Genomic DNA, 144,179 nt, shown 5'->3' with positions numbered 1-144,179 from the left:
TCCCTACTCCAAACTGAACATGTTGCTTCAAATCTCCATAACAATGCAAGAGATATATTGGCAGAACCTGTTTTTCTCCTGAAAAATAGCATCCAAAGAGTGAAGTCCTGACAATTCTTATTTAAATTTTTTAGTAGAAATTTGATTTGCCAAAAATTGCACTACAGAAGAAAAGGCCTCAGTAACTGAAAATTTAGGTTTGTATTCATTTAACGATTTCTCCTGTCCTCCAGATGCCATTTTGAATGACCTCCATTGCTCATATTTTTGACTCATTTCTAAGAACATTTTAAAATCCTGTTCATTTAACTGGTTAGGATATGGAAAAACAGAAAGTTGCACAGGACAAAGAAACTAAGGGGTCATTAAGTTTTGCTAAGTGATTTTCTGTAAATGCATCAGTTTCTGCGCTCTTTTGTCCATGCTGAAGATGGCTGACTGGCTGCAAGCCTGATTGAAACTAGACTGAAAAATCAACAGGCAAACAGTCAGGAGATGGGTAGATGAGTGATAAAAAGGTGGTGGTAAAGTTTACTTTTATACGAAGTGTAATCTGGATTAAAGGCAGTCTTGTTTGGAAATATCCGCAGAGTATAGGAAGTGATGTCTTTATACTCACACATACTCCTCTACACATGTACAAAAGTAGCTTTTCATACTGCAGCACGTTAGTATTCAGCTCTGATAGCGACTGGGCAAAGCAAACTTCTGACTTCTGCTCCTCACAAGGCTTGCAAATCATTTGCAGGCCCTCATTAAACAGAACTTTGTTTAGCACAGTATGCTAAGAAAGCATTGCCTCTAGATGAGAGCATGCTCAAGCTACAGCAAACCATTAGAATCAGGTATCACTTTTTCCATATGCAATGAAAGATTTTCCAAGTCAGTGTCTGGAATTCAAACCCAAATACGTCTGAATCTCAGATGAGGCTTTTATCTGGAGGAAAAATACTCCCACGAAACAAGATTTCAAACTAAGAAGGGGGCAGGCATAAAAATCAGGAATGATTTACCTTCAGTCTCATCTCCACATTGGCTTGTTTGCCAAGATCGCAAAGTCTGCAGTAAATCAGTGCAAGCCCTCCACAACAACAACAAAAAAAACCATGAAAATGCTGAATACCAAAGATTTTTTTAGTACCTATGCCTGTTCCTTTGTAGCTTTCTGTGGTTAAATTCCATAAAAATGCAGAGTGCTATTGGCCCTAATCATTGTAAGCCTTAAAGCCTGACAGGTGATTATTGGCTTTATTATGGTGCCTCTGTATTTGGAATGTAATCAGCACAGCACAAAGCACATGCTAGAGTTCAACCTGTTAAATGGGCCTTTAAGAGTCTGAGAGAGTTTCCCAGAGAGGGACTGCAGCACAGAAAACTCTTGCACAGTGCATTTAGGCATTTGGTCAAGAGATACTGGCAGAGAGAGAGAGAGCACCGTATTCCTTACTCTCCCTATAAGCTTGCTGCAAGGCTTTTTAAGGAAACAGCAAAGGCTTCAAATGTTCTGCTGAGCCTTTCCCAGCATTTGGCCTTTTCCACAATAAATCGGAAAGACACAAGATCATACAAGGGCAGCTTTCCGAAATGAAGAGTGTTCTTTTCTCCCCTACCAAGTTGTCAGAAGGATGTATGGACACAGGAAATACCCAAAGTCATCAGAAGCCCCCGGCAGAATAAAATGAGAATGAGCTGAAAAGCAATTCCCAAATTCCAGCTGCAATCAGTAACTATAAAATACCTCAAGCTCCTGCTTTCTTGATGCTTGAGATAAGTAGATGCTTGAGACTTGCAGATAAGAATTAGCATAAGAGCTGAGTTCAGTGGGGTAAAGCTCCTTCACATTCTCCAGTGTACGAGGGAAATGGGGAGACTTCTCCTTGGAGACAGTTACTGGCTCCAGACAGCAGGGTTCATCCTCTGGCATCTGTCCAGACTACGTCAACCAATCAATTCAAAAAAAGGGAAAAATGTAACAGCTTCTTCCAGAGAACAAACAGCAGTTCTTGGAAACACAGCAACCACATGGTGCACCACAGAGAGACCAAGCCCCATTAACCTTCCCCAGCCTCCGGGAGAGAAATCTTTCTGTGCTGATAATCACACCTCCTTGCTTCAGGTAATGATCTTAGATGCCAAAATTAGTAGTCTAGGGACTTCCTAGGTGTCTACAGTTGATGAGGAAAGAGAGGTTCTCAGAGTGCATAAAATGAGCTCCTCCACTGTTTTGCTCTGAAAGACCTTTCACCTTTCTCTGCTGATGACAAAAGGATCATAGATGATGAGTTGATTGACTACTTCCACTCAGCTTAGACTAACTTCTCTTCTACTGCTACTCTGTGTAACGAAGACTGAAAGAAATTCCAACTGAGACAGTGAAATCAATATGCAGTTTCATACACATTTCCACACACTTAACACCTTCTTCCTTCCTCAGCCTCAATGTCTCAAGGGTAATCTGGAAAGCAATTTTTTTTTTTTTTTTTTAAGGAAAGCATATAAATGTTTCTCTTCCATCAGACTGTCCTGACTTAACACCTTCTTTTGCAGGCCCTGGGATGGGAAATACAGAGATTTCTCAAAATGTCACTTCTTCAGACTGAAGGCACAGCTGTTGCCCACAGGACTCAGAACTGCTGTTTGTGAAATTCTATAAATAATTCCAGGTTGCAATGAATCGTGAGTCTTATTATTTGATAAATCATTTAAAAATACACAAAATATAGCTTTACTTTAAGGCATAACTACAAGGGTTGGAATTAAAGCAGAGTTTTCAAGCTTCACTCTGCATTTCCTGCCTACTTGATTTAAGTCTTTGCTTTGCTTTAATGTTGGTTTTGTTTAGAATAGAAGGTGCTGTATCCTGCTTTGTCAGCCCCAAATTCATAGTTTAGACCTCTACCCTAGATCACTTAAAACCCATCAGATTGGTTTAAAATTAAAATACTTTAAAATAAATATAACATTACATTATCTTTTCATCTGCCTTCTTAATTTCCAAGCACTTAATGAGCCTTTCTCAGTTGGATAGGTGGCAAATTCCCAAATAAATTCTATGCTGGCTGTACTCCCAGGTGTCACAAATACCCAGTAAGGACAAGCTAACGGGTAGGAATATAGTGGGATAAAGAAAAAGGTTTCCTAGGATACTGTGAACTACATGTTGGCTAGAAACACGTTCTACAGGTTTCACATGACAAAGTTGAGATGGATCTGGATTTCTGGAAACTGTTACAAGTTTAGGACAACATCAGACTTTTTATGATCAGTATCTGCCGGTCTTGGAAAAGATGGTGCATAAAGTCAAAAACAAATTTCAAAACCACAGGACTGCTGAGGGAATTCAATGGCAAATCTATCTGAAGTTTGATTTTTTTTTCAGGGATCTCTGAACCTGCTTGGTGGTTGAAAACATTACAGAGTGCCTGGCTAGCTACTCTCATCTCTTCTTATGTCATTCAGGCATCTAAGAATGTTCTCTAAGACATCCTAGAAAGATGTGAAGGTCCTGAAACATGACCACAGAAGAATACAGATAATCATTTGGCATCCTTGCTGTGCACTGTACATCTCATTTCAGAAGATGAAATTCTTATATGCTTCACCCAAATTTATAGACTGATCTTCAACAATCTGGTACAGAAGAATACAGATAATCATTTGGCATCCTTGCTGTGCACTGTACATCTCATTTCAGAAGATGAAATTCTTATATGCTTCACCCAAATTTATAGACTGATCTTCAACAATCTGGTACAGGGCACACACAGGAAGAGCCTCAGTGAAAACCCTGGATTAGAAGAACATCTGTAAGTGGACTTCATCCTTAGATCTTAGGGACTTCTAATAATCTTCACTACTTAGTGTATTTGAGAACTTAGCCTCTTTAATAAGTATCAAGGCAAGTTGGTAGCAGCTTGCACATAGACTTAAAAAGCAACCAGACATTTGGCAGTGAAATGCTCAGACACCCAGAGCACTGGTGGAGTCTTATAAAACTTTATTATGAAAATGCTTTGTTGTATCTATACTTAAGGTAAAACTGAGTGGGAAGAATACAGCACACCATCTTCAAGCTTACAACAGATGTCTATGTGACATTCCCAGTGTTTAGAAAGACAGACTAAAATGATCTGAAATGAAGTAAAAATGTTTTTTTTTAAGAATGTTAGCATCCCTTTTTTAATCTTTCTTTTCAACAATTGATACATTCAAACTTTCAGTTGTACTGTCATGGAACCGAGCATATCTGCCTCCTGGGGGTTTGGCACCCTGGGCTCAGGGCTGATTTTGATAACACAGATGTCCAGCCTTAAACTAATGCTGTGAGAACCTGCAGTTGGGGGTCTGCCCCTCTCTCAGGTGGTACTTGCTCAAGGACTCAGGCTTTTGCTCTCTGCCTGAGCTACATTGCTGGTTCACCTGTGTCCACTCTCGTACCTCCCTGATTCCAGCCCTGACCCTTACCCACTGGCTTCACATCCCGGATTGATCTTGAACCTGCCCCATCCCTATGGACTTGCCTGGTGACCTGAACTGTAAGCTGTTTGTCGTTGCAGGCCTGCTCTGTGAGAAAAGAGAAGATGAGCTGGGAGCCAAGAATCACACCAAGGCAGGTAGAGGCAGTGACTGTACCCACACAGGTGCAGATCCACAGCAGTCAAGCAGAAGGAGCAGAGCAGGTCCAGTGTCAGCAAGATATACTATTCAGCATCTTTTTTATTTCAAACATGAGCAGCATTGCCTTCTGGCTTCCTCTCCACTATGGCTAATGAAATACAACATCTAATGGATGATGCTGATCAAAAGAGGGACTTGTCTCATATAAAATCTCATCTATATCTAGCACTGGTCCTTAGATCAGATCATTGTACAGACTTTTGTCCTTCTGGACTCCTTTAACTGTTACACAGGAACACATCTTGTGGAGATGCAAAAATAATGGTGATAATTTATAGAAGAGCCAGACATTGCATCATTTCCTACTGGGGTCAGAACTAGCCATAATGATTCATGGTTACTATGAAGCCATAGAAATTCAGGAAGACCCATATGCTATATGAGATATGGCAGACAACATGCTAGCAGAACAGGTTGTTTACAAAATACCATCTTACTGTTTCCTCCCATATGAAGCACACAGTGTAACAGACGTTTAAGAGGTCTGTCCTAAACACTTCAAGCTTTCTATCAGTTGAGATGTAGATGCTTCAGGGACTACCTCTATTTGTATGAATACCAATTTTCAAGAGAGTTGTGTTCCCCTGAAATTATAAAGTCATTTGGCTTTTGATGTACACCAGAAAGGAAGTGCTGAAGCTACTTTCTGCCATTTCTACCTTCAAGAAGAACAGATCATTATAATCTGGTCTATAACATCCTCACTCTTTTCATTTGATTTTCTCTCAAAAAAGACTTCATTTGGGACACTTGGGAAGTGTCCTAAAAAAGACTGGAGCACTTTTCTTGCAGTCTCAGAGTCAGGTCTGGGCCCTGATAGCAGATACTGTTCCACCGGAATGAAGCAGTTCTTCCTTCTCCCAATGTATTTTGTATTAAATAACCAAAATGACCCTCTGTCATTAGAAGAGTATGATGCGACTTTTCTGTAATAGCCCATAATGCTCTTTCTGGGCTTTGAAAGAAGAGAAGATGTACTCTGAAAGACATCTTTGAGAGGAACCTTAGAAGGAAGAATTTTATAAAAAGATAGATCACAAGGACAGCATTTCCCTACTCCACTTTTGTTTTTAACAAGGTTTACAGTCCACCCATGACAAAGAACGGCACCTCCATGTTAAAGATAAATACTTCTCTGACACTGTCTTGCTTCCATATGTCTTTTAGTCTAGAGAACATTTTTTTCTTTTTGCAAAATGAAAAGAACAAACTAAAATATCATCTCACTAAGCAGAGTGAAAGGGATTGTCACCTGTCTTATTTTGACACATCTATATCTACGCTAAATTAGCTCTGGTAAACCAAAAGATGATTTTGCTTTTGAACTGTGGCATATCAGTGTTTCCCTGTCTGCAGCATGTGCAGGACAGAATCCCTTTCCAAAAAACAGGAAGAGTCAAAAAAACCATAACAGTCTTTGCCCATCAATGTTATTTCATTATTAACTTGGCCCTGACTGATTTTTACAGCCATGGTGTTGAACTTGATTCTTTTGTCGTACTTCTTCATTTACTTCTCCAACAGTAGTTACTCATTGCCAGAAATTACATATGCTGGGCAGATGCAGAATCCAGATATTATTGTGAGTTTTATTTCTCCAGGACTGATATCTGATTTTACCTTTTGCTCCTTCCTTGTTTGTTTGAAAGCCTTTTCAATGCCCTTTTTGGCTGATATGGCTTTACAACAGCTATTTCACGTACAGTGCCAGCTTCTGGGGACAGCTGAAAAGATTCTGAATGCTGTGACTCAAGACCGTGTCTGAAAAACTAGATTTATAATTGAACTCTCTGCTTAAACACTTCGGGAGCAGCCATTTTAGGATCTGCTCTTGTTCAGGCTATAATTAAGACATAATTTTACTGCTGATTTTTGGGAAGCAGAATGATAAAGTTTGGGGAAAGAGTTTACTTTCTGATTTAAATAAACTTCAGAGAAGCCTAATTATGAAAGAATGGGCATGAAGAAATTTAACCACCAATCTTAGTAACCTCCTATTCTGTTCTTTCCTTTATGGGCTCTGAAACAGACACATCAGTATTCTGTCACATAGCGTTCGTGTCTGTAGTGCAAGACTGTCACTAGTGTGCAACACAAATAAATTAACATCTCACATTATATTCTGGAATATATGAGAAAATCAATTGTCTTATTTAGATCTGTATGTGCTTGCAAACCTCTTACTTGCTGTTTAATACGCAACACAGTTTATTTGTTGTACATTGATATACTTCATCCCAAGTAATGGGTATTGTTACAGCAGGCTTATCCTTTGATATTATTTGTTCCATCCCTTCTCCTTTCTGAATTCTGATGACATTGTTGCAAGATGCATCCATGCTGTTCCAGAGTAAGAGCAATTCTGCAATGATCCTTAAGTCCCATTGATTCTGACAGCTATTTATACTTACGTTGGGCACATGCTTGCGTATCTTGCTAAATTAAGACTTTAAACCACTACATTCACCAGTTGCTTTCTTTACCCTTGCATAAAACCACAAAACTCCTTAAATCTGATATTAGAGCATAATTTTAAAGACACAGACATCTGGGACAGTTTCTATTATAAATATATCATTAAGGAATTCAGTGACTGGAGTATTACACAGTTATCCTAGGTGGTTAATAGGTTTACTCAGCTGGTACAACAACCCACACATTGCTGTGTACTAACTTCATGGCTGCTGAGTGTCTAGCATAAATCTTTCATCTCTACCACTGTCTAAATTATAAACAATGCATCTCCAAGATGATGTTCTGAAGCAGGAGAAGCTGAACTTCCTCCCGTATCCAGGTGGATCTGGAAAAAGTTACAGCAAGGTGCACCTGGAAAGGGATTCTACAGAGAGGTGTGAGGAATGACTAATGTAAATATTGCACTGCCTAATCCTTCTAATGCAATCCAATAAGAACGCATAAACTATTTGAACAATAATACTTTGAAAATTGTTATTATTAATGGCATGCACTTCTGTTGGCAAAATAATAAGAATGTAATTTTGAACTTTCCAGATTTGTTTTAGCACAATAACTGGTGTAACAACAGGTAAGTGCTATTGAACTTGTTTTAAGATGAGCGAATCCAAGATAAAAAGAGATCAATTTGTAGCCAAAAATGATGTTAGCTTTCCTGATTCTCAGTACAATCACTATATAGTGAAACAGATCCTCTGTGCTCTCAAGTCCCCATTGTGGCAATCAAGGAACAATGTGTCTCGAGGAGGTAAGTGAGGTTCCCCTTCCTAGCTCCACCTCTCTCCATAACAACAAGGAGTCCTGGGAGGTCATCGTGGCCACATGTCTTCTGTTTCCTAACAGGGCAATCATTTATGGATGCTTCACCTTTCAGTAGGTGTCAATTTTTGCCTTGTTTTAGTGGAAAATACTTTATCCCCAAATTAAACTATTACAGTTTATTTTGTTTTATGCAAATTAGCTAAGATAGTTAGCTGATATTGTTTGGGTTCTGGTAAATCTCTCCAGTAAGAGTCTTCACCATCAGTCTCAAAAGCAAAGCTATGACATTTTTCATTATAAAGTTATTTTTAATGAAAAATTTACTTCCCTTCTTTTCCCATTTTTTTAAAATTTTCACAGAAATAAACTTAATTTGAATGCCAAACAGATTTTTTTTTTTCCCTTTTTCCCCCTCTTTTTTACCTCCTCATGGAAGAAAGTGCTGCCTATCATCTTCCCTTTGTTCCTTTACTTTTATATACATGGGAAATTTTTAGCACTTCCATAACTCTGGAAAAATATATGAGTGCAGATCTGATAACTGTTTCAGAATTGGAGCAAGTTTGAATAGTTGTAGAATAGCAAAGAAGAAAAGTAGTTGGAAAAATAACCCAACCCAAAATAAACCTTGAACTTTGTTCATTTTTTTACACTCAATGGAAAAAGTAGAAACAGGAAAAAATAACTGTTTGAATATTCTTTTCTGAAAGGTCACAAACATGTGGGTGGAAAAACTAAAGTCTCCACTCTTAAGACTGCAGAATCAAAGAAACTTCAGAATGGCAATCATTTTGCAAAATTATTTTTCCATGATTTGAACCAGGTCAGGACTAAATGTTCAATTCTGGACAAAACTCACGTCAACCACTGTAGTAATGTTTAGAGAACTTGTATGAATCATACTATGATTTATATCTTATTATGTGCAGAGTTAATAGGATGCTGGGGCAACTGTCAGGGAAATGGTATGGTATCTTTTGTGTAGCTTGCCAGCAGGACTTAAGAGTCTGGATGACGTGTTAAAATACTCTTACTTTAAATCATAGAGATGCAGCAGTAAACTGAATAGTGCCTATCCAAGAAAAAAACCTGCCCAACTAGATATTAATGAAAAAATAATATTGAGTGTGTTCAGTCCCAAAATGTCCTTTTTTAATGAGTACAGATCCATGCAAGATGGGCAATTGTCAAACCTGGGATTTAGATTTCCTCAAATTTTGCCATGTTTGAAATCCAGAACCAGATCTGAATTACACAGTTCAAGCCTAATAAAATAAACACAGGTGAAGTCCATGAACCTTACAGAAATTAGTGGAAGTTTTATTATGTGCTCCAACGGAGAAAGAATTTCACTTCAAGATGCACTTGGAAACAGTGAACTTCATTGTATTAAAGTTACGCAAAAACATAACTGTGCATGACTGTGAATTGGTCCACAATCAGAGAAATGGATGAAGAACGAAAGGTCTTATTAACTTTGCCATTAAAGTCCAAAGAATATGTGTGTAGACTACATCTGTTACACCCAGGTTTTCTAGATGAATGAACACCAAGATTAAATCAAGCTAAATTTCAGAAAGCTACATGTATATGTGATGGCAGGAATGCCTCTAATCATACATTTGCACTGCCAAAAGGATTTTGGAGTTCTGCCATTTCAGAAGGGTCATCAGGCAGTAGTATCCCATAAGGACAAACTGAAGACTCATATAACTGGATTATAACAATACATTAGCAGTTATTTATCATTATTCCTGTTAGGAATTCACAGCAAAACAATTTTGATTACAATGTAGAACACAAAAAATCCATGGAGAAATGCAAAAAAAATCCAGTCTAAAATTCAAAACAAACTGGGTCTGGCTTTTGGTGCAAATAACTTTGTCTGTAACCTTCTTTCTGTCTTGTAAATAATAAACGTATTTCTAACACTTGTAGGATTTGGATTCCTGTTGATATAGAGCTCTAACAGCAAGCCATGTGTGACTCCAATAAGACATGATAATATTCTGTCAGCTCATCAGTATTTCTTTATACTGGAAATACCTGGCTCAGTCACTATGTGAGAAATCATGCCAAGGCATGAAAATAATGTGATTCTTTTAAACAGAAAAGTTGTTTAAAATGTCCTATCCTGGTTTATAGGCCAAATTCCCGCACTAAACCATCCAAGAATAATTATAATACTTTGGAGATATTGGAAGGCAGATAAGTGGAAAGCATGTTTATTTTTAAATGGTATACTATATAAAAAGCATTACACATTTCAGTACTTTTGACATATTCTTGTTTATTTAGAGTAATGTCTTCTGCAAATTACTTTGTAAATGCTAATTGATGTGATGTTTTGAAATCACTCAGAGTCAGTGAACCTGGCAGACAGCTTCAAACTGTCTGAGTGTCCATTTAACACCATTTTGTGACAATGTATGTTGTGCCAGAGCATTTTTCAGGAACACAATGATTCATCCTATTTATCTAGCTCAACGTAATAGCTAGACCAACCAGTCTTAACAGTATTACATATATACTACATATTACAATATAAAAACAACCAGTATTAACACCGTGCAGAACCGCAGCTGTTGTAAGCAGCACGTAACAGGACCTTGACTCGGCCAGTGTTAGTGTGGAGCTGTGTTGCTGACTGATCTCTACCCAAAAGCACCGTTCAGATAAAAAGAGGCCTGCATGGTATCTGCCTAGCTCTAACTGATTAGGCAATTCTGGTTTCCACTGGAAAAAACAAGGAAGCATAGACAGTTACCATATGGGGGCTCCTACCTGAAAGCACTGCTAAATGAGACCTGACTTACATCTGCTCTCTCCTTAGGTGTGTGCTGGGTGAACCAGGTAGGTGATATGTGGAATGAAAAGAAACTCTCCTCCTCCTCCTTTTCTTCTTCTTTCTTCTTCTTCTAACATCAAAGAAACACTGGCTGCAAAATATAGCTAAAAACTATCTGATATTTCTTACTCACGGATTTTTTTTTTCTTACATTGAAATAAAACTAGGAAGTGGAGAAATATGTTTTTATTTGTGGGCTAAATCCAGCTTTCCTTGTACAGCTAGGCATGAAATAAATAGTACAGTTCACATAAGTAACCTTAGCAGGAGCTGGCACTCAATCTTCTATACCGGCAAAACAAAATTCATATGGGAGTAGTATGGTTCAGCAGAATACGGTCTGCAACTACCCTGTGCATACATCTGCCTTTGACAAAGATGGGATGTGCTCACTAAAAGTAGAGAATATAATAGAAAATTTCCTCCTTAAAAGGTAGCTCTTTTTCACTTCGATGTAGTCTCACTGAAATTAATGGAAATTGTACACAAGCAAATGATAGAATACTTTGGCTACAGCATCACAAAGAGGAATGTCTTCTGAATGAGAGAGGAAAAGTATTAACTCTCCCAGTCAAAACACAGTATGTAATTTAAAGCAATGACAATTTTTAAAGTAGGTTAAAATTTTTGGGTTTTTTGGTTTGGGGTTTTTTTTTCATTTAAAACTGTGACATTTTTCCTTGCTGTTTCTCTAAAGTCTAGCTAGGGATATTTACAGAATGATTACTCAACACATAGTTACCAAATTATATATTTTCAGCTGAGAAATTTGCTTACCAACAAACACAGAATTTGTTTACCAAGAATAAGATACTTTCCTTAGCAATAGTAATCCTGTAAAAACACTTCGTGTCACACTTTTAGCCACTCTGATATGTAAAGTTTTAGGATTTAGGATAGGATGAATCTCTCAAATTGATTAGTCTGGAATGTTAGTAGTGTACACTCTACGCCTTCAGGTTTCAAGCTGACAGGTATATCTTTTAGTGTACATCACACCAACCTTGAATACTAGCGCTAGCAACACAGGAAGAAGGGTGAGCATCTAAAATGATGTTATTGTTTGGGAATGAACTACAGGCCTTGGATAATGTTGGCATTAGCAATTTTTTAAACAACAGAGGTCATATTCTGATGGACTAAATAACTGTAGTTATTAAAGAGAGTGACATATTAAACAACTTAGCGTCTCAAGTGTAAATGAGTTAGAATTAGTCTTCCAGGTGGTCTGTGCAACATGAGTTATTTAGGTTACAGAGGTTTAGTATTATTTTAGTTTTTATGACAAAAACTTCTGTACCAGATGCATATAGACCAGGATTTGCCAGCCTGGAAAAGTGATGACAGAGTGGTGATAACAAGAGCCTGTGAGCAGCAGTGGAAGGAGAGAAAATGAGTAGGAAGTGATTATTTATGGTTCCTTGCAATACAAAAAATAGGGGAAATTAAATGAAGTTATCAGCAACTTAAAAACACACAAAAGGAAGTAAGTTTTAACAGAGCAAAATTAAACTCTGGAATCCATTGCTATAGGATAACTGTGGTCCTCAAAGTAAAATTGGATTTAGAAAGGAATTAGAGAAAAGGAAGAAAATCCACCAAACACATCGGTGTAACTTCAGACAGGGAATATTTTGTTACTGAAATAGTATTTGCACACTCTATTTTAATAACAAAATATAATTTCTATTTGTGACTAGATTATAGCTGTTCCTAAAATTGCTTCACATTTGATAAAGATATTTTGGTAATATACATTTTTATAGATCACCATTTTTAATATCTAATAGAAGATATTTCTTAAAATTATATTTTGAGAACTGTTTTTTTTTTTCTTTCTTCTTTTTTTTTCATTTTTACTGCTGAATGTAAAGTGCAGAATATTTCTTATTCTTCCTTCCCCCTGATTTTTACCATTTTATTTTCTGTTTACTTAGTTTTGGTTTGGGTTTTTTGATTTTTTTTTGTCAATTTGAGTTTTTTCCAAATATTTGTAACTGGATAAGAGCTACCACAAGGCAAGGAAACAGGGGTGGGTAGGTTTTTTATAGAAAACTGAAGAAAATTACAGTGGAAAAGAAATATATTGGTACCAATGTCAGGGGAAAGTCCTAGTAGGCCATTCCTAACTGTAGTCGGAAGAGAGATGCCTAAATCATCACTCAGTCACTGACAGAGAAGAAGAAGAGTCAGACACAGTCAAAAAAAGAATCCCCAGAGAAGATGATAAAAGTCTCTGGCCTGCTGAGGTCCTGATCTCAGCCTCTTGGCCTTTAAACCTCTCACACTGTAGCTAGTCATTAGTAAACAGACTGCTCAGAAAAAGCAGAGGAGGAACACAACAAGAACAGGGCTGCGGGAGCCAGAAAGACCATGATTAATGATGTTCTACAGACATGCAAAAGCAAATGTACTCCATGTTCACAGCATCAAACTCAGTGGCAGTCTAACAACGATTCCTAAATTGTTCTCTTGGCACACGGCACATGGCTCTTCTTCTAAAAATCACTTTACATTAAAATTCCTGGTAAACCTTTTATCCAGACCAGAGTGAACTAAGTGGTGAAGCTTGTCCTGGGGAAGGAAGGAAGGAAGGAAGGAAGGAAGGAAGGAAGGAAGGAAGGAAGGAAGGAAGGAAGGAAGGAAGGAAGGAAGGAAGGAAGGAAGGAAGGAAGGAAGGAAGGAAGGAAGGAAGGAAGGGAGGGAGGGAGGGAGGGAGGGAGGGAGGGAGGGAGGGAGGAAGGAAGGAAGGAAGGAAGGAAGGAAGGAAGGAAGGAAGGAAGGAAGGAAACCACGAACTTAGAGCAAAATGGCTGGAGAAGTGGTGGAGAAGGGTCCATCTGGAACAAAGACTCAATATCATGCTGTAGCCAACTGCACCACTTGAATCGCTTGAGGAGTTGTGAAATGAAAGAACAGTGAACTTCACATATGCCCTGTCTATGGAGACCATCTTCCTGCCAGAGAAAATTTGTATCTGACAAGGGCAAAGTTTTCTCCAGAGGCAAATGTGAAGGGTAAGGCTAGAAGTGGCAGGGCAGAACCTGAGGTGCTCTCCTGATCCCCAGCCAGTAGACCTACTCCTCTGACACCAAACCACAACAGCCCTGTTGCAGTGCTAGGTAAAGGTCTGGTTGGCTGCCCCAGGGTTGGGAGAAAAATAAAAAAACCTTAGTTTTACGTTTACATTCATCCTTCCCCAAAACCAGAAACAGAAAAAATCTTTCATTTTTTGTTGTCTTTTCAAATTCCACCAAGTCTGTTGACAATGTTCATGGCGGAAAATTATCTTTGTTGTTTTCCTGTCATGACCTTTGCCAGCATGGCTATCTCACTGTAATTTTAAGGTATTTGGGTGGTTCCTTTTGGAAGAGTAAAATGATAGTCCCATCACACAGCCCTCAAATTTGGAGCCATTTCTACCATTTACTCTTGGAGCTCCCACCATCACAAGGTGCAATTCCAGTGAAGAAGTTTAACACAGAAAACTCTAAAATATTCTGAAAACAATGTAGATGCAGAATAAAAAGTCAATAACTTAAGTTTTCAATGGAATGGTTACTCATTATTATCTTCAGCTGTTACAGCCCTGGTTAAAGAATAAAGAAGAAACTTGCTTTTTAATCTGCTGTCTTCAGGTCTGCTTGAACAGCCTTGATTTTCTTCAGGGATATTTTGTCCAAGATTGTTTTCAGGGTCTCTATTCTATTGTTTCACCATGAAAGCTTTTCCCTAGAATAGCTTTTCCCTTTCTTAAAGCATAATTTTGCATTGCTCTGTCCAAGATACAAAGGTTGAGAGGGTCTCTGAAGTCTGATCACAGCAGTAACACCCAGTCACTCTGCCAGTGGGGTTGGCTAGAGCTGGAAGGGGATGGAAGAAACAAGCTCTACCAGAAGGTGTGATCCTCTCAGAGGATGTTGCTAATGGGAAGGCTGTAACCCCGGTGAATCTGTAAGTGCAGGTAGCTGCAGGCAGCAGAGGTGGGGTCTCTCACTACAGTTAGATGGGAGCTGCTCACTTTTCTGGTTTTTTGAGGTGGATGCTTTGTTTTGGCACCTGCTTTCCTCTTGGACTGAACAGGCATTCGGGATTGACTTTCCAGGCATACTACAAGCTCTGCCTAAGCTTTGGAAGAGGCTGCGATAGGGTCTGGAATTCACGGGTGAAGGTAATTAGAGGTTGTGATTGATTTAAACTCAGGCTCATTGGTTTCTTGTATGCATTTATGAGAGAATAAAGCAGACTGCTTTTTCTTCTCTGCTGTTTTCCTCTAGCAGTATAGAAAAGCACTTACAACCCAGAAAAGATCCATTTTCTTATTAATGAAAAAAGGTAAATAATTGATAAAAAGGCAAAATTTACAATCTATAAACAAGTATTTGCAGAACAGAGTGAAAGGCCAACCAGTCTTGCTATAGGCATCAACTTTACTTCCAGCACTCCTTAATGAAAATAAAATCCAGTGGCCACATCTAACTTACCAAATGATAACTTGGAGCTGCAATCAGAGGTTCTACCTGGGTAGCACCTGGTGGCACACAAAGCATTTATCTGAGATGTATCATCAGAATCTCTCATTTACCACACACACAGAGTAAAAAGCATTTGTTAAACAAATAAGAGTAGAAATGGGAAGATTTATTCTGGAGACTGTTGAAAGACTAACAGGAAAGCAGATTTTATTCTTATCAGCTGGGAAAACAATTGCAAAATATAATCTTGTTTTGCCTGGCTTGCATTTTGCTGTCTTTCTTTCTGTTTTTAGGATGATACCAGCTCTGACTTCTGTGCAACTTCTTCATTTGCTTTACAGTCCATTTTTTTCAGAAATTCTTTCACTGGCACTACCTTTATGTAACTTTTAATTTCAAAGTTGATGCTTTACATTTATTCTGTGGCACCAATAAAATTAGTGGCATGTTGACTGATATTCCTTCTTTTTTTTAGTACTCTATTGGATAAATTTGACAGTCCAAACAGAGAATATGAAGCTAAGTGAATCTTTTTACAACTGACTGGAATCAATACATTGCTAGCAATGTCACTGTGACAACATATATGCTGTAATATTAAAGCTATATTTTAAACTGAGAGTAGACTGTAATCAACACCCATGGTGAATGTAAAATATGTAATTTGAACCTCTGGAAAATATTTCTTAGATTATGCACAACGTAATTGCAAAGCAGAAAAGACAATCGCTCCAATTAATAAGGGCTCATTTGAAAACCCTGTTCCTACTCCCTTGGCAAGTACTGCCATCAGCAAGAGCAAAAGCAGGACCCAGTGTACCTCAATGTGCAACTCATTGCGCTGCAATGTCCACATCCAGATCAGAATAATAACCCCGACTGTAAGGAAAACCCCAGCAATGCTGGTTGAATTCCATATTATCATAAATCTGGTGGGCAAGGCTATACCTTTAAGATGTATGCTTGCCAGTGACTGATTGCACACTGATATCAGTGAGAGGCATGGGCTGTACAAACTGGAGGTGAACTCCAAATACTGCTGTGGGACTGCTATACACTGGTGGTGTTCTGCTGAGGCCACCGATGGTATGGGTACTGGCATAAAAAAGATGAGAGTCACCTTTGCTATAAACAAGAAACTCAGATCGTGAGCTTATGAGTTAAAGGAAGAAAAAGAACTGAAGACCTCAGTCTCTCCTTGTCATGCTGAGAATGCATTAAAATTTCACTTACAATGCAGACCTTCCCCATTCTGCCACAAGCCTGATGGCCTCTTGATGCCAAATACTGTTTTCAGTGGTTTACCAACCCTCAAAGACTGAAAGCATTTGACTATGCATCTGACCATCACAGAGATCTATAAAATTCCCAGTCTTTTTTGACTGTTAATTGAATTCCTATGTGTTAGGGTGAAAATAGTCCTGCAAGTCTTGTTTCAGTGCCTGACCGATTCCCACTCCAAGCAGCAAATTGGTCTTAGGCTGGTAAATTTTCCACTTTAAAAGGTCAAAGTTTGTGAGTAGAGAGGGCAGCATCGACTTTCTGGTATTTTTCATGATGAATGGCAGATGACCCTTAGGAATTTTTAGCAGGCCCTTTTAAGTCTTGAAGCTATGCCAGTGTACAGCTGACAGGTGAATGGTAAGGAGTAAATACCATGATGGTAGATAGAAAAGACACATCAGAATAACGACACCTGGCAGCCAGGTATTGCATCTTGAGAGGTATTATGTAGTAAAATGAGGTGCATACCATGTAGGTATATAAGATGTCAACTCAGGACAGTTGTCTGTGGTGTGCAGTTATCCTCAATGCACGTAACAAGCTTCAGATTTCAAAAAAATAGGCTTTCAGCCACTGGGGGTGTGGGGGGTGGTGGGATTTCAGGTAGGTTTCAGTACAAATCTTATACTAACTGGAAGCAAGCATTGACTGCTTGGGGTGAGCTAAACATCTTGATGATATCATATGAAGTCTCTTGGCATAGTCCTGGTACCTCACAAGACAAGTGGCACTGACACAGCTCAAGGCTGCTGGAGCTCCTTCCTCATAAAAGAAACAATACAGGCAGTTCTGGCAATAAATACATCCCTGTCCTGCCAAGTTCTTCTGACACCATTTCATATTCATAATGACCAGATGACTTTCTGGAGCTTTTTGGAATATCTGAGGTGGGAAGGGATGCTGAAAAGACAGTCTGTTGAGTACAAGCAAACTGAGATCTGTCTTAATATGGAGAAATTACCTGCTTTATGTGATCAGTTTTTGTGTTTTGAAAACAATATGATGGCTCTAAAGTTTTGTTTCATCTTACTAGAATATGTATTTATCTGCAGAAAATCTTACCTACGTGTGCCATGAGGACTGTATTCAAACATACAGCTGATCATCCTTCTTTCTTAAAATGCTTTGAGTGATTCCTAGGTCAGACAGCTGGATTATTTCATTCACTTATTCATGAAACAAAAATTATTTTGATCACAGCTAATTAAGTCTGATTCAAAATACCAGGCAGTAACCAAGAACTATACAATGAGGAATTGCTTCTACATTATTTAAACATGCTTTAAATTTTTTTTATTCTTTTTTATCTCAGCCCTGAACAAAGATAGGAGGACTATCTGGAAATTAATTCTGAACCTCTGATGATCAGTACCATCATTCTGTGCAAGCTGAAAATGTGAGGAACAGCTTAAATTTACATCACTGATAGCAGGTTCCCCTGGCAGAGGATATTGTTTCTGCCATTTTCTGCCTGGACCACAGTGACAGCAGTATTACTCCAGCCAGGTGATAGCAGAAATTGTTGTGAGGTATAGAAGTTTACTTCAGGCACTTCATAGCAGTGGAGTTTCTTTTGCAAAGAAAAAAACAGATTGTATGTATCTTAATGGTATGAAACATTAGTGTGTACCCATCTCTTGATCATACAAAAGAATACTCCAGTCCATAGCACTGTTATGTACACTTTATTGAATCTGTGCATTTTCTTTGAGGAGTGTTAAAAACCCCAGATTTCTGCCCACACTGAAACTTGGTGAAGGAATTCTAGTACATAATGATCACATGACAAGTTCTGTACTTAAAAGAACTATGCAGGTCTTGGATTTCTTCCACATTCTGACTTTTAAGTGATCTTTGATAATCTACCTTGAAAATAAGAATGTATGATATGACATCTTTTCAGCACCACATGTTATTGTACGGTATCCACTGAAAGGGCAACACAGAAGGGTGCAAGAATCCAGGAAATTTCTGGAATTTAGATACAATTCTTTAATACAGATGCTGGATGGGTCAAGCACTGGAGGTGCTTCTGATGGATTCCCTAGATATCCTCATTGATAAGGAAATACTGATTGAAGATATGATACTCAATGACAAGCTTGGCTGTGATTACCATGAGAGGATAGAGCTTAAGACCCCTTCAAGGGTGAAACCAGGGGTCTACCTGCTAGTCAGACTAACCTCATGCTCCAGGACATTTATGAAGCAAATCCTCCTGGAAACCACATCCAGGCACATGAAGACCTACCACACAGTATCCTACAATATCCTTCTGGGAACTCAGTGAGACATAGACTACAGAAGCAGACTACTAGGTGGTGAGCAATGGCTATATCACCAGGCTCCATGGTTTGTGATCAATGGTACAAAGTTCAACTGATGGGCAGTCAGCAGGCATGTCCCATGTTGAGGGACTTGAGGCCAGTACCAGGATCAATACTTGTTAATGCCTACTAATGACCTAGGCTAGGAGACAGCATGTAACCTCAGCAAGTCTGCAGCTGACAGCATATTGGTGGGCAGATGGGGAGGTGAGGGAAGGCAGTCAGTGCACTGGAGGGCAGGGAAGCCATTTGGATGGGCCTCAACAGAATGCCAGAAATGTCATGAAGCTCTAGAGAGAAAAGTACAGAGTCCTGGGACTCTATCGTGCAGGTCCTGCAATGTCTTGTGGTTGGGGCTCAACCAGCCGAGGAGAAGCTCTGCAGGAAAGGAATTTCAGGTCCTAGTGGCAGAAAGCAGAATTGGCATGAATAGTGAGCCCATGTGATGATGGAGGATCATCCCGTACTGGGCAGTATTACCACACCATGGCCAGGTCACGGGAAGGGATTCTTGCCCTCTGCTTGGCACTTGTGCGACCATGCCTGGACAACTGTGTCTGGCTTTGGATTACTCAGTACAGAGAGAAAACCAGAAAACTGGGAAGGTCTCACAAAGGGACACCAGGATGGTTAAGGTGACATAAAAACAGTGACAGGGGACCTGTGGCTTGATGAAAAAAAGGCTACAGAAGGATCTTATCTTATTCTTCAGTTATAGAGAAGGCGGCTCCGTGCTCTTTTGGAGGTACACAGGAAGAGGCTGAGAGGCTATAAACGAGTTGCAGGGGAAAGGGTATAGAAATGAAACTGTATCTGCTATTTCTAAACCACTAGTGACACCTAGTTTCCAAGAAAAATAGCAGGAGCTACATTAGCACTGTAACAGAAAAATGCATCAAATTGCATTTACGATGCTACAGGTTTGGTAACTTGAAGGTTCTGGACAGCATAACCCCAAACTAATAGACCCTGATAATAAAAATGTATGCAATATAACCCTGCTCCAGTAAAGCCCACAGAGCTTGCAGCTGTGGCCTCTCAGTAGAAGGCACTGATGCTGTAACATATCAGAGGCATTTCCATGTCTGCGCCTGTGCTGTCAGACTAAATCATAAATTTCTCAATAAGGACTGACTCGCTGATTGTCTACACACTGTACAATCTTTGGGGTGCTACCATCTGGATCCTCAGGTCTTGGACTTGAAGTGGAAGCAGCTTACTCATGTGCAAGTCCTACTCCCACAGGAACAGAGGTGCAATTGAGCCAGGTCTGACTTGAGCTGATCTGCCTACAGTACTCTGCAGACACTAGTGTACTTGGAAGTCCATGAGCCTCCCTTCCCTCACACTAGCCCAAGTTAAAACAAAAGCAAAGCAAATGACCACTCTGAGCCCTGGAGGACGGTCCAGGAAAAGGTCAGATTCTCCTTTTAGGGACAAGAGCAAATCTCTGGCAAGCATGTTGATTTGGAAATTCTGTTCGGGACAGAAAGTCACACATATGTGACACAGAGTACAGGTTATGACAAACAGAAGAGGGGAAATATCAGACAACAATGCCGGTGGGCAGCCACAGTCTCCCAGCATTGCTACAGCACTTTCAGCTACAGCATCCTTACCTTGCTTCCAAACTTTCCTGTCCTCTCCTCACCATTTCCCAAGAGAAATAAGAATCCCACTTCCATAGAAATGAGGAAGTTTAACTGGGCAGCAGCTGTGGGCAGCAGCTGTGGGCAGATGTGACAGGATAGGAGAGTCACCTAGCAATAAAACATATGGTGGCCTGGACCGCTACCAGACAATGACAGCGTGTCTGGTCACCACTTTATAAACCACAGATGTCTGAAGAAACATAGACTTTCTATTGCATTCACAGCTGCCTCCTGCACATAACTGCTTATCCATCACCAACTCTGATTACGTTTTGAGTTGGATATGACAAAACAATGGCACAGAAAACAAATACACCAGACGACCATGTCACTAACAACTACTGGCAAAACTACTGTACTTGAGTCATGTTCCTGAAGATGTTGCAAGCACAAACTAAGAATCCTTACTGCCTGCACAATCTTCCTTTCTACATCCACTCTCCTCATTTATTGCTCTTTCCTCAAAAAATACAGTTTTGGGGTGAACAAATAAACTTCCCTTGGGAACAGCCACCTAGCACTCTGGTAATTCTCAGGTGTGCTTGTAAGGAAGAGAGAAAAGCTATATGCTTCAAAAAAATGCATGGATTTTATTTATGGACCTCCCATACATTTGGGGAAACTGTGACTACTGAAGTAATTGATATTTTTGACAATGTAACTGATGGCTATCGTGTAGACAATATGGCTGATGGCCGTGTAGTAACAATTCTAATAGCAGATTCTTCCATCCCACTCTGCCTGTTCATTGATCAGTAAGAGTCTGGGGGTAAGTGCCCTCCAGAAGACAAAACATACTCTCTGTACTGGATCACACTGACTTGCAAGTTAATCTGAGGGTGTTCTACATGATAGAAAAGTTCTGTAGCTGGACAATGTATTGTGCTATGTGGATCCAACTGATACAAGCCAAGCCATGTGGATTTGTACTTGAACTTGTACAAGTAAAAATCAAGTTGTACAAGTGTGTTGCTCTGCAAATGTGAATAGTATAGTATATAGACATAGTCCAGAGCACTACTCTACCATCCTCCTGCTCAAAGCAGAGTCACATATGAGGTCAGACCAGGGTCGTCACAGCTTTATCTAGCCAAGTCTTGAAAATCTTCAAGGATGGAGACTACAAAACCTTTCTGGGCAACCTGTTTCATTGTCTGACTGTTTTTGTGGTGAAAAAACTTTTTCTTTATATCCAGTTGGAACCTTCCATTTCAGTTTATCACCACTGTTTGTCAGCCCCTCATCATGCACGTCCATGAATTACTCCATTTTCTTAGTAACCTCCTTGTAGGTATTGAAAAGCTGCCATTAGGTTGCCCCAAAGTCTTCACTTCTCCAGGTGGAACAAGCCCAGCTTCCTGTGTCTCTCGTTCTGAGTTCTGTGCTTCAATTCTCAGACCATCTTGGTGGCCTTTTGCTCGACTTACTCAAGCTTATAAATATTTTTCCTGTACTAGGGGAGACCAAAACTGAATGCACTATTCCAGATGTGGTTTAATGAGTGCTGAGTAAAGGTGAGTAAGTAAGTGCCTCCCTCAACCCTCTGGCTATGCTTGTGGTAGTACAGCACAATGTGCTGGCAGCCAGCATCTCCAAAACCACAAGCTGAGTACACAGTAAAAAAATATCGGTGTCTGCTTCCTACAGCTGAATCGTTTCTGGGACATCATGTCTTCTACTGGATCACAAAGGTGAATCAGACCATTTCCTTTGATTAAAGTCAAATTTTACATTTGCATTATCAGAAATGTCAAGAGGTTCTTAACAGAGTATATCAATACATTGCAGAATTTTCCTTTTCCTTGCAAATATAACATTATTTATTGGGCTTTATTACTTTTGTGTTGTGACTAAGAGCCATACATACTCTAGGGCACATATTAATGATCCATTAATATATTGCTCAGATGTTTAAAATTACTCAGTCTAATGTTTCTTGCCTTTCTGCACACCTGAGTTAATACATACCCTGGAGTGCTTTCTTGATGTTACAGCACTCTTTCTGCTAAGGAAAACTGGGACTTGATTGCATCCATATATTAATCACAGTGTATGTTTACACAGTATGACTTCACTTATAATGATGAAGAAGCCGGATGTACATAGCTGTCTGGCTGAATGCCTGACTTAGGAAAAAAGGAAGGTTTTCTACAAACATCTTTACACCTCCACAGAGGGCCAAAGAAATCACAGAAATGCTAGAGATTTTTTTTTTTTCTAGATTGTAAAATCTATCTTTCTCCATAAAATATAGGAATGCCTTGCTGGACCATATATATAGATATCTGTGATTTTTTTGTGAGTGATTTTTGCTAATATCCTAAGTAGCAAATTATTTCTGCCTTTAATGAATTACATTAAAAGGTGAAGTGCTTAGGGGCAGGAACTCATGAAAAAGAACGATTATTCATTCTGAGGTTTTTGGCTCCAGTAGGCAGCTCCTGTAAGTTACTTCAGTTGACTTCTTCCTCCTATTTAAGTGGTTTTTTGTTCTCTGCCTGAAGGACTTCACAGTGATTCAACTCAATTCATATTTATTTGGTTACTTAGTTATATTTTCTGCCAGGGATATGCCCTCTTGTCATACAGGTAACAAATTGGGTTTAATGGTTCTGAAGAAACTACTCAGATGAATTACCATCTCTTAGTCAGGAATCATTTTATAGCTATATTTCAGGGTCTTCTTTTTGTGTTTCTCCATTTTTCATGTCTTTATTGGGATAAGGAATAGGATTATTTACACAGAATTGGGTCATGAGATGCACAAGCATATTGTGACAGATGGAAAAATTTGTTTAAGTATGAAACTTCAGAGGCTGTTATACTGAATGGACTGGACACTTAATAAAAAAGAATTGATATGCTGGTATTGTGTTTTTGAAATCCAAGTAGCAATTGGTATGATAACAAATTCTCAGACAAGAAACAAGATTAGAGAAACCTCATTTTTCCTTAAATATTATTGCATCTCCTGGGTGGGATTATTTGACAAAGAGCTACAAAACAAAGATTAAAATGACAAAAGGCCAGCCAGATACAGAGAAAGATCTGGTCTGTTCTGAGGCAAGAGTTGGGTTCAGCTCAAATCCCGCATGGCTGATGAGCAATGTTTAGTAAACCAGTATATATATAGATTGTTTTACTGCTCTATGTAGTGGTGTAAAGTAAGGGTTCCTAAACAATTCCAGTGAAGCACAGAATATTACTAAGGATAAATAAATCATCCAGTTACATCTCTGAGCTTCAAGAGAAAACAACTTCTAAAGGTGACAGCTGTTGGCGGAGAGTACCAGAATGGAGTGCCCTGGAGGAAACAATGAAAGTTAAAATTGACTCTGAGACTAAGATATGCTCATATCAGTAAACCATGCAATGACATACACAGGTTCAGTGAATCGCAAAGTGGTCAGGTGGTGCTTATTTTTAACATAGTCTGTACCTCTTGGATTTGGCAGGTAGAGTGCTGCTCTGTAGAGTAATAGCAGCCAATTCACACTGAAGTACATGATCACTGGAGTATAGTTTCACTGGGACTTTGCTCATTTTGCCTCTCTGGGCACTGTGTTAACCAACACAAACTGCCACCTTTGCCATTCCTTTGGCCCCATCTGAAAGATGAGAGATAGAGACTCAGTATAGACAATCTGCCTTACCTATCTTAATGGTGATCTCATTTTATATTTTGCTTTTTCTTGCCAGTTTCAGTGAAAATATCTAAACCTGTATTATCTTTGTTATCTCACTTTAAAATGCTTAGTGATAAAACGTCACGCTCCTGTCTTGTGGCAGCTTCATTTTGATTATGACTCCAAGACCCAGGAGCTAAGCCCAGCTAGATTGGGCAGTCCAAGAAACAGTGTGCAATGTTCTGATGATCAGCTGGAGTGGTTCAGGAGGAGAAAGAGAACACATACGGGTTTGTGGCTTGAAATAGTTGCTTTTGAGAGAGTCCTATAGTAGAGTCAAGATGTTGCGTGCCACAGCACCTCAGCAGAAGCAAGCCTTCTTTTTGAATTAAGACTGGATAATAGAAACACTCAGATATTGGGGGGGGGGGGGGGGGGGGGGGGGGGCGGGGGGGAGGGGCATAGAGGTAGACTGATATGTTTTGTGGGTTTTTTTATCTTTCCCACAATGCACCATAAGCATTGCTACTTTAGACACATATCAACCCTTCTGGTGTTTAAACACTTCCTAGGATTCCCTCAAGGTAAATAGAACTTAAAACTTCCAATTGCTACTAGGGTCAAATTCCCCTCCTGTGAAAGGTTTTACGTGGATGTCCTTGGGTGAGGAGAAGAGAGAAACAAAATATCTGCGACCAGCACATGAAATTGTAAGGATGCTGTACAGCCTCTTGGTGACTTGGTAATTACATCTTTGAGCGAGCTAAAGCTTCCCAGTCCCACATTGTACAAAAACATCAGCCTAGTAATTTATTCAGTTATTGTCTTACACTTGCACGGGGCTCTTTTCTCCAGGAGCAGAAGAACACAGCGGCGTACCGCTAGCCCATGGCAGTTAGGCAGAAGGGAAGCAATGAAGAATTCTGTTCTTAGGAAATCAGAGGAAGGATGTTATTACAGTTTCAACACAGGAATGGGTGGAAGAAAACTTGCCATCTGTTGGCAACTCTGCCCCTGTAGGCGTGGGTGAATTCTTTAAAGGCAGGTGAATTAATTGTTTCTGAATGAAAGCTGAAGTTTTCAAAGCTCCATAGACGAACCCTGTACTGTGCATACTTTCTGCCTGAGAGTCACTTCACTTTGAGTAAGTCTCATGGTAAATTTCCATTAATTGACTGGATAAGCATAGCTTTTAAAATTAGATTACCAATGGAAACATTTACGATTACAAACTTAAATTGCTATAAAGATTTACGGGGAAAGTAAAATCTCGATTTTGCTCTGTATTATACACAGAAGATAAATCACTCTCTTGGTATTTAAATGGATTTATTTACAGAACAAATACCTATCTCAGAGAATTATTCTTGTTTGCAAAAAGTTCTGATAAACTGAAAGTGAAAAGTTCTGGGATGAACGGTGCAGAGGAAGCAGTAATAAACATTCCTACAATCATTGCTAAAATTCTCTACCAATTTCCTGTGCTTTTTCCTTATCTCTTTTGCTTTAACATCTAAATTTCACTGTTTGTTGCTACATTTTAATCATCTTGTATGTGAAATGTTTCTTTTTTCCATAGCTGCCCACAAGTTTCTCCTGCTAACATCAGAATATATGCCTCCAGAAAATGGTGCTTGGATGTTAGTTACTAGATTACTATTTATATTTCATTTTTCTAATGCTTGCATCCATGTTAACTTTGTCTTAATTTTACTTCATTGGCCAGTTCTACTTAATGCCAGAGTGTCCTCTGCTGTACATAGCAAAAATAGCAATAAATTACAGGCTCTTTCATTCATGATGATCAAAATAGAAAGAGACTCTGTAGGGATCTGTGCAGCTTCTCACTTAAATTTCTCTTTCAAAAGCATTTTTGCAAAATCCTTTCTGGTTCCTCAAAAATCATTTATGCTACAGATGATTTTGTAAATAGAATTCATGTTAAAAACTCCTAACACTCCCACCTCACCCTCACCAATGTTTTCTGTGTAAAGGGAAGATTTCACCAAGAACCAGTATTAGGAAAATTGCGTGAAAACGATCCTCTGGGACATCCCTGAATGTCAGACACAAAGTTTTTAAAATACTCTACAGATTTTTTTTTTCATAACTATCTCTCTGCTGTTTGGTGAGGACAAAATGGATGTGTGAAAGGTCATAGGAATACTTCATTGTAAGAGTGGATACTTAACCATTGCCAGGATGCCGCAAGAGTAAGGTATATGCAGATTTTTCTAGTTAATACACACAACATTTTATAGAAATATTAAAAATACTGAGAAAGACATTAACTGCAGTCATAATTATTAGCTACAGAAATAGGATTCAGGATAGGCCTGTAAGAGTTAAGGTGGATAGTTTTCTGAAAATATCAAATAGTTGGCAACATTTAAAATAAGAAGTGATGTCAGGTGCTTTTAAGTACAGAAGAAAGGAGGCTGGAAATGTTCACATCAGGACTAGAAATGATGCTCACGTGTGGCAGTATAGAGCACCTTCCATGTACAAAAGCACTGCCTTGGATCCTTCAGCTTGAAAAATGACTGAAGATAACAAAATACAAAATCTGTGAAAGAATACAGAGGTGAACAGAGAACCATTTTTATTCAGTATTTCCAAAAGAGCAGCAGTTGCAAGGATTCGGTAAAGCTTTAAGAGAACAGGCTTGAAACAACTAAGAGGAAACACTTTCACGTGATTGTATCATCGAACAGTGGACTTGTGTCACATGATACTGTCAATGCCAGAAATTAAAAGGAGAGAGCTTTTAAATACGAGGTCAGCCACATTTGTGGAGTATGCGTCCACCTGCAAATAGCAAAACACGTGCATCCTGGGTCACAGTAAGTTCCTTAGCCTGCTAGGTGAAAGAAACTGGTAGGCCTTGGGCCATAATTTGTGTGGTTTTGTATGTTACTTCCCAGGGCAAAACATTTATGTATCCAGCCTTTAGTATAACGGCCCCTAACCCTGCTTCTGCTCGCCACACCCTACAGCCTCCCAGACGTCGCGAAGAAACCTCTCCAAAGTCACTTGGTAAGGCACGGTTGGCTCACGCAGGCTTTCAGGAGTGTGGGCACCTGGAGCGAGCTCAACCGGGGAGCTCGGGCTGAGGGAAGTCACCCCTGAGCGGCCCCGCTCCCCGGCCAGCTACCCCAACCCTGCCGGGCGGCCGCCAGAAGGCGGTGCAGAGCGGCAGCACCACCCCCGGTAACCGCCCCGCCCCGGTAACCGCCCCGCCCCCGCCTCGTTGTGGGCCTCTGCCGGAAGTGAGGAAAGGAGGAGAAGGGGGGCGTGGCCGGGCGGCTCTTCGGGAGGTTCGGCCGCCGCCATTTTGTTAGCGGCGGGCTGCCGGGGCGCGCGGAAGTGGCGGCCGGCGAGGCGGGAAGGGACGGGGCTCGCCCGGCTCCTCCCCCGCTGGGGCGGAGAGGCGGGGACTGAGCGCGGCCGGTGGGGCGGCGGCGGCGGCTGCGGGGCCGAGCGCGGCCCAGTTATGTCGGCGTTTTCGGAGGCGGCGCTGGAGCGAAAGCTGTCGGAGCTGAGCAACTCGCAGCAGAGCGTGCAGACCCTCAGCCTGTGGCTCATCCACCACCGCAAGCACTCGGCGCTCATCGTCAGCGTGTGGGAGCGGGAGCTGCGAAAAGGTGAGGCCGGCACGGCCGCTGCTCTGCCGCCGCCGCCGCCGGGCCTTTTCCCGCCTTCGGGTGCCGGGTGGGGCCTACCTCGGGGGCGGTGGGTTTGGGGGCGGTGGCTGTGGTGGGAGGAGGCCGCTCTCGGGTGTGCGGCTGCTGAGGGGAGGATGGCAGGACTTCTCGGCCTGTCGAGCCTGGGAAGGAGGGAGGGGGAGAGAGAGATAGGGAGGGCCGGCCCGGCCCGTTCGCCCCGGCCCCTGGGGAGAGCGGAGCTACTGGGGAAAGCGTTAACTCGGGGTCTCGGTTTCTTCATGACTGTGGGTTGGGAGGTGCTTCTCCCTCTTTTTTTTTTGACTCCCCTGGCTCCTCTCTTCTCCCTCCCATTCTTCCTTGTTCCGTCAGTGAGATGTTTCTGACGAGGCCACTTGTCGTGTTTTACTTTCCTTTTTTGTGAAAGGAGAGAGGAAAGTGGGAAAAGGGAAGGAAGGTGGCAATCACAGGGTTTGGGGCTTTTTGTTTCAATCCTGGTAGTTATGGCTCTTCCAGGACGACCCTTTTTAGGCACCGCCTTTCATCATCTATAACGATGGCTAGCCGTAATACTATTTTAATTTCCTCACACGGTGGCTTTATCCACTCATGCCACTAACTGTTCTAGTAGGGCAGTTGAGGATGGGAATACTCTGGGGAAACAGCAGTTTAATGTGTCCAGAGTGTTTTTTACTTCCTGTTTTTGCCAGATGGCAAAGATGTGTGTTTCTTCAACTGTATCGACTATTTGATGTTGGGCGTACAGACTTAAGAGTCTGCTGTGGGTTTCTTTTTGACGGAAAGAACTTGGAGCTGTAGGCAGTTGTTCAGGGTCTGAAAGGCAGAAATGTCATGGGAAGGTTTATTTGACCTGACTGGAAAATAATTTGATCTTAAGTTGACTCATTTAAGAAAAAGAAAAATTGCTACCTAAAACTCTACCTTGCTATAGGAAATGGTACTGTTTTCCAATAGTTTCCTTTGTAGCCCCATTAATATGTTGATCTTTAATGGGAAAAGTTTTCAAGTGGAGAGGAAAAATAGCACTTAGCTATTACAGGACTTACAAAAAAGAAACCACTCTGTTTCACACAGCTAGGAGAAATAGTTGACTTGCAGAAATGATGTGTAATGGAATACAAAGAGTGCATGGCTGGATCACAACTATCTCTTGTTTAGGGTGCGTAACTTCATAGCAGATGGATTGGACTACCTTTAACATGAAAATCTTGAGTGTGAAGCGAATACAAAACTTTATAGTATGGAAATATGTTCCTAGAAACTTTGTAGCCTTTCACGAGTACTGTGTTTTTGTTTAAAATACGCTTTTTGTGTGAAATGTTATCTTTTGAACTTTCAACCATGAGGTTTTTTTTGTTGTTGCCTAAAGACAGACATATTTGGTGGCATATTTCATTTTATGAAATAGTCATATTTTCACGGTATCTTTGTTGCAAGCTTTCTTTTTTGTTCCAAGAACAAATGAATGGATCTTGCATTTGTATCTGAAACTTTTCACATTTCTAGGCCTTCTACACAAACAATTTGAGTGTTTGGTGTTCTGACAGATATCAGAAAGGTATCTTAAACTAATTGGCACAGAGCCAGAGTTTTGGTTGCTCTTCTTAATTAACATACTCAATACCAGTTCATAATATGTAATATTAATGGTCAGTCCTTAACTTTAGTGATAGCATGATTTTTTTTGTTGTGCTGCTTGAGTAATTGGAGAAATGAAACGTTTGAAACATGGACTACATGTTTGAAGAGGGCATTGAGAGGCAAGGATAACGATCTTAAGAGCTCATGGGAATGCTTTGCTTTTTCTCAGCTTTCAATGTCTGGCTTCCACTTTTAAGCCTGTTTTGAGCTTTGGGTGAGGATAGCTGCTGTAATTGGTTTTACTTCAGTTTCTTGAAGTTGTCATCCAGCTTTTGCTGCTTCAAAGTAAGATTTTTCTGATGACCTCTTTTTGGAAGCCAGCCTTCAGGGGTCTGTGGAAAGCATGTGATAGTCTACCTCTGGTAGGAGTAGCTGAGTTACTTTCAAGGTCCTGCACCTTTTCTTCTGGGCTTTTAAGCCGAATGTGAAGTGTTTCTTCTTTTGTATATTCCTCTACCACTTCATTTGAAGCTGGCATAGTTAATAAACATGAGATATATTTTAATTTTCCGTCTCTGATAATAGTACCTGAGCTTAATAAATGTTAACTTACATTTGCCCAGTACTAACTTTTTGCCAATTGCAACACAGAATTGTAAGACGGTCCCTAATCTCCAAAGGATGATTTAGTGGTCTAAGCAGACAGCTTGTGGAAGATGAGAAGGAAACCCAGTATGCTGTGGTGAAGTGACTTGCATAAAACATCACAAAGCAGAATGCTGGCAATGAGGCCATAAATGGAGCGAGTTTAAGGCTCCTGTTTGGGGAATATGGACACGTGGTGATATTGATAGCCAGTAGCATCCTGGAACTGAAAATGGAACCTTGCCCTTCTAAATTTTATTTCCTTTCATTGTATCCCTTCTTTTATTATCACACCCATCTCCAGACCTTCCTTCCAGCCTACTCCCTTTCAGGCTTATGGAACATTTTATAACCAACAGAACTGAACATAATACAGTGTGATGCTACATTTTTTTGTGGATACTTTTAGTTTTGGTAAAAGATCCCTTGCGTCAGGTCATCTTGCGTGAAGCTTTCTGAAGATGTCTTTAGTTATTCATGAAAACAAGTGCTAGGATCACAGCTCTTGTTCTGAGTGAGTGGTTCTGATTTTTTTGTTTAAATAGTAATTGTCTTTATGTTGGAGTAGAGGTGAAGAGGCGTCTTTTCAAATGTGCATGTAATTTAAGCAACATAAAATCTTAATCACTTTCTATTTGCCTGGATTACTCAGTAGTGTTCAGGTCCCATATTAGTGCATCTCTACAGATCATTGGCTCCATACATCTTCATCTACAGGTTTTCTACAGTTGAACTTTCATTGATTCTTGTGGTGAATTCTTGCACTTAGATGTAAACGTAGAGAATGGGCAAAACTTACACATCTTTGTGATAACTTGGAGCAGTTGCCTAACATTGGATTTGTCTTGCTCAACTTCATTGTTGCTAAAGTTGTATCAAGATAGTTGATGTAACTCTTCTGAAGGAGTGTGCATATATGCTTTTTCCCTAATACTACCACAATTTCTATATGTAATTCTTAAAATACTGGCATGTGGAACTCACAGGGTCATTCGTAAAAATAATAAAAAATTGGGGGAAAGCTAGTATAATGTAGTCTAGAATTGACTGCCTTGTGAAAGTACTGATAACTCTGAATTGTCCAGACATTCCCAGTAACTGTCACAAATATTTAAGGAAAGGATGTTGTCTTATAAAACCAGTAGTTTGATGAAATTATGATAAGGAGTTGCATATTTTATGCTTCAAGAAACTGAGTGTAGAGACGTGCTGTTTAATGGCTGACCTCAAATATGTGCTAATGAAAAATGTATGGATGAACTCTGCCCCTAGGTTGGGGCTGTGGCAGAGCTGGTGCTATGCCTGGGGTATTAAGCATTCCTGATTCCGCATCTGTGCAAAATCACTCAGGTATTCATTCAAGGTACTCCACATTTTGGTGTGCGTAGTGGGGTTTTTTTCACTATCTATTACCAAGATTAGTGGAGAACAGATTCTTCAGTTTTATCTTTTGCTCATTGATGAGTAAGATGATGAGAAAAGATTAATAGAATGACTTTGACTTAAATGACAATTGTAATGAAATAACAAAGATTTCTCCTGTTTTGACAGATAAGCAGAGGTCTACAATGACAACGGAACAGCTCCTTTTTCCGCTCTGCTGTTGGTTAAATATGTCTTTAAAATATTTCTGATGCCTTTTTTTTTTTTTTTTTTTCCTCCTGACAGTATTTTGTGTCATGCTGCTGATGAAAATCCAGCAAACCCAATAATTAGTTTTGGAATAAATGAGTTCCCTCATGGAAAGCTGGTGCTGGCAGGAAGGAGACTGTGAGGATAGTATCACACCTTTAGGCCACAGCCTGTGTTAGCACTGGCCTGTGCTGATCATGAGTCTGCATTCTTTTGGATTTTGTGGTTGATTTATGGAATAAATAATTTGGTGGGGAGGCTGCTCCTTCAGTACTTCATTTGTATTACATGAGAATCTCACGCAGTTTGGATTTTTATTCTAGAAAAGTGGCTTTTTTCCTTTGGTATTTGTGATATGGAAGATTCATGATTGCTTCAAAGTAATTTGTGTGGATTAACTTTCGTGATAATGTTGCCACATAACCTAATTATTTTAGAGAGCTTCTGAGTGGGGGTTAGAGAGAATTCTGTAAAGGCTTAGAAAGTGTGTACTGAGGAAAATGATCCTGCTTCAGCTAGATTTCAGATGTATGAAATGTAACACTCAAAGTTAAATAGTTAATAACTACTTAGTAGTCATAAGCTTACTCAGTATTTAAGTAGTACTAATTAATTAACTGTCATGTGAATACATCAGTCATTACCAAAATGCAGCTGATGGGCCCATTAAAACGATTTAATTTTGTGTATCCATAAACGGCTTGATTTACAAGTTTGGGTTTTTTTAAACTAAGTTGTGGCATTACACATACAATTTTGTTGTGTAAGCCTGCAGCCACTGAGTGACTGCTGAGAAAACGAGGCTCTTCTGGGATGGAGGCTATTGGCTATTGAGACTTATTTTTTATTATTTGCAAATCAGTTATGTTCTCTTGCTTCCTGGTTTCAGGGGTTTGTTTTATGTAGTAAGTGCTTGTTCAGTAGGGTCCATGTGGTATTTGCTGTACTTCGTTAAAATGTGTTCTTTTTAAAGGAAAAAAAATTGCTAATTCTTTGAGTTATGTGACTTTTTATTTCAAGCTCTGATTAGTTGTAATACCTTCTTTTTCTGTCAACTCTTTTTCTGCTAGCTTTTCCAGGTCTGGCTCTGTCATTTGTTAGATTTTTACATCCTAGTGATATTTTAACAGTAGTTGTACTGTATCTTTAAACCTAATTTCAGGTTCAGGTGTCAGTTTCCTCAGAGCCTGACATGGCGTCTCATAGATTAGTCAGTCTCAAACTGATGCTGAATATCCCTCCTTCCCTTCCCCCCTCCCCCAATCACTTGACCTCTTGTTTTGGCTGTCATCTGTCACCCCACTCATGTCACATTGATCATTGTCTTTGCTGAGAAGCTTATCCAGGTTAGCAGAGCCATTGTCTATCAACTTTAAGACATCTCCGATTGTTTAAATACATCTGGACTGCTACAGAGGGATGTATTTTTAGCACTCGACTCTACCAATTTACCTGCTATTCCATTTAATTATACTTGAACTTTTTTTGGTTTTGTGGTGTTGAAGTTATTCAGTGGAATAAGAAGTGACTAATTTTGGCTGTTTATCTGCAACTTCTGCTTCTGGAACAGAAGCTAGTGTTTGGGTCCTCATTCATAGCTGTTGTCATTAATACAATACATTTTTCTGAACCTAGTGGATGTTGTGGCAGTTGCTCAATGCTGCTGGTTTTAAGAAGATGGAGGATTTTAGTAGGCAAATTGAGAAGACCTAGCAACATTGAAACCAGATTTGAAAGTTGTACTACATCTGAATTACCCTGATACTCAGTCACCTACTTTGGAGCAGAATCATAGCCAAATGTAGTGGAATTACGTTGCCCTGAAGGTGTGAAATGGATTTCAGAAACAAGTTCCTGGTTTAAAGCAATTATTTTCTGTACTATGTAGTGTAGTTTTTCTGTCAACAGAAGGAATCTTTCTCTGTTGGTGGTTGTAAGATTATTTTACTTAATAGCAGTATAGTGTCATTGAGCAATGTGATACACTTGAGAGAATAAATAGATTTTGTTTTATTTAAAAGAAACAAAACCGTGGCTTCCTGATTTCACTGGTTCATAAGCCTCAAGGAAGCCAGTAAGAAACTTAAGATGGATGTGCTTGTGGATGGGTATCTTTCTGCTCATCCACATGAATCTATGCAAGAAGGTTTGGAGATGAACTAACAGCAGGCAAAATTTGAGGTGAACAAGTTGTGTCAAGTTAGAGAAAAGTATTTGCTACAGATATGATTTACAAAATTTACCTGCAGCCAGGAGTAACAGATTAAGAATCTTTCACTTAAAACAATCACAATCACATTTGGATTGTGTAATCCAGCCTGAGTAGTTGACTCTAATATTAGTCTTGAAAGAATGCATTGTGTATAAATCTGTATTCATTTATTGCTGTACCACTCATGTCCTGGTGTCTTACCTGTACCTACCTTTCACAGTTCTGGTTCTGAATACTTAAGTGCAGTGTCTTTTTCCTCTCCTAAAACTGTTGTTGCTGTTGAGTCATATCCATCTTGACATTGTACTGTCCAGGCAAGGCAGTGAAGGAATTGTTTTGTTTCATGCATTCAGGTAATTCAAGATACTCTTAAGTGCAGTGGGAAGCTTCTACAGAGTAATTATGTTGGAATGATTTCCTTGGTTTATGACCAACTTTCTTGCATCTCCGTGGTAATTTGATGCTGATGGCCTCTTTCCCAGCAGTGGCTGTTGCTGTGTTCCCTTTGTCTACGAGCCTCCAAACTCTTAAGTCAATATACTTGGGTGCTCAAACCTTGAACACACATTCTGTGGGCACTCTCATCACCTGCTTTGAAAAGGAAACACAGCAGTTCTCAAACCTTAGTAAAATTCACCAGGAGAATTAGGTGACTGTGCAGTGTTGAAGACTTATTTTAACCTTTTTGTAACAAAAGGTTAATTAATTTTAAGTCCTCGTTGTACAACATGCCTTTTATGGATATTATCTTTGAATTGTCCTTTCTTGTAGCCTCTCAAGTGACTTTTTACAGATATACTTTCAGTTATGTTACTGAAGATCCTGCAATTAATCAGCTTGCATAAAAACTCAGCTCCCATTGTGAAAGATCAGTGATCTTGCACTCAAGTTTTAGCGCTGCTTGACTTAAAAAAGATGAGTCAGGTCTTGTAATAAAACCCTTGAAAGCTTGTCAGGTGTTTTCAAATATGCTGCGTAACTTCTCTTGCAAAGGTGTGGAGCATGTTATGGTACAGGAAGTGTCTCAGGGATTTTGGGAGAAGTACTGACACTCATATATACTCTGCTGCATATATGTAGACTAATGTAATTCAAAAGCAGTTGAGTAAAATCTTTATTTGAATCCATATTAGAGAACTTTAGTAACAAATAAACTGTTTAGTGCTGATAACTGTTGTGGGATTTTAACCTAATGATGCTCATTTTCTCAAAACATCTTGTTAAATGATACTTCCATTCAAGGTCAGTTGGCATAGCAGAGCCAGTCTGTAGAAGGTTAAAGACTGGTTTAATGTTTTCAAAGGGGTCAGTAGTCTATACACTTGTAGTGGGATGTAAGTGAAATACCTTATCCTTGTGTGTTTCTCTGTAGTTTTTTCTTGTATATCTAAGGCAGCAAATATCTCTTGGCTCTAGGGAAGAGGTGTAGAACAGCAAGAAACTAATGGCCATGTTTTTAGCAATCTTTCTGGGAGCTCAGTTTCCGATGCCAGCAGGTGAATCTGGAGAAGACAAATATGGGTGATTATGCTGTCTTTGATTGCTGGAGTTAACCTCAGTGAAAATAACATGCTTACTGCCTTCCAAGATAAAGTACTGGAGGTTCTTGCACTAAACTGGTGGCTTGTCAGTGTTAGAGTTCTCTTAAGTATTCTGGACTCAGGCATACAATATCAGAGCATCTTTCTTGCACTGGCAGAGAACCAGGAATACCCAGGCCAGACTAACGGGTATGTGTTCCTAAGAAGTATAGATTGCCAAAAACTAAGACTTGATAATGAGGATGCTAAGTCTCTCCACCGTAGGTGACTGAGGTGCCACAATCCCAGTTAGTCTCATTGTGGATGCTTTAAAAGGAATCTGCTTAGTAAGGCCCTTACACCAACCAGCACCTATTAAAATGTTTCAGAATCCAGCGCTTCAGGGAGCTGCTTTGGTGGGTAAATGGTAAATCTAACTGAAACAAGTAGAAGACTTATGTGAACACTGCACAGAGCTTCTGAAAAGATGACTTAGTCCAACATGGATGCTTTCTTAGCAGATTTGTGTTTGCAGAGTTTGTATACCAAAGATGCTGTGAACTAGTTACTTCTGACACTATACATTCCGGCAGATTCTTCCTTAACCTAAGATCTTATCTTTTTTCTTTCATTTGCTTCTGATAGTAAGAGTAGCCTTGACATGTTTTGAGGACACTTTAAAATAGTCATAACTGTTCTTTGATCCCTTTTTGTGTTGTGGGGCATAGCAGAGCCCAGGGCTGAAAAGTTACTGGGACTGCTACTGAAGAGAGATGCTTTAAACAGGTAATTCTTTTCAGAACAGATCTATCTGGTCTGGAATTTAATTTTGTATTTCAGACTTATGTAGTTAATTTACAGTCATAGTAGCAGTAGAACACTTCAGGTTTTCTCAGCTCAGAGTTGTCAGCCTCCGTTGCTAAAGGTTACATTGCACTTCAGTCTTGTGTGCAAGGCAGTGCAGTAGTGGGCCAGTGTGTAAATCCTGAAGATATGTGAAGTGAAAGGGAATGCTTCTTGAGAGTAGGCATAATTTTTAGCTTTGGAATTTTGCATAGAGCATTCTTACAGCAAGAGGAATTAAAATTTACTTCACAGTCTGCTTTGTGAACATAAGGGGTAGAACATTAGTTGAATTTTTTACCAAAGCCACAGATAGCTTAATAGTGTTTTGAGGATTTTTGTTCATTGTATGCAGCTTTGTTTCTGTTGAATTGTGGTAGGAAGCTGAAAAGGTAATACTGGAGGAAGTAAGCTTGAAAGTGACTTTCTGGGCTTTTACATGTTTTTTTCCAAATGTGGTATATTGATCTCTCTACTGTAGTGAATAGTTCAAGTCTAGGCTTTGTGAGAATCATCATTGCCTGACTTCATGGCACTGCATATATCTCCTGTCTTTACCAGCTCAGTTGATTGGGTTACTTGTTGGAAACAAGAAGGTTAAGGTCTGTCACAAATGAGCTACATCACTGAGGATTAAAACATGACTTTTTCTGTGAAGTAGATGGACAAGGACCTCTCCTGCATGCAGTTCAGAGGATATAGTATGGGGCACAATCTGCTTTGTTAGATTGAGTCCTAAGCCTGGGCTCATTAAGAAGTGGGGGAGGGGGGCAGGGTCAGTTTTGGTAAATGCTAGGTAACTTCAGTGCACTTGTGAGACAAAATGTGGTTTCTAAGATTCTCACTTTGAATAATTCAAAGCTTTCTATGTGTCAGAACTGCGATTTACCTGAAACAGAGGTAGGAGATGTGTTGCTATATTGTCAGTCAGTTTTTAATAGAGAAATTAAGTAGTGTAAGTTTATAAAAACTACATTTTAGCTTAGCCAGATTTTGACCCAAATAGATTAATTTCCTGGGTGTTTGCATGTTGTGATTCACTGTTTGAACCAGAATTTTTTTGCCACATTTTAGTTTGCTTTGATTATAAGTGATAGGTGCATTTTTATTTCTAACACAGGGTGTTTGTTTTTTTTTTCCACATAATCCTAAACTCTTGTTGGATATACCTGACCAAGAGGATGGGGAAAAAATACAATGCTCCAAGGAGAAATCCTTCAGAGGAGCCTTTCCATAATAGAAAACTTATTCTTAAGAACATTTCCTTAGAATGGAAGCATATCAACATGGAATTTTTTGTTTGTATATGAGGGTGGTGATTTTGCACATTTGAGAGGTTGGAGTGAAAGTTAACAAAATCATATCATATTGGAAACTAAGCACGTTTTAAGAAATCCTAGATTGTCTTCACCACAGTGCTGCTTTCCTCAAGAGGGCAGAAAAAACTTAGATTTTGTCTTTCAGGAGAAACCTCTTTAAAGTCACAGCATACATACAGAGACCGTGTAGTGGTAATGGATATTGAAAGTTTTTATGATGTTAACAAAAGGTTAGAAGTGTTACGATAAAAGTTGTAGGTCTGAGAAAGTTGTAGCCTAATGAAGATTAGATGAAGTGTGTTGGTAAATGAAAACAACTAAGTAGGAACACTTAGAAAACATGAAATAAATTTTGAAAAGCAACTTGTAAATTGGAAGCTTGTGATCTACTGCATGTTAATGGAAATGAGGTTGAATGCTTAAGACACTTTGAGAAGAGATATGGTGCAGCAACCTGAAAGTGATTCTTGAAAATATTTTCTTGAGATTACAGCTGCAGACACTTGAGTGTTTTAATGATTAGAAGAGGGAGGGGAGTATCACAGGGATATGGAGTGATTGACATGGGATTGAATGTTGCATTTGCTCAAATATGAGAATGAGGAGTGGTTATATAAGACTGAGTGAAATTTTAACCAAAAGGAGGAAGTTCTTCACATGAATGATTGTGGATCTGTGAAGCTCTTTGACAAAGGGCTTCATGAGTGTAAGAAATTTATGCAAGCTCAAAGGGAAGGTGAGGTACTTAGAAGAAATCTGTGAAGACTACCAAAGAGACAATCCATAAGTCTTATGAAAACACATGAAAATAGTTAGGGGCTGAAGAACACTTTGGAATATCATGTTTTTTTCTGTTTATTTTTGGGGATGGTGCTAGAGGAAACTTGTGTCATATTATGAGGAGATAGAATCTGAGCACAGAGTTACACCAGAAGGGAGAGAAAAGCCAATAGGTGACCAAAGTCTTTTTACATTCTTAAATACAAAATTAGAGTGAAATGTTGTAAGCAGTAAGGAGACTAGGGAAAAAAAAAAAAATTATTTGTATCTTTTGGTTTTAGTATAAATGTGGATAAATAAGTATTAGTTGGAGGAACCAAAAATATTCTAATTATTCTTGTTTATCACTCTCTTTATTAGCAAAACCAAATAGGAAGCTGACATTCCTGTACTTGGCCAACGATGTCATACAAAACAGCAAAAGGAAAGGACCAGAATTTACAAAAGACTTTGCTCCAGTAATAGTGGAGGCTTTTAAGCATGTTTCAAGGTAAACTGTTATGTGCAGTGTCCTTCATCGTACTGTATTTGAAGTGTATTTAGGGAAGCCCTCAGCTCATCTCTTCTGACCCAGCTAGCCCATGTGTGCTATTTCTGTACTTGAAATCTTGTTAATTTAATTTATTCAGTGTTCTTTTGATCTTGCATAGTCTTAATGCCATTGGGTGAAGTTACATAGTAAATTCATCTGCATTCAGTCCTTTTTGCCTTAGAAAGCTGTTAGCTATGCTATAAATTAAGACTTGCTTTCAGTCTGTGTTTATATGCTGCCATAATTTGATGTTTCATTACTGGTGTTGCATGATTTGCTTTTCCCCAGCAGCCATTGATCTTGTTGGATGAGGATGCTAGAGTCTTGATACAGAATTATTTTCACATGGTACACAGCTGCTGAAGCAACACAAACATATTTGCAGTGTTTGTGTAATAGGGTTACAGACCTACAGATTTATGGGTTGAGCAAGCAGACAGAAAGAGGGAGTTGGATGTTGGCCACCTCTTTTCATGTGCTTGCTAAGATGTCTTGAACTGGTCTTTGCTTGCTTTATTTTCTGAGATTATTGAACTTCTGATACTTCGATAACACGAAGGTATGCCAGGGTCCTCCTGTGGAAGACAATCATATGGAAGATCTGTACTTTTACCTGGTGCTGATTTTTGCTTTTTTCCTTGTAACAGTGAGTCTGATGAAAGTTGTAAGAAACACCTTGGCCGAGTGCTGTCTATCTGGGAAGAAAGGTCTGTTTATGAAAATGATGTATTAGAACAACTTAGGCAAGCTTTATGTAAGTATTTTGTGTGTGTATGAAGATTCAGTCTCTTGTTTGAAATATTGTTTCCTTGACTCCTCTGTTTGTTTTCATTTAGATGGAGATAGAAAAGTGAGGAAGCGCACATATGAACAGATAAAAGTTGATGAAAATAACTGTTCACCTCGAAGTTCTCCCACTGACCCTCCACAGGTAAAAGCATGTTCATAAAATTCTCTATTTGCACATAGTTTGATTACAGACATTTTCAGTAACTCTTGTTTTTCAGTGGTCTCTGGTTTTCTTTTTAATGAGGTACTGTTTCTGAGCAAGGGTGACTACACCTGCAACTTTTCTTCTCAGTGCTTTAAGTTACAAGTGGAGCATGCTGTAACTTCAGTCAGTTTGACACTAAACCAGAATGTATGAACTATAAATTCAGTTTTGTTCACATCAGGATTTCCAGTGGTTTAGGTTCTCATTTGAATTCCAGGGTGGTAATGAGTAACACATGTTAAAATAAGGTTGCTATCACTTTATCAGTAAAATATTTCTCAGCGTTGCAGTCATGACAGTTGGGAAAAGTTCTTGTCTGTTTTGTGTTGTTATGGCTTTTATAATTCTTGTGTGTTTTTGTTATGGTACTGCCCCACCTCACAAGGCTTTTTGTTACATCAAGGAATAACTGTCCTCAGTCACAATTTAGTATGTTTCTCTGTAACAGACATCTGGTCTTCCTTCTATGAACATCAGTCCTACTTCCAAAAGAAGTGCACTGATCTAGTCTGATGCAATAGTGAAGCAAAACTACAAGAAAAACAATTTCAAAAATGTATAGTAAAATTAAAGGTACTGTAAAATAATCACTATTGTCAAAAAGAAAATATTTACAAGTAGTCCTATACCAGTAATTTAAATGAAAAATCTATTTTAGGAAGGTGACCTTTTAAAACTGGGAACGCTGCAGTGTTCTGAGAATTAATGGATTGGTTTTGTTTTGGTTTCAGTCTGAGAGGGGATAGAATGTTGCTCTAATGCTGTTAACATAAATGCTGTTAAAATTACCATCAAATTTATTCAGTAAGCTTATTGTGAAATACTGTTTTGTACTAGGGTCTGTTTCTTTAAACTAGTTCTCAATCTTGCATGCTTTTTTCAGACCACAGATCTCATTAGAGCATTACAAGAACTAGAAAACGCTGCCTCTGGGGATGCAGCAGTTCATCAGAGAATAGCTTCTTTGCCTATAGAGGTTCAAGATGTGTCCCTGTTAGACAGAATAACAGGTGAGGGTTGGGGAATCCAGTAACGGAAATGCTGTTCTGAGAACTTGACAGTGTATAATGAAACCATGCTTTACCTGTGTTTCTCTGCTTGCTTTTTAGATAAGGAATCTGGAGAGCAACTTTCCAAAATGGTAGATGATGCATGTATGTTGCTGGCGGATTACAATGGCAGGTTGGCAGCTGAAATAGATGATAGAAAACAGCTAACTCGAATGTTGTCAGACTTTCTCCGATGTCAAAAAGAATTCCTTGCAGAGAAAGAACATAAGCTGGAAGTGCGTAATGTTTTGTTTTAGTCCATTCTTCACTAAAGCTTGTTCTTGCAAATGTTTTTAGTCTGCCTAAACAACTTTTCTCTCCAAAGGTAAATAGTTAACTGCTACTGTTAGGTCTTTGCTTCCAGCATATTATTAACAAGATTTCTTCTGGTTCTAGTGTTCTAAACCTATTAAACCAGCTCAACACTAGGTAATGTTACAACTGTAATCACTTCAGTGTTTGTCTTTCTGTTTTTTGAGGCTATTCAGTCTTCATTATATGTACAGACTTAGTTTTAGTAGTGCAGGTAGAGTCTTATCCTGAATGGTACAAACTTAATTCTTCATAGAGTATATTTTTTCTTTTAATTGTTGTAAGTCTTAGTTATGTATTACATTGTTTAATAATATCCTTTTAGTGAATAGAATGATCTTTCTGATAGTTGTGGGTTTGTGAAGCTGCTTAAAGGATAAGAATTTAATTACTGGTTTCAGCACACCTTTTTAAGCTGACTCAAGCATCCATTAAACCTAGTAAAATGTAGTTTTGGCTTCTACAGCCTCTAACACAGCTGGTTAGCAGCACTAGCACCATTAGGACAGGGGAAATCATTAATAAAAGGAAGATGTAGAGTGAACAGCTCATTATGAGCAAATGATTCCCTAAATTATTCTGTTCCTCGCTATTACCAGTCATCTGTTTTCCTTTCCTACGGCGTAATATTGTCAGACCTCCCGTTGAACATCTCACATATTCTAAATAGGTCCATAATTTCACGTCCATTGCTTCCCAAATTCCTTGTCTCAGCTTTGAGATGTAGGTTCCAGTGCTAACTTGGGTATTACAGTAATAGAACTGAAGCTGTACCCTTTTGCAAGAGGAGATAGCTCGACAGTTGCAGTGCCCTGTAACTGCAGCATATGGTTATGTGGTGCACACATTAATTGCTTTTCTGGTTTCATCATATAGGCCTGTCAAGAACATTTATTTTCTTTTATTCTGCGGTTTCTTTCCCCTTTTATAATTTCGTAACTTTAGTTCACATTTTTTGGTGTCTTTGTTCAGGAAAATGCTGTTCAGAATGTATCCAAAATGATCATTCAGACTGGTTGTCATTCCTAGACTACTCTTATCTCCTGACTTCTTTGCTTTATGCCTCACAGAAGAGCAATTGGTGAAGGTTCTTCCTATCAACTTCGCTGTGTTTATCCTGTGGGAAGAATATCAACCAGCTTCATGTAAGATAGATGGTATGCACGGTAGTGCTGATTGTAGTAGCAACTGATACAACTGCACAGTGGAACCTGGAAGATAAAGAACAGGAAGCCTTAAGCTTTTCATCATCTGCCCTACATTCCCTCTGTGTGTGTGTAATGTGTATGAAGGACAGGTTCCCACAGTACCCGTGTAGGACTGGTTGCTTAGAGGCACTCATTTCTTTTTGTAGACCATTACCAGCAATTGGACCCGGTTTAGGTATAGTAGACCACTGGGTTATTGAGTTGCTCAAAAGGCAGTGATTTAGTCCTTCAGATGGATTTATACTTCTGTAAAAACAAGAGAGCTCAATTAATCAGAAATTACAAATGAACATATCCCACCCTGACTTGTTGTTTTCAACAAATACAAACCAGTTTAATTTCCCAGTATTACTAGATCAAACAGTTCATAACTGTAAGAGAAAACAGTTGCATGTTTCCAGGCTGTCATGGTAATTAAAACTGGATTTCTTGGCTGAATTATTTAAACTGTTAAAGAATCTCATTCTAATACAGCACACTTCCAGTTTTGGACTGGTTTCAGATGTCTGTCTTTAAAAATCAGGAGATAGTCTCCAATATCTGTAATAGTCTGTTTTGAACAGATGAAGTCCTAGGATATTGAGGTATACTGTTAGGAATGTTTTTAGGACAATCAGTGTGGTATATATGCAGGTTACTAATAAAGAACTATGAGCCGAGATCGTGTCAGCCCAGGCTACTAATAAGGCGCTATGAACCGAGAGAATGTAAAGTACAAGAACCTTAAAATGAAATTTCTAAACTTGTGTTAAAATGAGTGACTTTATGCTCACTATCAGTAGTGCCTTTTTATTTGGGAAGTGCAGGCTGATAAACAGTCTGAAGTTTTGAAATGTAAGATCAGGATGTCTTCATGATACTGTCTGAAGGGCCAACAGACTTAGTTTATCTTTTTCTTCTTTTTTTTTTTAAGAAAGGGTTATCTTCTGATGTAAATGCCAGATACCTGTAGGCAGTTGCATTTTTCTGAAGCAAAGATTCTGGGTTTTACAGTCTTAGGAAATACCAGACATCAGTTTGAGCCTTGCTTCTTAGCTTCTCATTTGATACAGCACTGAACTGTCTGTCCCTAGGTTTTGCTACCCAGGTTCAATTTCTGGTTAAATTAATTTGTTCTAGACAAGCTTGTTTCCTTTGTTAGAGTTCCAGCTGTTGACTTTTGTTTTTGAGTATAACATGGTCTCTGGGTTGTAACATAGTGAGTCTTTTTGAATTAGTATCATCAATCTGTGAGCATATAGCTGAGATCCTACCTTACTGTTGTCAGACACCCAAGTATGGTAAGAAACAAGTGGTTGTATTCTTAGTGGAATCTAGAAATGTTACCTGCTGTTGACCTGGTTTAACAGTATTAGAATTTGAGTTCCCAGAGAATTCTTGCTAACTTTAAACTTTAGATGGGAGCTTTAGACCTAAATTAGCAGCTCTTTTTATCTTCTGAATAAAATTTACAGGTAAGTAACTTCAAATAACCAATCTTTCCATAAGTAGTGTTTTAAGAATAAAAGTTTCTCTGATAGTTATTTCTACACAGAAGTGCATGATTCCCATCAAAATCAAGGTAATGTATGCATTAAATCTTGACAGGAAATTTTGACAACAGATAAATAATATAAGCTATCATGTCTGCATCAAAAGCTAACTGTACTGCTTAGTAGGTGACTTTCATAAGTCTGCTCTGGGTAAGTAGTGTCATCTTTTAACTCTTAAATTGTTTTCTTTAACATCTGTCTAGCTTCTGTTGCAGGTGGTGGACATGGACCTATCTTCTAATGATGTCACCATCCATTAGTACACACATCCTGCTAAAAATAAATTTAAGAATCAAAATCTTGTATTGTCTGTTGTTTTTGAAAACTGAAGAGGAGGAATTCTGTAACTACTCGTACCAAACCTCTGCTATTTTCATCTATATTCTCACAAACATTACTGCGTTTATGCCTGAGGTGGATAAGTAGCTATCCAGTGTCATTCCTTTTTCTTGAAGATTAAAATTTTCACATTGCTAAAACTCAAGTCCTTCCAGTTAAACCATTTGAAATTCCAAATACAGAAGTTTGGGTGTCACTTGCATTGAAAGCTGCCATTACCAAAAGGAAGGAGCTGTGAAAACAAGACTTTCAGACTTTCTCTTTTTAACTTATACTCTAGCTGTTGGGTTTACATGAACATCAGAAATGAGAAGTGATGGATGCAGAACTTGTCCTTCACAAGCACAATAAAGAACTTTTGCTTTATTAATGTACATCTATTTTACATTTTATGTAGGTAACAGAGAAGATGTATTTTATAATTGCTCTTATGCCCCTTTAGAGCCCATCTCAAATTTAGGATTGTCCTAAAGAGTATTTTCCCTTCACTTCTGTAAATTTCAAAGTAGTATAAATATTTTAAGGTTTAGCATACTGTAGCTGTATCTGGAAACTTGTATAGGATTTATAGGTAGATGTGATTCTATCTGCTGGAGAAAATGGAAATTTTTGCAAGAAGACTTGTAGGTACCCTTTTTTCTGAGAAGTTTGAGGACTAATATCCATTCCTGTTTTCTGCTGCCTTGGCCAACCCCTCCCTTTCTGCTTCCTCGTTGTGTCCTGTTCCCACCTCTCTGCCCGTCCCCTAGTTTTTGAATAGAAATGTTGGTTGATCTGTTGATCTCACCGAAGGCTGATAAAAAGAGGAACAGAATTAGATACACATAAATTCACATCTGGGTATGCTTATCTCCTTTTGATAAAGACTGTCCTGTAGATATTCTAGAATTAACGTGGCCTTAAAAATACAGAAATGACATGAACAGGAGAAGTACTTGATTTATTGTTTTTTCATATTGCTATACTTTTGCCTCTTCCACAGTATCATTGATTATAGGGTAAATAAACTCTTACTAAATTTCAAATAAAGTCTTTGATAGTTCAGAATCCTACATGACTTATTAACAAGTGTGGGCAAGGGATCATATGTCCTTTTTCTAGAAAAACTACAGCCTCTTCTCACCTTTATTACAGAAAAATGTAGCATCACTGCACTTAGTGATGACCCAGTTTCTTACATAGTGTTTCTATCAATTTACCACCTTAAATTGGGGAACATGTTGTCGCTAAATCCAACTTCTTGTGAGTTTTTGCTACTCTGGGAGACCTGCTGTGTTTTAACAGCTTGCATTTAATTAAGATGCTTATCGGTGATTTTGCCATCTTGCATTCCTTATTTTCTGCAGCTATATAAACAATATTCATATCCTTACACTCACACATCTGGTTATAATTGTGGTTTCTTAGCATGTTGAGAGAATATTATATGATCAATGCATTTTTATTTCATGGTTGAGCTTTATAGCTCAATATAGCTTGACTTGTCTTCCTAAAGGGTTTGATTTTTGTCATGGGATTTTTAGGGATAAACAGCAAGCAGTTAGTCATGCTAGTGTAGCTCTGGAGTGAAAGGGTTTTTGTGAGGTTCTTTCTGTTCAGTTCCAGCTTAATGATTTCAAATGCAGACAAAAATGTTCAGCAAAGAATTCAGGGATAGCAGTGGTATAACAGGCCTCTTGTGTTCAGGTTTTGTTTCTCGGTGCAAGACTGGATCAGTGCTGTTATCTGCTGTTTCCCACCACCATGGTTTTATTATTATTACATGCTGTAGTGCTTTTCTTGCTGTTTGTTTTTTTTTTTCTTTAGACCCTTTATGCTTACCTAGTACCTTTGTATGCCAGTTTATTTCTGTCAGTGCCAGACGAACTTAATGAAATACCTGCAGTCATGCTTCATATTTTTCAAGTCCTCTTAAAATAATTGGTATTAATTTCTTCATAACCTTGCAGCTGATCAGCTAAAGTATTTTGCTGAGATTTGTTTGAAGTTGAGGAAAATTGATTTGTGGCATAAATCCTACACTGCTTTTTGTTACGGGGTGGAGTTTGTGCATTGTAAGAAATCTATAACTCCCTAAATGTGCCAGCACCACAGTAGTTCAAGTTAATCTTGAGTTAGAACTGAGCTGTGCTGTACCTGCTGCTAATAGTGCAATGATTACAGAACCAGTAGCTGGGAAATAAGTGGGCATTAAGGTTCATCCATACTCATCAGGACTGTTTTGAGTATTTAAGGTCTTCTGATCGATGCTTGTCAGCAAAAGACTGCCTGTGAATAGTGATACCAAAAAGTGATCTCTTGACATTATGAACCATTGCATGGATTTATGTTCAGTATTACAGCTTCAGAAATTGAAGCTGGGTTGACAGTGCTTCCAGTTCAAGGAGTATATGACTTCTACTCAAAGAGGTGTTTGAATTGATCTAGATATTCTTGGGCTGAGGAGAATATGGCTGTGGATCTCTTTATGATAAAAAAGGGAACAGTCTTTGCCAGAATTATTTTATTTGTTTAGTGGTCCAGTTTCAAGTAACTTTCACTTTTTTCAGAGAAATGTACACAGCAGCCATCAAGAGGGAAATGTAGGCTGAGGATCTCTAATGGACTGATTCTCTTCATGCTAGTTCTCCCCATCCTGCCCTGCACTAAATGGAATGTGATTCAGAAACAGGCCCCTATGCTTAGAGATTTGTGTAGAATGGTTCAAAGCCCTTGCTCGTAGGCTGACTTTGAATGACCATTTGAGATGCTTTGTGTAGTGAAAATGCTCTATTCATCTTAAAGTTGAGTTACACAGTGCAAGTTGTTTATGAACGTGAATATAGTCACTGGGGGGGTTTCTGTGTGTTTAAAAAAATCCCAAAACTAACCAAACAACCCCAACACACACACCCCCCCACACCCTAAACTTCAGTAAGCTTAGTAGTTTGAATTATCTACCTGAAGATGACTGGGGAGAATTAAGCAATCACTGCAATACTCATCTCTCCATAAGGTTTATTAGGTTAGAAGTTAATATGAGGGGATGTTTAAAATAAGGCACAAGTTGTGTCTCTTGCGTGCAATAGCAGTAGGCTTGTTAAGCATGCTTACAGGTTGCTAACCTGTCTTTTCAATGTGGTGATTCTTTTGTTTCCGTGAGTATTTTTTTCAGTGACAGGAGGTACAGTTGCAATGGTTAAGTTTTGTAGAAGCAATTTGCTCGACTGGGGTGGAGAACACCAGCCCTTATGTCAAACACAGCAAAACAAAGTCAAGTGGTCAGTGCATTTTGTTCCTCTGTGCTGTACCCATTTTATGAGAATAATGCCTCATTTCTTATAACAAGCTTATAACCTCTCTGTACATGAGCAATAAATATCCCTTTTTTTATCTTGTAACTTAACCACTGCAGCCTCAGATTCCATGGTACATAGTTTCCCAGTTTGTACCTGAAAGACTATTAGATTTCAGAGTTCTATGTTATCATTCAGAGCAACAGAAACACTTGAAGACTTCCACTTTCTAAATTGAATTGCCAAATATTTGAGTATAAATCCTGGCTTTTCTAAGAGATTGGGCAGGTTGTAGGTTGTACTTAGCACATCCTTGTAAAATAATAACTTTTTGCTTTGATTCATCATGTTTTAAGGCATTTCTTGTCACACTGAAGATGCTGTTTTTGAAACAGCGTAATAAAAATATTATGACTTCTGTATTTATAAAACCTTTTACCAATTTCACCCATATTTGTGAAGGTTTGTTTGTTTTGTTTTGTTTTGTTTTTTTTTAACCTTTGCTGCAGCTTACCCAATACTTTTTATTGGGGGTGGGGTGGGGTGTGTGTGTGTGTGTGCACAAAATACTAGGTACTTTAATACCCTTGAGGTACCATTTGAATTCCTTGTGATAAAAATATCAAGAGAAGATGCTGGTCTTACCTAGGTAGGACTTTCTGTTGTTCCTGAGACACTTAGACAGAATGTTCCTCCTGGCTGTTGCAAGCCAAAAACTTTATACTCTTAACCAAAATGAATGGATCTATTTGTGTCATCCTCAGAAGAACAAGTTTTGCAGGTATGTAATGGATTAATTTTTTGTGCAAACATCTGAGATGATGGGAAATTGAAAATGTAATAATCAGTACTCTATCTAGAACTTAAGTTTTTGAAGGACAGCTGTAGATTAGTAAGTGACTGGTGCTTTCTGCAGCAGATGTTCCCTTTGCTTTATTCAGATGTTTGCTGGAAGAAAAAGAAAAAAATGGATATAAGAAATGGGTGTAAGGACTGGGATGTAAGAAATACTGAAAGTGTAGCACCTATTTATGTCAGTAGTAGCAATGTAGTCTTTCAAGTTAAGACCACCTTTTCTGCAAGCTTTAATTTTCCACAGCAATATTGTTGCTGTTTAGGCTTTTTAAAATTCTGACGTTTGTGTTGCTAGACCTATTAAATTTTAAAACCATATTTTTTAATCTGTATTCTGAATACAAAGTCAGCAGAACTATAAACCCTTCTTGTGTCCCTCCTGTAACTGGAAACTTGCTTTTGGAATTGTTTGTTGAAGCAGCTGTAAACTCCAGAAATCTAAGACTACACTGCAATGACTGGTGGTAACTACACAGACTAAACATTGGGCTTTCTCCTCAGTTTGAGACTTACAGAGAAAGCATTTGAAATCAAGTTTCAAAAAAGAAAACATGGATGGAAGGGAAAAGGGAAGAGGAAGCTATCAGAAAAGTCTGTTCTGCAATTTGAGATTACTTGTATAAACAACCTGTATAGAGAGCTGTTGCTTTAGCAACCGGTAGCTGGATTAGTCTTCTGGTAGTTTTGTTTAACAGGAGAATAAGCCCCCATGTGTATTTGAAGATAATTCTGTTTGACTTAAAGCCTGTGCTCCTTAGCATTCTCTTTAAATTTTGTCCTAATTGAAGCCTGTGCTGTTACGCTGGTACTCAAAAGTTACACTTGGAAAATTTTTCTGACGCCACTAAAATCAAAATTTTAAAATAAATCTTTGTCTAACAAGCTTCTCTATGAAGTTAAAAGGAAGGACTACACTCAAGTTACTCTTCACTATGACCTATATCGGTAGTTAAATGTTTTGCTGAATTTCTGATAATCATTTGACTGGTTGGTTGGAAGGGCTGACAAGAAGTGCTTCTGTGAATCTTGACAGAAGAAAGAAGTGGCTAGAACATCAGCTTGCTTTTTCTCTCAGCCTTGCTGAAACAATACAAAGCAGATTTCATTCTGTCTCAGTTACAAACTTTCGATGTTTCCACTTAAAGCCAGCATAGCCTTAGACAGAAAAAGTGAATTGTATAAAATCTGATACAGAACATAGTAGCACTTGTGCATTTGTGGACAGGGCTGATAACCTTTTTGAAGAATTTGCATGTGTATAGCAAGGAAACAGTCTACAAGTGGACAACAACTAGCTTGTCTTATGAGACAGCATTTAAAGAAAACTTTCATCCAGTGTTGTTACTGTTCCTGAAGCATCCAGTTCATAAAAAAGTCTTTATTTTTCAGTTAAAGCATGCAAGTGAAATGCAGCGTTTTGAATAAAGTTTCCTTTCAGTTGGTAGCAACTGTAGTTTAGTTAATACTGGCCTGATTCTGAAAACTAATCTCCAAGAATAATAATAGCTTTTTTCCCTGGAGGAGCCAAGCTGAAAGGCTTACCTCGGTACTGAAACACACACAAGGTGTGTACTCTGAACCAAAATGCTGAGGGTGGGGGGGGAATGGGAGGAGGAGAACTTGCAGGGCTTTCACACAGTGCTACAACTACCTGGTTGTTCTTGTATTGATTGGAATTGGAAGCTGAGATTTATGATCATGTATATGTTTATACACATGCACACACAAAAACTTTTTTTATGGGTTTTCTCCTAGCACTTTATTTCAAAATGGGTTGTTTTAGAAGCTGGATTATTTTCTTAATACCTAAATTTCCCTGATTGAGCCTAGTATGGTACAGGTGTATGCAGGGGAGGGGAGAACACCTTGGAAGCCATGAACTAAAACATAGTTGAGAACACTGTAAAAACACCAGCTGTCTTTATTGACTGTCTTTTGAAGCTGAATGCATTAGTTATTCTGGCAGGTGTAACGGAACAGTGAAAGAGCAATTGGGAGAGTTGTTTCAGCAACAGTGTGGAAACAATGTATTCCGCATCAGTTGTGCTTGCTGAGAATTAGTATCTTATCTGGGGAGAAATGGAAGGAGTTCTTTGCACAGGAGTTCTCACCATCACCTGATAAGGGGGTGAAGTGGTCCTTACACTTGCCTTAAAATTTAATTCTAGACCAAAGGAATGGTCACAGTACATTTACTTATGGATTCAGTCTGAAAGAGTTGTGATGTTTTTCGGTTCTGCCAAAAGTAAAAGGATTCTGAATTAGTCTACTTTGGGGTTGTTGGTAAAGTTTTTCCACTGCCAAAATCTGAAGTGCTGAAGGTAAATGATGGAAATAAGGAGAAACAGAATGCAGGGAAATAGGATGATGTATAAATTCTGTAGATGAATGTTGTCTTAGAAATTAATTCTATTATAGTAAGAAGATTTATCTCTGAGATAAATAGTGCATTAAGTTGTCTTGATTAGAGAGGGCAAAACATTTTTCTGACACTTCTCAGCTACTGCTGGCAGTGATTGGTGGAAGAGGAGAGCGTGGACTGCTGTTCTAGAAGGCTTATTAGGTATTGTGCTAGTCTGATTTCTTGGGAGACTTGACTGTGGTGGTCATGCTGCCAGTCTATCAAGTCTTCTTTCATTTGACAGGGAAACAATACAGTTCCTTAAAAGTGTGATAAAATTGGTTTTGTAAATAAGTAGATAGAAGAGAGGCCCAAAGGAATGCTTCAGTATCTCTTCTCCCTCTAGTCTGCTATCCAGTCAGCCTGTGTAGTGTGGAACCAGCTATAACCTCCACTGCTCTTTGCCACAAGTATAGCTGGACAATGTAGAAGACATCAAGGGATATTGGGATAGGGAGAGGAGAGTTGGAGGCGGGGAGGAGGTTACTGTAGGGTGGAGAATTGGGCTAACTGGGGTGGAGTTAGGATGTTTAGCCACTTCTTTATAGGAATCAAATAGCATCATCATTCACAGGACGTCTTTTCACCACTGTGCTGCCTCATCTTGAATAAATGGTACTGTTGAGGGTGTAAAATAATTTGCATATGATAATAAGATTGAAACAAAATTGCTCTGAAAGTATTAGTCTGAAGAGCCAGTGTTTTGAGCTGTTCTCTCCAACATCATTAGCTGCTTTATTTTCTTGCCTGATTTGCTATTAGGTTTAAATTCTTTTTTGTTTTTCACAAAAGCACCTTTCTGTTTAGTTTTCTTCATCCGTGAAATTGACCTTACAGCAAGTTCTAAATTCTCAGTGGTCTGGTAATTTGGAAATACATTATGAATTCAAATTAATTAAAAACCCCTGTTTTCACCATTATCAACAAAAGTACACTGCTTCATCAAGAAAATGAAGAAAAATCGGCTGTCAAAACCTTTTCAAATTGAAGAGTTTCAGTAGATAAATGGGAAGGAACATATACAAATGGGAATATTTGGAACACTTTGTTGTCTAAATGTCAAGAAGGATTTTTAGTAACTTGTTTTTCCACACTTCTACACTACCAAATTAAAAAACAAAACACAACACTTTTTAAACCAATGAGAATGATATTTTTGAGGGGCACAGGCAGAAGAGGAATGTACTGTGACTTTTTAGACAGAAAATTCAGGGAACATAAGAGACAAATATGTTTTACATTTTTGTTAGTGGACAAAATAAGGACTCTGAGGAGATAAATTACTGTTAACAGCATTATCTGGCCCCAGCCTTATCTCCATGAATCAGACTGGTTTCTTGGTGCAAAAGATACCAGTTCTCCATAGCTGGGTTTGCCATAGTATATGCATCATTTGTAAGTGGGTGTGAGGGAGGAAGCTGAGAAGGAGGAAGAATGCCACATGCTTTTTAAAATAATTAAAGAAGTTACAGTAGATGTGCACCAGAGGGCTGGAGTATTAATCAGTATTTTGTGACTTAGCACAAGTCCTGAAGTATTTGAAGCTATTCTGCGAGTCTTTGATTTAATTGTAGGCCAGTGTTAATTAATGGAGATCACTGTAAAATTATGCTTTTGATCTTCCTGCAAGTTAAATGTTTCCCTTTGTGGTTTTTTGTTGGTTGGTTTGGTTTTTTCACTCCTTCTCCCCATGCATCCAAACCACACTTTTGTATGCTGCTCTGTCTTTGAGGCCCTGTAAACCACATGTGGAGATTCATTTTTGCAGTTGGCACGTGGAATGGTTTTAAAGCTCTGCTGCATGAAGAATTTGGGAATAGGAAATGTGTAGTGGTTGCTTTGTTACTTATTACATTGCAAGAGAGGGAGTGAGTTTTGAAAGACACAGATTTGAAAGTTAGAGATAAGCATTTGAGCTTTGAGTTCCACTATTCAAAAGATTTGTGTTTGGAAAAGGTACATTAACAACATGTCAAAAGTAACAAAACAAGTGAAGAAGGCTACAGAAGCAACATTTACATCTGGCTGGTCCTAGAGGTCAAGTAGATACTTTGCTCTAGTTTCTCAAATGTTAGGTTCTCATTACCCCTTTCCACTCCTAATTATGTATGTATTTTCATCCCTTATTTCTCTTCAGTCAGTAGCATTCAGAAAAGGTTCATTTTACTCTGGCCCAAATACTTCATTCATCAGACACCAAAGGAGGTAGAGGGACAACATCATTAGTTTGTTACAGAGTTGTGCCTGTAAACAAGTTCTTGGATTTTATGTGGAGTGCTGAGCTCCTTGTAATGTCTTTAAAAACAAGCCTCAGAGCTGTCCTGATCTCAGTAAATGCGAGCCCTTTGATCATGAAGATAATAGAAGGCAGAAGACTGAGCAGACAGTATAACTCCCCCAGGTGTTAAAGCTGAGATGTCTCAAACACACAGTTTTAATGTAATTCATTTTTAGCTTACCAGTATCTACCGGAGTAGGAGGAATGATTCTGCAGGGGCAGTAGATAGGATATCAGTTGTTTCCTGTGAAGCTGAAGCTCAGTCTGGTGCTATTCATTGCCTAAGAGTTCCAAGTATCAAGGTGAAACCTGGTTTAATTCTAGATGTATTCTATAAAAAACATAAAATCTCCCATTTTAAGTTACCTGTTTTCTGATGAAGGTAATTGACATCCATCAGCCATAGTGAACTGTGGTCAAAACATGGTGGCCTTATTCTGGAGTATTTGGCCGCTCAGATACTGATAATTATTTGGCATCCAGAAAAAATCAGGGGCTTAGTTAAACTGATATTTGATGGGTAGCTTCCAGCTATACGTTTTCAGTCTTTCACTCATCTATGATTCCATAATAACCAACATAAGCGACAGATGCTGCATTGGTGCCAGTAAATTGTGTTTTTCTCTTTCCCCATTTTCTGCCTTCTGCCCTAGGAAAGCTTTTCTATGGTGGTAGAGACTTTTGTTGCTGCTGTTTTTTAAACCAGTCGTACATTAAACACTTAGTTTTAAACAATTTAGATGTAGAAGCTGTACCACTGTAATTAGTATTGTGTACACTGACTGTTTAGCAAAACAATTTACCATGCCATCTTGAAAGCCAGACATTTCTTGTCCTTGCTGTCACAGGTTGTGTAGTGAATTGAGTGCCATTTCCAGTGGAGAAACCCATCATTTGACATAAGATGATATTAAATGCAACCTCTGTAAAGAGAATTAAATTCTGTCTACATGTACACATAGTAATTTGCTCTCTTGAACATACCACAGCTACTGTACTTAGCTATGTCATTATCTGAAGATGTAGGAATGGAAAGTCCCTACTTATTATCTGTGGAAGAAATCAGGTGTTCTTGTTCAGCAAAGTTATCTCAAAGCCTTTTTATCCTAAGGCTAAAAGATTGTGGAATAAAGCACAAACAATGATGCAGGTACAAACCAAAAGCAGAAAGTTTAGTCACTACATGCTGGTTTGGTTCTGGGAAACCTGCAAGAATTTTTTCAGACAATGTGTTCCTCTCGAGAACTAATAATTCCTGATTTTCTGGATTTAATTTCTCATTCTGTCATAAAACACAGCAATGAGAAATTTAATGTGACTAGGTTATCCTCCAGAAAGTAGTTTTTAAACCACTACTCGATTTTCTGGCTAGCTTCTCACTTGTAATTTATGTGGATTGTCAGTGTATTCTCTTGCTGCCATGCTTGTAAGCAAAAATCATCCTACTGCCTTTGGAAATGTAATGGGCTGTTTCTTCTGCAGCCATTTTGTACCCATGTTCTCAGCATTTCTAGAAAGAAGCACCTTGACATTTTTTTTAAAATTATTTTTTTTTTTACATTCTGGCTGGTGAGTGTCTTAAGCCTTTTGCAGAGAGAATAATCCAGGCCAGTTCTGTGCAACACCAAGATCTTCCTTTATTCTCAACCCATACTCCAGTAGAGCTGTTACACTTGGTGCTAATCCTTGAGTCTTAGAGGGGTGCTGCTTTATTATTATTGGGCTAATCAGTGTTAATAAATTTGGACTCCAAAGGATCGTGCAACTGCTTTCAAGCCAGGTAGTTGAAAATTGTTGGTTTGATGTATATGCAAAACATAATATGATTATTAGCATATTTTTTTTCCAAATCTTTTGGTTCAAGATGGAGAAGCTTCATGTCACTGTGCTGTCTAGGAGCACCTCATTTTTTCCATTCATGTCCTCCGCAGTCTGCATATGCATGTATGACTTGGCAAATATCCTAGCCCCAAATCCTTGAAGCCATGCTGCATAACAGCCACTGTAGTCAGTGGAAAATTGATGTTCTTTTCATGCAACGTGATCAGAAAAATTGTACATACTCAAAAGACGCTTCTGTTAAACAGTAAGCAATAATTCTTAGGCTTCTGAGGGTAATACCATATGTGGGCTGTAGAATAATCTTGGTCACTTGAACTTCAGTTTTGGAGTTACCTCTTACGTAAGTATTCATTGTCTTCTGGTCTCTGAATAGATGACATTCACTTAGGTAATAACTGAAAGAGCAATAGACTTTACAGAAACTACTCTTAAAAATACCAAAAGTAATAAAGACCAAGATGTATAATCTAGATTTTAGGTATCTTCAGTTATAAAATGTTGAGCACAGACTCCCCATTTGCATCTTTCAATGTAATTGATAAAGGCTTAGCATTTAAATATGTATTTGTTAATTTAAGAAATCATAATTGTATTATGTGATTTAAGATATAGAGCAAATTTCTTTTCTGCATGTGAGCCAATGCCCACGTTTCAGTAGGAGAAAGTTTCTGGAAAATACTGAGTTTCATTAGAGCTCCAATAAAAACAAAGCTATCAGTGAAAAATGTAAGTGTGCAGACTAACTGTTGTGAGGGACAGCAAGCAAGCTCTCCATGCTGTAGCAGGAGGGAGGGATACTGTACAACTGTGACAACTTTGCGAGGTCCAAACTTGCATTTAAACAATTTCCGCATGAGACATGTTCTACACGGCCCACAAAAATGTTTAATGGCTGAGGAGCTTTATCTTATGCTGCTGCATACAGACCTGTTTATTACAGCATGATGCCTATTTTTTCATGGCACATATGTGTTTAACAGTATTTTTTCTTCCAAAATTTGAGCACCTAGCATGCTTTTATGCTACATCACGCAGCTTTTTGTCACATTGCACAATGAACTTTCTCCTACAGAATTCAGTTGCTCTGGAAACATAATGAAATATGCCCTACACAGCTACAGATTTCAACCTACATATGAATGACTGCAGGGAGGGGGTTCTTGCTGGTTTTATTTGGCCCCGTTTTCTTGACTCAATAACGTAGATCTGAGCAACTCAACTTCCCTGAACAGTGGCAAAATCATGGTTTTGTAGTTTGTTCTTTCTGGCTGTGAAAGGTGGAGATAGTTGTGCTCTCTGTGCCATCAGCAGTTACTTGCCCTCTCTGAGCAGACGCTCCTCTTGCTATGTTGCAGTATCAAGGACATGCCAGAGCTGTCTGGGAGTCACTGAGGGACTCACTTGGGCTACTAAATCCTTTAAGGCTTGCAGTACCTGGCTAGCTTAATTTTTTTTCACTCACAGGTGGGTTTGCAGGGTGCCAGTAGAGAAATTACCTTTGGCTTTACAAGGAGAGCCCTTTAAAAAAATTAAAAAAAAAAAAAAAAAATTTGAATGCATCGTGACTTTTATGGTCACTCTTTCAGATGCTATCTTAAGTTTGGGTGCAAATCTTTATATTTTATTATAAGTCATGGTTAAATCATCATTTACCATAAGTGTACCTTGGATTTAGTGTTGTTCATTATCATGTCTCTCCTCCTACATGGGGGGAAATGTTTCCCTTTTGCATGATGGTTGCACTGCAGAGTGAAAGCAAAGTGGTGTACCCAGGCCTAATACTCAAGCCCCTCTACCTCACAGCAGGCTGGAAACATATACCCAGAGGACATTTATGTTCTTCATAAACTCTTACTCTACCCTGCAACTGATCATGTCCAGCAGACCAGAAATCTTAAAATATGTCCTGACAGGCTGGTTTTGCTGTGCCAGCCAGTCAGTCCAGCTGTTGCCTGAACTTCAGCTGCAGGTTCAGACCTGCTGGGTTTGTTTCCCTTGGTAGTCCCAGTCATCAGATTCTAGACATAGTTTATTTTTATTTTTTCTTTCAAACCTCATGTTTACAAGAGATCTGGAAGCATGAGCTTATGGACAGAACAGTCTTAACGGTTTACTGAACAAGTAGAAAAGAGATGGACAGGTATTTTAAAAGTTCTTAAATTGCCCTACAAGCCATGTATATTTGATTTGCGTTCAATTCAGTTTGCCACAACGGTAAGCCATTTTCTGCAGCAAGGGTACAGTCTGCATTGTTACTTCAGGTCTTGTTTTCTCAGGGAATTTGAAGCATCTCACCAGCGCAATGAGGCAGATGTAATTATTTTTCAATTTGGACAGCAAATCTGATAAAACCAACATGCTTTCCTGAGGAAAAACAAGGAAAAACACCTTTTTAAAAGACTTTAGATTCTTCTTTTAACCTGTACAAATGGAAGTACAGCCTGAGTGTTTCTCTGGAACATTTGATACAAATTTAAAACAGTATCAAGTTTGTGAGAGTTGATTTTGTATAATTGAGAGAGAAATTTGGAACGTCTCATACAAAAAAAGCAGGGTAAAGTACCTGGTGAAAATGTACCTAAGAGACTTGCATACTGACATGCAAGAAGCACATGGCAAAACAAGGAATTTAAGATACTTACTACTTTGTATATTCCCATTTTTTTCAACACTGTGGAAACCCAACTAATTAGTTTAAGTATTAACAGTAAAGAAACCAGTGAAAAAGAGTAACTGTGTTTAGATATTACTGCCTACTTAATATTCAGAAATCTTAATCATTAGAATCTTTATCAGGAATATCTGAAATGCTGTACTTTGCAAACTATTATTCCCTGTGTTCCACTCCATTCCAAAATTACACATTTATTAAAAATTAGATGAAAATTGGAAGAACAGAAGAATTTTCTACATTATTTGTATTTTTCCTCTGTAACACATCTACTGAGTTACTTGTGATTTCACTTCTAAATATCTTAGTAATAAATTACTTTAACAACATTTAACTTCCTATGTTCATCTGATGACCTGATCTTCTGAGGTCACTTCATCCACAACTGTATAGAAACACAGACCTACAAAACAGAAAACCCCACAGGTACTCCTAGAGCTTCTGTATAAACCAGGATAATAATTCGAAAGGCTTTTTTAATGAAATATAGGTGGCTTAATTGGATGAAAGATGCTTTAAAAAGCTAAGACATTTTAGATAGAAATGATTGCCAACCTCTGATACATGTTTTCTTTTATCAGTAGATTACAGAAGGATGTGCATTAGTGGGGTTACGGCAAGCTGTAGGCTTTTGGGAGGAAAATAGTTCATTAATGGGAAAGAAAACTTTGAAAATCACTGTTTTTAATGGTCTTGTTCTGTGTCCTGCTTTCTCTCTAGGCGTTTTCTTCTCTGCTCATAATTTCTGCCCTGACAACCTCTTTTTACACTCTTTTTATTATAAAATAAAACTAGCTATTTGAGCAATTCAAAATTGGGTAAAAACATTTAAAAAATGGGTGAGTGTGCCAAATTTGCTGCCTGAAATTGGTTGTTTGATTAGAGACTTCTTAATTGTGAATTTTTCCTGTAATTGTTCTGTGCTCTCCACTGGTATTGCTTCCCTTACACAAAACTTTCTCACCATAATATTTTAATACTAAAGCTTGAGGATAAGCACTGTTTTTTAAATGATAGAACTTGTATCTATGTGCATTGTTAGGAAAAGAAAATTCTTCTCCTTTCTTGTTGGCTCTGGAAGGGGTGCAGTTGTTTGCTTGCTTCATACATGGTAGTTTTCCTTGGAGATATTCCCACAGGACATATGAGGGGCAGTTTCAAGAAGTAGGTCAGAATATCTACTGCTGCTGTGTAGTTTTTCTTTTCCACCTTTACCTTTCCCATGCTCCCATCCCCATCACTGAATACTGCATTTGAAATATCTATTTCACACTCACAAAAGGAGAGGAAACCAGAATTACCATACAGCATATCAACAGTTTGCCTTACACAAATAATTATTCTTATTAGTCACATAAACTATAGTTTCAATTCTCAAGTGACGCTGTGCACTTTCAACTACGATTAAAGCAAATCAGGCTTCTGAATGTGTATTTCTGAGCTGTAACTAAATTCTCTTCTTGAAACATCCATTTTAGAGACATGGATTCTAAACCTACTTAATGAAATTGTGAGAATGAGTTGACAAGTGTAATATGAAACTTTGGATGACGCCCTGGCATTTCTTGGCTTATTTTGAGAACCTTTCTTTAAATAATTTCTGCAAGAAATAGCCACATGCTCTTTGGGTAAGACTGGTCTGGAATTGTAAAGTTAGATAAGAGTCATTTATGAACTGGGAAAATAAAAGACAGAAATACATAATTTAAAAAAAACCCAAAACATTTGAAGAGCTTGTTCAAAATGTCCAAGACCAGTTTTGCACAGATAGACTTACACTGATAGATTATTTAAATGAACAAGGTCAATAGCCTGGGCCCACCTGTAGCAGAAAGTTGAGGTCCTCTATCTGTATTACTTTTGTTTCATATATATAGCTAATAATGTCAAGTCAATAAAACACTATTGATACAAACACTTCTCATTCATTTTCTTTCTTGCTCACAGGTTAACACTGCGTGGCTCTGTAGTGTGGTTGCAAAAGCCATATACGTTAGCCTGCTTTAAGCTCTCTGCTGCTTGTATTAGACTGCTACTAGTACTTAGCCTTGCCTCAGTAAAACTAGGTCTCATGCTTCTACTTTATGTAGATGTGTCTTTGACAAAAGGATCTGAAACAGTTGTCCCTTGACTAGCTATAGATAAATCCCCTCCCTAGTGACCTGCAGTGTTATTTTCATATTCTCAGATTCAGTTTTCATCTTCAAAATAGTTACACGTAGTCTTGGTTTTACAGAATTTTCATACTTTCAGATGTCCATTTGCCTCTGTTAAATAATGAACATCAAACTCCATTTTTTTGTGGTTTGACACCCACAGCATTAGCTTCAGAAAGATGAGTTGCACATGTGGAATCTGAAGTTGGAACTGAGGGTGTTGTAATGACCCGCAGGCAAGGGTTATGTGATGTGAAGAATGTGCATCTGACATACACGATCTTTACAGTTCAGCTGTTAGATACAGTAAATATTTGAGCCTGAAGACTTTACACAACTGTTCTTAAATGTATTGCTAAAGGCATGATTTCTCTAATAGACCATCAAACCTTTTTTATTCATAATATTCCTTTAAAATTTAACCCTGATATCCTTTAATTTGGATTTCCTTCAGATCATTTGTGAATAATTGAAACTTTAATAAGCTATCTCTAAGCCTGCAGCCATTTAATTTGTTTTTATTTTCTTATTTTCAAAACTATTCTGCTTTATTTCTCATGTGCCTGTGTAGAGTATCAACTTGAATATTTGTTTGAGCAAAATTGGTCAGAATTGTTCTGAAGTGCCTGATTGCTTGTCATCAGGAGTTCTCCAAAACTTCATTCTGTCAGCTAAGATTTGAAACTTAAGAATTCAGTGTAACTTAAGCAGCTCTTGGAAATGTGTAGCTTTGAGTTTATTATAATGGATAAATTTTCAGCCAGGTAATCACATAATAAAACACAAGGAAACCAAATTTAACCTCAAGCAGGCATCTTTTTTTTCAAGCTGCTGCTAATATCTGACATCATGAAATGCTTTGAATCATTGTACTGTAAAAAATTCTCTTAATTAAATCAATGTCTTTAAATAGTAATTTATTTTATAAATTAATATTTGTCACTGTGGACCTTTTAAGGTTGAATGGAGGTAAATCTAAACTAAGTGAGCCTTGTAATACTCCTGGTAACTAAGTCCCTGTTTTCTTTATTTTAACTTTCCCAAACAATGACCAAATTTTGCCAACACAGTCAACAATTTTGTAATAAAACAATCTTTTAAAATTACCTTTTCATTGAGATTATGTAATTCATGTTAATTCTCAAGTATTATGGAATGGGGAAATCCATCTGTCTGGGACATGCATTTTGATATACTAATTAAAATCAACCTGAATTTAATGAAATTACAAGCCTTGGAAAAATCTTACTTTTAATAGGCTTATCAGAGATTTCTTAAAATGTTACTAACTTCCATGAAGAGCTTCTCTGCCAGGGAGTTTTCCAGCTTGAGCTAAAGAAGACTTCTCCTGCAATTGTAACTGTATACAGTTATTCTCTACACTGATCATAGGCTAAGCACCTGATGTGAGAGCAGAGAACTTCCATGACTGGATTGTTCATGGCTTCCATGAGTCTAAATAATGAGGAGGTAGAAGCCAATGGGTTTGAATTAAAAACTTGGACAAATTCCATGGAGCTTGGCAACAGTCTGCAGAGATTAAGAAGGTATCCAGGACTAGACATTACAGTAAAGAATGAAATAGGAGATCAGCTGGCTGAGAAGAAAGGAGTGACCAGCTAGAAAAGCATGATGTCATTTAGGACTGAAATGGGAGGAACTGGAATTCTTTTGGACTAAGAGAATGGAAGCAAAAGCTGGTGTGAGGTAATGGAGAGATCTGACAGAGATATTACATAGAGAACAGGGACAGTCTGGGTATAAGACTGGGGAGAAATAGGTGGAACTGGAACCAGAGGCAGCCAAAACTATAGACTTAAGTGATGAATACAGACTAGGACTGGAGAGGGAGGAATTAAGATATGGAGCCAGAAAGAGAAGAAATGGGAAGAGTTAGGAAAAAACTAGTTGTGAGTGTTTGTATTGCATGTGAATACAGGCATGGCAAGTCTGAGAGGCATTGAACAGCCTTGCTGGACAAAGAGGTTGGTTCTAGGAACAGTGTTCAAGGAATGGAGATGGGGAGTCAAGGAGTGTGAATGAAATATGAGACCCAAGTTCGGGCAGGAAAGAGCTGTACAAAGAAATTACATTTTCAAGGAATGGGAGGGGTATTTGGTGACCACTGTGAAGGATTTAACATTTCTGATAATCACCCTCCAGATGGGAAATGTCCTAGTAAAATGCTTTGTTCCTATTTACTACTGCTGCACTCAGGAATTTATGATTTGAAGATCTGCCATGTATTCCTGTCTGTACCACAGCATAACAGTTGATGGTAGACAAAGTCATTAATCAAGTTTTCCCCAGATGGTCACTAACTTAGTTTGTGGGTTTCAAACTTCTGAGTTCATTGCTTCCTTTTACTTTATTTGCAAACAAGCCGAGGAGTCTCTAATATTTAAACTTAATTTAGAAAATGTGCTTTGAAGCATTAAGTTCTTGGTAATTTTAAGTATCAAGAAAAATGGGATACTCAGAATTGGAGGATGCAGTTCATTTTGATCTGTCAGCTCAAAGATGTTTTCTGAAGAATAAATTGTGTTTTGTAATGGTGAGGTATGCCGTTAGAAAACCTATGATAATATTAGTAAATCTGTATACAGAGTAATGAGTATACTAGGTAGTGCATGGGCCAGTGCATAAAACAAGAAGGAATAAACAAAGCAGTCACTAGGTAGGTGCTCATTGCTTCAGTGCTATTTATTTTGCTCTAAATGGGGTAGAACCTAATGGAAAACTCATAGATGCTAACATACTGTAAAGTGAAGCTTTCTTCCAAAAATCCATTTTGTAGTGAACAGGCAAAATGTGTAATGGAATATTAGCCAAGTCAGTCCCTTTCTAAGCTTGTCCTTGGTTTTCCAACCTTGCCTCTGTGTGTGTGTGAAGCATATAGATGTGTTCAGACTCTGTTCAGTGTCTTAAAGTTATTCCAGGGTTCTGTTCATCTTTAACACTGGTAAATAGGTTGAGCCTTTAATCACACTGGTGAAGAATGTGTGCCACGCCAAAATTTTAAAGGCAGCGCAAAATTTAACCCTGCTCATCTGTTTTCTGGAGTGATAGTGAAGCTTATCTGACTCCTCAAGTCTAATTGTCAATCTTCCTTGAAGAAAATTTCCCAGACTGGGTGAGGCATTAGATTTTAACAAGGTGGAGTCTATAAACAAATACTGTGTTTCTAAACTTCAGAATCTAGATATCAGGGTATCACATGCCATTTGCTTTTGTCTGAGCCTTTGAAGATTTCTAGTGGTTTCCGTGCTGTTGGACACAGCACGTGAGAAGGCTTTGCTGTGACACAGCTCTGACATCTGCACCTGAAACTGGAAGTTGGAATGGACCTACAAATTCCGAGATCTCAGTTTTAAATACAGTGTACCTACAGACCATGGATGACAATGTACACACATGCCCTCAACACCTTAAAAGCCTTTTAAGCCTTTTGGGTTTTGTTTTTCTGGATCGAGAGTGTTTATTTCCACTTTACCTTTTTTTCTGTAGCTAACAAGGGTGCAGATTAAATATTTGTGTTTTCTGCAAGCCTTTTATTTTTGCCTTGGAACCAGACTTCGCTTCCTTCGCTTTGCTGTACATTTTTTGCCTTGCAATATTTCGATGCATCATAGCTTTACTGATCAGATGAGGGTTCAAAGTCAGATTAATGTTGTAAAGAGAAAGCATATCCATGAAGTTCCAAGTTGTTTTAGCTGTAACACCTCTCTATAGTAATTGCAGAAACTCTATATTAAGATCTATTTCAACTGGAAGGGAAAATATTCTCTGCAGTGCACAGCCTGTTTGGCCTGCCCACATTTTTATTATTCATGATGATTGTAGTGTCTAATCAAAAATGATTTGGCTTTTTTTGCCTGGTACTTATTTGATAGAGAAGTACTGTTAATCTGGGTATGGAATCCATATGTTGTTAGCATTGCTTTCACAAAATATCCATATTCTGCACTGTTGAGTAATGGCAACTGTAGTAATCAGTGGGATTCTAATGAGCAACGTAAGTTCTTCTGTTTATCTCATAGACTTACGGCTGTGACTGGAAGTACAAAAAATTATTGCTTGGAAGTAGTGTTATCTTAGACTGCTGATGAAATTTAAGAGACTTTAATTCCGTACATCAGGTTGACCATATATCCCAAGAGTAAGGTTCTCCACAGGTAGCAAGCAATGCAAATTATTATCAGTGTAGCAAAAGAAGACACCATGCTTCCACCTGTCCTTGACTGTTTGAAGTAAATAGCTTGAGTCTTGCCTCATTTACACAGGGATAATTTGAAGTATATCTTAAAATCAACATAATGAAAATGAAATCGAAATTCTCCATACGGATTTCTGCAGTTAGACATTTCAACAATATGGGTAAGTTGTTACTCAGTTGTATAGTGTACAGCATTTCTAATGGAGCAACATTATCAGAAGTAACGCCTAGATGTCCCCATTCCAGGTCCTCTGCCTTAAATTAAGTCACACTCCCAATGTATACACCGAGGAAAAAGGTTATTGGTACATGTGCATGCTATTAAGATAAAATAATAAAGGCTGTACATTTAACAAGTATTGTTGATAATGAGTACTTCATACTTGTATTCCAGCAGCCCAGGAATACTTAGGTAATGCCGGGACTATATTAGCAGCCTTAAAAGTACGTAAGCAAACCCTTTCAGAAGTGACTAGTGATTTTAAATAGAACCAAACTGTGAAATGCAGCCCCTTTGGAAGTACCTCAAAACTGCTAAGTCACTGTACTTGAAAATCAGCCCTCTTTCGAACTTGCTCACCAGTCATGAAAAGTGGACATTTCCACTGATTTCTAGAATGGTTTGAGGACTGTCATGGAAAATGAGGTGCTCTGGATGAGGTGAATAATATTTCTACTTGTGGGGGAAGATTGTCATGGACATCTAACCTGTAGTTGCAGATCTCACATTTGCTTTGGATTACCAAAACTGTATTAAAATTTCATTCTGTAGTTTATAATGCATCAATAATGTAATGAACGATGAAACCTCATGTAATGTTTTATTTACTCTAGTTTGAACAGTAAAAACCTTGAGCAAACTTTCTTAGAGGTCTTTATTTCTGTGAAGGCACAAGGAACAAGCTTTGACTCCCTGAGAATGTGCATTATGCTTAAAGGTGTTGGCAAGAGAAAGAAGATTGTAAAATGTGGGAGATGGAATTTATGACAACATTTTCCTTAGTGAGAAAAAGGAACCTACTGTCAGTAGTACTGATCAAGCTGATATTCACTAGGCAACAAGTCCCAGGCAGTATCTATGTGGAAAATGCTGGATGTCAGAGATGTGATGTTACTATGGAAATGATTTATTATCAGCTAAAGGGAATTTTAATGGAGTCGAGCAACTTGCAATCTAATTTAAAGCACATTTCAGGTTTTGGAGTAAAGTCTTGAGAGAATAGAGCTGCTAAGTGTGATCTGTGTATATTTGCCTAGCATCACACTTCCAGTTTATGAAGGGATGCTGATTTGCTGTTTCACACTCTTCATTGACAGAGAACGAACTTAGTCAGGATTTAGCTGATTCAAACACCATTTACAAGGATTAACTGCTGGAATGATTTTATAGTTAATTTCTTTTACCAAATGTGGGCCTTTTGTGTGTTTTGATTCTGCTTACAGTTCTACTCATCCTCTTCTGTACAGCAGTATGACTTCCACAGCAGAGGCCAGGTCTCCTTTACAGTATCAGCTGGCTCAAAGCCCTTCTAGCCTAATGCTCAATCTCCAGCCATCCTGCTTCTGAAAATAGTGATTCTGCTTAACTAGTGTTTTGTATATTGCCAGATTGTTTGTTTTACTAAACAATGAAACCTATCTTTTCCTCTGCAATCTGGAATAAAACAGCAAAAGGAGCAAGAAGTATTCTGTTGTTGGCTTTTTACATGCTGGCAGAGGACTATGTCTCTTGCACAGAATCAGCTCACTGAGGTTTCTGGATGCTTCTGTAATATTAAGGTGAAACAGTAAAGTATTTGTGGCCTTTGGGCATTACTGTAAGGATGCAGTATCAAAATACAGCCCTTCATTTCCACAGCCATGTCCTGAAGTCATTTGCACAATAGAATTTTCTTGGCAAGTGTGAGCAAGTGATGGTTTTCCTAGGACCAAGGGACTTGCAGCTATAAGACATTTCTGGTCATCTGTATTATAAAAGGAATGCTGCTTTGCCCTGTGTACTGTCACCAAGTGTTTACGGTTCTGATGTCAAGGCATCGGTAGTATTTTCTGTGGTTTGTATCTCATAAGACTCTGAACTGTATGTAATATTTAATTCTTAAATATAAATGATATCAATGAATTGATGAACCTAATTCAGGGACAGTTTTTTCTCCTTTTCTTTGTAAAGATTTAATTACTTTTTTTAAGCTATGTATTGTTTTCTCATTAAGAATTTAAGATTTCTTGTCGTTCTCTTACTGCCCTTGGTAAAAAGGTCACATCAATGCTAATAGTTGCTTTAGTTTTATGTGTGTTGGACCTTGTCCAGTAATCTTAATCATGTCCCAGGTATTTAACATTTGTACTACTATAGTGGGTTCTACTACCAATAGGTCTTTTCATTGGCATTCCTTTCTACTCCATGCTACTAACAGTATAGAAAATGTTTAAAATTATGTTTAGACCTTGTAAATAGCATGACTGTTATGTTTTGTAGACATTTGCACTTGTTTTTATACTTGCTGGAACTTGCAAGTGTTTATATTTGGCACTTTTACAAGATGATGTATATTTTTTCCCCACTATCATTTAGAGGTGGGTATAATCATGAGATCTTGGTTATCCATGGGCTGATTATCCAAGCTGTAGGTTAACTATTTATTTGCAGCCATTCCCAGGCTGCAGCAAAACCCGCAGTTGCACTAGAAAGCATCTGCATTTGATGTGTTGTGAATTACATCCTATTTTCATGAAATGTCACTTTACCTGCTGACAGTTTCTTTTGCTCTCCAGAGAAGTACGTTTCCAAGTTTTTGAAATGTAAATACTCCTGTAAATTGTACCCTAATCTTCCTACATTTTGGAATAACTGATTTCATTTTATACAAGCTGTTATTCTTCTCCATTATGTCTCGTATTCTTAATAGGTGAGCAGTAACTATATTCTAGTGCACTGGTTTACAGTGTTAAATACTTTATATTGTATAATGTTGTTTCATGTGAAAAGTGCTTTATAATCAGTAAATATATGAATTATGAGTGATTTGACGTGTATTCCAACACAATGTGAAACCCTAAATCCCCAATTCAAGAAGTTTCTGAAAACTCAGGGTTAGATCCATAAATAAACTGATGTAATGTGGGTTTTATTATAAAATTTCATACAGAATACTTATGATTGTTCAGCTTGATGGGATGGATCAACAGGCCTGATTAGGTGGTATTTAGTTGGTTTTTATTCTTCCATCAGTATGAGCTGAAAGTAACTTCTTTGACATTAGGAATTTTATCCTCCCATACTCTGTGAGTGATAGTAGAGTATGTGTATCAATTATCCTTAGTACAGTTTCTAAGAATAATCCCGTTCTACTAGTCACATGGAGAAACGCACATAATTGTGTTAACTGGGATTGTCTTCCTTGTTTAACATTTACATACTTAAAGCAAAATAATCCCATGGCTATGCTTCTGAAGTCAGACACTGAGAAAATGATAGAGCTGATGCCTCTGCCTCCCAAATGCCAGTTCTCTGGGTTTTCATGTGTTAGAGGATGTATAGTCATCTAACTTGCAGAAGGTGTACTTTATTTGGAAAACATCAAGGGCAGTAGGTAGTAGGGATGGTATTAGCAAAAAAGGCTCATGTTGAATTCTTTTGCATTGCAGGAGTACAAACGCAAGCTAGCCAGAGTGTCCCAAGTACGGAAAGAGCTCAGGTCACGCATCCAGAACCTGCCTGATCTCTCTCGACTTCCCAACGTCACGGGCAGCCACGTACACTTACCATTTGCAGGAGACATCTACAGTGATGATTGATTACAAGAACATCCTTCCATAACCTCTACTTTTCTGTGAAATGAGGGGTAGGTCAGACTGATTGGTACTCTTGTAGTATTATTTTTGTATATTGTTGGAGAGTGTCAGTAAAAATACTCTAATAATTTATAAAAAATGGTTTAAAAAGTTGATTTGTTTACTATTTTATTGGCGAGTGAATATAAGGGTACATTTATAAAAGTGGCATCTGTGTCTATTACATTGAAGAATGGGTAATTATCTTGTCTTTTGTAAAGATTTTAGTTGGGTGCCCTGTAAAAAAACATCCTCAGATTTTTCTTATGTACCCTATATTTAATGTAGATCAACATATAATCAACACATACTTCTAATTCAAGACATTTCAGTTGCTAGTGAGGGAATGAAATATGGAAATCACAAGCTTATGTTTGCAAGAAGGTTGATGCAATTTAATGCAAAGTTAAAAGTGATCTTACTGTCCATTACATTTAAATTACCCATTCCCAAACCAAGTCAGGTGGGTTTTTTTGAAGTAAATGTTAGTAACCAATTTTGTGTTGGAAAACATAAATCATATTACACCAAGCAGATCTTTAAATGACTCAAAATATTTCAGTATTTTAGTATCATTTAAAAGTCAGGGTAAGAAACTATACAATTGACCAGTTTAATTATGTTTCAGAATTGTAACTTTCTTTTCACAGCTGCTTAGTTTCTAAATTGAGGGACCATTCACTTGTACTTTAATCCCTTTCTGGAACATGTGTCTCCATCTAAAAAGGTTAATCCCAGAAATGTGAAGCCATTTTACAGCTTTAATTAAATTGAAAGGTCATTCTCTAAATTGTCCCAATTGTTAAATGTCCATTATTAAAATTTGACAATGCTCTGTACCATCCATACATGCAGTAACACAATGATACAGCCATGCTTGTATATCCTCTTCCACTGAGAAACCCCGGAGGCCAGCATAGGCTTTCAGCCCCCCACCTCCACCCGCTCCATCAAACATTTCTAGATCTTGATTGTCTTTTCTCACAGAACAGGAGGAGACAGTTCAGGCCTGGGTATAAGTCAAACAGTGGAAAATTATTGCTGAGTGTCTGTTTTTAAATAAGTCCTTTGCATGGCACAAATGTTGTATTTGTCTACAGGTAGCTGAATTTGTGAAAAGTCCTTGCTACCATACTACGCACCAGCTTTTAAGTTCACTTAAAATCTTAAAAGATGCAGACAAGCATCTAGCAGATTGAGAAAGTGTAGGTTTTTCAGTCAATTGGATTTAGTCATATAATTGTTGAGGAGTGATTTAAAAAATGCCTGCCTTTGGCATTTAGATGACCTTAAAAACCTGGGCTGCAAGTGTTTGAGTTGGATATATCATTGGAGTATTTAATGATTGCATTTTATTCATGGCTTTGCACTTGTGAGGCATTCTTTTGCATCAGTTAAATTCACAGTTTACAAGTATAATACTCCTTCTCACATGAAAGAAATTTTTTTTAGAAAAATCTAGTCTTCCTTTTCAAAAAACACAATTCAACAATGTCACTCCTGGACAATTTTGAAGATATTGATCTGTCACTTGTTACTGACTTCTACAGGGCTAATCACTAGAATATTTGTTGGATGTAAATGGAGAATAATCTTTCTTTTTAAGATAGATACATAAGCACCTCAGTCCAATTATCTTTTCTCAAGTCGCCATGAATTAGATCTCAGTAAGTAGGGAAGAAACCCCAAAAGATAAAAATACAAGCTGTTGACATAGCATTCCATAGCATGCAATGTAGACTACAAATTCCATCGAAAACTCTGACTGACAGATAGGAATGTTGAAAATAGATCATCAGAGCTCACTAGCTGTCCAAAGATCTTTTAAGTTTTGAGTGGCAATTTTCTACTCCACAGGAAAAAAGAGCTAACTATAATGATTCCAGAGGAGTGTTTCTTCGGTTTAAGTCTAATATGCAAAATTGAATAACACTTACTGGCATCTTTTAACCATAGATTCTTGATAAGAAAATGAATGTTCAGGTACAATTTTAATGTTTTAAATATTTCTGTTCTAGTGTGCTAAACTCAGCTCATAAATTCTTATATACATGTATGTGCATTACAGTTGCAATTAAAGCTGTCTTGATAAAGAATAGCACCAAATCTGTGATAAATATTAAAACAGGTTAAACTATTATGAATTATAAAACAAATCATAAACCAAGAAGGATAATTAGTGAGTTCACAGTTGAATCCCATCCGTGGAAAACTTAATTTGTACCCAGAGGTGATTATAAGTGCAGTGGCATAGTTTGTTTAGTGCTTTGAAGGATCTAAGTCTTGGATACTCAAAACCATAGGGAATTAAGTTTTAAAAGTCTTTTGTTACCTTAATTAAAAACAATTATAATAATAAAGTTGAATGCTGAATTTTCTTGATCTCTCAAGAGTATTAAAAAAGACATGACACTTCAGTAGAATTGTTTTTCCTATTCATAACTCTTAGTGATAATGTTGCTTATATACAGATACTGTAGAACAGAAAAGAACGAGGAAAAATCTCAATTTCTTGATATATGTAATTTTTAATTTTGAGAGTGTGCTATTTTCTGAATATATTTTTCTTTATTTTACTGTGAAATTGTTTACTTCAAGGAATATTTCATAGCTGGGTTTTTGGAAATGATCCCTCAACATTTGTTTGGAAAAGAGGACTTGTGGAAGGTAAAGGTCACTCTTACAGCAGGTGTCATATATTAGTGGCTGAATGGTACATTGTTTTTTATTTATGTAGGAAAGGCATCAGGTATCAACTAATTAGAAGATTTATATTGTAACAGTAATAGTGTAGCAGGAGATGAGATGGTACGATACAAATGCAGCCCTGTAGTATCAAAAAATACCTCCAAATTCTCAGGTTCCAAAGCTTAACGTACATACTTCTGACATCTCAGGAAGAAAAGAGGCTGGGTGGAGAAAGGAAGGGTGCCTAGGAGCTGAAACGGAGAACACACTTGGGTGGAAATGAAAAGCAAAACAAATGTCAACTGTTGTCAAAACAGAAGTTACAGTGTGAAACTGGACAGCACAATGTTTTAGCTGTAGATGGAATTATACAATGGAATTGCTTTAGGGTGTTACAACCCTGGGAAAGAAAATGTGTGGGTGTACCCTGTCCATCTCTTCTAACATGGTCTGACTACTCAAACCAGAATGCCCACCCTACAAAAGGCACAATTATAAAATATCTGAAAATTTTTAATCTAATAATAAAAGCATAATGATTTGATCATTTGCTTCACTATATTGCACTTTTATTGAGCATTCTCTGAAAAAAGCAGAGATTCCTGCAGCTCTTTGCCATATGAGAATGCTTACCTTGGAGGTCACCGGGACTGCTTTTATATTCTAGTGTCTGCAGGCTCAAGCTGTGGTTTTGCAGAATGTTTTGAAAGATAATCAGGAATATTACCCCACTTCTGTGGTTTTAAAAATAAATGTGAAGTCCTTAGGTACAAAAATTACCATTCTTAGAAATTGTGTTTCATTACTCCTCTTAAAAATTAAACAACAGCCTGCAGTAACATTAGCTTGTCTGTTTCGCTGTTAATGTTTGTATTAATATATTAAAACACCTCCGATAATCCCTAATAACACAAACCAAACTACACGCTTATTATGTATTTTACCCGAGTAGTCTTCTGAATGTCGAACTGAGAGCTTTCGTTATGATAAAATTACATTCCTGTTTACCTGAAGTTTAACAAGACAATGTGTTAGGACTGCTATAGACTAATACTGCTCTCACAAGTCAGCGGTAGCTCAGTCCGGTACTTTAATGATAACCCAAAATACGTATGTTGGATGCAGCAGCCACCTGTGCAGACGACCACGGAAGAAATAGAAATCACACATAGGCTTGTTTGGCCCTTTACAGAAGAGCTGGATTTCAACCTTTTGAAACATAAGCAAATAGATTCATGGATGTGGGGTTTTTTTCAATGGAAAAATAAGTGAACTAGAAAACCAGCACACCTAAAATTTCATGGTTACATTTATAAATATTTAGGGCCAGTTCTGCTCATTACTCATGCATATAATCACAGTGACTATTCCTGCAAGTAAAGAAAGAAGACTCAAACGTAGTGTCTGAAGTGGAATTTTTTTTAATGAATGACCAATTTTGTCTCGACTCCTATTTCAGTGTGTCATTTACCTTGATTAAGTAGTAAATCTCTTCCATCTTGTTATTTAGAAACCTAATTCTGATTTCATCTTTACAATATTTAAAGTATCCTACTAAGCATGACATTTTTTGTGGGAATTTGCAAAAGTTCAATAGCACTTGTTACTTGTTTGCAACAGAAATAGATTCATTTGTTAAAAGCTAACAAGAAAAGTTTGAAATGTAAAGATGTTTCATTATTGTGCTTTTCTGACAGAACATGTAATCCTTGTGTAATTTATGTCCTCAGAATAACACCTGTATGTACGCTCTTTCATATTTAATAGAATAAAACACTGTTGTAAAAACATCATTGAAATAATTGTTTATTGCTTGCCTACTCAATCTCATGGTGTGAAACGGCTTTAATGTAAACTGCTCCCTATACTTAGGAGTCAAACAAAATCTCATAATCACGCTGGGCAAATGGGTGATACTAATTTTGAAGTTTATTACTCCCTGTATTTATATTTTATGTGACAGTTTTCAGTGAGGAAGCAGTGCATTAAAAAGTCTGAGGTCATATCTCTAGAACTACAAATTTCTTAAAAAGAAATCTAGTTTGGCCAAAGTTTGTGTTTCTTCAGATGCAGGGCTGGGTGTGAGGGAACCAGTTATGCTATGCCAGCTTAGGGTTCCTGATACTCAAAAATGGGAAAATGGCTCAAGCTGATGTTTCAAAAAAAACCCCACGCTTGAGCTGGTTATATTAAGACCCACTTTGTGACATTTTCAATATATGGTATGATGCTATTACTGTCAGTGATATACGTACCATTGCATAAGTAGAATTTGTATGAGCTGGGAAATAACTCTCATTCTGTATTTAAAGGCCTGTACACAGAGGTGTACGCTTAACAGAGAACCTTCTCGGTCTTGCTTTACAAAGTCTGGGTGAAATTCTCATTTCAGTGGGGCCATTTCCTCCCTATGGAGTTGTTCTTCCAACTCTTCACACCAGTCACGCTCCATGGCAGAGGTTTGGCGGGGAGGCTCAGCAATAGTCTGTTGCAGCCGATAATTAACTAGCAGTGTTTCACAAGTACAGGAATGTAATATATTCAGAAAGGAAGAGTGCACCAGATGCATATATATGTGTGTGTATATATGTATACATATACATAAATACGTGTGTCTATATATATGTTTTCCCAGCACTGATTCTGTGAAAGTCCAGTAACAGAAAAAGACTCTATTAGAGGCTTAGAAATAACATAAAAGCACTTCAGATAGAAAGTACCAACACTTATGTCTGCCCAGCATTTTGAAGCACGCTTATAAAACAAGGAATGGCACATACTGAATGATTTTTTTTCCCCAGTGAAGTCTGATAGCTTGCAACAGTGATCCCTTGTAACAACACATCTGGACATGTCTGACAACTCTGGTAATTACAGAGAAAAAGATGGTGTTTGGAGCACGACAAGAATCTGTCTACGTTAACAAATAGCACATTGCAATAGCAATATACCTGGAGTACAGACTATCTGAAGTTCAGTGCCTGCCATCCACAATACGCTTTTTGGAGATGGGTACTTCAGACTAGCTCTCCTGCGACCCTGTAGCGAAGTTGCCCATTAGCATTCACAGCACACTGGGGTTGTGCACTGGATCATGTCTTTTATGCATTATCTGTAGTTTTATCTAAAAGGAATGTGGCTTGTATTTTGACACCACTCAGTACTGCATAAAAAAACACAGTAAACAGGGGCAGTTGGGAGACCTGCTTCAAAAGCATACTCTTGGCTTGATCCAACACCTTAATCTTGGTGTAAAACACAGCAGATGCCCGCTGTATTCATTTAAGCCTTACAGGAAGCACAGCAACTAGTTGTGGATGAAGGTATCTAACTATCTGTCTATCTATCCATCTATCTAGCATCTCACTCAGTTATTCTTGAATAGCAATTTAAGATTTATTAATGGCGTGATGCAGATCAAAGGTTAAATTTTAGAAGCACTCAATGGTTGATTTAAAGATTAACAAAGTGATTTGGTAAAATATGATTAAAATAGTGACTTGATTACAGATTCCAGTATGAAGATTCATACTAAATTACTGTTAAGGTATTCTGAATCTAAGTGTATATGCAAGACATACACACATACAGCACAGAAATATTTGGATATCCAGTGAAATATATAAATATCCACCCTCATAAATGTAATCATGCATAGTTAAACACATAGATAGGTAAAGAGGTGGATGGAAGAGGCTAGCTTATAGCTAAGATTTCCCTTAAGTTTAGAGCAAATACTCACAGTGCATTGGTATTTCACCCTGGTCTTCCATCAGCTTTCTGGGCAGACAATCTTCAGACTGCAAAAAGCCTGAGCGGCATCCCAGCTCAGGAGATGCTGGTCACAGCCCACTGCAATCCAGGAGAGCTCAAAGGATCTCACTTGGAGTTGCTGTTTACAGGATCTGAGATAACTGACTTGAGCCCAACTCAGATGATTAAATACTCTGGTACCTTCCACCAGTTGCGCAGATTTTGAAGCTCTAGTATCATCCCCTCTGGGCCGCGATGCAGGTACAGATGTCAGGACGCGACTGATTGTCATTATCGTTCCCAAGCAGGTGCCAGGTATGTTAAGGGGGTGCCTCAATGCTCTGGCCCACTGCCTTTTGCAATCCATCGTGGGTTGGTATGTGGCCCAGGAGGGGAGGGAATCGCACCAAGCAGCCCAGGAGTAGGGGGTTGCACCACCACAAGTACCTAATGTGTGTACTTTTAATATAAAAATTTATTTTAAAACTTTTCAAATACTTTAGTATAATGCACGTTTTCCATCAACAAGACTGAAGTATTTTTCCAGAGAACTGGAACATAAATACAGCAACAACAGGTGAATTAATGCCAAGTTCTACACTGGAAAAGGTCTGCATTTTGATCAAAGAATGACAGTTAATTTGATCCTACACATACGTAAGAAATAAGAAACAAACGGCAGTGAACCTCTCAAAGTTATGCGGTACAAGAGTTATAAAAAGGTTACGTGCCAATCTTTGAGACTGTAAGTAGAATTTGCAACAGACTGTCTCCCCTGCCCTGGCTTGCTTTCAAGTCTGATAACTTACTTGCTCCTCCTATGCTTCCTTAAACAGTGCTGAGTCTGAATACACTTAAAGGAAAGTATTCGTAAGAATACAAAAAAAAAAAAAAAAAGGCAGACCTTTAAAGCCAAGCATTTAAATGTTTTTTTTAATTGATTCTCTTTTTTTGCAGAACTGTCACTGCAGACTATAGGCAGGGCAGGCTATAAACTCAATCCTGAATGGTGACTTTCTGCTGTCCTTTCTCACCTCGTGCTGAACTGAAAATGTAAAATCTGACAGTGGAGACCGCTTTAAGCTTGACAATCATCTATTCACATCAAAACACTTCACTACTGTCCAGAGAACACCTAGTTTTCCAGATTGAAGTCCAGGAAGCAATTCAGAAGCCTGATAAAACTGGAAGACATTTAAGAAAAAAGGTTCTTTACTTTGTCACTTCCGAGCAAGACAACAGTGACCCATTTTGGTAGCACCTGAGCAACTGGGAAGGAAGCATCCCCTGTTCTTTATGACTGTGTCACTCTAGTAGCAGTAACAAATAGGGTGCCAACAGCAGCCTATTGTGGAGCCCTCAGTCAGTATTGAGAGCATCCCATATTACTTACAGCAGTCTTACAAGGCTCTGCATTATCTTGGGTCGGTATTTGCCTCCAGTCCAAATCAGAGAGAACACTCTTAAGAAAATGAAGAAACTTAATCAGGTGATACACTGTTTTATCTCCCTTTCTATACAAGTGCTGCCTTATAGACTAAGTTGTTTTGGAACCTTTGTAAGGGCTGTGCTAAAATTACTACAGGTATCAAAAGACAGTGACACTGCAGGACACTACCACAGACCCTTGAAAATACCATACCTACAGAAAGCACCAGTGAAAAGTGTCTTTGTTTTATTCAAACATGCACAGCAGGGATAAGATCTTTCAAAATCTGTTGTGATGCATGATCTTAAAAATAGTCAGAGAGTGAGGAGGAGCAGACTGCAACCTCCCCATCCCCAAACTGCTTTCAGGTGGCACCTGGTGAACCCACTGATGGATCCAGTATTGTCAGCTTCCCCGAAGGACAGAACCTGGCTGTTAATTCCTGCGCCATTAGAGACTGAAAAACACGTTCAAGATTCCCAAGCATATTAGACTGGCTGTTTTCCTATCTCCCTCTTGCAGACATTCAGGCCCCTTAGAAACAGAGCTTGCTTCTGAAGGATATGGTCTGTACTTCACAGGGTACATGCTGTTAGCCTGAGTTTTAAAGAAATCACTTCGCTGATTTACTAAAACTGGAAGAATACATATTGCTGTAATCTTTATTACTTTGAAATAACGTATAACTAAAGTAAAGTCAAGAAGGTTTTCAAATCTGCCTTCTGGCTTCTTTCTCTTTCTTCTAGGTTAAGCATCCGTTTTAGCTTAGAAAAGTGAAATTTGGAGTTTCGGGGAGTCTTGGATGCAGAGCTGGTTGTTGCCTGTCCGGATACACACGTTCTGAAAAACAAAAGACTCAAACGTCTTAAAGGTGAGGAATCAGAATTAATGTAATGCAACTATGAAAGTGCGTACATAGAATTTGAGTGAAAATTTTCAACGTAAACAGTGTATTTTCATGTGGAAGTGAGCAGTCAGAAGCATAACACTGTTACGCAAATTTTAAGCCAGACGTTTCACATTAATGACAAAAACATAATTGGGCATTCTTTGCACACAGTCACTTTTCATTAAAATCTTTGATTTTAAACGTTGGAAAGTTAAAATGGAACTCCCCAATCAGACCACTGAAGAAAAATACTTCGTTATCAATTTAAATTTTATTAAGTGGCTGATCTGAAATCAGCACATGACGCCCTTTCCCAACAAGGTGTAATACACTCTACTCAGCAAAGTGCCTCTTTAAATAGCAGAGAAACAGGTACCTGGGAAGTGATGAGGGACTGTTCCCTTTAGATCCCAACCTACTGCAGCTTACAGGTGTCACTTTGTTTGCAGACTGGATTTTTACGTCGGGTGTGCTCAGGCTAGATTTAATACTTGGAGTGCCAGAATTTTGTGTCATGGTAGCCAGAAAATCCCTGCTTTTACCATAATGTCTTGTTGTTTTGTTGCACGAGTTGCAAGTAACCAGCTACAGAGAGAAGAAAGGAAATACCAACCATTCTTTCAGTCTTTCCACCTTCATGTTATAAAGCCATTGAAAGAATTATTCGAACTGTTCTCTAAATATCATGACACAAATTAAATATTTGCTTAAGTGAAACATGACATATTAAAAAACAACACATTCTTTACACCTAGTATTTTCATTCAGGCTTCTTAATCCAAACACATCCTATAAGTTTATCTAGAAATTACTCCAATCCCCTAGCAATTAATTTCAGGAGAACCATAACTCTAAATGTGATGTTGTACAGTGAAATGTGGAAAACAACCCTGTCAAAACAGAAAGATGAAACAGCACCTGAACTGGATGTATGATATCTTGAGTATACATTAGGAGTATTTGTATTTTTCTAAAAACCATGGCATACAGTGTGATCTAAATTCATTAGCATATTCTAACCCCAATGAAGTTATATTACACACTTTTCAGGGAGTCTTGAGATAAAAATATTTAACTACCAAACTCTCAAAAATAGTCATCCATAACTAATAACAGCAAGTCTTAAGTGAACAAAGAAGAGGCTTTCTATCAGTGCAAAAATACTTACTATAGTATGGAGGAGGTTCTAAGCAAAAGGCACTTTCTCTTCTATTTGTTGACTTCTAGGCTGCAGGAAACTTCCAGCAGCAGAGTATGTTGCAGAGGTGTATCAGAACAAATAATGTCAGACAGTCACAGAGACTGTCAAATATTCCTAATATCCCTTACTGCCATGGCAACTACTGTTATTAAGAGACAAGAGTAATACAGACAGACAACTTTCTGAGACACACAATTACACGGACTGAAAAACAGTTACATGATGTTTCTGGTTAAAAAACCATACTCAAAAGAATGTCACAAAAATGTCTAAGCAGTTTTGAAAACATCTATACCAAATCATTCCTCAAAGTGTGTAAATTTACCTAAATTCAGATTGCTTAGAAAGCATCACACTGAGAAATGCTGAAATGAAACGTTTTCAGTTAAGTGTTTTGACTGTATCTAGACATTATTTTGTCAGTCTAAAAACAAAAAAAAAAAAAAAGAAAGATCATTAACTTATACAGCTCAGGTATTGATGTATTTTTAGTTCTTCTAAATGAAACTAAGATGGGTAAAGCATCACATGATGGTTTATCACTCCACAGAATATAAATGGAGAACACCTTACAATGTAGGAATTAGCAGATTAATCATAGCACTGTACAGCTAGTTTTCATTCCCTGGAATGCATGTGCAGTTAACTCCAAAAATTTTAAAAGCCCTGAAATTGTTTCTGCAGTGAAAAGGCATATAACAGAGGAGCTCTCTCAAATCAAGTTCCACTTGCTAAGAAAGGTATAAGAGGCACAACCTGACACATTGTTGCTTGGTTTAATTTTCAACCACACTCAAATTTTCATTTTCACAAGTCTCAGGTATTAGATTATAGGAATCTACATTGCTAATTTTGAAAGCTGTCATCTTCTGACAGTATTTTAAATACTTAAGACCAGAAACACTTAAATCATAATCCACAGCACAAATGCAAACAGAACAGAGCAGAACACAAGTGCAGCAAACTGTAATTACATCCCAAGATTAGAGTATTACCCAGAGTTTAAACTGGACCTATTTAAAACTGAATTTTAAACTACTCATATGAATGCACAGCATGTCCTACAAACCTCTCCAGCTACAGAATTCCATAGGACACTGTTCATCAGTTGTCTAAAGAGACAGTTCTTAATGTACATTAAACGTTTTTAATCCCAGAAAAATAAAGCAAAGATTCCAACTTCTCAGATGCCCTTTCTGATACTCAACTATGATCTACAGTTTGGAGAGAGTAATATCAAAGGTGCCTTTCTGGAGCACCCTATTTTGCCCTGACAGCTGAGAATTTCTGATATCTCCTCAGTTTAATTTTGAGCTATTGACGCTTTAATAATTTTTAGTTTTGCAAATTTTACTCCCCAAACCAGCAGACTTTCACCTGAGAAAATGCCAAGTGTGCCAGCAACTGCTGGGCACAATAGCGTGCTGTCTCATTTATTAAAACATCCATTCACATAACCTGTTTTAATAGTAGTGCATGCCTTGGCAACACTAGATTAAATGTCTACTATTATTCTTCAAATAATAGTAATTAGTATAAAAAATAGTAATTAAATCTTACATTCCTGATTAACTTTTAGTAAAAAGAACTGAAGCCCCAAGAGTAGCATTAACTTGTTTAAATTACCTGTGTGGTTTAGTTTTGAAAGACCTCCTATAAACAATAACATTCAGACAAATTTAAGACATTCAGTTCGTACAGAAGTTAACAATAATCTGATGTAGCCGTGAGAGCCCACTGAAATAATGAAATAAAGCTTGTTAAGTTGAGCAAATGTATTTTCACACAACTGATAAAACTGAAAAAAAATGACAATCTAACAGTCACTCAAGCCCTTCTTCAGAGCTGAAACAAAGGCAGTAAACGTCAAGCTACGCATACTGGCAAAACCAGCCTGACTTCAGCCAATGGCACATTCTTCTTACCAGGTGTATTTCTGGGTATTCTTAGCAATGGATTTCTAAGGATCCTAATGGCTTTTAGGAGAGAAGCAGCCTGGTCCTAGATCTGCCACATTCCTAGGAAGAACAGAACAGGCAAAAATCTGCCACTCCTGCCATTTTTTGCAGAGCTACAGAAATGACACAGGTAGCTGACAGTGGAAATTACTTAATTTTCAGCCAGATCTTAGATATCTGCAGAGTCTACTCAGAGCACTGCTAAAGAGATCAAAGGGAGGGCAGAGCTGTTTGTGTAACTCCTCTGACATGTGGGGTTGTGTTTGTTTTTTTGGGGGGAAGCTTACTATTCCTGTCATTGTCCTCATGATGTCTTTATTGTGGAGGATAGATTTTAAAGATATTGATTGTGAATAGAATTTATCCTAAAAGAAAGGAAGGGTTATATGCTCATGAAAAAAAGAAATCTGTAGGCATCTTCTTTTTTATGCCACTGAAAGGTTTCAAGGAAATATCAGCTATTTGGAAGTTCTAAGTAAATATCCTTACCAGAACACTTCTTGACTCCCTGTACTTTTTCAAAAGCTTTATCTGTTTCATATTAAGTTTATGGTTCTTTGCTTCATGTTTAAGAACCTTCTCTATCTGCGGAGTCACTTTCATCTTTGGTTTGAGACGCACCCGGTAGCTATCAGGAACCAGGAACTGGAAGCAGTACGGACATACCCTTTCTAATCCACCTTCATTATCTACAGATTAATAAAAAAGTGAAATGTAAATGAAATTATGTTTTATAGGCAAACATTAAAATCAAATGCTTCTATTTTAACATTATCTAGGTAGACGGTTTTGTTTCAGATGCAACTAGAACACAAGAGGAAGCCGAGTGTAAGTTATGCGCACCACTATGTGCTCAGCTGAGCACAATTCACGCTAAGTTTATGCACAGCATAAATTTACACAATAGGTAAATTTTCCTGAAAAACTGCAATTCCTTCCTGAAAATCTTTAACGAGAGAGGCTCACAATTCCACAAGGACCTCCATGCAGGCACAGTCTGTGGTCGGGTCAGTGACACCAAAGCCTTGTTTATCTCTTCCCTCGTTAAATTCAAGAAGATGACAGCAACTCAGCCTGAGATGAAGAAATGCTTTGAGATAAATTTCAGACCTAATACTAAGAGGCACGCTCCTGCATCTGCCCTGTTACTTTAGGCTACCAGAGCTGGACACGAGCATCTCTCCCTTAACCACCGCAGAAGCACCAGGACCCCGCTTGTCTCGCAAGCCAGTCACTTCTGCCCGCGGCCCTGAAGCACCCCCGGCACAGTTTTGCAGGGGCAGTGCAGGGAGGGGAGGAAAAGGGAGGCTCAGGGAACGCCTGCGAGCTCCCGGCCTGCGTGCCCCTGCCCTCCCTCCGGCCGGCCGCCCAGGCAGCCCCCTGCGCGCTGCTCTCCCACCGCCGGGCACGCTGCTGCGCCGCTCCCCCGGCGGCGGCCGCCTCTGCGGCCTCCTGCTGCCGGGCCCCGACCCCGGCGTCTACGCCCGGGACCCCTCACTCGCCTCTGGAGTTTCGGAGCGTCCACCTGCGCGGGAAAAAAAAAAGAGCAGAGCGTCACGGCGCGGCACCAGCCCCGCCACGCGGCGGCGCGCCACGGCAGGCGCGAGGACAGGGGGCGGGGCCACCCGCGTGCGTCAGCAGCTGCCTTCCCGCCCACCCCCCTCCAGCCAGCGCGCGCCGTCCCTGGCCGCTTCGCTTCCCGCCCGCCCTTCCCGGCCCCGAGGGCCGCCGCCGGGCGCTTACAGCAGGAACCGCGCCTGGCCCGGGCAGGCGCCCGCCAGCCCCTCCGCCGCCACCTCCAGGAACGGCCGCTGCCGCCCCATGGTGCTCAACGCCCGCCCCGCCGGAAGCCGCCGCCAGCCAGGTCCGGCGGCCGGGGGCGGGGAAGGGAAGGGGGGGGGGGGAATGTGCAGCGTTTCGCCGGGGCCCGGCGGGTCCCCGTGGCCGCAGCACCATGGTTCCGGTTTGGGGCGGGCCCGCCGTGCCCCGCCCGGCGCGTAGCGGGGTGCTGGGCCAGGTGAGGGGGAAGGGGCGCGGCCCGTGCCGCGGGGCGAGCGGGGAGGCGGCCGGCCCAGGAGCAGCCCCCGCGTCGCCGCCGGGGTGGGCTGCCTTGGCGACGGTTTCGTGCCCGGCCGATGCCCGGGACGCCGGGGCCGGGGGTCCGCTGGGGCCGGCGGCAGCGGCTGCGCGGGGCCGTTGGCGGGGCCGCCGTGAGGGGCGGCGGGGACGGGCGGCTTGGCCAGCGCGGGCTGAGCGGCTGGGGCCGGGGACGGGGCGGGCGCCCGCCCCCCTCGCGTTGCCGCCCGTGAAGAAGCGGCAGAAAGCGATCTCCGTGTTCAGGAGCCGCTCGTGTCTTCAGTATGTTAGCAGCGCTTTTTTTGTGTGTGGGGTTTTTTTTTGTGGACAAGAAAACTTTTACCTTAGGAGACAAAAAAATAGATTTCTCTGTAAATAGTTGTCACGTGAAGAATTCCAAGCCGCAGCTCCAGAATGCCCCTTGATGTTCAAAAGTGCTGAACTTCAGCTACCTCCCGCTCTATTTAGATGCCTTTTTATGAATTTTGGCAACTACATGCTTTGCTTTATCGCCCTGCAAATGTGCTCCTATTAAAAAGAAAAAAAAAAAGAAAACCCTCAGCTTTTCAACGTTTGATGTGTGTTTTATTAATTCCCTCAGCCCCATTCATTTGCTAGACATTCTTCCTCTTTGATCTATTGGTAATGGTGTTCATTTAGGAGAGGTATTCATCTGAGCAGCCTTCAATATTCTATAAAGGAATTTGAATAAATATAATTATTTCTTATTTTCTAACATGGAGTAGCCGAAGGCTTTAGAAGTAGAAAAGCATGGGAAAAATTGAATTTCTGGGCTTCCTTTAATAGAAGAGCTTTACAGTGCAGCCAATGAAACTGGGCTTGTTAATGAAATGTTCCTAATAGCTACAGTTAGGGCCTCTGCTGACTTTATTTTTTAATTAAAAATAAATTTTTCAATGGACCTTTCACATTACATTTTTTGTTGCCAAGTTGCTGGCTTTGTTGGTGATAGTTTTTGTATGAACTCTTACCTTTCCTGACGAGGAGAGCAGGGACATCATATCTGTTCAAAATACAACCACTGTTCACCAGTCAACAGATTTTTGGCAAATGAAATATTCCCATTTATTAATAGCGGTGGAAAAACAATCAAAAAAAAAAAAGGTTTTTTTGAACACGAGTAAGCAAAACTAATTTCAACATTTTTTGGGGGGTGGGCTCTTTTTATCATTTTTAACCATGTTTGCCCCCTAGGGGACTTGGTTGCAGAGGAGCGGTGAGCCTGCCGTGTTCTCTCCTAGCCTCTACCTAGCAAATGGAAAATGCTGGGGATTTTCCTGTTGTTTGGAGCTGGGACCTGACTCCTCCCTGCCCCGGGGAGTGGTGCGGGCGGGCCAGACCACTTACATCAGCACCTTGGGATAACTTTTTTTTTTTCTTCTTTTTTTTTTTTTTTTTGCGAGACCAAGTGCCTGAGTGACTTGGTTAACAAGCACTGTACTGTACTAATGAAGCGGTGACTAATACAATGCAAACGATTCGTTTTTATTTCTCTTCCTGCCTCCCCCTCACACACACCACACACGCTCCCCCCCCGGCTCTTACATGCTTCTTGTCACTACTTTTTTTTCCCCCCTCAGTCTCTTCCAGTCTGTCCGAAATGCTTCTACATTTTTTTTTCTTCTACTACACTGGGCCATTCCCTTTTTTACGTTAGTTTGCTGGTTTCCCTTTGCATTATAGATCATCTTTGTCTGAAAAGCAGTGCAAACAGCACCTCCCAGTGCCATTCATATCCAGTGTGTCATGTGTCTTGTCCCAGTACCGGTCTCATGAGGCAGAAACCATGTTTCTCATGTTAGGTGTGATCCTAAATGTGCTAAACAAATAAAACTCCAGAGACAATGGGAAAATGACCAAGAAACCATGGTCTCCAATTCATGGCTCTCTACGAGCCCCTTTCTGCAGAGCTCCCATCAAAAGTCGGTATGACAGTGCATCCGTTGCTGGCAGGACCAGACCCTTAGAGCCAGATAACCCTCGAGTCCCTGGTACAGTATTTATGGCATGAGTGGCGTGAATTCACCCGCATTTCAAGGCAGAATGCATTTGTCTCTACTTTTTCCTGGCTTTTGTTCACCAAAAAACCCACATTAGCAAACCCGTGTTACTAACTGCTTCCTGCTTCTGTTGTTTAGTGTTTTGTAGCTACTACGGCTGGCCAACAAGCTGTAAATCTTGCCTGATGTTTTGTAACAAAGGAAAAAATAGAATGATTTGTGTTGACTTTTGGTCATCGTGTATCATTATTGATTTGAGGGAGGGCGGTGGAGGAAGGCGTACTGTGTATCTGCTGCTTGCGAATTCTCCGGGAAGGCGGTGTTAGCTAGCAGTCAGTAGAGGGCAATAGAGAAATACAGTTTGCGATACCTAAAGGATTTGAAGCACTGATTATGTGTTTACAGAAAAGAAAAAGAAGAAAAGAAGAGCCAGGAGGATTGGTTGTTCAGTTTACTACTGGAGACCTGACTGTGACAGACCACCAAGAAAACAAAATTTTCAAAGAGAGCAAAGAAGACCTTCTGCAGCATGTGTGAGTCTCTCCTTTTTTCTTCAGAGTTATGTAGAATAACTTAGCCAGAACTTATTGATGACTGCATGATCGGTGGACTCGGGAATGGACCGGGAGATGCGGGAAGGCACTCTTTAGAAGGAACAGAAGAGGAGGCATTTCAAAGATCCTGCAGGTGACTGAGGTGAGCAAACTCACAGCTTCTCTTTCAGGTGAGATAATAGGTGTTCAGTCAGCTGTATAAAAGTCTTGAGAAAACTAGGTGATTGAAATTATATGAGAATTTTGCTTTTTCAGGCATGCTGGTGCAAGACTAATTTTATCTTGGAAAAAAAGGAAGGGATGCTACAAGGATAAGCATTTCTAAGCCTATGTTATTTTGGAGACATGATAAAACTGGTGACTTGGTTTATGTGTAATATTTTGCATTAGAACTGTTTGAAACATGCTCATCATTTTACAAGGTTTATGTGCTATAGTTCCTAGACTCGTTTACAGAGAAATATATAAAGAAGATGTGACCATCGTGGTTCCTTTTAGAGGGGATTTTTGCTAAGCTTTTGGACAAATGTGACTTGGAGGTTTGGATAAATTTATTAAGAGGTTTTGGATGCATGGTGGGAGTGCTGTCAGATTCTTCAAAGGCTTTATTATCAGAAAGATATAAGAAGTGATAATAAAGAATACAGCAATAACAAAAGGAGTTAAGCCACAGAAATCAAGGGGCTAACAGAGGGTTGGGAAAGCAGAAAAAAAACCAAGAGACTAAGTTAGGAAATAAGCATATGAAACACTTTTCTATTGCCAAGATCTCAGCTGGTGTCACCATAACACTTGGAGAATATCCTCAGGGTGCTGGGAACCATTAAAGCAGTACAGATTATCAGAGGATAAACTTCCACTTCAGCTGCCACTGGTACCAGAAGTGACCAATAAGAAACGTTTGAGAAACAAAAGATGAAGAATTGAAGTATTGACATTCTGGGGATATCACAGAGTAAGTGCAAGGGTATCTAGAGGTCAGACAGTACCCATCTGAAACATGACAGGCTGATAAATAAAAGAAATAAATCATATTCTAAAACATACCATCAGCTTTGAAAAGCTAATTAAAGGAAAAGTTATCTAGTATTCCTCCTAAGCCTGGATTTGTTTTGTAAGTGGTATAACAGGTAAGACTATGGCACACCGATTTATCTGTGCTTTGAGTGCCAAATATGTTAAAGATTAATACGATGATTGTTTATACATTGTTTAGAACACAGCTTCCTTGCAGTATGTACATGAGGGAAGTGAAAGATAACGTATATAAAGCATGTCACTGTTTTGCATGGGTTGTCAACATCTATCTCACAGGAAAAAGACTCAATGAATATCAGAATCCCCCAGATCTTGAAAGCTACAAGTTCCAGTTCCAGTCTTCAATTTTTTTCTTCCTTTCATTCCAGTTCCAGTGCTCTAGATTTTCTTGTATGCCTGCAAATGCATTCTCTCAAAAGATAACAGAAGTGAAAGATGGTATTGAACAAAAACCTCAGAAACATACCTGCAAGTTTAAGGAAATCCATACTTGGGTACCAGCTCTTCTTTAAAGTGGTCTCTGGTAGCCATTATTAGTTCTTTATCTAAAATGTGTAGCTCTAAGGCAGTAAACATTCTCTTATAACTGATACCTATTTTCAGTGAAATTAGCATGATTGCTTGTTGGTGTTTGCTGGAGAGTTTTCTCACGGGTGGTATCTCTACAGATATAATCAAAGGGATTTTTGTCGTGGGGAGTCACATGGGTCAGCAGCTGGAGCTGAGAAATGGGAGCTAATGCTAGTTCAAGTCCAGGCTTTGCTTTGCCTCTGTGTGACTTGTGGTACATTAGGCCTTGTTATGGTCAGCTTATGAAGTGGCCAGCCTGGCGTCTTGTGCAGGCTAAGGGCTGGGCTTTGAATGGCAAGCTGCAGGTTACAAGGAGGACCTCCTTGTAGAAGTTATGGGAAAGGCCGTTGTCTAGTTGCAGTGTCCTTCAGTACATAGACAAACTCCTAGGCCAGTTCTGGATATGAGTCCTTGTCACCTTGAGTCATAAGAAATTATTCTTTCATTTTCACTCACGAAACAGCTGTCTAAAAATATTGAAATCTCAAGCCAAAGTTCCACCTGTGAAAAAGATGCTGCTAATTAATGTGTTAATTGTCATGTAAACCTCTTTGCTTAATGAGATGTGAGATAACCTCTACTGTTAGGAATATCAGTGTGCAAAGGATTTTGTCCCAAGCCCTCAGGGTCATTTATTGCTGTGCTGCAGCACAACCCAGGGCTGCTACTTCAGCCTCCTGCCAAAATGGGAACATTTCACTTTCTGATGAGTCATCTGGGTTTCACTCAGATCTCATAAGGTTTCCCCACCCTGTTCTTCTTTGCTGTATAGTCCAGGCCCTGCCCTAGAGGCTTTGCTTTCCCAGCCAAAAGATGAGGTGGAACCCTCTTCAGCAGCTGTGGGGGTCATTCCTTAATTAATTTGAAGGGGACTGCTAATGGATGATGAGGAGCATTTTCTCTGTCACTGGAGCTGAACATGAGGCATTCCTAGTTTTTTCTGGCCCGGAGTGTGGCAGAGCAGTGCTGGCAACTGAGTCGGAGTTTGCCACACGCTGTGCTAAATGTTACCTGCATCAAGACAGAAAGGAACTAGGTCAACCAAAGCAGGCAGCTGTAGATATTTTCCATATTGGTCATGTTTACTTGTGAACAACACGGAAGAGCTATATGTTTCAGAAAAACATTTCTTGCCTTTTTTTTTTTTTTCTTCTGGTGCAAAAAGGGCATAGGGGAAGTCTTCATTTTTTTATTTCTTCTTGCTTAAAATTATTTTCTTTTCCTTTTAATTCTAAGGTGGCACTAGTTAGAGCATGAGCTTGGACCAGATGACTTCTAGAGGTTTCCAACCTTACCCTGTAATTTCATGTTGTTATTTTGGATTCTTCCTGACTCCAAATTACCTGGGAGAGGAAAAAAAAAATACTATTTTAAGATAATTTTCTTTCCCCTCTAAATTATTATTTTAATTCATTTGAAAATGGACCAGAGAGAATAAGAAACAGGTACTTCCAGTGAATAACTGTCATGGAATAGTTCTCTGCATTTATTGGTTTCTGGGTTTTGTGTTCCTGGGCTTTGTCATGAAACGCTTTGGCCATTATTTTTAGGCTGCCTAACAGAATTGGTATTATGCAGAAATTTAGTCAGCTGAGGGCTAAACTATTTGAGGGGTGTACTCCCTGCCGCAGTTGAAAAGTGTCTTCTCACACCTGTTTATAGTACCCAAAGTTGGTCTCATGTCTGAGAAGCTGACATCCTTGCTGATGCTTCCACTTTTACGCTTGGTGAGTCAGATGGCAAGAAGGGGTGGAATATTTACTGCCAGAGTTATGTGAAATAATATGAACTTGAAAGATTCATATCAGTTTTTCAGTAATCAATTTTGGCTAAATTCATTCAAAATTAAACTGCTTACCCAGCTGACATCCTTAATTCATCACCCTTGCTGAGACGGAGATCTTCAAAGCTGTTTACAACAGCTAAACAAATGTATCTTCCATTAGCTTCAATTATGAAGCCTGATAAAGTGCACAGAAGATTCAAGTCTTTAGAGATGACAGTGGGGGATATGATTTAGACACAAGAAAATTAATAGAATCAGACTGATACTTAGAGTGAACTTTAAGCCAGAGTTTCACTGTCGAATATGGGTGGGTGGTGCAGTGCTCCTCACCTGCTTCAGAACTGCTGCTGAGGCACAGTGGTAGCACAAGCACATTGTACCTGTGCTGGGAAGAGAGCACTTGAATCTTCATTGCCGGTAATGTGGCATTGTCCCCAAAACTTACTCCTATTTTAAAGAGAAAAACTAGAATGGGGAGGATGTAGCTACTTCTTAAGTCTGAAGCAGCTACAGTAAAGAGGAAAAACTCCACATGACAATAATTTAATTAGACTGCAGCATTATTGCCTTGACTAGTGATGGAAAACAGGAAACTTCTTTAGTGAGGGTTGTATTACAGCTGCATAATTCCCCAGTATTGAAAGGAGCTAGCCTTTCTAAAGTTGGCCTGCCTGCAAGGCCCTCTGCTTTCCTGTGCTCCTCAGAGATTTTGTACAGAAAGCAAAACAGCAAGGGGTAGATGATTCAACAGAATAGTTTTTTCTAAAACCCCAGAGGTCTCTGCGTAAACATGCCAAGCCAGAAAAAGCTCAAAGTAGTTACACGCACATGTGTTAAACACACATCATCAGAGCTGTCATTAACTTGCTACTTATTTGAAGTATGGGGAGGGGCTGATGCAATCTCTGGTCTTTTTCCAGAAGGCCCATAGCCATATGTTTTTATGTATTCTTTTCATTATTGTTAGATAATGCTAACAGTAGTATTCATGTATGGTCTGCATCAGTCTCCTGAAAGGTCATTTTGGTCCTCAGTGAGGAAAAGACTTGTTTTCCCTCTTCAGAAAAGTAAAGTAGCCAGGCTGATGGCATGGCAGACATAACAAAGTTTGTCAATTCATAATTGGTTTGTGCAAATGAAAATTCTTTTTTTTTTCCTTACTGCGTCCTTAAGCAACATTTTCCTGATGAAAAGATTTGTGTTTTGGGTTTTTTTATTAATCTCATCCTTCTTTCTAAGCTAGCCTGAGATCTCTGCATCCCTTAGCACTGTTTGGAAAAAAAGATCTGGCTATCGTAAGAGGATGGGTGAAAGGACAGTGGAAAACCTGAAGGAGTAAAGGTCCAGATAGAGATGTACTGGCAGGTCTATGAAGAACTTGTCACAGTGCCTGTTGGCTCTCTGTTTCGTTTGCTCTGATGGTTAATCATTTGCTTGAGTGCTCAGGTACCATGGTGATGGAGACACTACCAGTGCCACAGACCCAGCATGCTGCATAGTCATTAAAACATTATTTTTTAAAGGAAACCCAAAATAAATACAACTTTTGAAAATCCTCAGCATAGCTAACATTGCTGTTTACTTTCCTTTCTAACAATACAAATTAGCATGGTACGATAGAGGCTTCTTCCTCCCATTTTAGGTTTTTGTTTCTGCTGTTGATATCCACAGCTTTCTCTTGAAAACGTAAGTGGTTTGAAAGGCTTCACACTTCTTCCATATGTTGAGTATAGCACATTTGTGCATTGGCCTTTCTGTGCAGCTATTGAGATGTTTGTTCCATTGTCATCAGTATTTAAATCAGGGAGAGGGCCTTGGAATAAGAGCCAAATGCATCTTTGGTCTGTTAAGCCCTAACAGTTTGCTAGTGTGACCTTTGTGAAACTATGGGTATAAAGTGCAACTTTGAAAATCCTGGCCAGCAGCTAACTGCTGGAATGCCAGTTGGCAAGCTATTCTTCCCTTCTTTTCCAAATACGAAGCCTTCTGCCTGAATAGCTCCAATGCAGCATCTCTTCTGCAGTGTCATGTTTTGAGGTCTGATCTCACATAGACCTTTGCTGTTGTTACTTTTTATAGTGCGGTGCTATTTATATCTCTGTTTTAATATGTATGGTGGCTGCCACTGGAAAGTTAGCACTGAGCAATAGTTTCTCACAGAGGGCATTACTGTGCTAGCATGCCTCCAAAATAACTGCACAGAATATAGAAACAAATGTTACCTCTTTATCGTGAGTACCTTAAGAATTTGCTCTTGGTTTTGGTATCTTGAATTGCTTCACAATGCTGCTGTCTGAACACTGGTGCCTGGAGCAGACTGAACTAGCACACTGGCAGTCTGTGAACCCTCAGCACATGATGTACCCAGGAGGTAAACTAAACCATAGAGGAGAGAATCAGATAGAGCTAGATGTAAGGTATGCATCCACTGGAGCTGGATAATTGTTCCTCAAACTCCACTGATCATAAAAGCTTGCTTTAACTTTTGTTGCAGCCCTCAGGAAATGGAAAAGACATCCTTTCCCTCTTATATTTCCCTCACATGATAAAAACGTACCAGATATTTTTTTCAGGCCTATCTTACCATCTGCTCTGACAGCAATTAGCTCACCAATTGGTGTGGGCTGAGTTCCATTAATATATGGTAAAAGCGTGCAGAAAAGCTTAAAACTCAGACAGTGATGCAGGGATGCTGTTTATGTCTCCCTGGCACGAGGTAGGGCCTGTGATGCACTGCTTGCCAGAAGTTGGAGATACAAGTAGTGTGAAGACAAAGCAACACCATTTGAATCTCCCATATTACAGATTTTTAAAAAGTATAGTAAAGACACTAAATATGTCAATCCTGTTAGAACTTCTGAGCAAAGGGTGAGTGAGATTTGTGGAACTTCTGGGTCACGGCAGTGATCTTACTATCCTGCTTCCTATAAGATCTGAGCTGATGTTGCAGGGGTGGTGGGAGAGAAGCCAGGACTTGCCCTTTAAGAATTTAATTTGGAAGGCATTGGAAGTGGGATCCCCTCCTCTCTATCCTTCTGCAGTGTGGGACTTTCCACCTTGGTATCACCTGGTCCTTGAATGCTCTAGGATCCACAGATCCTTTCTAAAACATACACGTACAGCAACTCTGCTCTGCTCTGGTGTTTTATTGGGGAGAAAGAACAGACCTTGAGGAAAGTGGAAAATGGGTACTGCTTGCCTTCTGTGCCTCTCCTGAGTCCAGCAGCCAGTGCAGGTAGAGTCACACCCCTCTTCCAGGTGGAAGGTGGGCCAGACTGCAGAGAAAGGCACCAAACAGGGTGCAGGCTAGTATTGTGGGATATCAAAGTAACACCTTAACAATCCTGGTGCCTGGAGCATGATAGCAAAACTGGGATGTGGCATCAGAATGTAGACTATTACTACTGAGATGGCAAACAGCTACAGTGCAGAATCTATGAGTTGTCCTGTAAAATGCTTTTGTTGCTGTGATGTTTCCAGTCATGAAGGTAACCCTTCCTGCCAACATTTTCCTTAATCTGCAGTAGTTAATTTGGTGCTCCTTTGCATTCAGTCTAAGGGGCATTCATGGCATTCACAGGTATGGTTCAATATACTCCCTCATCTTTCCCTTCCCAGGGGTGTCCCATTTTTGAGAACCACCCTAGGAACGCATGCGAGTTGAGTGTGGATAGAGGCATCTCCTGCCAGCAGATCTGTGCACTTGTTTTTTTCCCAAGGACTATTGTCTGGAACTTGGCAAGCCTTTGGAATCTTTCCTGGATGAGCAGTTCTGGATTATTCACCAATTTTTTGTGAGCTGAAGTGAAAATAAACATGATCTTAGTACTCTCAGCTCAAACTCAAACCCAGGCTTTCTCAGTGTGAGCCCAGAAACAAGAGATTTAGTTTGGCCCTTTCTGGATTATGATCCAGTGACAGAATTAGGTTTTGAATCTGAATGGCATCCAGGTTCTGGGATACTCACAGTCTTAGTGCTTGCAGGATGTTTACAGCTTGCTATTCATTTCTAACTAGTGGCATCATTTGCCTTTTTGGCCTACAGTAGGAGAAGCTGTGAGTTTTACTGTTGGTATTGGGTTTGGTACCTTATGACGGTAACAAAATCTGCAGATGTAGAAGCATGATAAACACTCAGATATGAGGCTTAGAAATTAGTCCATTTCTAAACCATCTTAATATCTGTTGAAATGGGCAGAGAAAGAGTTTATGTAGGTTGCAGAACTGCAGCCATTGACTGCTCGCTTTCAGAAAAAACAGATCTGTGATTTTTCTGTCCTTAAACAATGGGTAATTTGGATTTAAAGCAGTAGGCCCAAATCCAGGCTGAGTTCAAGTTTTCCAAGTGTCTAATTACCAACAGGTATTGGTACACCTGGAATGAAAAGTATGTAAGGAAAGGAAACCAATCATCTGGTCTAGTGCTGGAAGGGTTAATGAGGTATTCAGAAGAGGAAATAAAAGGCTGCTAGAGTTGTGTTTAATTTTTCAGTCTCTTTGCTATCTACCAGTCCATACTCCCCATGAGTGCTAAAAATTTCATTAAAAAATTAAAAATGTATTTTAAAGACAAATTTAAGAAACTGAGCATGCAATACTAACTTTGGAAAATTGCAGCTTTCTTTTCTGACAGAATCTTACATTTGTGACTAAGGGAAAATGCAATTATTTCAGTGGATTGCTGGAGAAGTAGATGTGAATCCCACTTTATCCATTCTCACCTTAACAGATTGACTTGGAAACCATCAGTTTCGGAGAAGGTAAAGATGTCAGAGTGAGTTCATATAGAACAGATGGGTTTTCTGGAAAAAGCCTCCAGTTTGATAAATTTCCAAAAAAATTTCACATGACTGGGAGGAGACAAAGTACCTTTGTTGTGAATGTTTGCTGGTCCCACTGAAGTTGATGCTGCTTTGGGAATTGACTTCAGCTGAGGTTAGGACTTTGGTTATAGACTGGTGTGAGTGTTGAAAGATGAAGACATGATCATTAAAGCTGTGTCAGCCTCTCAGCAATAAACTGATGTTCTTTTTGGCTTAAGTTCAATGCTCTTTGAATGAGAACCCTTGATTTACATTGTTTCTCGACTGTTCTTGTGGAGATATTAAGGTGGTGTCTTGCTACTGTTTGTGTAGCCACCAAAGAAACAAGCAAAAAAGGAAAAAAACAAACAAAAAACCCCAAAACCCCAAAAGAAAACCCCACAGAAAATACTGATTTAAGTTTGGTGGCTGCTGTTGAATGTGCTTGTCCTTACCTCTTGCAGCTGCAGAACATGCTGGCATTGCAGGTGGGTCATCCGACAACTCCATTCCGGGCTGTTGCCAGTCCTGCTTCATGGATCAACCAAAAACTGCCTCCTGAATTGCGCTTGCACCTGTTTCCTCTTCTTCTGGAATGAACAGTTTTGTCTGAAAAGAGCACTGACAAAGGCCAAAGTTGCACACCCAGCCTGGCCCACTGATACAAAGGAAACCACATTTTCTTGGTGCTTGTAGAATGAAAGTGGCAGCTGTTACCATGGAAATAGTCAATTTATGAAAGAAGAAGTTTTGAGGAGGCTGAACATCATCGCTAATCTAAGAGATTGCAGTCAAGACAAAAGGTTAAAGTTGGAGATGTGCTAATTAGGAAATAGCTGCATTTCTGATAATGCGAGGATGAATACAAAGGAATTCTATTTGATAAAAATGCTGTTCTCCTGGCTAGTCCCTTGAACGTTTTATTTTGAATACACAGCACGGATTAGATTCATCCCTAGTATAAATCCACTGATTTGTGTTCAGATAGGTGTAAACTTAATGGATATTAATAGGCACTATGTCCTGGAAAGGTTCTTTCAAATACTTCCTTAAAAATGTATTTTAAGAGTTATTTTTTCACATTCCCTTTTTGGAGACATTTTCCTGGGTTTTGTCTTGCCTTTTGCAAGTGCTGATGTCCTCTCTGTCCTTTTCTCTCTGCTCAACACTATTTCTGGGGTGCAGAAATTACTGTGGTTCAGATTTCTCCTTAAATGTGCCAAAAATTTTATCAGCAAATAGAGAAAAGACTTTGTTATTTCCGCTGCACTTCCTCTGTTGATTGACTGTGCCAAGACAAAGTGAATAATACAGTAAAGTCATCATCTGCAAGCAGGAGTGTTTGGGCCAGATCCTCTCTGATCATACAAAGTGCCAAATCTTCACTCTCTTCAGGAGAGATGCATCTCTCCACAAGTTCCAAAAATACAACAACATACTATTTCTGTTAAATTTCTCAGCTTTAGAGCACTGAAAACCCATCTGACAAACTCCATCTGAGCAGCTAATAACAATTTTAAAACAATTCCACAGTTTGCCCTGGATTATTTCACAAAAGACTTAATTATTCTTAATTAAAGCTCCTGTTGATTGTATTTGTGTGAGTCCTAGCTATTCAAATAATCTTGGGCCCTACAGTCTTCTATTTATTTATTTTCACTTACAAGTAGCCTGCATTATCACAGAAGTCTTTATCTGTGTAATTAGTTTTACATTCATTTTGTAATGAAGACTGTACAGGAAAAATGGAATGGTAAATGTTGTTGGATATGTTCCCCAAAGTGACACCAGTAACATCCAAGCAGTAAAAATATCACCATCACACTGTTCATGGAAGAGCTAAAAGACATTCTGTGACCAGTGGACACAAGCAATGGATCCGGGCAATTGTAAGGGGTGTTACAGCATATGATACTTCCAGCTGTATCTCAAGCTCCAACTTGAAGGCTGTATTTTGCCCTAACTTTTGTATCTGGGAGACTATTTGAGAAACTCAAAGGCTTATTGCTAGGTCCCTTCTTTACAGCCTAGATGAATGTGTGGCATGTATAATGCCTTTTTTTTCCCCTCGTGCTATTATTGCTCTTTAACTTACATAATACTTCTCCCACCTAGAGGTGTCTTCCTCAAAGCATTTCTGAGGCAGCAGTTATATCCTTACTTAGCTCTCATTGCTAGGCTAAACAACTTAGCTCTGTTAGTAACTTTGGATGGAGGATCTCCATTCCTCCACTCATTTTAGAAGGTATTCCCTCTACTTTTCCCCATTTGAGTTCATCTTTCTTGAATGTGTGTAGGGATTTCAGGTGAGGCACAACCCATACTTTGGATGTGATTACAGATGTCTCCTGGGTTCCACTGAAAATCTCTCTGTCCTCATGTCCTACAGTCTCTGACTTGGCTTTTTCATCATGTTACCCATTTAGTCATCCTTTCATTGGTGACTACAGTCCTCATTTGACTCTACCTGGTCATCTCCTAAGTTACATTTGAATTTTCTGCTCATTCTGCTCATGACCATGCTGCTAGCTCGATTTCTATGGCTCCCATCTTCAAGCTGCTCTATTTGTGTAGTTTCACTACTCTTCTGTATTGGCAGTACAAAAGTGCACAGGTACTCTTATATCAGGGTCACAGTCTCTGCCTGATCAAGAGCTATAAAAGGACAACAGAAGCCCCAGGATGGATCCTGAACACCCTTACTGCTAATCACAGTTGATTTTTCGCATCCCTTCATAATGACACTTAACTGTTACTACTTCTCCTTTAGCTGTTTTTTAGCCACCAAAAGGGTGTTCTGCTTAGTCCTCAGATTCCTTAATAATGTATAACATGGCGTCAAATGCATTCCTAAAGTCCTGAAAGATGAGATCTATTACACATCATCTGTTCAGAAAATCACTTAACTCATCTTAGAAAACTATGTGGGTAGTTTGTATGGTGTCCCTTTGGTAAATGGCTGTTACATTTTATCCCATTCTTCATTTATCTCTGTGTCTTTATATATTGTCTCCCTCAAAATGTATTTTAAGGCCTTTCATACTAATGAGGTCAAATGATACAGCTTGTAATTTCCCAGCTGCCTTCTTTTATTTTTCTTCACATATTTTTTTGAAGTAAAGAAACCATGTTTACTGTTTTTCAGTTTCACTTTCAACTTGACGATGCTATTAAAAATATTTGTAACTGAACCAGCATTACATGTGTCAGAAGTTTTTAGAAGTCAGAGATAACAATTAAATAGACTTCAAGTTTGATGCATTTCACTTTTTGAATCAAGCTTTTGTGTTAGCTGTGGTAGTTTCTATTTGACTACCCACATTCTCATTGTTCACCTTATCTTTGTCTCTAAATTAAACTTAAAACTTCTGATTGAAAGCTGTGGCAAAATACTTATTCAAGGCTTTTCCGTGTGTTGTCTTTAAACTCTATTCCTGCACAGTGGCACAGCATTTTTCTTTGTCTTATTTTATGTAATATTTGTTTTCATATTTTTTGCAAGGTGTAACTCAGTTGGATTCTTGTCAGTTCAAACTTTATCTTTGTACTTTCTGACTTCCCAGATGTTCTTAGGTTGTGGACAGTACCTTTGGCATTTTGTGTGGACTCTGCCTGTTTTTGACAAAAACCTTGTTTTTGACATGGTTATTCATTCAGGTTAGATCTGGGATCTCTTCTTACAAGGTCCTGCCAGCTGCTGGCTGCAGCTTTGTAAAAGCTACTTTGCTCAGTTTACTATTTTTTTTTTTCTGTAGGGAATAGATGGAACTTGAGAGAGCTTAAATGCCATTTTTATTGTTGTTTTACAATCCTTTACTATGTTAGTGCAATTCTTAAGTTCGTATGCCTATCTTGCTTCTCTCTTACATAAATGATCCTACTCATGTCATAATCAAAGCTATGAAGATTATTTGTGTGAGAAAAGGGTTGCAGATCAGAGTCTACATTCCTTAAAGTACTTTCATCAGGTGCAGCATTTTCTCACAGTGGTGGCTTTTCTAGCTGAACTGTAAAAGTTGTTTAAGAGTTACATGTGCAGTATCAAAAGAAGTGCAGAATATTTTGGAAGATGAAACTGCTTGAAAACTGAAGGATGCCTGGATTTGTCCAGGTGCCCAGTATTTCTCTAATAGCCTTTTTGCCATTTGACTCAGGTTTTATTTCTGTCTTTCAAAGTATTATTAGATTTTCTTTTGGCACTCTGGTGATTTGCAAATGTCTAAGTACTCTACTGAGTGCTCAGGAAAATGGTCTTTCACAGAACTAAACTGCTGGATGGAGAAAGTTCCTTGGTAACTACTTACTACTTGGAATTTTGTCAGGTCTCAAGATAACATCATGGCTCTGTTGCATTAACACCAGCAAAGCATACTCAGCAGCAGACTCTGCCCCAAAGACCCAAAGAAAGCAAATGGATTTGTTTATGGTCACTATGAAATATGGGAAATAAGCCAGTGTCACTCATCTAGGGCATGATCAGTAGTTGAACCCATTCACCTTGACTCAATCTCTCTCAGTTTCAGGAAGATTTTTCCTATTTTCATCCACTACAGTCTTTAATATGAGTAGAAAATTTCAGTAGGATACTGGCAATGAAGAGAGACAAAATTTCATTTATTTTCCTGCTGTTTCACTTACTTTAATAACTGTCACTATATGACAAAGTCGTTGGTAGAAGAGGAAAGCATGATATGTTTTCTACTGGTGCCACTGCATTTTTTAGCCAGTCCAGTAGGGGAGTATATAATAGCTATTAATCTGTTACAGAAAAGCCAGTGGGTGGGTCAAAACCTGATTTGGCTGTTAATGTACAAATTTTGAGCAGTAGACATGAAATGACTGAACAAGGAAGTAGATGACAATGCAGAAAATATTTTTTGGTATATAAAAAGCTTCCGTTTAAATTGAGCCTATTCATAAGTAACAGTACACAGAATTCTAAGAAGATATTAGGAAGTCTCAGTGCATTTAGATTTTCAGATTAGCTCGTGAAATGCACAAATGTGACCTGAATTATGACTCTCTTGTGGTTCTACTTATAAATCCTTTTTCCATGACAAATAAATTATGAAATACATTTAAAATAATGAGATAATGAAAAAATAATACTTTTTTTAAAAAAATCTAATAGACACAGCTACTTTGAATAGTGTCATTTTTTGCTGTGGGAATAAAAAAACTCCTCCACATCTCTTCTGTGTATAAATACATCCATTCACTTCAGCAGCATCTGAGTGAATCTGTTTGACCAATAAAACTTTGCTGGAATGTCAGTCCTGTGTGTGTCACAAAGATTCAAGAGAGATTAAGGAGGAATCTGTATGTGATTCAGTACTTGCTGCTGTGTCAGCAAGGCAGGATCCTGGGTCATAGGAAAGAAAAGGAAACAGAATTTTGTTTTGAAGACTGTACGTACAGAGCTAGTACTTCCCTCTCTGGCAGTGAAACTACATATTGTATTTACCAAAAGAACAGCAACAAATCTCATAGAAGTGCTCACATAATGTTATATTAAGGAATTTCAAAGAAATTCTGATTAAGATGGTGCTTAGGCTATGAATACCTACACAATTGTCAGGTACCAGCACAGTGTTGTAAAGAGCACTGCAAGAGGGTTTCTGCTGGCACCAGTGTTGCAGTTACTCACCCAACAAATCTTGTGCTCAGTAATTCATCTCAACAACAAAAAAAATCCAATTAGTTTTACCACTGGTAATGTTTTTTCCCCTGTCTGTTCTAAAATAGTCAACACAAATCTTTGTTTTGTTCTCTTGCTCCAATTGTCTTTTTTCAGGGAAGAAAGAGGTATTCAAACAATTAGAAACTTTTCTGTCATGTAGAGGGAATAGGTTAAACGGGAATGATAAATCATGGTAACGGAAAGCTGTTGCTTCCAGTTTATGTGCTGGCTTTCTGAGCAAGATTTTCAGAAAGCAGGATCTTAGCCTTAGGATTTGTACTCCTGCATGAACTTTTCAGGAAAACAATTCTACTACATCAAGAACACTCCCTCTGTTAACAGCCTACTGGAGTGATGGGCGTTGATTTAAAACCCAGAGAGATAAAAATAACTGGTTTAATTTTCAGATGTGTAAAATGTACAGATCACTAGTTGAAAAAACATATAATTTCTTCTAATACTTATTTGTTAAGCATAATGCATATTTTTGACTTGGTTTATATGGCTGTGTTGATTTTTCTTAGCTGTGGAGAAAGCTCTACAATACAAATAATGTGGCATAGGTATTTATTTACTCAGCAGTCTGTCCAAACAAACTGACCTGATTAAGGTGAAAATTTTTCATTGCAGCATTTCCAGGAGATTTGTAGCGAAAGGCATGTTCTTTTTGTAGGTTTATTTTAATAAAAACCAAAACTACCTCAAAACCCAAATATTCAACCACAAAATCATATTATTTTTAATTCCAGAAAGGCTCCATAATACCTTCTGAGTATTACAATTTAGATGCTTCTTGCTCCTGTTCTACTCAGGGGCCTGTTTTCCTGTCTGGACCTAATCTTCCATGACATGCTACTATCTCTGCTTTATGCCTATGGACGTAGCCTATTCTCTGATGAATTGAGGGAAATACAGTCTAATAATGTAGCTACACAAGGGAATGAGAATATGAGTCACTCAAACTTTAATATGTGAGGTCCAAAAGCTTGCATTTAAAGCTCCCCTGGAAAATTGAATTCTCTGCAAAGGAAAAAAACACAAATACTTTTAATTACCTCTAGACACCTATTTCTCATTTACTGTTGAATACGTATGATGACTTCAGTAAAACTAGTTCACAGGAAATAAGCTTAGAATTTGAGCTATGCAGAAACCTAGCAATGCATGTGACAGGCTTAGTCTGAATTAATATACAAATGACTTCATCTGATAGGGGAAAGAGAGGGGTGATGGTGAGTTAAGAACACGTTGGGCTATTGGTATTCTTCAGCCATACTCTATTTGTATGGAGAACTTTTTCTTTATGACTCTATTAATCCTTTCCGTTAGTAGCATTTGAGACAAAAAGCATTTTTTACACAACTGTTGTGCATGCGGCATGGCCCATACAACTGAAATCCATCTGTGAACTACAGTGTCAGCTTGACATCAAATACTGTCTCTGGCTCTAGGATAGGTACCTTTAAACATCAAACAACAAGAAGTTGTATTTGAAAGCCTTGAAACCAGCTGCCAGTCTGAAAACTCCAATTTGGGTAGAATATTCTTAGTTTGGATTGCTTAATCAATGCTCTGTTTTCACTTCATCGGCAAAAAATAATATTAATATAAAGCTTCTCTATTAACAAATTGTTTGTCCTTTCCAAGCTGGTTGCAGAGGTCTGTGCAGTCATGTCTACTGAGTTGCTAAATCTTTATGCCTCCTCCTCTTTGGAGAGTCATTAAGCTTAGAAGCATTAGCCTCTACAGGGCTGCTCAGGATGGCTTGTTTTAGAACATGTCAAAACTGTTGGACAGCAGCTTGTTAAAAACTTCCACGTTATGGATCATTCTGATTGACTGGGCATAAATTAGTGCCAGTTCAGTTATTATTTTTAACACAAGTTGCAAAGATACTTACACATCCTAATTGAGCCTTTAGGCTAGGGTCGGCACAGGTATTTAGTGCATCTGAGCTCTTCCAATTTTTCTTTTTATTAACCCAGAATCTTCTATGTGGTCTGTCTATTAATTTGAAAACTGAGTAACGGTTACTCAGTGCAACTACAAGATTGTTGAGCCTGTTCGCCCACATCTTCATTGGCTTTAGCTCAAGTCAACAGTGTCACTGCTCTAAAGCTTGGATTTGTACAGGGTACACCATAGCTCTGCAGTTAACCCGTAGCTCTGCAAGAGACAAGGCAGCTCTGCAGACCAACACTTCAGACCAAATGGGTTTGCCAGTGGTTCCTGTCCACACACAGAGCAAACGACGAGTCTGCGTGTACCTACACCCACCATGACTTCCACCAGGTGACCTTCGGTGCATCCCATTTGTACCCTGGTGTTTCATCTGCTTTAATGTAGTGAGTGACCTGTGACTTGGAGGGTGTATGGAGCAGATGTGTGCTTTAGCTGACATGGCCTCTGGCAAAGGGACAGGTGGGGGCAGCCTGTTTAAAACCTCTGTGCCAGAATTCACCTGAGCTTGTCCCTTTGCTGAGTATAAGGGAGGTGGGAGATGAAGGAGAGGGGAGAACCCCCTTGTATTTCAGGGGGTTCAGTCCCTGTCAGGGAGAAAGGAGGGAACAAGTCCTGCCCACAGGAAGAGCTTTTTTGCTCTCTGCCTTTGAATGCACTGTGTGAGGTTGTGAGCTATGACTTTCCTCTCATCTCCTCCGTTATACCACAAAGACAGACGCTCCTATTCTCCCATAACTAGGTTTTCACAGCTCAGCAGCAAAGGTGCAGGCCCATATTCTGCCAGAACACGACTTGACTTTTTGTTAGCACCAGAGAGAATTGGATTCTAGTATCCAAAGGCAGATTTTAGGTCTTCTTTTTGATGACTATGCTCCAAGATAAATAATTTTGTTGTCTGACCAATTCACAGGGAAGAATTACATCTCTGTTTCCTGTCTTGTATGCTTATATGTATAAATACAATTTGAGTGTATTATATTTATTATACTTTGAACTTCAAGTATTTCCTGCAGTTTCCAGGAAAACTTCCTTTAAAAAAACCAATAAGCTACTGACCAATATGTAGAAATCATTTAGGAAAAATTTTTCAGTAATGGAGAAAGTCCAAAGAAAAAAATTCATGGCCTACTGGGACAATTTATAAGGAAAAATAAATTGGATAAAAATCATAGCTAAATAACATCATATAATTCACCTTGGTCTAATTTGTGACTTTCAGAATTTGAGTGTTTCTTAATTTGATTTATAGATGATGATCTGCTGCCAGAATAAATAAATCTTAGAAAGTGTCAAGACTGCTCAGCCATTTGCTGTGGTACCACTCCTACATGAGGAACCTGTATCATCATCTTTTTTGAAGTATCTTCTCTCCTGTGGTGAGTTTTTCAGACATACAATCTTCTTCTGTGTCAGGATTTTTAAAAAGAGGGAGTGAGGTGTGTTCTGAAAAGTCCAGCTCTGGTCCTAGATATTGTTGGCAGAAGTGGAAGCTATAGTCAGTAAGCCTAGTTGTAGGTTTGGTAAGGCTGTGGAGTATAGTAAATACCACAGAACTAAATTACAGGTGTCACTAACTGTAGTCTGTATTTCCTTTGTCCCTAATGAAGTGGACCACATTTGTACAATGTGTAAAATTTTGCTACTTGTCTTATCTGAAATTAATTCTTTAAATACTGGCATCCCTATTTGCAACTTATATCTTTCAAAGTGATGTCAGTCCCTCTAAATAATTAAAAAAAGAGCCTCTCATCCAATATTAAAAACAAACAAACAAAAATCCATTAATAATTCTGACAACTAACCTTTGGAATGGAGACCTAATTAGTTCTTATTGAGCTTGGTCCAAAGATCACTGAAGTAATTTGGAGTCTTTCCATTAAAGTTAATTGACTTTAGAACAAAGTTCTTTCTCAGACACACTAGTTTAGCAACTTAGGATAGCAAATGGTCACTCTGTCACCTATCAGCAACATCACCCACAGACAGGGTGTTCTGTTTGACATTGTTTCTGGTAAAGACTTTGCCTAAGTTGATGATGACCCTGTGGGCATGTAGAGGACATTGAAAAAACTTTGTGCCCTGAGTACCCGTTTATTTGGCAGTCACCAAAGCCTGCAGGTTTCGCTCACTCCAGCTTCACTGTGGAGCTTTCATAAGAAGTGTCAACATTAACAAGATTTTAAACTGCAGGCGAATATAGAACATCATTTGATCCTGGCAAAGAACTGTTTGCCTCAGCACTTGTGGGATAATGTAGAGTAAGCAGCAAATCATTGGTGAATCTGTAATGCAACACCAGTCCCAGGAGTGCTCACACAAAATTGCTGCAAAGAAGGAGGAAAGGCACCAAAAGTGATTAAATCCGGCAATAGATTCAGACCTTGGGGGACCTCTAGAGAGACTCTTCTTCTTTAGAAAAAGGAAAAGTATAAAGGAAGAAAGAAAAAGGGGTACAGAATTATGTGCTTGATTCTTTCATTCTGGCTTAATAAAAAGCATAAGGAACCCACAGATGCTGAGTGTTTACTGAACCTTAATTGACCTGGAATCATCCTTGCAGTTACTCTAGTTTTATGCTTGGGGTAATGTTGAATTCTGGCCATTATCCATGAGTTTCTAGTGAAACTTCTGCATGTTCTATCAGGCTATTAATTCTCATCACTGTTAAACACCTTATTTGCCTTTGCTGTCCATAAAGATAATTAATAAACATAGGATAAAATTTGTGTAACATTAATAGAGCAAGGTATTTAATCTTTATTTGTACATGTAAAACTTGGCAAATTCACTAACAATATCTAGCAATGCTTAAATGGTGATTAGAGAACTTCAGTGGAATTGCGTTGTCAGAATGGTACAACACATCTGTCAACACAGACAGTTGGTCTTTAGACTAGCATTTCAGTGGATGCTTACTTGCTCCCCATCTCTGCTTTGTCTTCTGTCTGCTGCTATAGTTCAAATGATAGATCCAGTGGGGTCAGTGCAGGTTCTTCTATAGTGATGGTTGGGACTTGTACTTAAGACCTTGGGACTTAGAAGCTCCCTGCTCAGTTTCCATCTCTGTTACGTATTTGCTCAAGGAACATAGGTCAGTTGCTCTTGGGCCAGTCATAAAAGGGTCGACAGAGCCTGGCTGCTTAGATAGACAGCTTCATGACAGGGCTTTGTTTCCTATTGTATTTCTGTACCTAGGAAGCAGGGTTCCAATTCCATTTGGTGCTCCAGGTTACTTAACATAACAAATTTAATTTAGTCAGTCTTAAATAATGACATCAAGATGAAAAAAACTCCCTATCACATTAATTATCCTCACGGTATTCCACTTCCTTTGCAAATTTATTTTGGAGACTAAGCAAGATTATACTGCAGTATTAAATACAGTCATCTGTTTGGATGAAAGTAGTTGCAAAGCTCCGGCTAATGTTCATATGAAGTTTAGATTGTAGCGTACATTCCACGTTCTGATACAAAAAATGCCGAGTTAATGTACCAAAAATAGACATTCGTTTAAGGAAAACAAAGAAGCTTTTAAGTGATCATTCTGAAAATTCCAGTGGCATTTTTCAGTCATCTGCACTGCATGATTCGTGCTTGAAATATTTTTTCCTACTTTCTCTTAAATATACTTCTCTATTTAAAATCAAGATGCCTTTTACTTTGCACAGGTGTTTGGTTTTGGAGGTAGATGGGGATAGTTGTTAGTCTTTTATCATTTGCAGCAATGGGGCTGTCACTTCAGACTATATTGGCCTAAAATGATGGCAGAATCTTTAGCTTCATGTTTATGTCCAGGCCAGTGGACATCCAAAAGAATTTTAGTCTCCAAGGTGCTATCAGAAAAGTGCTGAGCAGCATAGATGTGCAAAGAAGCCCATATGTGGGCAGTGAAGCCCTGCCTGTTCAATCACAAAAGGGCCCCACGAGGCTTTTCAAATCTATAATAAAGCACATGCTCAAGGGATTAGGCACCTACTCTTTTTTTTTTTTTTTTTTTTTTTTTCTGAACTCACAAAAAAAAGAAACGGTCTCTCTTAGGCATAACCAAGATGGAAAGCAGTATCTTACTGACAGAGAAACATATATTTAGCACCATGATTCGCTGGGAATGTTTCTACTTGCTTCCTGAGAAATACAGGGAGCCTCTTGATAATGCTAGATGGTAGCAATATGCCCTGTGGGCAGATGTACACATAACAGACGGTGCCTGAGGCATATTTGCCCACATTTGGTGAATTCTCCTTTTGTTTATGTTACTGTATGGTTTAATTTTATTATATTAACTGTTGAGAACAGTATCTCCTTAATGTCAGAAATCAATACCTTATTTATAAGTATGCAGATTTTAATAATGTAGTAATAGTAATGATTTTTTTCTAAGTGTATGGTAAAAATAGTGTGTGACTATTTTCCTGTGGTTGAAGATATTTTATAATTGGTGGACTGGTCATACTGATTCTGAAATAATCTATATTTGCTGTTGTTCCAGATGATGTAAATTCATGGAAAATGGTCTCAGAATCTGGCTAGACTTGCTTGTTTGAGAGTCTGTGTTCTATATTTAAGAGTCTTGCTCTATGCTCTTAGCTGAGATTGAGATGAGGTCATTTTCCTTGAAGTTTTGTTGTTAAGGTTCCAGATCAATACAGGACTTGGGTTTGCATGTATTCAAGTACTCAAGTAGTCTGTCTGAAATCAGTGAATAAAGTTCTGACTTCATTGATGTCAATGCCAAAACTTCCACTCATTTCAGTGAGAACAGAACTAATCACATTTTTAAATGGAATAATTTTGGGGCAGGGAAAGGGAGGGTTGTTTTGTTGTTTTACCAGTGAATGAAGAGTAGTCAATATTTTAAGATTTTATAACAGATACAGTGCAGATATCCATGGAGAACTGTCAGAAATAATTATTTCAGATTTGTAAAAATCTTCTGGTTTAGTAAGCCCGTTCCTTATTTTGTCCTGACTTTTACATTATATATTAATGTTAACTGTATTACTGTGACGAGATGAAATGTAATCTAAAGTGGTTTAGATAGCATTTAGATACAATTGATGTTAACCTTCTTACTACATCAAACAAAAACCATTCAGTCAGATGAAAATAAATTTTTTTGTCATTACCAAAAGCTCTTGGTTCTTCAAGACATATGTTTAACGGGAAATTCTAAAGTAATGGCATTCCTTCTGATTTATAGCATAATCAAATTCCAAAGGGTTGGGATTTCCTGCAGAACAGAAGTTTCAATTTTGACCGTCTCTCAATGCAGCGAGTAGTTAATTCACCATGACTGTTTACCAACTCAGGGAAAAGCTGAGTACTAAAGTGCTGTGCAAATGTGGAGCTTAGCAGGCTAATGTTATTCCTGATCAAAATGACATGAACATACTCTGGTCAAATACATTGTGTGCCCTGATTTTTCAGAAGATAATGACTATTGTTACAGTTGCTCTTAGATACTCCTCCCTATTTCTGGTTGACAGGATTTTTTAAATAGAACCCAAGCTTTTGTAGAAAATAGCATGTTTCTTTTACTTTCCTTCTGCACTCAGAAAACAACTTCATGACTGATAGTCAGAAAGAAGTCCTAGTTTTACTATTAAAAGCTTTTGCAATAGATTGATGTGCAATATAGCCTCTTTTGTTCACCTTTTTATTCACGTCTACTTATTTCTTAATTTCTTGGTAGTCTTAATTTCTTGTGAGAGCACAATATACTAACAAAACTCTTTATCCACTTACCTGGTAACATTACAGAAGCATGGTGTTGGTTTTTTTTTACTGTAATGGTGATTGGCTGGAATTGACTCTGTCTTTACACTGTTTGATACAAATATAGTGCCCTCGGTTTAAGTGGAATGCATCTCAATTTATACATGTGGCTGCAAAAAAGGACTTTTGGATGTTTCATCACACATTGAAAGTGCTGAACTCTTAGGTAATACAAATGCCTTGCTGGTGGTAATATCCTCAGAAGGTTTCTGCTTGTTTCCTAAAATGTCTGTGTTCTCAGAAGGTTTGTTCACACAGTCATGGAGTCCTTTGTTCAGATAGGTCTGACTATGGTGTAATAGCTATCCCCAGCTGCTCGGTGGAAACCTTTCACGTTCAGGCTGAGTGACAAGTAGCCACATAAACCTTCCTCCACTGTTGTAACAGACCTTGAAAATCTGATAGGTCCAGGAGGACAAGGGAGGTCAAGGAGAGGCAGGACGTAAAAAATAATATTAAGACATCATAAGCGGAAGCAAGCATAGTGAGAGTTTTGCATTTAAATGAAATTTTATATACTCACAGGAAGCATCATCTAGTGGTTAAAGTACAGAACTGGGAGCTGAGTGATGCTGCTTCTATTCTTGGCCATGCTGCTGCAGGTTTTGTTCCAAATTGAGAAGAGCAGAGGTCAAAAATATACCTGTAAAAGAGCTTTCAGTTTTTAATAATAGCATGAGATAAGGCCATATCCCAGAGCATTAAAGAGAATCAGAACTTTGATTGTAGATAAGATTTTTATGAAAACCAACTCAGAATTTCAAAAAAGGGACAGATCGGAGTTAAATGAAAATGGGTATGAGAGGAAAGTCATACTCAGTCTGAAATCATGTGAAGAGAGGTATGTAAGTATAGGCTAGGGTCAGCAAATGTAGGAAGCACCAAGGGTAGTAATGGCACAATAATTAGTTAAGGGGTCATAAAATGTGTCCGTTTTATACACCCATGAAATTGTAATAGCTGCCTAGCATATGATATTAAAAGCTTCCTTTTGTATGAATGTAAAATTACTTATATAGTGAGATTTGTGCAAAATTCATGGTAGAATACATGGTCTCCACAGGGTTTGTGCCTGCAGTTGAATGGGAATGGATTCAGACAAGTTAATGCCCAACTGTGCTCAGCTACACAGGTGATGTACACATGGGTTACTGCCATTTGAAAAAACCATAACTTTAACTGAGACAGCTTGGAAAGTTTGACCCCAGGTATGGAGAGCTCTGTCCTCATTTTCTATCTCCTAGAACATCTTCATGCCATCACCAGGTTCTCCACGTATCTGTAGTATCCAGGATCTTATTGAGCAGTTTAGCTACTAATTTACAAAGCCTGAATTAATGTACCCCAGATTCCTCTTCTGTTCACAGCCTGCTGTTTTGCGTTCTAGATTTGGAAGCTGGTGTTGCTTGGACATGCTGAAAGTGTGAAGTGATATTTCCAAGATAAGAAAATATCTAGGTCTTTGCAGTCACATATGTGCAGAACCACTTGTCTCTGAATATCAGGTGTAGTCTTAAGTGTCTAACATTAAGACATTCCTGATGTGTCTTAAGCCTTGTTCCTCCACATGCCCAGAATGTCTCCAGCCTTGACGTTGCTGAGCAGTTCAGTATCTGTCTTGCACCTCAGACCTGTCAGGATTTCAAACTTAGAAATGGATGGCAGTGTTGGGTTTGTGTGTGTGGTATGGTTTTGGTAGCGGGGTTGGGGGCTGTAGCAGTGGCTCCTGTGAGAGGCTTCTCAATGCTCCCCTGGCTCCAAGTCAGACCCGCCTCTGGTCAAGGCTGGGCCAGTTAGCAACGGTGGCTGTGCCTCAGTGATAATGTATTTGAGAAGGGGAACATGAGTCGTGAGGAGGAGTTGTGGGGAGACACCTATGCAAACACCAAGGTCAGTAGAAGAAAGGAGGAGGAGGGAGGGGAGCAGAGACCCCCTGCAGCCCATGGTGAGAAGACAGGCTGTGCCCCTGCAGCCCATGGAGCTCCACAGTGGAGCAGATGCCCACCTGCAGCCTGTGGAGGACCCCACACCAGACCAGGTGACTGCACCCAAAGAAGGCCGGGACCCTGAGGGAAGCCTGTGGTGTAGTAGCTGGGAGAACTGCAGCCCACAGAACTCATGTTGGAGAAGGTGTCAGGGGGACTGTCTCCCATGAGAGGGACCCCACGCTGGATCAGAGGAAGAGTGTGAGGAGTCCTCCCCCTGAGGAGAAAGGAGTGGCAGAGACAACGTCAGTGTGATGAACTGACCATGACCCCCATCCCCTGCCCTGCTGCACCACTGATGGGGAGGAGGAAGATAAATCAGGAGTGAAATCAAACCCAGGAAGAAAGGAGTGGTGGAGGGGGGGAAGGTGTTTTTAAGATGTCGTTGTGTTTCTTATTATCCTACTCTGTTTGATTGGTAAATTAAGTGGTGGTGGTGTTCAAATTAAATTGATGTTCCTTTTCTCCCGCTAAGGAGTCTGTCTTTTGTCTGTGACCATAATGGGTGAGTGATCTCTCCCTGTCCTTATCCTAATCCCTGAGCCTTTTGTTTTATTTTCTCCTCCCCATCCCTGACGAGGAGGAGTGACTGAGAAGCTGCATGGTGCTTAGTTGCCCTCAGTGACTTACCTGTGGGATCCAGTGTTACAATATTCTTTGAGCATGGCATTGACACCCTCAGTCTGGTCTAGTGGCATTCATCCAGTAGTTGGGAAATCCCACTTCAGATCCCACTGCTGCCTGAGTAGGTATGAATTTGCATTTTCTGCCTCACAAGAGAAGCAGCTTAAACACCAGGCTGTAGCGTAACCTTTGAGAAAGGGCAAATGGACATGTAGTCAAAAGTATCCTTCCCTCAGTTGAAGCTTTTCCAATTTCTAGGAAGTGATTAGGTGTTCACTGGACTGGGGGTGGGGGTAGAATGAATGAACTGTACCAAGGGATAGAGGAGAAGGGGCCAAACACCTTCAAACATTTGAAGGATTTGAAGGTGGGATTTGAGATCCCAAGTGAGAGCTCCGAGGGTGTTGGAGAGGATATTGTCTGTATTTTGTGAGAAACGGATGGCTTAAGTGTCCATCTTCAGGAGAGGGTTCATAACTATGAATTGCAGAAGAGGAGCACCAGTGGCAGCTCAGGATAGCAACTGTGTTGGGGAGAAGGGGTAAAGAAAAGAGAGGGGCACTGCCATCTCTAGCAGTGCTACTTGGTCAGCCTCATCATGTTGGCCTTCCATATGTCCTATGCTGAGGCACCTAACTGTTCCCATGCACTATCTAATAGCACATCAGTATCTAAGTCAGGATAGGGAGTGCAAAGTGTCAAAGCATCAAGGATTATTTGTCTTTGTGAGGATATAGCCCATGGTACTTTATATATCAAGAATCCCAGTGATAACTGTAAACCTCTTGGTAAAGCTATTTAAAATCTCCAGATGAAAAATGAAATGGCAGTAGTTTTTCTATTCATAATGGATTAAAAATCTAAGAGAGGCAAGGTTTTAGAGGAGAGATTATCTTTTGTTAGATCATCTGCTATACTTGGAAGAAGCAGGCCAGCTTTCAGGCATGAATCTCTTCATTGTAATCTTGATCACTGCTCATTACCACAAGGTGTTGCAAAGTCATCCTCCTAGTTTGTCTTTATCTTTGTACCTCTTTCTCATTTTATTGCAGGAAGTTATTTTTTCCTTTCTGTTGCTGATTTTGTGATTATTCTAGTTAGTCATCTTGCCTGAAGTGTAATTTTCAGTAGCTGGACTGCATTACCTTTTACAGCTCCAGGGACTTCTTTGCAGCAGCAGAATACCCATCTGCCATGTTCCATCTGGTTTCCACTTCTGTCTCTGCCACCTGAAAATACAGAGAGCCAGAGAAGTGTGCCCAGCATTTTGCATTTCAGCATGCACACAAGCAGGAAGTATATTTAATGATTAAATATTTAATAGTTAATTACTTTTTTTTTTTTTTTTTTGAAATGGAGCTCTAAAGAACAGCTGGTGCTTAATTTATTAAAATTAAATTGCCCCAATGCACTTCGGTTCATGGTTAAAAGAAGTTAGTTCCTTGAGGGTTAAAAAGAAGAGAGAAGCTGGGAACAAAATGGAAAAAAAATGACCTTTTTTTCTGTATTTCCAAAATTATTGTCAACTTTATGTGGAAAATCAATCTGGAGTGTCAGTCTTTGTATCCATTCACCTGCCCTTCTTTGACTTCAAAGATTCTAGTGCAGCATCCTCTAGTTTCTGCATGGTCTGCAGAGTTCACTGAACCTGTTTGTCTTCTGTTTTTTCTTTAAAATCTTCGTTAAGCTTTCAGCATTAAAAATATCATATATTCTCATGGATATGCATTCATGAGAAAACAGAAGCTGGGTGAAAACATGAAGTAGGTTTTCAACGAAGTTTGGCTGTAGCCTTTGCACCCAGTAAACCACTCTGTTGTACTTTATTTAAAGATGTCCCCAGGACCCAATTCAGTTTTGCATCTGTCCAAATTCAAGGGGTTCTGAGAAAAGCTTTTGTCTCAAGCTGAGTCCTCAGGCTGGGATTCAGCAACTGAAACACTAATGTACCTGCATATTTTTTCCTTGTAAACAATTTTCCTAAAATTTTGGTTGATTTTTGTTATTTTCAGCTTCAAAAGTCTTCTCCCAGCAAGCAAGCAAGTCTTCTCCCAGACCCCAGGGGTTCATGAATATACTGGTTATATCTATATGAGGCTAAACTGTGACAAGCTAACACCTGTACCTTACACTATGACTTCAGTGAATTATTTATGGAGCAAAGCGTTATTCACAGATATGAATAACGATAGTGACACCCTGGCCTTTTGTTTTGCCCTTTTCTTACTGGTCCTTCTAGTAAAGATACAAAATATAAGGAGGACTTCAGGAAACTTTACTTTATGGGAGAAATCAAAATTAGGAATTGTGATGATACAACCTGAAAGTTGTCAGTGAGAATAACAGGGCATAAAAAGTCAATTACTTGCAAGGCGTTGGGAGCTTGGGAAGTAAGTAGCATAACAATATCACATAATGGCTCCATTATAAGACTATAGATGCTTTGCAGAGCAACATTAATGAGCTCCTCTAAAACTTTGGGGAAGGTTAAACCAGTCTAAACTCACTTGCTGCTTGGTCTAATTTAGGCATACATTAACGTCTCAACAGTCACTTGATGCTAAGTAGTGGAAGGAAACCTGCTATAATCAACTAAATATGCTGCCATGTCATTTTAACAAAACTATCAGATTTAATAAAACAAGTATATCCTAAAACAAGTTAAAATTGCAAAATAAATTATCATACAGTAAAGTAAAATAATAGCAAATGCAAATAAATAATAAAGTGAAATATTACATTTAAGAGTAAAAGATACTGAAACACTAACATTTTACCTTGGTTTGCTTTTCAGAAATTACTAAAATGATGAGGTAGGATTTGATGCAAAACTCATTGGCTGAGAATTGTTTCTGAAGCAAGGCACCACTGTTCTAACATCATTACACAGAAACATGAGTGTACAAAATTTCTTGGTATTCCTGAGGGCTCTGAGCTCAGATAGTGTTATCAGTGGAGCCCTCTCCACCCATTCTTCCATCTCCACTCCTTTCAGCATTGTAGATCTGCTTCTGCATGTCACCAGGACATATTAAAACGTAGTACATTTCTTAAAAGCTATTCAGTTCCTTCTCTTTTATGCAGGTGCATGAAAAATGCTTTTGTTGGCTCAGGCATTGATAAAGTAATAGCAATTTCTTCAAGCTTAACTATTCGATTTCATTATTTATTTGGAGAAATTTTGTGGAATCAGCGGGGGGAGTGAAACTGAGGGAAATTCATTGCAATTTAGAGTTGAAAGAATTTGATAATTATCATGTAATAAGAAAGACAGAACAGAACTTTCCTGTATTTAGTTACTGGTAAGGTTTTGGGGTTTTTATATGAATGTCCTTTCCTTCCCCTTAGCAGATGTTTTCAGTGTATGACCCATACCTATCTGAGAATGTAAGCTCCACTCCTAAGGTGCCTGTAGAACTTTGCTGAGAAAATTGAGTAAATTTTAAGGACCTGCAAGCAAAAAGGTTGAAAACTAATTCTATATGATAGTACTAGTACAGTTAGGCAATTTTTTCCTAATATCATTATTAAGCTCTTAAGGTCTTATTTATCCTAAAAACCTTGAAGTCAACAGGAAAACTGTTACTGACTTCCAGGGACTTAGGATCATCATCTCATTTTACTGGAGTTTTGTTTGTCTTTAATGTCTAAAATGTATGTAAGAAGATGCTCAAATGGCAGTGATTGGAATTTCCTAACTTGGTCACTCAGCAGACAAGGGTGGGATGCTAGAGATCAGCACTCCTGAGTGTTGTATTGATGCTTTTCCATTGACTGGCTGTTATGACCTTTGCACACTGACTTGCTCCTTCAGCCCACAGTTAATTTATTCAGAAGAGTCAGAAAATATGAAGAACCCTTTTTTGTCCTTTCAGAATCCAGCAGCTGTGAATTTAAAATAAAGTATCTTCAGGGATTCTTAGACAGGGAAAGCAGGCAGAATGCTTGAAAACAGCAAAGGGGAGGTTTCTGTGCCTGCAGACAGATCCACCGTGGCGGGTAGCCAAAAAGGGAAAAAAATTGCATGTGAAGATAGCTGCACAACAGGTTTTTCCATAATAATAATAATAATAATAATAATAATAATAATAATAATAATAATAATAATAATAATAATATATTCTTCCAGGTACAATGGAGTATAGAGTATCTTCACTGAAGATGGTGATGTTACTGCAAGAGCAGGGCTGAGTTTGGCCCACGAGGAGCAGAGATCTTTCCCCTTTTCCCTTGTGGAAACTGCCATTCACAGGATGATGCAGGGTGGAAAGAATGATGTTAAGGAAAAAGGAAGTTAAAGGAGTGGGAGGCTGCCATAGTGATGACCAACCTTCCACTGCTTTAAATCCTGATGTGTATTACATTGTGTGTTCTGGGTTTAATTATGGTGCTGGAGTGTAGTGCTGCAGAGTTTTGTCTCCTCCCTCTCTCTGAGGCAGAGGTAATTAAAACAGGCATTAATTAATTTGTGCTTTGAGGTCCCTGAACTTTAGGTGATTAAAATATTATAAATAATATATTATAACTTAGAGCACATGGATCACTATGAAAGAGTTTAATGTCACTGACTGTAAAATGTGACTAATCTTTAATGCCCTGCATGGTAGGGGACCGATCAGTTTGAAGTGACCACCTACATCTCCATGTCCCTGGAAGAGGTCAGTTTAGCTCTCAGTCCCTGGGCTCCCTTCTCAAGTCAGCCATGGAGGACATTAATGGCAGAAATTTTCCATCTTTGATCTCACTACCTTTTTCTGATGCAAAGACTTTGCCTGATAGGCACGTGCTTAACAGGTATTGCTGGTTTTATATCCGCTCTAGATAAGTTGCATGTTTTGAGTAGGTAATTTTTTTTATGGCTTTGTGCTTTTAGTTCTCTAATTATCCCACAACATCTTTGTCCTCTTGTTGTGGGTGATACATAGGAGATAATTAATTAAATATTGAAAACATTTTTACTAGCTTCATAATGGCTCTTGTAAGTTTTCTGTTTGCATCCATTGCTGGCTTTTTATGATGGTTATGATCAAGCATGTGCACTGTCAGCAAACTAGACCTCTTGGTCTAGAATACTTATTTACAATATAAATTCAGTGAGCAGTAAATGTGGCAGTGAATGTTTATAAACTCTGTTAGTCCTTGATATATGCAAGAGTCAAACTACCTTAATGCTAAATAGGGAAGGTCATGGTCAAACAGGACAACTTTTAAATGATCAGCACAATGGTGCCACCCTTACAGCCACCTCAGGCATGACAAAGCCTTCTCCTTCATGCCCCTGCTGAGAGGAGGAGGTTCACCTCCCTGCTAGGAGTGATCTTTGGATCTCCTTCAGACAAATTAGTAAGGCAGATAGTCCTCTTCTTTCAGGAAAAGGGTTGAAGATCTGCTTTTCAAAATGACCTTTCTGCTCCAGACTTCCACCACCACCCCATCCATACACACAGTAAAAGCCTGACTGAAATCAAATATCCTGGCTACCGAGAATTTTTAATATGTATCCCGATTTCTAGGCTACTGTTTGGTGCTGATTTCTTCTTATAATCACCATGGCAGCAATACTTAACTCATTCTGTTAAAAAAAGAAGCTTTTTAGACACTTTGTCTATGAAGCACCATACTCCCCCCCCCAAAAAAAAAAAAAAAAAGGAAGATCATTTTTGTAATTTATTACATGACAACACAAAATTGGAAGCCTGCAATCAGTGGGAAGTAAAAGCTTTCAAAAATAAAGCCCCAAGGTGATAAGTTAAAATTGCTGGTTGTCACATCTATCCTACTGCTTTTATCCATAACTGCTCTGTTCCTTGTATAAAAGCCTGGCTTTATTAGCATCCACTGGAGGCCTTCAGACACCATAAGCCCTTGTGGCTCCCAGGTTAATGACTAGTATTAATTACTACCAATGGACAGATTTTTAAGACCGTGTACCAGTTGCTATGTTTTATCTCAGATGCATGTAAAAATCCAGTCTCTTAACTTGATTTAATGTCACTGTCTTCAGCACTCAGCATTACTCTTAAGACAAGGCCATTTACAGGTGCCATGAATAGCTGTATTTGTATTTGACTGTAAAAAGGGTCAGAGTTTATTGCAGCAAAATGGGCCTTCACACAGGTTTCAAGGGAAAAAGGGAGCTGCTGCTTTGGTATAGCCTGCTCTCTGAATGCACAGTCATTCCAGATCTTGCAGATAGGAAGGAACGGGATGATTGATCGCTTATATAAAGGGTAAGGAACAAAACATACAGCTTTCCAGACTTCTTCCTGGCCTTGCGGTATCTGTCTTGTCTTGTATTTGAAAGACAGCCTAACTCTATATTGCTCTTCCTGAGCCCATCTTCAGTGCTATATTCACAGAACCACCCATTCCAGGAAGGTCTGAGGCAGCCGTGGGTACCATCTCCCTGCAGGTAACCCAATAGGTTGGTGCAGCCTACAGACCCTCTTCCACGGTCTCTCAGGTTTGCAACTGGACATTTCCGTGCTTTCTTCTCTGATGTCCCTCATGCTGGGGGACTACTCAGCAAATATCTGTCAACATCTACTTCATCATCACACTTCAAAACTATTTTTTCTCTGTAGTTCCATTTATGAGTTACCAACAGAGTACATGACAACATTGACAGCCAGTGGGCTGGCACCATAACTTCCCACTGGCTAGCGCTGTCTCATTCTGTTTTTCCCACAATAGGTAATGATTTCTGAAACTCCTTGCCAAAGGATAGGTAAATTTACAATGACTGAAGCTCATGAAAATAAATCCACTGAGTGTTACAAAATATATAAAGCCCACATTCAGAGAAATAAGGTCCTGGGCTAAAATCGTTAAAGGCAGGAAGAGTATTAGCAAGAAGTTTCATATATGGTTGTCCTGTTTCATAACCATCCACTTATGGCCATACTTTGGGGGATTTTTAATCAAGACACCAGAATGAGAGATCGTCAACAGTCCCAGGAGCAAAAACTGTGTTCAGAGATCTCTTAATATCAATTCTATAAAAACAGGGTGCTCTCCTTGAGTGGACAGACCTTTGGTCTAACTCCCTGTGGCCATTCTTAGGTTTTGCTTTTATGTATCTAAAATGGGAATCAAAATCAGAGTGTTTAACTCTCTGTTACCCTTTTAATTGTTTTTCCTGTAGCACAACTAAATTACACACACGCACACACAGTATTAGAACAGTGGCACCCAGGGCAAAAACCCCCAAACCCTAAGCTTTACCCCCACATCCCAAGGACAGCAGACACTCTGATAAGATGTGAGTTGAAGAAGGTCAGTGACATCTTGAGCCACAGTCTTGTCTCAGAGAGCTGTTGTTTCAATCAGAAGAGGGTGAAGCAGGCCCTAGTGCATCTTTTAGAAATAATTTTGTGATGTTCTCCCTGTGATTTATTCAGTGGCATAGTGTGAGAGGCTAAAGCCCACTATGGGTTTTAGGTATTTTGTCCAGTGCATTTTCTACCAGTAGAAATTTAATAGAATCATTTTCTGCCTTTGAAATACCAGATGCCATATTGATCTTTCTCTTATAAATGCTGTTATTATGGATTTTGATGCCTCCCTGTTTATAACAAGACACAGAGATTTGTTGTAGAGCGTGTTTCTGTACATGTTTTGTAAATGAGCATAATTTTGAGTGATGGAGATTGCTTTTTTACTTAGTTTTGAGCTAGAAAAACAGTATTTACAGCAGGAAGAATTTTTGAACATTTGAACCCCAGAGAAGATTTTTATTCAATAGCTAATTTTTCCTTTACCTGCATTCTTTTATGTGGGACTACAGAGGTAATCTGTCTGTCTGAATACTAGAACAGCTACCGGGGCTAATTTTACCTGTCTCTGGCTTCTTAAGGAGAGAGCTACAAGTCTTCATCTACTGAATACTAGTATTGCCATTATTGTAATTTTTCTTGTTGCTTATACAAATATGTGATTTTACACATTTCCCAGACTGCCACCTTCTCACACTTCTATAAGCAGTATTTCCCAAGCTGGACATGAAGACTTCCCTGGGTGGATTGACAGATTATATCAGTTATGCCATTTTATATACAAATCCTCAAAAGATTATTTAAGCAAATATTCTTCTGTTGAAGCTGTCAGGAGGTTGGTGCCCAGTGGATTTTAGCCCTGCTGCACCACAGTGCTAGCAAAAACTGAAGCTCACCACCGACTCCATCACAAGAGTCAGCCTCTCAGCATCACGTTCCCCTGCTGTATCATATGCACCCACAATCTGCGCTGGTTGCCTCATGCTACTTCTTGCACACAGACAGTCCAGACTACTGGAAACATCTCTCTGAAAACTAACAGTTACTCTCGCAGTCTTTCATATATGTATAGCTGTAAACCTTCTCCAGCTCTGTCCTCTCATCTGACTGACTGTAGAAAATGTACAGAGCTCCAAATTTGTGTTGTGCCCCACCAAAAACTTCTCTGCTATCCCTTGGCATCCAACTCAACTGTATTTTCTGTCACTGGACAGCCTCTGCTCTGGAGCCTAGCCCACACTGAACCAAGCATTCTTAGTGTGCTCTGGTCACCATTTACTGTCTTTAAATTAATTTACAGCCAATTCACTTGAATTAAAATTGGACCACAAGCTCTAATCTAGATTTACTCAGAGACACTTCACACAGATGGCACATGCACTCTGTCTAAATGCATGATGCTGATTAATCTAAGTCGTTTTAATTAACTTAAATACAAAGTCCAACCAAAGTATTTTTTGTTGCTGCTGGTTTTTGTTAACATTGCAGAAGAGCTAGTGACACCTGTAGCAACCAAAGACTATACTGCTGAATGATTCCCATAATGAATGTAGAGAGACTTGATTCCTTTCTTTTCTGTTTCCATTTTCCCATTTTCACTCCCACAGCTATCTTTGGGAGCCTTCTGTTCTGTTATCTGTTCATTTCATTCCCAGTAGTGAACATGATGACCCTGAAGTTGCCCAAAATTTGAGGTTTTCCACCTTTGACCCTGGGAAATGGGGAAAGCATTAAATGATATTCAGGAAGACCAGCTCAGTGTCTCTGATCTATCTACAGCACTTTGAAAGGGTTGTCTCCAGAGTAGCGGCAAGGGTGATGTCCTTTGCCTCTTCTTCACCTCCTTCCATGCAGCTGACTTGGAGGCAGGCAGTGGAGAATGTGTGTGAGCAGGCTGTGAAAGCTGTGCACTAATGTGCTGGTCTTGCTAGGGCACATGCTCTGGAGAACATTTCCCAGCTTACCAGCAAATGTGCTTTCAGGCCCACCCCTGTACAGTGGACATGGTTAGTTTTGAGAATATTTAATCTTTGATGCTGTCCTTGCCAGACACTGTAGCCACGGTCTGTGTGACCTCAGACTAGTTACTTACTATTTTTGTGTGTCTGTTCTTCTTCTTTTGCAGCTAGCTGCAAGAATAGTCATTGAAGTATATGAAGTGCTCAAATACTGTACTTCAATAGTCTGAACTTCAAAAAATGCCTTGTATGTTATTCCTTCCTTAAGTGAATTCATTTGTTCTCCAAGAGGGCTGTGTTACAGAAGGGCACCTATGGACAGGATGATAGCACAGTTTTTTATGTTCTTAAGAACTGAATGGACATACTTGTGCTCGCTAAGTGTCAAAAGGACTTTGCACAAAAATGCCATTGAATTTAAAGAGCAGTTGAAGACATGGGGAATACAGCAGGATGATTCTCTGGTAGCTGTATCTGCCTACATCCTTCACTACCAAGCAAATGCAATAAAACAGGTACCAGACGTGTCCAGTGCAAACAGTGTTTTACTGACTTTGCTCCTTTGCCAGTGTGGTACAGTGGGACCCATTCAAAAGCAAATACTGAACTCAGCTCTAGTGTAGACACTTCAGTAAATGGCAATGCCGAAGTGCATGACTTTTAGTACAGTCACAGTTACAGTCTAACATACCTAAGCAGCAACTAAGCTAGAGCTAACGTGTGCCCTGTGGGTAGGCTTCTAGGTGCAATATTTGTATAGTGTAATAATTTAGTATAATTTTGTATGTTCCGTAATTTAGTATGTTCCCACACAGTTCAGCATAGCTGACACTAACAGAAAACAGAGGGACACGCGCTAATGGTGTTAGAAGCTGTTGCATTGAATTTGGTAGCAGGTATCCACATGGGGTTGCCACAGCGTTGCTCGCAAGTTATTGTGTAAGCAAAAATTACCAGCAAGGGTATGCTCCTAAATGTATCAAATGGTACATGGGTAAACACACTGCCACAAGTCTAGAGATGTAGCTGTACTACTGCAGTGGAAGAAGAGAGTGGGACAACATGCTCAGCAGACCCCCACCTTGGCAGGACATTTCCAGCTGATAACATGTTTCGCGGTCCTAATCACACTTTCCGGACTGGTGGACAAAGCAGAGTTTAGAGAATGGAATAAGTGGGGTTTTTTTAATCTTGTCTTTTTCTGTTATTTGTGAATTTGCAAGAAAAGCAACTTCAGTCCTAAGGTTTGGAATGCATCCAGCTCTCAGAGTTCAATGGTGTAGTGGCAACTAACTACTTTAATTCAGTTTGAAGTTAGAGTAATTTAGCAAGGAGGGAATGTATCGCAAAGAGCTATTCAATCCCACACATACATTAGACAGCAAATGGACTGTACATTATTATTATATCATTTCAAATTTCTGTCAGTTGTGCTGTGGGAACACTTTTTTCATATAGAGTATTTCATTCTGGAAGCAATAGTCAGTGCTTAGTACTGGAAGGAAGTAACAGTGGACAAAACCACCTACAGACCAGCAAATTTAGAACATCTCTAAATCCATCACTGGCTCCATTATTCACCCTGTTTCAATTACATACCACAGACAACATTGACAGGGGCTTAACAGTGAATATGGAAATCAGTTTCTGGGGAGGTGAAGTTTACAGGCTTTATTTGCACTTCGGATCCGGAGACGGGCTAGGAGGAGCTACGTGGCAAGTGATGCATGTGGCTGATGGCACCTGGGAGGCTTGTTTCTGTATGTCAGTGTGGCACACCAGGCACACTGTGTCCAACCGTATTTTCTGGTGCTCTCTGGCTACCAGCTCAAAAGCTGCAGAGGATTTTTACATACATCAGCAGATGCCTGTTCTGTCCCAGCTTTAAAATCTTATTTTCATTGCTGATTCTGCCCCACACTTTCTGTATAACCGTAGATAAGCTAGTGAGCGGCAGCACTCCCAGACATAAAATGTCTGTAATAGCTGCTTAGTTCTCAAGGAAGCAATATTCAGTGGCATGTCTCCAGCCCGTGGAGACATTTGTCTGAGGGTCACTGTATCAGTGAAGGGTACCACTAGATGAGACTGTTATATCAGTCTACAGGTATAGCCACATGCCTTCTCTTGGTGCTATTTCATTTAATTAATTAAGTCAGTTTTAATAACTGATTGCCTAACTCTGCTTTGTAAATTGGTACCCAGAAAGCATTACGTGCACGTAAGCAGGATGCGGATGCTGTTACACAAGCACATTTCTGTGGGAGAAGGATAGCTTGAGTCACAGCTGAATAAGAAGGGGAAAAAAAAATTACGGCCTGCTATAATGACAACGCCATTCTCCTCACCCCACAGGAACAGGGAGGACAGCACTGCCTGACAAGATAGAGCTTGCATTGAGAGCCTTTATGTTAAATGTGGGGTGATCCTGGGGTAAAAGTGGCCCCAAGAAAATGGGATTTCTTCTGTGGTGAGTGGAAGTGCTGGGCCAGCTTCCCCTCTCTTTCTTGATTTAGGAAAGAGACACATGCTGTTTAGGAGTTAATGCCTGGCTCAGTTTGAGATTTATCTGTGGATAGACTTTCTCTGTGCTACCCAAGCTGCTGGATAGTGAACTGCAGCCCCCCCCCCCCCAGCATAAACCAGCTGTGCCCGAGGAGGTAATGCTTGCACAGGGGCAGGTTTGCTAAATACTGATGCTGGAGAATCACTAGCACAAACATTTTCACCTTGACCCAATGCTCCACCCTTCCAGGCTCCTGAAATAGCTGTGATCTTGATTGATTCATGAATTTTATGCATGTTTGCTGTACAGCTGGAAAGCAGGCAACAGATATTTTGACTTTCAGACTTTCTTTGAAGGTTGATACAGAATTTGGACAGATTCTCCAGAAACACAGTGGCCAGGATGATTGAATCCATCAAGCATAACAATACAAAGAGGTATCATGGGGATATGATGCAAACTTTCTCAGTTCAGTGATAAGGGCTGTCAGCAGAAGCCTCAAAATAAATGCTCAATTTGTTGAGACTGTGGGCTTTTTTTGGGCCTCTTTCCAGAACTGAACATATACAATGAAAACTTTGCAAAGTCACGATGTATGAACTGATGGCAAAAAATGTGAATGCTGACTTAATAGAAGACAAATTAAAATGTTTGGAAAAATCATAATGGATACAGGAAAGAAAAAGCCTTTCCCAGAAGGGAATAATCTAAATCAGCGTAAGACCAGCAGTGGCCTTTAGTATTTTGTCTGGTGATGCAACAGCAGCTCAACAGTGTTATACATGACAACTTATCCATGGCAAGTGCAGGCCAGCTCCATACCACAGTCTGTATGCTCTAGTAGGGACAAGACTCAGTATCTACCAAGTTATTGTACCGCCACTCTAGAGTATCCTCAGTGTTCAACAAGAGGCATCGAGTATGAAGCATGAAGGGAAGATCCTTAAAATAAAGGCCAGATGAGACACTTAGCCTAAAGCTGCAAGAGCCATTGAAATAATTGCTAGCTCCTTAACCTTTCAAGAAAAAATTAGCTGAAATGTAAAAAAATGAAGGATTAAAAAGTGAGGGGGGGGGAGAGAGAGAAAACTAGGAAGAGTTTTAATTTGCAACCTGCTCTCTTCATCAGAATTACTTCAGGATAATCAGGCAGATGTGGATGTTTCCTGGAAGGTAATGCTTGAGTGGTGAAGGTAGAATGCGATGGTTGGATAAAACATGCTTGCAAATTTGACAGGTTACATTATCTTTTATTGACATCTGAACAGAACTGCCAGACTCTGGAGGCTTTATTTTTGCATCAGCCTCTTTTTTATGACATCTGCCATCTTTAGAAATTAAACAAACTTTTTATTGCTGGGTTTTAGCAGATTATATCAAGCAGTCTTGACTGCTTCTTGGTAAATTTTGTCATATGTGACATGCTTCTGACTTTAACCTGCATTTTTTTCTCCTTTTTTTTTTTTTTCCTGTAAAATCATTCAAAATAATTTATGAAATTCGCTCTGTGTTATAATCTAACTTTGATCTGGGGAGACAATACCAAGGCGAAATAGAAAAGGATGGATTATAGTTCCTACATTAATAGACTTGCACCAAAAAACCCTTACACTTTATGAAATGAGAAAGATAAGAACATGAATTAATAATGCTTTAACAGCGGTGGCACAAAATCCTTGAATGGTAATGCTCCAAAACTACTCATATTGATTTAAAATCTGTATTTAAGACAGTTAGGTCTAGAAGTCCCCCTTCAGCTACATCAGATATAGATTTTCAATTTACAGGATTATTTTAAATCACAGTCTTTAATTCAAAAAATACTGTATAAAGCTTTCCATGATTAAAAGTAAATTCCTTCCTTTTGCTCTCTCAAATTATGCTAGTTAGTTTAACAGTCATCGCTGATAAATGCTTGTGCATGACCATGTCAAAGCAGAACTGCCAGATGTCTTGCAGAGGCCTTGTCCCAAGTTGCATGGTTATAAGGCTTTGGAGTTTGGAATGAGGGAAGTCCCACAGTGAATACAGATTAGAAGAAGATTAGGCTCATGGAGAGCTTAAGGTCACGGTGCGCCAAATTCTGCCTGAGGTGGTGTGTACCTATTGAGTACAACAAGGGTTTGTGTTCATGAAAGGGCAGAGTTTGTCAAAAATTTTACTAATAATAAACAGAGATTGATGTTCTTCAAAACAAAGTTAGACAATTCTTCACTTTATATTGAAGTAGCAGCAACAAGAGAATTGATTATTGCTTGCTTGCATTCCAAAACAGTTCTTGAGGACTTTGCTGGAAGTGTGCACTGTTCATTCAACGAAAAATGATTACAGCCTGCAGCTACATTAATGTGTAATATGTAATTAGTACAGTGTCACCTTAAACACCAAATTAATTCACAGTGGTTAGGTAAACTGTAAAACATACCTTTATTTTTCTATAAAACAACTGAAATTTTTAGTGTGCCCCAGCAAGACTGTCCTCTGCAAAGAATAAGGTGAATTGGTGTGTAACAGATGTGAAATGTAGTTAGAAGAACAAAGTGGTATTTGTCATAAACTCAAAAATTGTAACAAAGAATGGGGGCTGGGAAAAAAATTGGTTCCAACAGTGGCAAGAAATGTTTCCCTTAACTAATAATAGTAATGGGCAGAGAAGGCAGTATCCAGATCCAAAGGAAAGTGCTAGTTTACATTTAATGGCTTGAAGATGAGGACAAATCACCCTGGCTTGAGTTCAAATTCACATTCTGTGGTTTGGTATCCCTATGATGTGTTTCTGGAAATGGAAAATAATCCCCTTCCCATTTTGAGTCCAGCCACACAACCAGATTTTAAGGGTGGGTTTGATTGTGAAAGTCAGAATTCCTTTCAGACCTCCAGTTTAGAGGTTTGATATGATGGCCGGGTGTGGAATGGCAGCTCCTCACCCTGGGGAAGGACCCCTTGGACACTTCTGTAGTCATACGAGCACATTATATCTGTCCTTGCTCCTTATGCAAACCATAGCAGTAATCACTGTCTGGCTAATGATATCACCAGTGATTGTTCTCGAAGGGCTCAGTGTGAAGATTACGCTGACCAGTTCAGCTGAGAAGCCAAATTTCAATGATCTTTTACTGCAGCTGGCTGTAGCAGCTTCCCACTCATGTTGGAGGAGAGTGAAACGCCACGCAAGAGGTGATTTGCAAGTCTCTCCCTCGTCCTCCATCCCATCAGTATTCATCATGACTCAAAGTTTATAGCCATGGAGTGAAAGATGATTGTATTGTCAGACTAGGGAAATGAATCCTGAGGAATGAGCAGGTTTCCCATTTAGCCATAAATTGACTTACCCCTGTTGGTAGAATAAAACAGGTAAAAGGATGCATTGTATAGAGCAGGCAGGGCTCATGCATCCTGCTTCCTATTTGAGGCGTCACACAATGAGACTGTTCCAGAGAGGCTTGTGAACTTCTCTTGGAAATTCCTTCAGTGAACAAAACTGAGGAGACACAAAAGAAGGAAATATAGAGTAATTAAGAAGAATCTTCTTTAACCCAAATGATTTTCATGCTTTTTCCACAGGGCATCAGCAAGTCTTTAAGGATGCAATTTCAGCTCTAACCTTGAATTTCCTTACTGTAATAGGGATGGAGTGAATATTTTAGCTTTATCTGAACATAATTTTTCTGTAAAAAGCAAATTAATTCTGGGTCCCAAGTTTCTAGTACTCTCTGTTTTGATTTCCTTTTAGTGCCTATATAGGCCCAGTTTAGGGAATTGGTAAAACAGATGGAGCTTTGCATGGGTTTTTTTTTCCACGCTGAATGTAAAAATGGTTGGGTTTTTTTTACTATGCAGCTGAGATAAGAAAGGCAGGTGGCTGGAAATAACTAATTTCTAGATGAACTATATAATTCATAGCAAAAATCTCAGAATACATACACAAGAACCCTTTCAAGTTGCAAACTAATGGCTGAAAACTGTTGTTGCACTCATCATTAGACAACCTTAAGAACCACGTTATTGTCAAAAGTACTGATGGCATCACTTTTGATGCACTTATATGGAAAGATCTTTTAATTCATGGCTTTGTCCTTTGCCTAATCTGAGCTGTGAATGGTTGAACTGTACTTTATTCCATGCGAGATAAGTCTGGAAATGAACAAAGCTGATAGCTTTGAGTTTTATTTGAAGTAGATAAGAAAGTTTTAAAAAAAAATTAGGAATCTTTTGAACAGAAGTTTGACATTTTAGAGCAAACAGCTTATGTAATTTACTAAATTCTATTAATGTGAGCACTTATCATCAGAGTGCCTGAACAGGCATTCTGTGGGTCATCTTCATAAAAATAGCAGCTAAGTACACTTCATTTCCTCTCCCACTTCTTCAAGTTTGTTTGAAGAAGCAAAAGTACCAAACAAAGTAGCGACAGCATAAAAGTGATATGTAGAGAGTCAGGGACAAAAAAGCAATAAATCTGCCAGAGATATTTTGAACAGAGATAGCAATAATCTTTTCTTGTATACCTGGCTCCAAATTGCTGATCTTTATTGTAATGTATAGCAATGTACTGTACTGGATTGACATTTATTAAAAAAAAAAAAAAAAGTCTTTTCAAGCTCTGCCTCTCAAAACATTTCAGTTGGGAATGAATTGTAAGTCCACAAGGAAAAGAACACATACAAGTAAATACTGTGCTCATAAGAAATTCAACAACAACTCTGAATATTTTCGTTAGCATTAATTTATGACTTGAGATGAGCAAGCAGTAAAAAAACATGCTGTCCTGTGAATATCCACTTGGATTCATAAATTAATTTCAATTTAACTCTTTGAACCATTTCTAGGGGTTGTTTTCTGTGGATATTTGGCACAAAGCTTTATTAGCAGAAATTATGCTCAACAGTGCCCATTTTAAATTCAGAAGTTTGAATGTTTACCAGAAGTGATGTCTTGAGCTGCATATCCACAGTGTCAGTTAATTAGACAACTAACCTCATCAGGAATAAGTTTTACATGGCTTACATAATTCAGAAATTCAGTGTGATTTGCAAATGTTCATAACTCCTTACGAGTGATCTGCAGACCTGGAATTATTAATTATGAAGGCATTCATAAATAATTCTGCATAACAAATTAGGAAATGTTGTGATCCGTGTAAGGGCAATTTGCAAACAAGAAACAAAAGACAGAATTTGTTTATACATGATTAGTTGCTAATTACTTGCTTAGCTTTATCTGCCACTGAAAGAATAGGTGCTGGCAAAGTTGCCAAAGAAATGCTTTCAGTCTTCAAGTTCTGGATATCATGCTGGAAAGGCAGTAGGGCTAATTCAAACTGCTGTGAGCTGGCGTGTCTTTGCTGAGGTCAACCAAATGGCAGTTTTTAACTCCGGGTCTGAACTTGACCTTTCTGCCCCAGGTTGGCAGCTACTTGGGTCTTTTTCCATTTGCAATGTTGACAGTAGCAATAGCACACAGTGTTATCTGCGCGCTGTCCACAAGCACCTGATTTCCATTCTTGTCTGCTTCTCTTTTGCAGATTGACACATAGGTTGAATTCAAAAGTGCAGGAAAAGAGCTCTGCCTGCGAAAGGAGCCTGCACTCCAGAGGGTTTGCTCTAAACTATTGTGAGACCTCCGGCTACAACACAGGACATGGGAGCTTTTCTGAACCCTCGTGTCTTGTGTTGCAGCCAGAGGGGCACATCTTTTCAACCGAGTCTGAGACAAGTAGAAGAAACCAACATGAAAGAGGTGTAAAGAGAGAGTGAGAGACGGGTGCAGGCATGGGACTTCACTGAACGTCTGAGAGAAGCAGACTCAGGAACGTGATCCTTGGCATTAGCCTTTGAAGCTTTCTCCTAGATCCAGAGATGTGAGATTTCTGCCTGTTCTTGAATGCAGATTGAAAGATCTGAATCAGGTAGTAAAAGTTACTGTGCTTACAATGCCACTGGCATCGGTCTTTTTGTTTCTTTCTGCAAATTTGACTAGAATCACTGAATGAAACACTAAATGGTTTGCAAATATCTCATGATCTGCCTTTATGAAACTCAGCAGTTTTATTTCTGTACTTCAGCGGTTGTAGGTGTGAGCTTTCAGTTGAAATAGAATTAAGTAGCCTCACATGTTTTGAGCAGAGAACATGCCAATGATTAGCACTGAATTTTTTTGTTTCTCACTGGGAAAAATTTTTCACTTCTTCAGCAGCTGACTTCAGGTTGAGCCTCAGCTTGAGTAGGAGCTGCAACATGATTTCATTGTTTTGCTTAACTTTGTAACTTGTTTAAAACATTTCATGCCAGTATGGCCCATCTAATAAAGTATTCAAGTATACTCAACTGAAATCTTCCTTTTTAATACTGCATTAGACTGGATGATATACTGGGATAGAATGTTTTAAATATCTGCATTAAAAACGTGTATGCCACTGAAATACCCAGAAGAGGACTCTGGATTTGTATTTTGAGTTGTTAAAATAACATGGGTGATTAAAAATGTTCTCATTCCGACCCTTTCATTTTGACATCTTTTAAGAAGATACATGTCTCCTCATGTGACAATAAACACAGTTAAATTTTGGGGTAATAACTGAATAATTTAGTGTATGTTTCCAGACTGTCTGTGATTATTCAGACTTTGCCCCATTCTGTATTCATTGATTTCAGTAGCAATACACACAAAACAAAGCTCAAGAGATTAGCAGGAGACAATACTTGGATCATCACAAGGCAGATTTTTTTGAAGATTCCCTTTTCTGATAAATATTATGTTTTTCTAGTCCATTTTAGATGGCTGTTTCCCCTGGGAAAAATAAAACGGTAGTGATAAGAAAGGTAAATAAATATTCTCACCTTCACGTCTCTGATCGGGCTCAGTGTTTCCTGCACACTTTGTGTAGCTATCATTTAAATGAGAGTGCTTTCATTCAGAAAGTGGCCTTCTGGGTCAGTACTTCTGGCTTAGTTTTCAATGCCATTTATACTATTCCGTTTGTCCTTCTGATCTTTGGTGGAAGTCAGCAGAGAGAATCAGCAAAATAACTTATGGGAGACTCATGCTCCAGTGCCATCCATTGCCCCATTAATTCCCATTGGGTTGAAAAGATAGGCTGTTGCATCTGTGCTTGTGCATGTCTCTGCCTCCAGCATCCCTGTCAATCCCAGGAACGTAAAACCTGGTAATTTGAAAATTCTTGCTAGAAAAGCTCTGTATCTCAGTATTCTCAAATACAAATCATGTTTGGGCATTTTCTGAGGGAGAAGAGAGTGAAAAAAACTTCCAGTCCTAGTGGAAGACCTTGGAGGAGACAACACTTCAGGAGAAAACAGGGACACGTGCACTTGGATTGAAGAGTGGAGGTCTGGGTGTAAATCTCTGCAGTTGCACGCATTTGCTCCAGCCTAAGCATTTTACCTACTGATTTCCCCCTTTCTAAAGTACCCCATGTGGGCTAGCAAAAATTTCAAGAGCTTTCTAAACTACTCAAAGTGAAGGATGTATTACGAGTTTTTTTCAGTGATCTTTATTCACATTCTTTGCTTCCTATTGCATACATTAAGTTTTGCATTAGAAATACAAAGCAAATGGTTTGACAGAAAAATATGTCTATACTGTGAGAAAGGGGTATTTTTTTGCTCTGAAATCTACCCGCTGGACATGTATCAGTTGAGAAGATTTTTGCAAATAGTTAGCCATCAAACTGTAGCCAAACCACTAGTTTAAAGAAAAAAATCCAGCAGTTAAGTATAATTTAATTTTTTTTTTCCAGGAAGTATTGTTATTATAAACTGTAATTAGTGGTTTTAACTCAGCAATATTTCATTTCTCTTAAAGGAGAAAAAGCTTCTTCGTTGAGCATCTTTGTTAGAGCTGTCAGTGTCTGCATTCGTAAAAGGAAAGGAGCTGTGATGGAAAACGGGTAATTTCTTGGCAGTTTAGATGCACAGCCTGCCAATCAAGGAAGCCAAAGCCTCCTAATGATATTAAAATAACAGAAAATGGAATTTTGTCAAACATTCAGGTGTTTTTCAGAGAACCTATTTCCTCATGTGAGAAGTTTATTTGTTGGCGATGGCTGAATACTTAATTACAGTAGCTGTGCTAAATATCACTGCTGGTGCTTGAGATATATTTAGATTCAGCTCCCTCTGTCTCAGAAAACACAGCAATTAAAATGCAGCACTGTAACATAACGTAACTGATAATAGGTATAGGGTTGAGGAAGTTTTGAGATGTTGCCAAATCTGCTGTGGAAACCATAGATGAAGCATGAAAATGGTGGGCGCTTTTTCTTCCTGTACTAATCAGAGCCCTTACTCCGTTCCATCAGTGCAACATGCAGCAATACAGGGATTTTCAAGGGAATCTGAAGGAGTTAAGTGCCTTTGACAGTAATAATCATTACAGCATTCGTTTTACTGTCAATAATTGATCCGCTTCACAAGATTTGCTTCAAGTAATGAACCAAAGCTTAGTCCTGAACAGACCTAAAGTATTCCTTTAAAATGGTCTTTTCTATCTCCCCTCCTCTCCTTTCACATGAGGTGTACACATCCTTTGGGTCCTGAATTGGAGCATGTGATTCCCACCTGGTCTGGCTTCTTGCACAGATCAGCACAAGGCAAGACGATCTTCCTAGCTCTCCCCATAGGGGCTCTGATTTCATCTTGTGTTCCCAGATGGTGATAGAGGAGACTGAGTGTGGAACACAAAATCTAAAAGTTTATCCCAAGCATGCCTGAACATTTTGTGATTTCGTCTGTTCTCTGCTTCCCCATTCTCCTCCCCCTTCTCTGAGCACCCTCAGACCCCTCTGATTTAACAAGCACTCAAGCTGTTGAGCTCTATTAAGGCTCAGACCCTCAACAGTCCCAGCAGAGAGCACATAGCAGAACGCAGGCTCTAATATGTAAATCTGGACTGTATTTTTAACACTTATGCCATGTGCAGGGAATCAGGCACAGTGTATCTTGAAGGACAAAGTGGGGAGGCATTGTCTGCTTGGCACATACTGTTTGACTCTGCAGTAGGAAACCTGCTTTGCAACATGTATGGAAAAAGCCTGCACTCTTACGGGCTCTGAACTTTCTAGGAGTTGCATTAACTGTGAAAAAGAGATGTAATAAAGAAGTATGCTTGCTCTTATTTAAGCTCTGTTTATGCTTTGAAAGTCCCACGCAGTTCAGTGAAAGAATTTCTCCATCCCCCTTCAAAACATGAACTTACTGATTGTCAGAGCTCCATACTGACAGGATGAGGAACTGACTTAGCCTGTTTATCCATAAAACAGCAGCAATATATAAGTTACTTTAGCGAGTGAATTGCTTGGAAAGCAAAGGGGCTGTTCATATTTGCAGGCTGATTCAGTCTGTGATCACTATGTGGAGCATGCAAATAAAAGTGGCAATTCACTCAAGCCACAAAAAAAAATTCTTATCTGTCATTTACAGCACCATTCTTCAAAGCTCCTTTCTTTCAGTATGTTTTTTAAATTGAATTATTATATGTATGGTGTACATGTCTTTGTCTCACTGAGAATTTAGTTGACAAAAACCTCATTTTCAACTGAAAAAGACGGCTTTGCTGGAAGCGTAATAATCCATGCACCATTAGCCTTGGTTATAGTCAAAAAGGAACAGTAAAAATGTCACCTTCTAGCTCAGGTCAGCTTCCTGAGTGGATCACAGGTGGTGTTTGTTCACTTTACTGACAAAAATAAATCTTTTTTCTTTCAGCTGCAAGAACAATGCAGTTAATGGAGATTGAGGTGGGCTTCAGGCTGTGTCGCACATATTCAGCAGAGATTAATTTAGTACTTTAATGAAGAATGTTTATCAGTAGTCATGATACAGGGGAAACATCCATTAAGAGCCTTGGGTGAACTTCCAGTAGTGTAAATTAAGCCGAGCCAAAGAGGCTTGGCAAGCACAGGCATCCCTGTAGTGCTCTTTCAGTGGGGCCAGGCTGGGCAAGGCAGGCCAGTCAGGGGATATCCCTTCTACTTGTGGGTGAAGGAAGGGAGCAAGGCAAGATCTGGCAGAGCAATACTGTAACTCTGACAGAGGGTCAATTCAGAATCCCAGTGGGAGTGATGGAGTGAGTCAGATCAGTGCCTGTAGCAGCAGGAAAGTGAGGAAAAGATTTCTTCCCTCTCCACACTGGCCTGCGAAGCTACCTAGCTGTGGGAGGACATTTTTCAAAGTTGTCTACCTGTTTTAGAGGCAGAGTGGCTGTGGTGGCTGTACAAGCCCTGTCCTGAATGCTCCTGCGTCCTGCTGTTGGCTGACATGCTGACACTGTGACAGCATTGCTGGTCTTCATGCATGTGGTACCAAACCGTATCAGAGTTGCTGGTTGCCCTCACCTCAACTGCAGGCTCCTGTCTGGCCCCACTGCACTTCTGACTCTTCTCCACTGTTTCTGCTCTCCAAAGATGAGGCAGAGCCAGCAGCAGCAGGGAGATCGGTGGGATTTCCTGCGTGATGCCATTGGTAGATCTTTTCCCCACCATCATCATGCCAGAGGGGGTCTGTAGGTCATGCGGTGCAACTGGAGCAGGAGGGAAGCGTGCTGGGATTAGGGCGTCCGCAGCATGGGAGTGGGCAAAGGCCCTCTGCACAGGCCATAGTGCTAGAAGTGGCCAGGGAGGGAGGGAGGGAAAGTCAGAGGCTGAGGGACAGAGAGAATTAGAGGAGGGCACCCTGACCCAGGGCCTCCAGGACTATGCTGCCTCCTCCTCCAAGAGGTTTTGCAATTTGTGCTTGTACCAAGCTACTATTTCAGTATCAACTTTGTGGTTGTTTGGAATGCCATTGGCCCTCAACATTTGACTCAGAAAAGCAAAACCACAATCTCTGCTTTAATTAGAGAAGGAGGCTGGGACTGTTTTGAATTCTGAAGCCATGACAATCAAAGAAGGTTTGGAAAGGAGAATGGTACAGAAAAGGAGACAAAAACAGTGCATGTGTGGGTGTGCGCAGGTGTACTCTCCAGATGACGGCCTGAGGAGAGAAGAGGTACAAACATTTTGGAGCCAGTGCTATAGATGCCTTTTACCTTTGTGTGCATCCAGAACAACTCCATCAACTTCTGTGGAGCCACCTGGCTTCCCGTTAGAGTAATGGGTCATGAAACTTTGCTCTCAGTCTTTGCTGCACAAGCCGGAGTTGCAAATATGCAAGCTGAACTTGAATGTCATTCACAAAAGCTGTCTCCTTTACCTCTCCCTCCCTGCATGGGCATATCGCACCAGGTTAGTTACTCAGGCAGTGCTACAGTTCAGGGTTCTCCATTTGAACTTGATAATAAACACTGCAAAAGGCAAACGTGTTTCCTTCTACTCTGCTAGCCAGAGAAAAGCAAGGAGTAGAAAAGGCACTGAGATGAAAGACATAACTGTAGGTGGAATACATCTACCAGGTGATGAACAAACAATAGCCAGAATAGACGGAAAATACTTTCAACATGAAGGCAGGGCAGGGCAGGCTTCCCTGTTCCCACACATGGCGTGCAGTTACAACTATGGCTGTCACGGGTGTCCTGAAGAAACATTAAATCCAGCTGGCAGAAGGTTCCAAACTTTCCATGGTATCAACCTCCCCAGAATGACTCCATTGTACGTACTGGGAGGACACCAGGCAGGGACCCGCAGGGTTCCCGTGACAGCCCTCCAGCTGCATGTCTGCCAGAACTGAGGTGAGTATCCACCAGGCACTGGCTCACTGCAGCACACCACCCCGCAAGGTAGCAAATTTCAAGGCCCAGTCGGTGGTAGCAATGTCCTCCCTACTCACTTGTTGCCAGCAGAAGCCCCTGTGTGCTGGGATCCACAGCTTAGATACTCTGCAGCCTGCATCCCTCCTCCTCTGCTGGTGCGAGGCAGGGGAATGGGGGGAAAGGAGGAGAAATTGATTATCGCTGCCGGCAGGTTGTCACCACTCAAAACACTGCTCCCAAAGGGCTGCCCTTCTGTGCAGGTGCCTCTGTCCTCTGTGAGGAGTGGAACCACACAGATGCTGGGGAAACTGAGCTGAGTGGGAGCAGCTACTTTTGAAGGGTTTGTGGGAAATTTAAATGCTGCGCATCTCTGCCAGGCTATCTCCGAAGTCCTTTTTCTAGACTGTTTTTTACTTGTGGATTACCTGTGGCCCCCCCTCCCCCGCAAAGGATATGGGTTCAGTGAGAGAAATTAACATTAATGTGGCCATTGTTAATCTAATCTTTTCCTTTTGATTAATTTTGTCAATGTTGTAAAAAGAAAAACAAAATTCTCTTTCTTCCTGGGCCTTGTATGGACTCTGTCCATAGCAGGAGGCCAGGGCTGAGAAAATGCCTGGAGCATGCTGGGTCTTTTGCTCTTTTTTCATCAGTAGACTCCAATATAACCAAGTTCATTGACTGAAACATTTTACCAGAAGTGTACACTTCTGGTAAAAATATAAAAATATAGTAAGGCCTGAATACAGTTAGGGCTAAGAAAGGGCTTGCAAAATATTTAAAGGGCAAGTTGATAATTCTTGCTATGTGCTGCCTCCTTCTCTGCAACAGATCCATCCACACATATTATAAGAAGAGCTGAATCACCGCATTATAAATAGACTCACTATGTATTTTTTCTCCCTGAAAATAATTTCAAGCTGAACATGCCTACTCTATTCACTTTGAATTACTGCTCCTAAGAAAAGAGAAGAAGACGACATTTTCTAACTCTTTTTACTTTCCCTATTAGTAGTCTGACTGTTAAAAGCCTTGACTGTTAGCCTTTGGGATGCAAACCTGCTCCCATTTAAGTCAATGTGAGTTTCATCATTGACTTAATTGGAAGTGAGATTGAGCCATTGGGCATGAGAGTGGCTTTGTGTAGAGCTTGAAAAAAATTAATAAAGGAGACTGAGGCAAAATGTAGTGCCAGTTTTTTCATCACAGCAATAACCTAGCTTTGCCCAGCCTGCCCATAGTCATGCTAAAAGGAGAGCCTATCCTGAAAGGAAGCGCTCATAATATTACGGCTTAATTAGTTTATGGGAAAAAAATGCTGAAGGAGAGAGGAGCTCCCGTTGCTAAATATTCTACCATTGCAACAGTGACTAATGTTGTCTGCTCGAGACTAAGTTAGCCATAGTCCTTGCCCTGTTCCACTGCAGCCTGCCCAGGTTTCTGTGCTCCCTCCTCAAGTCTCAGTTTTGGTTTAATGACAGTCATGCTGGGTACCTCTGAAAGTACAGAAAACATTTCTTTACTGAGTATCTAATTTGCCCATTATTAACATTATCCCCAATCTTTTAAGTAGCTGATCATTAAGCAAAGAGATAGCAATGAAGCAAGGAAAGAATGTGATAGGGAGATTTACTGTGTGGGAGGTAAAGATAAAGTTAGATTTCTTCAAGCTATGTAGTACAGTTATTAGGAAGTTAGGCTAATTTTTCAAGGAGCTGTCACTTAAATAACCTCATCTTATTATTCATGCTGAGGTATTTACTACAGAAATTCTTTCCCCTAGGTCATCATTTTTTTCCAGCAGCAGAAGTTGGGAACTCAACAATTGTTTGCATGCCCGAATGATGCAATGGCATGTTATGGTAATGCAAATAGTAGATTATTAAAGGACATGATTTAAAAACACTCTGCTAGTTCTAGTGGATTTTGTTTGTTTGGCCTCTTCTAGAATTTTCACCATCTTTCTCCAAATTTTCCTACCACAGTCTCTCAGCAGAGACAGCAGTAAATTCTTCCCACTTTGATTTGTTCTTAATGCTGTTTCTCATTATCTGCTGCCTTGTCTAAAGGTGCCCCAGCATCAATCCCACTGATTACTAGGAGCACCCAGTATCTCCACTACCACAGAGCTCCGAAGTGTGTTTTCTCTTGATTACTTTCTTTTTTTCTCCAGCAATATTCTGTTGCTCCCGCCTCTGTGTTGCTCCCAGTCCTGGCCGGTGTATGAATTAATCAGACTTTTAGGCTAAACTGTGGTCTCTTAGGAGCATGTGTATCTCTTAACACAGAATACATTTTCCAAGCCATGAACTGGGAAGTAATCTCAAACTGTTTGTGGGTTTGACAGTTCCACACTGCTTGGCAAAAGTTTACACTTATGTTCCTTTCAACAGTGTGTCTTCAGCTCTACTCCTCTGTCTTGTTTTGCTTTACAGGGCTACCTCAGCATGTACTTCGCAGCTCCAGTTTGCTGGCGCACCACCCTGAGTGCTCCTCCTGACCTTCCCCATGAGCCAGGAGAGGTCTGCACAAACCCGTGCAGTTCTTTACTGCAGAGTCAATCTCTCAAACCTCAAGGGGACTCTATAAGTCTTCTATAAAGGAGGAAACTGGTGGACAACAGCAAGTTATTAGTTTTATACCAGAAAATATAATAAATGGATCAAGGAGGGAAAAAATGCATATACTTTTATCGTGCTTTCATTATTTAGACTCAGCATAATCTCTTGTTGCTGGTGGTTTGCCACTAAAATGGGTCCTTTTTTTAGAGGAGACACTTTTTAAACATTGCCCTCTGCTGTGTAGTTGGCCGAGTGTGACCTCATATGCCAAATGCTCAACGTTTGGAAAAACAGTCTGTACACCATACAGAGCTGTGCTAGCTTTGTTAGGCTGCTCACAGCACGTGTGATTTAATTTGAGCACAGGAAAGCAAGAGATACTGAAATTAAGATCATCTAAAGTCTCTCTCAAAAAAAAAAAAGATTTGGGAGCCTCCTTAATGCCGCAAATCCATGTGTGCCTACGACCTCTCCAGGTTAGGCAGAGAAGAGACACTCACTTTCATGGGGTGTTTGTCTGATGAGCTCACATAGCTATTCCTCTAGGATAAATCGGGGGTGTGTGGGGGGGGTGTGTGGTTTGGTGGTTGGGGCTATCACAGATTTCATTTTTTCAAGAGAAATGCTTGCTTGTTTAAAATGAGGTAGATATGAGCATGAAGGTGAGCAAAATGTGTCCTTAAAACACAGACTCAGTTCTAGTTGTGGAAAGAAAAGATCCTAGTCAGCTACTGAGGCTGTTACCTCCAAAACAGCAGCGTAGGGGAAAAATCAGCCTTTAAAGCAACCACTTTGATTCATGAAATTTGGTATAAAAAATGCTGAGGAAGCTCTGAGGTAAGATGGGAAAAGATGAATGTGACTGGTTGAGGCTGGGGTGGGAGGTGGTGCATTTTTAAAAATGCCGAGAATAGGACAAGATGTAAACAGGTTTACTGGGAGATGTATTGGTCTCTGAAACTTCAGAGACTATGCAGTAATTAAACAGCACCAAGGAACTTATTTTCAAGGCAGATACAGAACTGGTGGAATGATAACAGAGACAGGGACAGTGTGCTAGTGATGTACACACAGCTCTTCTCATCTCTGCTGCTAAGCCACTTGTGCCCCTCTAGGTCCACGTGCTTCCTCCCTTCCTCCTTTCTTTCTTTCTTTCTTTCTTTCTTTCTTTCTTTCTTTCTTTCTTTCTTTCTTTCTTTCTTTCTTTCTTTCTTTCTCATTTTCTCTTTCTTCTTCAAATGACGCAAATACACACTTTATTAGCACTGATAGGTGAGGAAACGGAGGTTCAATCTCCCTGGTAAATTTGCATGACAAATTCACAAGACCATCAGGTTCCTCTCATTCTCGGAAGTATCTGTCCTTAAAAACACTTGTAACAAGAAGTGACATTGTAAACCAGACAAGCATCCTGAATGAGCAAATGCAGCTTTTCAGAATTAAGTTTTCAGTAATAATGTATCAGCATTCAGTCAATTGTTTTCTTAACCTGATTATAGCATTGTGCTTCTTGTAACAATACACATTATGTTTGTTCTTTTATAGGGAAAGAAAAGTGGGAGTAAGGAATTATAACTTGGAGTGCAAAGACAGGCATGAAGAGTGTAACTGGGACATGTATTCAAGGCAGGATGTGTTGAAAACTCTTTCAGCTTTGTTTTTCTGTCTCTTGGTGACCTTGACCAGTTCGTTTAGGTTTCTTTTGCTGAGGTACATGTGACTGTAGGACTGCAGAACAAACTCCCTTCTCCATCATGTAAGAACAAGAGACGGTTTCCCCAGTCTCCAACACTGACATGCATTCATCCGTGCGCTGACTCCCCGTTGCAGCATCACCAACGTGTCAGTGTGCGTGGCAGAGCTCAGGCCCGCAGTGGCTTGGGGTGCTCACTGTGTACAGGCCACACGAGCTGCATTTGCAGGTCGGGTTTCCAGTGGGGTAAGCACTGCACCTGCCCTGCTGGGGCTGACACCCGCTGATGGGTGTGAGTTCTTTTTTCCTAAGAGGAAAGCAGGACACTAAAATGGATCAGAAACGATCCTTATTATGAGTTCCCTGGGCTCCCTGGGGTCTCCCAGCTGCAGGGAGGGGGAGTGGCTGTGGTTTTTCTCCAGTCAAGCCAGCCCTGAGAGGAACGGGCAGCACACAGTTTGGGGCTTGGCAAACAACCATCAGTGTTTCGGCTGACTGTTCATGTCGGGTCTCCTCTCATCTCCTCTCCTCCTTTGTCAGGATCTCACCATTCCCCGGGCGCTGGGGGGTTCCTTCCTCTGCCCCGGGTTTTCCTTTGGGTGCCTACACAAGTCCTGAAGGCCAGACATTCAAAACTTTGGACTTAACTGTTCTGCCTTTGTCCAAACCCTCTGTGAAAAACGATTAGCGCGTATTTACCTAGCTCAGAGGCGCGTTGTGAGGCCTAATGAATGGCTCTTCAGTACCTGGTATGATGTAAAAGCCTAGAAGAGCCTGATAAGGAGGTGAGCTTTACTTAATTAAGTTAACCTTCAGATTAATTGAGCTGCTTTTTGGAAAATGCAACGTGAGAGCATGCAACTCCTGCAGGGCTCTAGTCTCGTTTCTGGGGCTGCACTCATTAGATAGAGCCAACCGCAGTATCTGTCACAGGGTATATAACATTGCTGGGGGAGCACGCTGATCCTCCCTGCTTATTTATGCTTTACAAAGTATAAATTTCAGAAATAAATAGTCGATCTACTCTGCATGCAGCGAAACTTTGCCCAAGGCTGGGCTGATGATTTTTTTTTTTCTGTCTGCCTGCTCCTTTGGATGATGCCCACATGCTGCTATTTCAGTTCCTAACCTAGCAGTTACCCGGCTACACGTATGTACAGCAAGCTCCCCGAACACAGCTGCCTCCCCGGTGTGTTTAAGGAAACTCAGGTGTCTCTTCCCATCCTTTTATTGAATTCATCCTTTACACATTATCCTGTAATTCTTTTTTTTCAGCAACTTATAAATATAAAACTATATCCTTTTAAGCCCCTCTTTACTCTCTTGACTTTTTTTTTTTTTTTTTTTTTTTAATGACTAATTAGCCAGGGGCTTTGTGGATAAGCTATTGGCTTTAGTGTCTCACTTCAGGGCCCCTTCCCGTTCAAGTGTAAAAGACTGAGAGGTCGAAAGAGCAGTGCTCAGCATAAATTCCCACCCCCATTGGAAATCTGTCACCCACCTCTTTAGCGCTTGACATGAAAAAAGGAAGAAAAGAAGCAATATGTGGGAGAATCTCTGTGGTGTGTTGTCTGGCAGTCTGACGTGCTAATGTTTCTTTTGCTGGGAAACAGCTGAAAAGAGAAAGGACTTGCTGACTTGCTTGTTTTGCCAGCCATGGTCAAGCAGAAGGAGCCACTGAGTGGGAAACTAGAGCTGGCACAGCTGGTAAGCCATGCAGAAGCAGCCATAAATCCCCCATCAATGTACAGATGAAACTCAGTCAGCAGAAAGTTCTCAGAAGATGCTGGCTACCAGTCTGAGTGGAAGGAGACAGAGGACAAACAGCGTCACCCAGTGGAGCTGTGGCAGAGGGGAAAGGAGCCCTCAGTGATGGGGAGTGTGACGCAGGGACCCCCAGAGAGCCTCAGCACAAGCCCAGGAGTGCTCCCCGACAGGGAACTGCAACAAGGGCCCCTGCCGAGTCTCTGTCAACTGTGTTTGATGGGAAATTTTTCAATACGTGTAGCAGTGCCTCTTGGGGGCTTTTCTTTGGTCTTTCTGGCGTGAAAAAGGTGAGTGGAGCCATCACGATTCTAGGCAGTGGTACCTGGTGTCATCAGGTGCTTCTTCATGTGTAGTGGAGTTTTACTATTTAAACCTCTTGATTAATCAATAGTTTAGTCATAAATTGAACACAGTTAGCAAAAACTACTGTTTTTTGTTTTTTGTTTTTTTTTTCCCTGGGAAAGAAATAGAATTCCAAGGAATGATGAAGACTTGCTTGAGAGTCGATTTGAGTATCTGTGGCTTTGGGTGATCTATCAAATCTCAGAAAATATGTCTTAAAAAAACCCTGGATGTAAAATGGAAAAGTGTTTTACCTTTAAAGAAGTGTTCTGTAGCCTAATCTAGCATAGGGCTAATTTCTGTATGCATATCTTTATAAATGTGAATATTATCTCTTCCAGATCATATTCATTATGCTTGTAAGATATATTTCAGGAGACAGAAAACATGTAAGCAAGGAAATAAATTTAAGCCATTTCTTATTTGTTGCTTTTGATCACTTCAGCTAGGAGGAAGAGTCCTTAGAAAAAAATCTACCAGAAATATTCTCAGTGACATGGATGACACTACACACCCTGGGGTTCGGCTCAGGCAAGTGAGATATCCAATCAAATCACTTTTTCTTACTGGAGAAGAAAAAAATGCATTAAAAAGTGTCATTTAATGCATTCCATAGAGGTAGGAAGGTGTTTGTAATATGGGGGCCCACTGATATATGTCATTACAGACAATATGCATCACTGTAAGCCACCCTGCTTGTTTTATTTTGTGTATCTGTCTATACAGCCACTTCCTGTTCTAATTTAATTTCAAGAAGCTGAACTTCCATAAAGCGATTTATTATGGGTGTGATGATTTCAGAATTTAAAAGGGAGCCACAGGTGATTTAAAAAAATGAGATAAACTTTCAAATACCTCAAATGTCTCATTGGATGAAAGATTAAGATAAACTTGATTTTATCCGGATTTTCTACAAATGCCCAAATTAGCTTTCACACTGTCTGAAGAGACATGGAGACCTGGGGTTTGCTTTTGTGAATCTGAAGGCTGGAGCTGGCTATCACTTGGTGTCTGAATAAGAAACTGGATATTTTTTTTTGCTTTGGATACAGCCCAGATTTCTCTAGAAATATGCTGGTTTTCCATCTGGAAATTTTGTCCAGACAGTTTGGAGACTCTAGCTGTTTGTCAGGAGTATGAGTGTTAAACAGAGTTTACCAGGGGGACAACACAGTACCTGGCAGTGTTTCACATGTGGTGTATGGGTCTGTGGCTTGTTTTTTTGCTGCACGTGTCCCCAGGAAGTAGGCTGTGAGCCCCAGCTTAACCTCTGCTTGGAAACGGTCTCTTGAAGCCATGCTAGCTGAGACTGTACTCTTTTTCCCACTGGCTCTTGAAATGGATGGATGGCTGCGAATGCCTGCATGGGAAATATCCATTCTCCCCACATAAAGAGAAACTGTGCATTCCCATTTCTAGCCAAGATTAAGTGACACTGTCACACACAACTACAAAAGGAAAGTATCCAGGAGGGATTATGTGGTCTGTCACTTCCACCTCCGTTCTCTGCTGCTAAATCAAAGCTACCTCTGCAAAAAAACAGGCTACCAGGAATTTACAGGGGCAGGTCCAGAGAAAATCTAATCCCCCACTTGCTAGTGCTTGCTGTATAGTGGTAAAGATTGTAATACCTGATGTTTTCCCCAATGCCCCAGTTATTTGAGTCACACAGCTTGGTGAGAATTTTCTCAAATGTTAATTTATAGGAAAAAGCCTGAAGACGTGACCACTGTCCTCCTCTCACAACGATAAGTGAAAAGAAAGAGTCAGATTTAGAGTTTTAAGTAGTCTCTATATTTTTAAGTTCATTTCAAGCTTTTCTGAGTTTGTGATTTGTGACTGTGATATTTTGAAGCGTAGCTGTGACAACACTGTGTTACGATTATGCAGCACAGTATAATGATGCTCAGGGCTTCCTACTGCCATCACTACCTCTTTCTCTTGCTGAGATTGGCAAATTGTTTCTGCTCTCCATCTCCTTCCTCCATGTCCTTCCTCCTGGGGCTACTTCAGCCCCCAGCTCCCCTCTTCCTTGCCTCTCCCAGACTTTCTTCCCTTCTCACTACCTCCCTGTGCTCCTCCCAGTCACTGCAAGCACCCAGTGAGCACCAGCAGGGCTTTAGTCCCTTGGTCCCCTTCTCATGTCCCCTCCATCAGAGTGGCACTTACTCACCTCAGGCTCCTGGTGGCTTTCAGGGGTGTAGAAGACAGCACAATAACCCAGAGCTTGCTGGGTTATTTCAAGTCAAACACAGACCTGGCACAGGGCAGTTTTGGTGCTGAGGGTCATGGAGGTCCCTGGCAGATGTGTAACAGCTGGGGGTTGCCATTGCAGAGCCTGTGCAGCCACACCAGAGGGTCACAAATCCCAAAATTGACCCTCTCAAGGTGAAGACACCTTATGTGACCTACCTTAGCAAGGAGGAACATACAGGAGAAACAGATGATGGTGGCAGTTGTATAAAAGGAACAGAAATAGGGAGGGAGAAAAAGGTTGGATTTCAGACCTAATGTTTTATAGTGTTTTACAATTTAGGCTTCATTTTTTATTCAGGTGAAGGTCAGTCTATGGGGCTGTGATTGCTGCTCGTGGGAAGGAAGGCAAGTGAAACAGCTGCACAAGAAAACAACTGTCCGTAGTGGCCTGTCTCCATGGTCTCCCCTGACACTCAGTGGAAAAAAGCTAAACTCTCTGCAGGGCAGTTCAAAGCAGAAAATTAGCTCCATATTCTTCTTTTTCTATCCAAGGCCAAAGTTCCTCTTTCTGAATAATGTCCTCCCTGCTTTTCTTAACACGTTGCTTTGTTGGATTAAATGGGACTCATCATGTGAGTTGACCTGGACAATCGTTGGTGAATGCATTTAAAAGCTACACCTGTGAGGAACAATTGCAAGGAGCACTGTCATGCAGCTCCACAGGCTGCTTTGCCTGGAGTAGAGGGGGATTGGCAGTAAAGAGTCATGGTTTTATTTGTACATCAGTTTCAGGTGTAAACAACTGCTTTATGCAAAACTTTCTGTCCATAAAGCTCTCCTCTTGCCTATGGAGCCATTTAGCAGTTACCCAACCCTGTTCAGGTGCAGGTGCTGTTTTTTATTCTGAAGAGATACATGTATTTCCTTTTGATAACTTACTGTTGCTAGCAGCAGCTATCACCAACATCTGCTTGAAATAACTCTTCCGGCCTATTTCTCTCCCCTGCTATATGTGTTCCCAGTCCTACTGAATTTCCTTGTAACCACGGGCAGTGTTGGCTTGTGGCACTGGACTAACTGTGAGTCAAGCGTGAAAATGTGCCTGTACTCAGGCAAGCAACAGTCACACATGCCACCAGGTGCAGCTGTAAAGGAAAATTAGCTCTGTGTGTTGCCACCCCAAGAGAGACTCTGCTTGTATTCAGGTGTAACTCCAGAGGTTACTGAGGCAAGGTGCTGATTATCTTCAGTTCCCAGGAATTCCTATGACTGGTGAGGCCAGGACGCTTCATTCGCCATGGAAGCTTTGCCCCTTGTAGTACTCTGTCCCTGCCCCGCAAACCTCTTCTGTGCAACTTTCTCGGATCACTCTGAGCCAGAGGCGACAGCTCCAAAGGGGTTCTCATTTGATGTGCAAGAACTGCAGGTCTTAATGGTGCTATTAGGCAGGGCAGGAGTTTGCCTTTGCTTTATGCATGCAAAAAGTGCCACCTCCACCAAGGCCCATTAAGGTCTTCCTACCTCCAGCTGATGCTAAATCTACCATTTAGAGTACTTGTGACCTTCTCAAAAATACAGCTGTATTTCTGGGTAATTTCCATAAGTATCCAGGACTCACCAGAGATCATCAGTTCCCACCAGCAACAAGAAACCCCTGAAGTGTAGATGCAGAGTTGCTTGCAAATCTACCTGGGAGAAAATGTAAGGAAGCCCAGAAAGAAGATTCCAAAGCTCTGCAGAGTTATGCCCATGCATAGAGGCATCTCAAAGGGATACTAAAGCCAGGCACAGGCTACACAAATGACAGAGGGAGAATAAGGGCAACTCAGCTGAGTGCTGGGAGCCCTGCAATCAGCTACCAATTCAGAGCTGAGTTCAGCTTGCTTTAGCGGAGGATCTGAACCCACCTCCAGAGTGAGGCATCCCGCCCACCAGCCTGTTTGGGAATCTCCAAATCACATTTATTCACACCATCCTCCTTTGAGCACATGAGCATTGCCAGAGCTTTTCTGCTATTTCCGAGAGTGAGCTGATTATCTGATTCTCTTTCTGGCTGTCCCAGATAAGACAGAGCAAGGACCTGAGCTCATTTAGCTCTGAGCAGCATGTTTCTGAGGACCCTTCCCCATGCCACCTCACTCTCCCTTAATTTAGGGGTCTAACCCAGGGCTTTGCATTCCCATATGTGGTCAGTGGAGTGGAGCTCCAGCCAGGTGGCTCTGGCAGAGACTCATTCAGTAAACCCTGACAGTGAGAGGCTGTTACCAGCCTTCTTCGCCCTCTGCTTTCTCCCTCTGGCCCTGCCCCCAAAGCTCTTTGCTATGACCAGGCTGCGGTTGTCGCTGCAACAAAACCAGCATGATGCATCTGAAGACCTCCCAGGACAAGGTGGCTTCTTGTGAACCACAGCATTTATACTATGGTGTAAGCGTCAATGTGGGTGAGGAGTGGGCACCCCACACCCTTTTGCCAGTTCTGCGAAGGTGAAGTTAACCACTAGCTGAGGTTGGATGGGGGAAAGTAGCATCTTTCATGATCACAGTCTTAAGCTAAGTGAATAGGAGGAAAACCCTACATATCTCTGAGGTTTAAGCTTAAAGAGCTTTACAAGCTCATGGGAAACAAATTCATGATGCGGTTAACAAATTTTATAGGTAAATTTTTATTCCTTGTTCCGTTAATGAGGCAGCTAACAGACAGAGGGTGTGATCTTCCCCTCTGTTGTATCATCAACCATGCAAAATGTCCCCAGACCAGAATGGCAGTGTCTTTTGTGTACCTCTGGGGATAACACACACAAAGCAGGGCACCTGGTGTTGGATAACGCAGGACAGAGAAATGCAAAGCCTCCAGGGATCCCACAGATTCTTGCTGATTTTGTTTGGCATTGGGTGCATTCAGGAGTGATCTTCCTGTGGCTGCAGCACAGTCTGTGCAGCTCTGTCTGAAACCCATGACTCGAACTCAGGTTTCTGCCCCCTGCTTCTGCTCTTGGACGGGGCGCTGCTTCCCTTGGCACAAACAAGGGAGTTCCACAGGCTCCATCATTCCATTTCCCTAAGAAACAAAAGTTAATGCTGGAAATGCTCTTTTTTTAAAAAAAAATTGTAACTGGCAGCTCCTGCCAAGTATTAGCAGGCCAGTAAAATCTCTCTACATAAATTGTGTTGTAATTAGCGTGATTTGTTTAATGTCACCTTGTCTGGCTGTCTGAGAAACTGTCTCAAAATGTAAAAACACCACGTTTTTCAGTTGAGGGAGTGGAGTCTGACTGCACCAAGACATTTTCATTTCTATTATTTTACAATGGCCTTTTCAAATCACTCAGGCTGGTGAATGTAAGCCAAATTAATCAAGAATTCCCAGATAAGGAATATTACAGCCAGAAGACACAGTAGCAACAAGCATCAAAATTTTCTTAATAATGGCAATATGCTAATAATAATTAGTGGGTATTGCATTCAGTACACAGGACAACAAGTAAAAACAGCCTGATACATCAAACCAGTATGTGTGCAAATAAGTCATTTTAAGGGGAAGCAATAAAAAGAGT

General features: G+C 39.6%; 2 protein-coding genes across 4 annotated transcripts; one reads left to right on the top strand and one right to left on the bottom strand.

The window, feature by feature from the left end:
- Positions 1 to 27,436: 27,436 nt before the first annotated feature.
- On the top strand, positions 27,437 to 72,374 carry RPRD1A (regulation of nuclear pre-mRNA domain containing 1A). 3 transcript variants are annotated; one of them, XM_074899433.1, is made up of 7 exons: positions 27,437 to 27,770; positions 38,702 to 38,831; positions 39,521 to 39,627; positions 39,710 to 39,804; positions 40,751 to 40,877; positions 40,977 to 41,152; positions 67,650 to 72,374. In XM_074899433.1, exons 1-7 carry the CDS (start codon positions 27,620 to 27,622, stop codon positions 67,797 to 67,799), a joined length of 936 nt encoding a protein of 311 aa, XP_074755534.1. In that variant the 5' UTR covers positions 27,437 to 27,619; the 3' UTR covers positions 67,800 to 72,374. The 3 variants fall into 3 exon arrangements, with proteins under 3 accessions (XP_074755534.1, XP_074755536.1, XP_074755535.1); XM_074899435.1 differs by lacking the exon at positions 67,650 to 72,374 and adding an exon at positions 44,184 to 45,333; XM_074899434.1 differs by lacking the exon at positions 67,650 to 72,374 and adding an exon at positions 44,172 to 45,333.
- A 3,555-nt stretch (positions 72,375 to 75,929) lies between these two features.
- On the bottom strand, positions 75,930 to 81,634 carry RMP24 (ribonuclease MRP subunit p24). Its single transcript, XM_074899432.1, has 5 exons — positions 81,497 to 81,634; positions 81,256 to 81,278; positions 80,243 to 80,442; positions 76,971 to 77,179; positions 75,930 to 76,545 (listed from the first exon to the last, which is right to left on the bottom strand). The coding sequence occupies exons 1-5, from the start codon at positions 81,574 to 81,576 to the stop codon at positions 76,392 to 76,394; spliced, it is 666 nt and encodes a 221-aa protein (XP_074755533.1). The 5' UTR covers positions 81,577 to 81,634; the 3' UTR covers positions 75,930 to 76,391.
- Between the last annotated feature and the right edge of the window lie 62,545 nt (positions 81,635 to 144,179).

The sequence above is a fragment of the Athene noctua genome, chromosome 2, assembly GCF_965140245.1.
Source record: "Athene noctua chromosome 2, bAthNoc1.hap1.1, whole genome shotgun sequence".
NCBI lineage: Eukaryota > Metazoa > Chordata > Aves > Strigiformes > Strigidae > Athene > Athene noctua.
The sequence above is the reverse complement of the archived record's forward strand: the minus strand, read 5'-3'. Positions and strand labels throughout refer to the sequence as shown.

Bases quoted from the DNA above. Each gene is read 5' to 3' on its own strand.
- RPRD1A (XM_074899433.1), top strand. From the start codon at position 27,620: ATGTCGGCGTTTTCGGAGGCGGCGCTGGAGCGAAAGCTGTCGGAGCTG. The intron at 39,628-39,709 runs GTAAGTATTTTG...GTTTTCATTTAG, and splicing joins ACAACTTAGGCAAGCTTTAT to ATGGAGATAGAAAAGTGAGG. The intron at 41,153-67,649 runs GTGCGTAATGTT...TTTGCATTGCAG, and splicing joins AGAAAGAACATAAGCTGGAA to GAGTACAAACGCAAGCTAGC.
- RMP24 (XM_074899432.1), bottom strand. From the start codon at position 81,576: ATGGGGCGGCAGCGGCCGTTCCTGGAGGTGGCGGCGGAGGGGCTGGCG. The intron at 80,443-81,255 runs GCGAGTGAGGGG...ATTAATCTGTAG, and splicing joins GACGCTCCGAAACTCCAGAG to ATAATGAAGGTGGATTAGAA. The intron at 76,546-76,970 runs GTACCTGTTTCT...TTTGTTTTTCAG, and splicing joins AGTCCCTCATCACTTCCCAG to AACGTGTGTATCCGGACAGG.